The following is a 130,134-nucleotide window of genomic DNA, read 5'->3' as shown; positions in this document are numbered from 1 at the left end:
GGATGTGGGTCATTTTCAAAAAATGTCGAATTTTGAAATTGAAAAATTTATTAAAAGTTACTTATTCAAACAACCCTCTACATAAGCAAATCAAAACAACAGTACTTTAAGAACAACATATTAAAAGATGCAATCTTAATGATGTCATACAAGAATATCTTGAAACATTTTTTGATCGGTGGTACAATATTTAAATTTGTCTATCCTGTTACCATTTTCAAAAGAAATTTTGGGTTATTAAGAAAAGGTTTAGATAAAATGTTAAGCTTGTTTTACGTTACCAATTAGATGGTTTTCAAGAGAATAAACTTCTATATATATTCATTCTGTAAAATAATAGATTATTTGCCAATTTTCTAGGTTGTACTGAAAAATGGCTCTAAAATTGGTTTTCAAAGGTTGTAAAAATTACCACCAGTAATGCAAGTCTAAGATAGAAATTTATATTGTTCGGCCTTTTTTCACCCTTTCAAATAACCCAACATCAAGTAAATCCCTCATAAGTTAATTTACTTTTCTCTTTATTTCGTTGGTAACAGGAACGTACGTTTCTGATATATCAATATATAAAAGTCTATCCTGTTACCTTTTTGTCTATCCTGTTACCGATATCAGTATTGCACCTGCAAATGCTTAATTGGGAAGATTAAGACGTTATAACCTTAAGACATGTAAGATGAGTTCAAACAATGAAATATTTCATTCGTTTTCCACCTACATGTTAAGATAAAAAAATTAACGACGTTTTTGTCTATAATTGTCTATCCTGTTACTGTAACCATAGCAAACATAGTAACAGATAGACATAACAGGATAGACACATTTCTTCGTTTTTGATTGCTGTTGTGAAATAACTACTCCCTTTTGGTGAAGTGATTATGGTTTTCTATTGTGAATTTGGTTTCCAACACGTTATTGCACTTTTTACAACCATACTGTTAGTGTAATCAATCAAAATGGTTGGTAACAGCATAGACATGAACAAAAGTACGCTCTATTTTTTTCACTAAATGTCTTGAAATTTCTTTTCTCTACACTGTCGTTCAAGAAACGAGGCTTTTTAAATGTAAAGATTACTTTGCATTTTTGAAATCAACACTGACTGATTCAATATTCATAGGGAGAATAATTTAACGACTGATTTAAGTAGCGGTAACAGGATAGACATGAACCTCCTGTACGCTGATTGAATTTAGTTTGTAGATAATCTTTTACATACAATGATAAAGAAGCTACGATTTTTCGTTAGAATTATAATTAACGTTCTTAAAAAGTCCCTTTTGCAGATATCAAGGCGATCAGAAAATCGGAAAAAATCATTTGAAATGTGTTTTTCTGACAATGTACGCACACAAATACCCCCAAAATCGGCCTTAAATGCAGTTAATCTTATCAAAATAGATGTAAGGTGTGTTTATTATTAATGTTCTGAATCACAAATCCGACAAGCTTTTATTTAAACCATTACAACTGAAATTTCAATTAGAAATAAAAATTTTAGCATGGGTGTACTGAAAATTCGACATTTTTTGAAAATGACCCATGTCATTGTTTAAAACATTTAAAGGTTTCCCTCTATTCTATAGTATGGTAGCATCGATATTCAGAAATATGCAATGGGAAAAATGAAGAGTTCCTTCAATTTTAACAATTCTAGGCCATCCTTTGATAGAATCGTGTCAATGGTGTTATACCACAGTCCCACTAGGCCACGATCGCACTACGATCTGTGAAAAAAATGCAAATTTTGATATCGTAGTACGATCGTGTAGATCGCAGCGATGTAATTACGACCTCACTACGACCATCATGTCACATCGCGACCCAACTACGCTTCCACTACGACTATATATCACGTTTACACCACGCTGTTCAAGACCATAGTACGATTCTAGCACGCCCTTGACGTCCTCATCACGCTCTTCCTACGACCTGACTACGTTCATACTACGACCATTATTCTCATTGTCATTTTCACATAAAATATAATATATATCTCCAGGTTTTGTTTGTCTGTATGTAATTAGGACTTCTTGTCCTTTTCTCTAACGGCTCAACTATACTTCTCGTTTTTATAAAGATTAGACCGTTGGTTTTCCAGTTTGAATGGTTTTACACTAGTAATTTGTGGGGCCCTTATAGCTTGCTGTTCGGTGTGAGCCAAGGCTCCGTGTTGAAGGCCGTACCTTGGCCTATAATGGGTTACTTTTATAAATTGTTTTTTGGATGGAGAGTTTTCTCATTGGCACTCATACCACATCTTCCTATATCTATTGACACATCTGTGTCATCTCTGCTATCGTTCACTAAAATATCGTCATTTGAGCTTTATAGACCAGCAATAGGTTGTAAATTCGGTTTGATTGGTCGGTCCGACATCTCTGCTTGATCAGGATTCGTTACTATCAGAGCTCCCACTGCCTCTACATTAATCCCTACCACCACGACCACGTGTTCTAGAAGATTTTGGTGGCATGACTGTATTGTTTCCGTGAAATATACTGAAATATACGTATTAATCAGAAATAGAAGCTATGGAACTGTATTGATATGGAACACGATGTTGACGTTATTGCTGAGAACGTAGTAAGATCGCGGTATGAACGTAGTATAATCGTGGTAAGAACGTGCTATAATCGCAGTAGGAGCGTGGTAAGATCGTGTTGCAATCGGATAACTCGTGGTATGGTCGTAGTGAGAACATGATGAGCGTAGACAGATATTGATAAGCGTACTGAGGTCGCAGAATAAGCGCGGTGAAAACGTGGTATATAATCGTAGCGGGATCGTTGTAGAAGCGTAATGAGAACGTAGTTGCATCGTAAAAGCAACGAAAATTTACATGTTCATGCCGCTCATACCACGACCTCACCACGATCTGAATTTATTTTAGATCGCGATGAGCGTGGTGCGATCGTGGTCTAGTGGGACTGGGGCTTTAGGTTGAATTTACGACTTATTGACATTATTCATATAGCTGTGCATTCTATTCAAACATAAATTTCAGAATAAATTGTCGTAAATAAGTTGGCTGTCCTAATATTGGCCCTTGTGAATACTAAAAAATACACTTAAACTGAATATATGAAAAATGTATAAGATTAAATGATAATAATATACATAATCCTTCGTATACGACCTAAAAACACTTTCATTTATGAATAAAAAAAAAGTATCACCATTGACATCACTTTTCAAATTTTACTTTTATTAAGTACTGAACACAAAGCCAAGAACACAGAGCAAAAGAAAAAGATGAAAAAATACTTCTTAGGCTAAAAAATCTCAAATTGTATTATACAAATATAGCCTTTGTATGAGGTCTATACAATGATATATTGACCTGAAAGAAGTATATTGACTGAGGACAAATCCGAGGTCGATATACTTCTTTGGGTCGATATATCCTGTATTGACCTCATACAAAGGCTATATTTGTTATATTATTAATTTTAGACTATTATGCATATTTGTATCACAATCGTCATTTGATTTTGTTTGAATTTTATAGATATCATATTGTCTCCTTGACAATAACAACATATTAGTACTTTATTTTGTTTGTTTGACAATCGATCACAGATATATCATTTGTTTCAAAACGTTTATTAACGATAATCCTGAAATTCATTACATGACGTCACAAAGAAAATCGGTGTTTAGATATTCTAAAAATAACCGTGCAATATGCTCTGTGCAATATGCTTTTTGCTATCCGTCGTTTTCTCCCTACCTTCGAAAATATAGTTTAACATGTGACATGATTTTGTGACTACTGTGGATTCATTTTTATTCGTGGTATACCAATTTTCGTGGGTTTCGTTGGTCACAGCAAACCACGAATTTAAGAATTCAACGAAGAATAATCCCGATAAATGTGTATGGAGTCAGATGTTTATTTCCGGTTATGTTATGCAGTTTTAGTATAGTGTTGACTAGCGATAAACATTGTAACATAACACGTGTTTTTTTTATTGAAAGAAGATACAAGTAGTTTAATTAAATCAATAATAAATATATCGAATATCAGTGATAATTTACTTTTTAAAATTGATTAAAACTGTTCATGGAAAATAAGTTGTTAATTACCGTGTCATAGTTTGGTTTACTAGTGATTGAAAAAGCGCTCCACGAATTTACGTATACCACGAAATGTCTTTTTTTCTCTATCCACGAAAATTGATACCCACGAAAATAAATGAATCCACAGTATCTCTAAACGAATCAAATTTGTTAAAATATACGAATTAATAATATAACATAACATCCATTACTAAAAATGTCAATAGTGTACTACTAAATAGTGTCATTGGTGTTACCAGCATACATCAGTTTGTGAAAACTGTGTATATGTAATACATGATATTGTTAAAAATGTAAATAAGTATTGTTTTTCATTAATAATATGATGTTTCGCTTTTTAAACATGAAAGAAACACAAAACAATGCTGATTGTCATGATATATTCAGTGGTGTTACTAAACTGTTCAATGGTGTTATTTTATCAAAATGGTCTCACCATTGACAGTAACACCAATGATTTAAGGTTTATTTTAAGATTCAGTTACGATATTATCGCTCTATTCCCCTATTCTATATGTTGTTACTGGTGCATGTTTCTATAATCAATATATTTCATAATTCAAAGTTAAGGAAATGTTTTCAAAAAGTGATTTTCACAATGGTACACCATGGACACTATTTTCATTTATGATATAGCTTTTACTTACTTTTAAGATTTTTTCACTAAATTTTCAACAAAATTGTTTGTTTTCTTTTTCATAACATGCTTACAGGTAACATTGCTAAGGGAGAAACTGTTTTAAATGCCCAAATCTTCTGAAAGATAACTCTTATCCTACTAATTTGTCCTTTGGTTACACCATTGACTTAAAAAATGTTACATTTCCTTTTGGTGGATTTTTTTGTTATAAAAGCAACATACACCTCCTAAATCATTAAAAAAATGTTTGTATGTATCAAAATGCAATAAAAAGTGATAAATCATAATAACAAATGATATGAATAATAGTCCTATTTCAAGTCTGAAAGGAATTATAGTAAAACATAACAGTTAATTCTGGCTATCTCCAAGGGTTTAAGAAAACATTAACAATGTTTTTATAACATTTCAAACTATAAACTGTATATTGTGTATCACAAAACATTCATATCTAACATATGCAAGTGTTATTTTGATATATTTTCATGTCTGTGACTACAAAAGACCCAATAACATAGTTTTGCATTTTTTTTTATAATAACCCATATATGTGACCTCACAACATGATAGTAAGACACACTATGAAACATCAATTGAAATGGCTAAACTTTATCAAAAGGCATATTAACAAAAACAAGTAAAAATACACTGAAGGAATAAATTTGATATATGACACAACGTGAATACAATATCGATAAAGAAAAAAAAGGGGAGATGTAAAACAATATAAACAAGACAAAGTTGTACAACCGTGGGCAAAGTAGCGTTGAATAAAATATCTTACACAAGTAAATATAATAATTTTAATAAGTTTAGAGATGTTATCATATCAGCTAATTAAAAAGTCATGTTGTGAAATATGGACATTTTAAATTTACGAAGATTGTTAGTTTGTATATATATCTGACTCTTTAATGGATTCTAAAACAGAGTTTTTGTTTCATTTGGTTTATTTCTTTATTTTTGTTTCTGTTTACGTGTAGGAACTAATGTTTTTTTCTTATAGTTTGTTCCCAACTCTGTTTCAGTTTTGTAGGATTTATTTTTTGCATAAACTGGACATCAATCCAATCGGTACCAGCAAAAAAAAAAAAAAAAAAAAAAAAAAAAAAAAACCAACTGGTGTATATTTATTTGCCAGTATATATGTAAATCAAAATCACTGTGATGATAGATGTAAACAATTGACGAATGTTTGATCTAAATCATTGACAAAAATCTTTTATTCGAAATTCACAGATAAATACATCAAAATAACTTCGGCATCTAGATTTGTTTGCCATTTAATACGCTCATAACACCAATTTTATGGATAAATAAAATTCATATCAAATTATGCTTAAAATAATTCAGCTTTATTGTATTCAATAAATACGGAAATACTTCGATATATCTGTATTAAAGAATATAACAATGTCAATGCAATCCAATTAGTTTAATTGTTACTATTTTTGGACAATTTTAAACTTATGGTATATAGTCTCATATCAACATGTCAAGTATGTATTGTTCAAAAAGGGGGAAACGATCAAAACTACAGGAAGTTTTTGATAAATTAACAAAACAATTTCAAACAATCAACTAGAATCATATAGTTGTGATTAATTTATGTCAACATGGAGGAATTCGTATATTTTACGACGTTATTTCTCTGGTTACAAGGTATATCTTTTAATTCAGTTTCTTTTCAAATAACGATGGAAAAGATTTTGACAACGCGGGGATATAGTGTTTCTTTAGATATACGAAGATGCCAAGTCACAGTTTGTTAAAGTAAATTATTATAGGTCAAAGTACGGTCTTCATCTACGATGTATATCTGTCGTAAACACACCTTTGCTATATATATTCTTCATAATGGCATATATAATGAATGATTATAGTTGATAATTAATTGAATAACAACAATAAGTGGTAGTTATAGTATGCATATTCAGACGGGTAATTATGTACAGAGAACAACCATCCACTCGTAGCCATACCAAATAACAATATGCGGCATGACTGCTAATGATACGACTACAATATACCATTAAGGCATTTTGGAGTCTAAGTACACCTGATTCAAGCATCTATAGTATACAGTAAGGCCTGTATAAATGAACAAAACCCATACCGGTAGTCAGTCAGTTAGAAAAGACCTGATGGGTACAAACTGTGAAAGGCCAAACAAAAACCGACTAATTTATGGTGGCAATAAACGAAATATTTAAATGATATATACATCAACAATGCGACAACCACTAATCTATACAGGCGCTCTTAACTTGGGACGGATACATTTCGGAAGCATAGCTATTTTAAACATGTTTGGGGGAGCTAACGATGACGAAAGTGTTCTATATATCAAGTTAATTAAACGTATCACCGGGTTTTTACTTACATGAATAACACGACGAGTATCACGTGTGGATCAATACCTGGCTTATCATCCGGTGTACCTTAGTTCAGCCAGTTTTTGGTGGGGTTCGTGTTGCTCAGTTTTTATTAGTTTTCCATGTTGTGTAATGTGAACAGTTGTTAAACTTGTCTTTTTCTTTTTTAGTGATGGCGTTGTCAGTTTATTATCTTGTTACGAGTTTGAATGTTCCTTCTGTATCTTTCGCTTCTCTTTTTTTAGGCAAGTTCATCAAGTTGATGAAAGACCTTAGTTTAAAAACCCTTGTAATACGATTGGATCCACGCTCGTTGCAATTATCATCTAATATATGTGTATCATTTTACCCAAGTAAACGAACGCTATAAGTTAAAACGTTACTAGCCCTAATTTTCCATGGAATAGCATCCCCTGTTGAGGATAAATAAAATCCAAATTATACTTCATTGCATGAAATAAAAACTATTACAACATATTCTCTAATACAATACAATAAATAAATTATTTACAAAGGACAATATAATTATCATGACATAATAAAACCAGACAATTCAATTTGAATTTAAACAAATTATCAACGAAGAGGTTTTGTCAATGTATTTGCTATCAGTGACTCACTCACTATAGACTCCAACCTAATTGTTTACATACAATGTACTTGTAAAGAATGATTTGGTACCTAGTGATAACAAATAAAAACGGAAATTTCTATATAACCATGATTACCACTCAGTAAAGAAAAAAAAATACTTAATTTTCTTTACAGTATCTCTAGCAAACATTGTTTTTGTGAAAGAAGGAAACACTGCAAAGCTCGTCTGTCCTATGCGGACTGAGATATTTCCTACAACATGGAACGGTCCAAATTCCGAGTATCCTATTGCAGATGGGCAGCATATAAGCAGGTTTTTTATGCATGGAAAATTCAACGTCACTGGAAATTTTAGTAATGGCGAATACGTATTGGAAATTACAAATGTCACAACAGCTGACCAAGGAGACTATACTTGTGATATTGTAGTCGACGGTAAACCATTACAGCATACAGTAAAGCTAGAACTAGAACGTAAGCCGAAATTAAAAGTACAATATTTAAAAAAAAATGCATTGGATAGATCGACAGCCAAATCCTGTGTACGCCATCTCCAGACAAAAACATACAATATATTATTACTTAGAAACAGTACAAAACATACATAAATATATAAAGACAAGACAAAATTATTTATTCGAATTGTGGCGCAGTAAAAGGTTGAGAAGTAGGGTGAGGGGGAGCAAACCTTTGAAAGTAGGAGGATAGTTTATCAACATATTGGTAAGATAAAAAGTAAAATCACAAAAATACTGAACCCCAAGGAAAATTCAATCGTAAAATCCCTAATCAAATGGCAAAATCAAATTACAAAGCACATTAAACGAATGGACAACAACTGTCATATTCCTGACTTGGTACAGGCATTTTCAAATGTAGAAAATGGTTGATTGAACCTGGTTTTCTAGCCCCAAACCTCCCACTTATATGACAATCGCATCAAATTCTTTTTAGATAAAAAAAAAAAACTGTCAGATAAAAGAATTGAAAATGTAACTGTAAAAATTTGAATTTCGTCTAGTTTTGGGGTTTCATAGACTTGTATACGGTTTAGGGTATTGTTCATTGCCGAAGACCGTACGACATGTACGATGACCTGCATTTGCTTACATATTTTGGGCTTGGTGTAAAATTGTAGTATTGGTAACCATTCAACATTTATTATTTACATAGTCTCCTAATAAGTAGGGAATACAATATATATAACCCAATTTAAATAGGAAAGCTTCAGTTGATATTTTTATAGAGTAAGAAGAATGATTGCGCTTATATTTTTAATTTAACGTAATATGCAAACATTCAAAAGTCAAGTAGTTTCTAACAAAAGGAACAGAACAATCAACATTAATTACATACAAATGATTACAAGTGATTCAATATGATTAAAACACAATGTTTTAAAAAAAATATAATATAGTGAGTTTACTTTTGTTTGTGAAATAGACTATTCTTATTCTAATATCTTATTAACATTAATTAGAACCACCTAAGCAAATGGCAATTCAAGGAAGTGACAACGTAGACCAAGTACATGGAACGGAGGGACAACTCTTAACATTGACATGCACTGTTAAAAATGGCTATCCAGGGGAAACATTGTTATGGGCAAGTAATGGAACAGTAGTAAAAGTCGGAGGTCCGAGGATTCTGATACTAGAATGGTTTGCTAAACGGTCAGACCATTTACAGAATTATACATGTATGGCAAATAACACAGCGATGCAAGAACCACTTGAAAGAACTATTCAGCTCGATATAGCGTGTAAGTTTATACATTTATTTGGCATATCAACGGTATACAGATATAGAAGTATTTAGTCAATTGTAATATAACGAAACGACCGAAAAAAAGGTCCAATCAAGAATCATAAATCTAAAAGAAAAACCGGCAACACAAACACTTACATTGAACAGCCGAATTGATGGGTTATTCCAGGGCTTATATTTCCTACAATGAGTTCTTTGATACCAGATTGATGTTCACAATCTAGATAAAAGTAACACCGGCAGCACTTACAATCTCTCCAGTTTAAAGGTGATGTAAAAATGGTTGTGGGTAGTGTTTATGAAGTTCGTAAAGGAGGAACTAAAAAAAATTATATGTTGACATTCCAACATTTACGCGAGACACATATCTAAGAACTTAAATAGTTAATTAAGAACTTTAAAATTGGCAACACATATAGTTCTACAAGTTGAGGGTAAAGGCTTGTTGTACAATCAGCACATGGTAATTGTTTTTTTTTCTTTATTTTTCTTTATTTACACGTGATCATCTTGTAGGTGCTTTTTGATTCCAACAATCCACTTAATCTTTGGTATATTAATCACAAATGACAAATAATATCATCTACTAAAGACCTAAATTAGAGTCGAGAAAAATTTCTCTTTGCAGATAAACCATTTTTGTCAACAAATGACAGTAATGAAATTAAAAGTTTAGAAGGTCAATCTCTATACGTTACGTGTGATCAAAGTAGTAACCCTCCATCGAGTGAACCCAAATGGTGGTATGTTGATGCAATTGGCATAACACGGTTGTTTTCAAATAGCCATATCCTCTACATTAAGGTGATCACGCGACGAGACACTGGAATATACATATGTGAAGCCTCCAATACTATAGGAACGGGTTCAACAAACATCAGTATTGATGTCTATTGTAAGTATACAACGTGCATAACCTCTAAAAGAAAGGACCCGATAGTTTAAAAAACAAAACAATGATATGAAAGTAAGGAGATTTGTTTGATTGCCAATGTTACGCTATTCACCAGGGTCAAAGTGACATAAATGTATGCAACTATAGGTCATTCCGTAAGACAATGAGAAACTAGTATGAGTACTTTAACTGGCCAGGACATCGCAACGTGAAACGATTCAAAAGAGAAAACTAACAACCTGATTTATGACAAAACAATAAACGAATAACAATAATTTCAACAAAAAGACAGTTGGACGATTTCACACGAAAATCTATGATAAACGGGACTATTTCAACTTCCCAATTATCAATTTCCCATTTCTCAGCAGTAACCTACCCTCTGCCCCTTCGTATGGTGTTTACATATCTCAATTGATACGTTATGGCCGTGCATGTTCACACTATACAGACTTCATACACAGGAGTATGCTCCTAACACAGAAACTGCTCCAACAAAGTTATGAGGAGGACAGATTAAAAATGACACTCCGTAAATTTTACAGACACCATCACGAATTGGTTGGTCCATACGATGTATCTTTGTCCAAACTAACTATGGCCATTTTTACCACGTGTTAGATTGTGGTTTGTCATTACGTCGTCTGATCTTTTTATTACCGAACGTGACTTATTCCCGAATGTGACTGTTTTGCTGAGTGTGAATTCGTATTGCTATAAGACGTGTCACGGTACTTTTCCATCCCAAATTAATTTGTTGGGTTATGATGTTGTGTTTGTTGTGTGATCGGATTTTGTCAAATGTCTTAACGTTTGTAGTTGTAAATCGTATTCTTGTCTGTTGTATTATTGTGTTGTGTTGGGGATAACTACCCATCTAGTTCATTTGGTAGATTTAATTTTGGATCAACGAAATTTACACTATATATTTGCTTTGCAGTTTGATCAGAAGAAACACCCACAAAGCTAGATAATACAATTAATTATCTACTACAATAAAATATTAATTAGTACTATAATTTTCACTGTTATTAATAAAAGTTAGATAGGTCATACAAATCTAATTTTGAATTTCATCCAAATTCTTTCTTAATTTTCGGAACACGTTTTAGAAGTTTTAATGTGACGTCACTTTGGGCGTTGCATTGGCTATGGCTAACAGGGCTGTGATTTTGTAATGTATTCGTTTTTATTCTATAGCTAGTAACCACTTCAGTTTAATCATGTATATCTATTATATAGTCATTTTATAAAACTTACTGTTTGCAAAACTATGTATTATTCTTGATAATAATGATGTTTTTTTCCAAGGCGGAATAACCCTGGCCTCACAACGTTTTGGAACTTTTGGTCCTCGGCGATCTTCAACTTTGTAGTTGTTAGGGCTTTCATACTTTTTACATCTAAGCATAGTTTTGTGTGGACCTAGCGCGCGTCTGGCGTATAAAAATATTTTTTAACCTGTGGATGGCTTTTATTCGCTTGTTTTCTCCCATTTATCTGTTTATTTATTGTAACCCTGTCGTGTAATGTTGTCATTTTAATGTTATAATTAACACTGCCATTAAAGCGGGAGGTTTAGCATGCCACAAAACCAGGTTCAATCCACCATTTTTTCATAAAATGCCCTGTATCAGGTCAGGAAAATGGCCATTGTTACATTATAGTTCGTTTCTGTGTGTGTTACGTTTCGGTGTTGTGTCGTAGTTCTCTTATATTTGATACGTTCCCCTCAGTTTTAGTTTGTAACCCGGATTTGTTTTTTCTCTATCGATTTATGAATTTTGAACAGCGGTATACTACTGTTGCCTTTTTGTTAATAAGTAATAACCGTGATATCTAGGATATCTTCAACATAAGCGTTTCATGTACACATTTACCTGAAATGATCCACTACAGGGATATGTTTATTAAAGAAAAACATAAGTAAAATAATAGAAATACCAAACTCCGAGATTTGTTTTAAACGGAAAGTCCCTAAGCAAATAGTAAAATCTTAAGCTGAACAAATCAAAAGAATTGATAGCAACTGTCATACTCCTGACTTAGAACAGACATGTTCTTATGTAAATCATGGTGGATTAAACCTGTTTTACAGCTAGCAAAACCTCTCATTTGTATGACTGTCGCACACATTTGATATTGATGTCATTAAAAATAAAAATAAAACCATTACAACAAATAAACTAAAGTGACGTGTACCCTATGTCTCTTTATTTAAAAAAAATAATTGAATGAACATTAACAGCATATAATCCTCTGTAACGGTTTTAATCAAAGAAATTGTTAGATTTGAACACCAGTTTTTTTTTTTGTTTGCTCCAGATCCACCATCTGTCCATATTGACTATAACAATTACACCGAGAATGAAAACAGAAGAGAATTATTGTGCGTATCTAATGGAAATCCTGATACATACACATTCAGTCGGTGGGAGCACAACTCAGAATTTGGAGAACACATTCGATTTATTGATGGATATACGAATGGAAGTCTCGTCCTCCCATCCACTCAAACCAAAAGTTACCAGGATTCTGGTTTTTATGTTTGTACAGTCAGTAACGGAGTACCAGATACGCATGGTCAAGTAAACCAGTCGAATGATGCTTTTCTATCTGTACGAGGTAACACAACGAGCTTGATTAACTGTTGGTACTTTAAATAAATATTTGAAATAACAATTATTTTAAGCATTACCAGTTTTACCGCACCAGATGCGTAATTCTACAATAAATGTTACTTCAGTGATGCTCGAGATCGAAATAATTCAAAGTCAAAATATGAAACAAAGCAACAGTTCTTGAATAATGAGATACTCACGAAATGAAATGTTTTCACAAGGTAAAATAAGTGTGAAATGATCTTTTGTATAAGATTTGAAGTGTGAATTTTGAATGAAAAAATTGGACAGTAAAATGTACTTATCTGATGCTCACGATACCTGTTAGAGGTGTACAAGGACCAAGCTGTATTTGGTTCGTTGCATGAGTAAAAACAAACCCAAAAGTAAATTATTAGAACAGACCAATAATAACTTATATGATATGACAAGAAGAGTAGTATATACAAACATGATATACTCATCATAGATACTAGAATATAAATTGTGTCCTGCAGTGAATTTCATGTTTTGTCTACAAAAGGATCACAAGTGACGATCGAATTGGAAAAATGTAAAGAACGAAGTTGAAGAGCATTGAGGACCATAATTTCAACAATCTATTCCTAGGGTATAAAAAAAAGTCTTTTTCTTTTGCAAATTGATTATTTATAATCATGACCATGTCAATGATAGTTCATGTAAACACTTAATTGCTATTTATATGGAATAAACACAGAAGGAGTAAAATAGCGCGTTCACTTTCCAAATTGTATGAAGTAATGCAACTTATCATATAAATAACGCATAGCTGAAATGGTGATAGAGCAGATTGTTACCCCGAGGAAACATTGTTAACCGCGGCGAAACCAAGGTTGACAATGCTTTTTCGAGGGATACTAATCTGCTCTATCATCCTCTCAGCTATGTGTTATTTAATGTATTTTTCTGAATGTCCTATCATTATGGTCTTTTACATTTAATTATATTTTAAAAAGTATTTTCTATGACGTCACGTACATAACAACGTTACGGGTATTTAAAACAAGCAACAAAAGATGTTAACTTCTTTTATTTTGACAGTCAAATAATAAAATCTGAGCCACAACGTAGAAGCATTGCATTTTATTACTTGATGCAAATTCTTTAAATTATCAATTTTTATTGGTCTGGACGAGATGGTAACATTAAAAAAAATTGTCACCCGCTCAGCCATGTGATAGAGTAAGTTAACACCCTCGTATTAGCCAATCAAAATATAGCATTTTAACATGAAGTATAATAACAGCTAATATCACGCACGTTTGAACGTAATGTACCAGAATGCAGTCGACGGATTATTTCAAACCATAACTACACAAAAAACGTGTCGTATACTTTTGATAACTATTTACACCACTGGGTCGATGCCACTGCTGGTGGACGTTTCGGGTATCACCAGCCCAGAAGTTAACACTTCTGTGTTGGTGTTGACATGCATATCAATAATGTGGTCATTATTATAAATTTCCTGTTAACAAAACTTTGTATTTTCGAAAACTAAGGATTTTCTTATCCCAGGCATAGAGTACCTTAGCCGTATTTGGCACAACTTTTTGGAACTTTTGATCATCAATGCTCTTCAACTTTGTACTTGTTTGGCTTTATAAATATTTTGATTTGAGCGTCACTGATGAGTCTTATGTAGACGAAACGCGCGTCTGATACCTTTGATAACTATATATCAATAAGTTAACATGAATATATAAAAATTATATTGAACTTCATAACGTCAATTACTATGTTGCAGGAAAGCCTGTTTTTCTAGAAAGTAGCAAGCGAATATTTTACGGCATAATTGATGAGCCAACATATATTCGTTTAGAAGTATATAGCGTTCCTAAAGTTACGGATATACAACTGAAAGATATAAACGGTGCCCCCCTGAACCGACAGAGAGAAGCTGTTATAACAGATGAGCCAGCTCTGTTAAGACTCAGATTTCACAACACATTAGTTAAGTCAAATGGATATCTGTTAAAAATCCAATTCTCAACGTTTTCAGAAAAAGATGTCGGAAAGTATACCATGGATATTGGAAACAGTTATGGAAAGGATACCACAAACTTTACAATCCAGGCTGCTAGTAAGTTGCATTTTGTTCAAAAATCGTTTATTCAAATCAAACAGATTGTAAAATATTTATCATGTGCACACGACTCGCTTACAAAAAATGTAGAACAATAATACCAAATGCCAAGGTTAATTCAAAAAGATGAATTCCTTATTGTCAGTTTGTTATCGATTTATGAGTTTGACTGTCCCTCTGGTATCTTTCGTCCCTCTTATAACAGAGTATAACAGACAAAATCAAAATCAAAAGTTTTGTTTTGCTTTTCTAATTTTTGATCTCGAGCGTGATTGGTACAGTGTATTACCGAAATAAGATAAGACGAGACTGTATGCTCACTTATTTTCGTGGATACCAATTTTCGTGGTTTGAGAAAAGTATTGTATGTTCGTGGATATTTGATTTCTTTGTTTCAAAGTCTGCATTGAAGCTTACGAAAAAACTTTTAATTCGTTGAATATTTAAATTCGTGGTTCAGCTTTTCCCACGGAATGCACGTAAAATAATTAACCCACAGTAATATTATATATATATAAGTATCCCACACTACATCTTAATGTTCAACGTTGTATTTTGCAGGTCCACCAAGCATACCGATTAACTTTTCGGTAACACCATTGGTAAACGATGTCTTTGTAAACTGGCTTAAAAATTTCGATGGTGGTTTAGAACAAACATTTTTCATTGAATACCAAGTTGAAGGCAATATAAATTGGATTAGTGTGAAGTCATTAAATTCATCAGCATCTGCGGAATTGTCATGGCAAATATCTGGACTTCTGTCAACACAGACATACTTCTTTCGAATGTTTGCTCGAAATGCTTTAGGAGAAAGCAATAAAACAGCTATACGAATAATTCAGATGAAAGGTTAGTCTTACCTCATGATATACTAGTAATCACAACACTCAAATTAAAGTTTACCGTTTTTGATCTCTTTTTTTGTAGTTCACCACTTTGTAAATTCTTCTGTGAAAATTAAAATAAAACATTAAAAAGACCAACTTAAAAATAATTATAATTGAAGGCATTGCATATACAAAGCTATTAATTCAAAAGAACTAACGTAATAAACATACGATTACATACTCGACTAGAACTTTAAAATTACCGTACTAAGTGATCAGTAGATTACCGAATTTCAAACCTCATAAAAACAGTAAAATACAAATCCAGGTCAAATAAAGCTGCGGAAATCGCAGATACTTTAAAAAGAGCAAGACTGTGCTTTGGCAGAATTTGAATGAGTGCAACAGACTAAAATAAGTCTCAAATAATAAAACTTAGAAAAAATTATTAAACCAATTGCACAAATACACAAAAATATATCTGAATGTGTACATTGTTGTAAATTCATTACTGTGTTTTTAAGGTAAAGAAAAAGGCATGTTCACAATATTCGCTGTGATAAGCAGTGCTGGAGTAGTTTTTATAATTCTCCTACCTGCAGTAATATGTATTTGCATAAGAAATAGATGTTCTGGTGAAGTATCAGGAAATAGACCAAGGACCATAACAACTGATGGTCCAAGTATATATGATGAAATTCCTTCTGATCACATTCCCGAAAATTTCGTGCCGACATATACAAATGAGCCAAACGACGAATCGGGGCCGAGAATACGGATCGAACGTCAGTTAGAGACCAACTCCGATGTTTATATTTCTGGAAGTGAAGTCCATCAAGTAAACGATGATTATTTAGAACCATGGGTAAAAAGGCAATCAGTATCCGATTCATGTGGATCTGGGAGTGATGTTTGTGAAACTAATACATATTATTTACATCCAAATGTAAAGAGGCTATCGGTGTCCGAGTCCGGATCGTGTAATTCCGGGAGTGACATTTATCAAGTGAATAACGATTATTTACATCCATACGTATCCCTGCAGCCAAATTGGAAGGAAATATCCAAAGCACAAGGACTGTACATGCAACAACTTAAATAATTTAGGCGTTGAGTATTACTGTAAAATGGTTGATGAAAATCGATCATTCTAATAGACAATTTAACGACAGCTGAATTAATGGCATTTCTTTATCAGGTAGCAGATACAGATTTGTATTTTTTTAACCCTTCTTGGATTGCTTGCTAAATTATAGAGGTTGTCATGACCATTTGATAGTTTTCTTAATGTAGTTATTTAAAATGAACTACAAACGAAATTGCCAGTGAAAAATGGCTTTTAATTTGTAAAACAAACAATATACATCAGTTGAAAATCCCCAGTTAAATATAAATACCCATACTGAATATTTATGTACTTAATCCTACAAAAAGTATAATGAGATGTTTAGGATAGAATTTCTTGACATTTTTTTGAATATGATTTATTTGACAAATTTATAGAATATTGGGACGTCTTATGGAACTCTTGCAATAATTATTTTTAATACTCATCTTGACTCACGGTGTATTGTCTTTGATGTGATACACGCACTATGTCTTGAACTTTTTTTGTATCAGCCTTTCTTTAAAATGTATTAATAAATTAACTGCTGAACCCTTATAGGAAAAGTCAAAACTACTCATAAGAGATCTTGTGAAACCATCATCAGAGTATTTATAAACACTTTGAACTCAGGGGTTCTATAAAGATATTCATAATGGGGTTCCGCCCATGCTTGTGACTTGTCTCGTTTCCCATGTTAAAATCAGATAAGTTATAGCAGTGATAAGGTTTTATTTTGTGTTAATTACAGATGTGTGCTCCTAATACAAAAAAAAAAAAAAAACTGTCACAAAGAGGTATCAATACAACAAACTTAAATTTACACAACTTTAAAAAAAAAAGTTAACAATGTCTTTGATTTTTTACATCAAACAAACAAATATTGCTTATGAACAAATTGGTTGATCTTTTTGTTAGTCAACTGTAATTATTTTCAATTGGAAGAATGACTACTGAAAACTATATCCGACCAATTCAAAAGATAGGCGAAAATGACGAAACATTACTTAAGGGTTTCAAAGTAATACCGGAGGAACAACATCAACCATAAGAAGAAACCAACGAAGCAACAGAAACACTGAAGTGCAAATATAAACGACAATGCAACACACACGGAAGCGAACTATAAGCTAACAACTGTCATTTTCCTAACTTGGTACAGGACATTTCAAGAAAAAATGGTGGATTGAACCTGGTTTTGTGGCTAACAAACCTCGCACTTTTATGGCAATGTTAAATATAACACTAAACTGACAACAATACATGACTGGAATACAGTGCTAATAAACGCAAGAACATGCACACCATAAAACACAGGTAGCCTTAGAAGAAGCTTCATTGATTTTCAAAACACACATTTTCAGATTATGTAGATATGAACCACAACCTCTTCGAACACATTTTCTTCAAATCCTTATGTGTAAGAAAACCATAAGCTGTTACAAATCATGATTAATGTTATTGAACAACTAAGATTTTATTAAAAACCTGTGTTTCTTGCCAATCTGATCAGTCAAGTTAAATCCAAATGATTGTTACTGTTTATGCTTGTGTTTTGCTGTAATATCACTGTACCAAATCAACATAAAGGTTGAGCGCCACTGATATATTTAACCCCGTTATATCATGCCTGTGCGTTTTCAAAATCGACGTGTAAAGCGTGTGGTTGTCGTTAGTTATTGTCTTTCATACTGAAAAACAACTTATTTTAGCCGATACTTTTTCTTTTTTGGTCTCTTGTCGATCTTTCTGCGACTGACGAATTTTGATTCTTTAAGTCAAGATATTTGGGATCTATATGGCTCTGAAGAATACTGTTGCAATGCTAAATGTAATATCAAAAACTGAAAAACATGTAAAGTTTTAATAACCGATCTTCAATTTAACTAACAAATGTTTCTTTTCCAGGAGCTGATCATCTGAATTGTAAATCAACAAATATCGTCTTCGTATTTCTATGTATTTCTATTTATCTTATCTCATATGCCTTTCTTGAAATATGATTGGTTAAAAGCAACCGCTTTTAAACCGTGTATATTCCTTATTAGGTTAGTAAGCGGGACTTATTTCAATATACGGTTAGGAGCGGTGTTACGTCCCTTTATAAAAACAAGACTGTGTTGAGGAAAAGTCTGAAAGGTTTCAACCGACGAAAGTGGTGATGAACGATTGAAATAGATTGATAAAACACATTTAAAGCTAACAAGTTGTTATTTTGACATTTGTTTTTGTACAGACTAATTGAATTAGGTTCTTAATACTAACGGTATTGAAGACTTGATCCCTTCAATAAGCCACTAGTCTACAAACCACATGTTAAGATAGTCGGTAAGATAAATTCGGTATATAGTGTGCTAGTGACCTAATACGATATATATGGCGTCAGTAAATTCAATATGGAGTTCGGGTTTCGCTTTCACTCCATATGGAATTTAATTACCTTATATATCATTAAAGAATGAAAATAAGTTTCACATTTGTGTTACAATTTAAACAGCTATCAATTTATTAATTTAAGTTGTAGTATAAAAACTATATGAGGTCAAGAATAAATATGAACTTTTTTGTAATCGGAGCAAAGCTGTTTCCCCAGTTTCTCAGCCTCATCATTTGGTCATACAAAACAGATTATATGTTTCTGACATTGACCTTATATTGTTTATAAACGCTGCTCTTTGACGAATACTCAGTCATAGGAATCGTCATTATAATTATATCATCCAGTCTCCATTATAACTTTTTAAATTACTTTTTGCTAAGTATGAAGCACCCATTAATTTTCGCACGGTTACGTACAGCTGCGGAACCGTAAAGCTTAGGTCCTAATGCTATGCTTTGACAATTCGCACACCATAGAGCAACGGAATTTTTCCTATTTATAAACGTACGTATTTATGTTTGAATAGTTATTTCCGTGACACTGTCAATTAATCATTTCCTTTTAGAAACGCCCTCGCCTATTTTGTTCAGCCATTTTGAATCTCGTGACATTGTAATAGCAAGAACATGTACATTTTGTATTAAAACACGTGTTGATTGTTTCCGTTGTCTCGTATTCTACTGTTTGACTATTTTAATAAAAGAACGAGTTATTCGTCAATAATAAACAAGGAAATATTTAATCTTCCAAGTACTTTAAAAACTTAATTTAAATTATTGTTTCAAAGCTTGAAAAACACACGAATCAAGCTTAATAATAAGAAAACAAAATAAAAGGTTTATATCTTGTAAACAAGCTGCAAACAATTACAGCGGGTTTAAACGTTTTGATATGTAACAACCTTAACCCTTATCTGAAACAATAGTATAACATCACAACACAGAAAGACATACTATGAAAAAGCAATTGAAATGGCCTTAACTCAAACAGAAGACATATTAACACAAATTAGCGAATACATTTGGTCTATGATACAATGTAAATACAAAATCAATAAAAATTAAAAACCAATTGTTCAGAGAACCATTGATGGTCTTTCCACCAGTTAAGACCTTTTTTTATATAAAAATATTAAAATTTTGTTTTAAATGTCAATTTTAGCGCCAAATGACAGCTTATTGAACGCATATTCAAAAAATATATGGTTTCTATAAAAAAATATATAGAAAAGGGAGATAATCTTTTACTTCCGGTTTAAAAAGTTTACTTCCGGTATTGTTTGATAGTTTACTTGACACTGATTCCAAAAATATATGGTTCTATATACTTTTACATTGATTTAGTACAAAAAATAGCTACTTCCGGTTTACAAAAGGTCATTTCCGGTTGTGTTTTTTAAGTCACATTGCTCACAACTTAATGCAAAAAGTCCCATGGCTTTATCATGTGTACATATGAGGTAAAAGCAAAGGTCAAAATCTAGAACGTTTAATTAGCATATGACCTAGAGCTCAATTTCAAGGTCATAAACCAAGGACCTCAAATCAAAAGACTCTAGTCCTCTACTTTATATTGTTAATGAGTTATATTACCATACTTATGATATTAAATATAAAAAGGGGGAAAACTTGCGTCAAATGTCTACGTACCCTTTCGACTAAAATTTATGTGTTACAACATGTCGTAACTAACAATTGTGTGAAAATATTTTGGCGATATCTTGTATGATTTCTGAAAATAAGAGATAACAAGCCAAAATCAAAATTTTAATCATGACCTTGACCTTTGACCTTGACCTCATTTTCATTTTTTTGAACCAAGGACCTCAATTCAAAAGACCCTAGGCCTCTACCACTTATGGTTTTCCAGTTAAAAATGCATATCACTTATATCAAATATAAAAGGGGAAATAACTCTCATATGGAGTCTCCGGATAGCTTCGGTCAAAATGAATCAAATCATCCTGAGGATATAACAAGCAATTTGGTAAAATAAATTTGTCGGTTTCTTATACGGTTGCGAAGATTAAGCGATAACAAGAAAAACAGTGTTCGGGGAGATAACTCTTATATGAGAAAGTATTCGGTTTAGCAGGGTCAGTTTCAAAAGCGCATAAACTGTTCGATATCATATTTCATTTATCTAAGCGACATCTTGCGAAACAAAAAAAAACAGCGAAGGAAAAAAAATTAGGCGGAAGAAAAAAAAAATAATAATCAGAAGAAAACCAATAGGTCTTTCCACGGAAAATTGGAAAGACCTAATAAGGGGTGAATGAATAAAGGCAACTGTAGTATATCGTTGTGAGAAATTTATATGTCTTCTAACATTATTCACAGAATCTGGATTTATCACATAAATCATGAGCGCATGAACTCGTAATTCATTATGTCTTTAGATTCACATTTCAAGAACTCAAAACTTTACAAAGTAACATCGTAATTGACATATCAGTATCACATGACAATAGACAACCTTTGTACTGCACTGGTTATCTTATGCACATCAAATTAAGCAGTTTGCTGAAAAAAATTGTCTATCAACGTATGTGTCACCCATTAACTGGTAGGCTATGCCACAAAATACTGGTGACGATATGTGTGTTATTTTACCAAAAGTTGTCAAATTAATTGTTGATCTAAGTTGTTGTAAAGAATATCTACATGATGTCATGTCCTGTTGATGGTTATAACATAAGAAGCTCAGGAAATAGTCAAATGATAACAAATCATAAACTGCATGGGATTTTGAAACATCAAGTTGTAGTTCTTTAGGAACTATAGATGAGTTCTTGCGAAATATAAGATCGTCAATTGTTATTGCTTTTAATTCTGTATAAAGATTTTCTTTTTCTATTATGGTTAGATCATGTCGTTTGATAAATGCGTACTCGGGTAAGGTTCTTCCCGTGTTTTTTCTTTCAGGATATTTCTGCAAAGCATATTTCAAGACATTTAATGAGGCAAAGTAATTTTGATGAACATAGAAAAAAGAAGCTAACGTCAGCCATCCTGATATTGCATCTGAATGTATACCTATCAATAAATGAGTGAGATCGTATTTGTACTTGGAGTAGCGCTGTTTGTTTTCTAAGCTAAATTGGTATTTTGATGTATCCGGAGCAGATCTACATACCTTTGATAAAACCAGACCTTGCATGACGTAGATATATATGTAGTAGATTTATTTTCTTAATTTCTTGAATATCAAATTTTGTATTTTGTACTGATCTCGGATTTCCACTTATAAATGATTCAGCAAGTGTATAGAATTGTCTTTTATAATCTTGCAGGGTCTAGATCTCTGAAGACGCAAAACAATTTACCCCTTGTTCATATAATTGCTCAAGTAAGGTTGCCAATTTTTCCTTGTTCATATCACAAAAACGTAAATCGAAAAAGTAATTGTCAGGAATAAAATAATGAGACAAGATTGCATACTTTACACAGTACAGCAGTCTTTGTAGCCATGCCATAAGACAAGGTATAATATTATCTGGTCGCCATAAATGTTGATCCGTTTCTTCGGAAATCCAAAACATCAATGTTTTCAAGAAGTAAGAACACAATAAACCTTTCATATCTTCATGTTTTTCTACTATTTCCTTTAACAAGATTTTTAAAAGAGCTTAACATAATAATTGTGTATGACTGAAGGAATATATAAGTTATCTTTCTGCTAGAGAAAATGAAATTCACCATTCCAGATCTTCATTTATTGATCCTTTGAATTTTGATCAATTTGAACAAATAACACTCCACAAGATATTATTTTAGAAATTGTTTTAGGTGATGGCCACGGAGAACGAGGTCTACTGGTTCATGTCTTGGCTTGAAATATTCATTGGTCACATTTCAGACAATATGCAACATCAAGAAGATCATACACATCTGATAAACAGGGACCATGAATTTTCATTTCATAAGGAAACAATTGCAAATAATCCTGTCTAAACAGTTCACTCGAAAACCTGCCTCCTATATTATTGTTTTCCCACACGCATTTGAAAGCTTTCTGATCACCTAGAAGACGTAATTGTGCAAAACATGGTAGGGTCTTCTCTGTATTCATAATTAAAGGAACTGTCAGACTATCAAAAACAACTTCTGTTTCTGATTGATATACTTTATATAAAGAATTAATACTCATCATATCTACATCACTACCTTTTAAATCAAGTCCTTCGGCCTTACTTCCACTGTGTATTACTTTCAAATTATTGTTTAAGCCCATTTCAACAACATCAAGATTAAATCACCTAATTCTCACGACCTCCTCAGATCCAGTTTTCTGACAAAGATACTTGTAAAAATTTAATGATTCGCATTTTTCTTAAGATATTCTTCCAATGTCAGTCTGCAAAATAAGTTATCCGTAATCATAAATAAAAGTAACACCAACTTCTGTATTTGACATTGCAAAAACAAACATTAGTAAGGATTAGTTTCTTTTCACTTTTCACTACGTAACTAAGAGTAAAATCACACATGCGTTTGTCTATTCTCCATGGGTAACCACTCAAATTTTGTTTAAAATATATTTGTTACCTGTAGGTTTACATACTTATGCCTTTAGTCAGTATTATCTTCTGTCTTGCTAGCTTTTTAATAATACATGTATAATAAGAGTGATAATAATTGGTCTCAATGTTGAAGAAACTTGTTGATTTGTCTTTAAGCTAAAAAAAAAAATCACAATTAAAAAGTAATACTATAATCTTTATTGTATTTTATTTCATCCACTTTCTATTAATCTATACTGAAATTTAAAAGGGGGAGGTTTGCGATCTACAAAAGTTAGTTTTACTCGTTCATTTTTCCATATACTAGTATATGTTCTAGTACCTGTCCAAAGTTGAGAACCTCGTTAGAAGTTTTCATATGTCATATCTTATTTTTTTTCGTTATTTGGAGAATGTTTGTTTTTATGACAGACATTAACAAAAATAGGGGATGCGGCATGATTTCGTAATGAGAAAACGATGCACAAAAGACTGACAAAAGAGAATATAAGCAAACATAGCATACATTTTTTTTAATTCACATTGAACGTTTAACAATATCCTTTAACTCTACTTTTCGCTATATAGATGATGTTCTTTCACTAAATAATACAAAATTTGGTGACTATGTTGAACGCATCTATCCCATCGAACTAGAGATAAATGATACAAAAGATACAGTTCAATGAGGGTCGGTTGAAAACAAAACTTTACGACAAAAGAGATGATTTCAGCTTTCCAGTTGTGAACTTTCCATTTCTAAGTAACAACATTCCAGTAGCACCTGCATACGGATATATATCTCCCAATTGAAACGATATTCCCGTGCTTGCATTTCCTATCATGATTTTCTTGATAAAGGGTTGCTGCTCACAAGGAAGCTGTTAAGCCAAAAGTTCCACATGGTGAAGTTGAAATCATCCTTTCGTAAATTTTACGGACGACATCACGAGTTGGTTGACCGTTATGGAATAACTGTTTGCCAAATGATTTATGATATGTTCCTTACGTCGTAACTACAATCCCCTTCTATTTCATGAATGTGACCTACCAAATAAGACTATTTACCGGATTTGTTATCAAATGAGCAACACGACGGATGCCGCATGTGGAGCAGTATCTGCTTACCCTTCCGGAGCACCTGAGATCACCCCTAGTTTTTGGTGGGGTTGGTGTTGCTTATTCTTTAGTTTACTTTGTTGTGTCATGTGTACTATTGTTTGTCTTTCTGTCTTTTTCGTTTTAAGCCATGGCGTTGTCAGTTTATTTTCAATGTATAAGTTTGACTGTCCCTCTGGTATCTTTCGACCCCTTCGACTCAGTGTGATTTAGGTCTTGACATCTTTTTTAAGGCATTTATATTTAAATTGCCCTGTTAGAGTCAATCTTGAGGTGAAGACTATATTTTGCTCTCTAGATGTCTACGTTATTTTTGTCGTTGGTTTGCTATCTCATTTACTTATACCCCACATCTACCTTTGATTTATTATTATAATTTCTATAAACTGAACATTATTGTTCTATTCCTTTTTACATCATTGGATATTTGAATGTTCTAGAGTCACATTTGGCATGCACATTGTTATTTAAGATTCAAACATTCAACATTGTTGTTATCTCTTTCATGTACTCTAGACGTGGCTTTATATTTACATGTATAAACATCCCAATTTAGAGAAGTTGACAGAGATATACACCTGGTAATTGTACATTTAAGAGGATGTCCAAGTAAATATCAGGCAAATCCTATGATATGGGTTGCACAACATAATTTTTTTCCCACTGAATTTTTGGTTCCAATGCAATGTTTATATCATACAAAGGATATATATGTCAAAGATATTTTTGAATCAACAGTGGATGGCTCAGAAAATGATTTTAAAGTTCACTAACAACGCAACCAATTTTTTTACAAAATGAAGAGTTATCTCCCCTTTTTAATGAATTTTTAGTGTTTTCTATGTATTTTTTCTCTCTTTATTTGTTGCAGTTAATAAAAAAACAAAATTTAACTTTGAGAAAGAATGAATTTGTGATATGAAATAGATGAAAAAATTTTGAAAACAAAGTATGTCATGTGCCATCCACTGCCTGGTTTTTCCATGGACACCCTCTTAAATGGTTAATATTGCAAAATGATATTCAGAATCAGCATGAATGTCGGTCTACATCTTCCATTAATCAAATAACTGGCAGATGACAAAACAGCGGGATGGTTGTTGTTTCAATTTACACCTTTATATGGTTAAGATAGGAACACTTTCAACGACACTTGTACATTTATTCAAATAAACAAATTATGTTTAAGACATAATAAATGTTTAAGAAGAAGAAAAATACTTAACTTTTATTTTTTCCAGAACTCTAAAAATCTTTAATAGCAATAAACAAATGCAAATTTGAATTAGTACACAGAAAAACTTTTAGTATTTCGTCAAATTCACACTGTGGCTTGTGTGTACTGCAAATAAGCTTTTTATTATCCTGATCTTTAGCAAAATTCTAGTCATACGAAAAGTGTTTGAGTTCTATATATACATGTTAATTATCCGGACAAAGTTTATAAAACTTCAACAACCTTTAATCAGGACTTAAATTCAATTAAAAATTTTCATCACCATGAATTTATTTTTAAACAATAATTGAATAATATCATTTTTATTATTATTATGAAGGTGTGTGAGTTCTACATCAAGAAAAAATGGTGGATTTAACCTGGTTTTGTGGTTAACAAAACTCGCACTTGTATGGCAATGTTAAATATAATACTAAACTGACAACAATACATGACTGGAATACAGTACTAATAAACGCAAGAAAATGCACACCATAAAACACAGGTAGCCTTAGAAAAAGCTTCATTGATTTTCAAAACACACATTTTCAGATTATGTATATATGAACCACAATCCCTTCAAACACATTTTCTTCAAATCCTTGTGTGTAAGAAAACTATAAGCTGTTACAAATCATGATTAATGTTATTGAACAACTAAGATTTTATTAAAAACCTGTGTTTCTTGCCAATCTGATCAGTCAAGTTAAATCCAAATGATTGTTACTGTTTATGCTTGTGTTTTGCTGTGAAATCACTGTACCAAATCAACATAAAGGTTAAGCGCCACTGATATATCTAACCCCGTTATATCATGCATTTGCGTTTCCAAGATCGACGTGTAAAGCGTGTGGTTGTCGTTAGTTATTGTCTTTCATACTGAAAAACAACTTATTTTAGCCGATACTTTTTCTCTTTTGGTCTCTTGTCGATCTTTCTTCGACTGACGAATTTTGATTCTTTAAGTCAAGATATTTGGGATCTATATGGCTCTGCAGAATACTGTTGCAATGCTAAATGTAATACCAAAAACTGAAAAACATGTAAAGTTTTAATAACCGATCTTCAATTTAACTAACAAATATTTCGTTTCCAGGAGCTGATCATCTGAATTGTAAATCGACAAATATCGTCTACGTATTTCTATGTATTTCTATTTATCTTACCTCATATGCATTTCTTGAAATATGATTGGTTAAAAGCAACCGCTTTGAAACCGTGTATATTCAATATTAGGTTAGTAGGCGAGACTTATTTCAATATACGGTTAGGAGCGATGTTACGTCCCTTTATAAAAACAAGACTGTGTTGAGGAAAAGTCTGAAAGGTTTCATCCGACGAAATTGGTGAAACGATTGAAATAGATTAATTAAACACATTTAAAGCTAACAAGTTGTTATTTTGACATTTGTTTTTGTACAGACCAATGGAATTAGGTTCTTAATAATAACGGTATTGAAGACTTGATCCCTTCATTAAGCCACTAGTCTACAAACCGCATATTAAGATAGTCGGTAGGATAAATTCGGTATATAGTGTGCTAGTGACCTAATACGATATATATGGCGTCAGTAAATTCGATATGGAGTTCGGGTTTCGCTCTCACTCCATATGGAATTTAATTACCTTATATGTCATTAAAGAATGAAAATAAGTTTCACATTTGTGTTACAATTTAAAAAGCTATCAATTTATTAATTTAAGTTGTAGTATAAGAACAATATGAGGTCAATGTCAGAAAAAATATAAACTTTTTTGTAATCGGAGCAAAACTGTTTCCCCAGTTTCTCAGCCTCATCATTTGGTCATACAAAACAGATTATATTTTTCTGACATTGGCCTTATATTGTTTATAAACTCTGCTCTTTGACGAATTCTCAGTCATAGACATCGTCATTATACATCACCCAGTCTCCATTATAACTTTTTAAATGACTTTTTGCTAAGTATGCAGCACCCATTAATTTTCGCACGGTTACGTACAGCTGTGGAACCGTAAAGCTTAGGTCTTATTGCTATGCTTTGACAATTCGCACACCATAGAGCAACGGAATTTTCCCTATTTATAAACGTACGTATTTATGTTTGAATAGTTATTTCCGTGACACTGTCAATTAATCATTTCCTTTTAGAAACGCCCTCGCCTATTTTGTTCAGCCATTTTGAATCTCGTGACATTGTAATAGCAAGAACATGTACATTTTGTATTAAAACACGTGTTGATTGTTTCCGTTGTCTCGTATTCTACTGTTTGACTATTTTAATAAAAGAACGAGTTATTCGTCAATAATAAACAAGGAAATATTTAATCTTCCAAGTACTTTAAAAACTTAATTTAAATTATTGTTTCAAAGCTTGAAAAAAACACGAATCAAGCTTAATAATAAGAAAACAGAATAAAAAGTTTATGTCTTGTAAACAAGCTGCAAACAATTACAGCGGGTTTAAACGTTTTGATATGCTTATCTGAAACAATAGTATAACATCACAACATAGAAAGACACAAATGAGCGAATAAATTTGATCTATGATACATTGTAAATACAAAATCAATAAGATAAGGGGTGAATAAATAAGGGCAACTGTAGTATACCGTTGTGAGTAATTAATAAATCTTCTAAAAATATTCACAGAATCAGGATACATCCCATAATTTATTAGCATACGAATTCGTGATTCATTATGTCTTTAGATTCACATTTCAAGAACTCAAAACTTTACTAAGTAACATCGTAATTGACATATCAGTATCACATGACACTAGATAACCTTTGTACTGCACTGGTTAACTTATGTGAATCAAATTTAGCAGTTTGCTGAAAAAATTGTCTAGTAACGTATGTGTCACCCATTAACTGGTAGGCTATTCCACAAAATACTGGTGACGATATGTGTGTTATTTTACCAAAGGTTGTCAAATTAATTGTTGATCTAAGTTGTTGTAAAGAATATCTACATGATGTCATGTCCTGTAGTTGGTAATAACATAAGAAGCTTAGGAAATAGTCAAACGATAACGGATCATAAACTGCATGGGATTTTGAAACATCTAGTTGTAGTTCTTTAGAAATTATAGATGAGTTCTTGCGATATATAAGATTGTCAATTGTTATTGCTTTTAATTCTGTATAAAGATTTTCTTTTTCTATTATGGTCAGATCATGTCGTTGGATAAATGCGTACTCGGGTAAGGTTCTTCCCGTGTTTTTTCTTTCAGGATATTTCTGCAAAGCATATTTCAAGACATTTAATGAGGCAAAGTAATTTTGATGAACATAGAAAAAAGAAGCTAACGTCAGCCATCCTGATACTGCATCTGAATGTATACCTATCACTAAATGAGTGAGATCGTATTTGTACTTGGAGAACTGCTGTTTGTTTTCTAAGCTAAATTGGTATTTTGATGTATCCGGAGCAGATCTACATACCTTTGATAAATATAACGCAAACAAACCTCTAGATAAACCAGACCTGGCATGACGTAGACATTTATTTAGTAGATTCATTTTCTTAATATCTTGAATATCAAATTTTGTATTTTGTACTGATCTCGGATTTCCACTTACAAAATATTCAGCAAGTATATAGAATTGTCCTTTATAATCTTGCAGGGTCTCAGAAGACGCAAAACAATTTACTCCTTGTTTATATAATTGCTCAAGTAAGGTTGCCAATTTTTCCTTGTTCATATCACTGCAACGTAAGTAGAAAAAGTTATTGTCAGGAATAAAATAATGTGACAAGATTGAATACCTTACACAGTACACCAGTTTTTGTAGACATGCCATAAAACAAGGTATTATATTATCTGGTCGCCATAAATTTTGGTCCGTTTCTTCGGAAATCCAAAACATCAATGTTTTCAAGAAATATGAACACAATAATTCTTTCAAATCTTCATGTTTCTCTACTATTTCCTTTAACAAAATTTTTAATAGAACATAGCATAATAATTGTGTATGACTGAAGGAATAGACAAGTAATCTCTCTGCTAGAGAAAATGAAATTCGCCATTCCAGATTTTCATTTATCGACCCTTTGCATCCAATTGGAACAAATAACACTCCACAAGATATTATTTTAGACATTGTTTTAGGTGAAGGCCATGGAGAACGCGGTCTACTGATCCATGACCTCGCTTGAAATATCCATTGGTCACATTTAAGACAAAACGCAACATCAAAAAGATCATTTATATCTGATAAACAAGGACCATGAATTTTCATCTCATAAGGAAACAACGGCAAATGATCCTGTCTAAAAAGTTCACTCGAAAACCTGCCTCCTATATGATTGTTTTCCCACATATATTTGAAAGCTTTCTGTTCATATAGAAGACGTAATTGTGCAAAACATGGAAGGGTCCTCTCTGTATTCATAATTAAAGGAACTGTCAGACTATCAAAAACAACTTCTGTTTCTGATTGATATACTTTATATAAAGAATTGATACTCATTATATCTTCGTCACTACCTTTTAAATCAAGTCCTTCGGCCTTACTTCCACTGTGTATTACTTTCAATTTATTGTTAAAGCCCATTTCAACAACATCAAGATTTAACCTTCTCATTCTAACGACCTCCTCAGATCCTGTTTTGTGACAAAGATACTTGTAAAAATTTAATGACTCGCATTTCTCTTTAGATTTTCTTCCCATGTCAGTCTACAAAATAAGTTATCAATAATCATAAATAAAAGTAACACAAACTTCTGTATTTGGCATGGCAAAACAAACATAAGTTAGGATCAGCTGCTTTTAATTTTCTTACTATGTAACTAAGAGAAAGATCACACATGCTTTTCTACCTCAAAAATAGATTACCTTAGCTGTATTTGGCAAAACTTTAATAAAAAATGGTGCTCAATGCTCTTCAACTCCGTACTTTATTGGCCTTTTTAACTTTTTGGGATTCGAGCGTCACTGATGAGTCTTTTGAAGACGAAACGTGCGTCTAGCGTTATTACAAAATTTAATCTTTGTATTTATTATGAGTAGATTTGTCTATTATCAATGGGTAACCACTAAAACTTTGTCTAAATATATTTGTTACTTATAGGTATGCACACAGATGTCTATCAGTATTTTCTTCTGTATTGATAGCCTTTTAATGTGGTTACTAACACTACAGGAATATCACTCTATAAAATCAGCTAAACGTTTTAACTACGTTGTGTTGTTAAGGGAATATTAAGTTTCTCAGTGCTCAAAATTATTGTTTGCCAAACTGCTATATAACCAGTGTAATTTTTCTGATAAGATGGTTGGTTCAATTTTTTTGAATTTTTATATTTTTGTCAAAGGGTAAAAGTAAATACTTTGTAAACATTTTATGAAAATTAAACGAGTCAAATTAATTTTAGTGAAGGTGTTGGGTACCACCTTAATAATATAATAAGAGTGTTAATCATCGGTCTAAATGTTGAAGACACTTGTTGATTTGTTTGACAGCATTTTCTTACTAAAAATAATATCAATTGTACTGCACATTATTTGCATATCGACAAGTTATGTTATAGAAGGTTAAAACACTTTTTTTAAAGTCTAGTGCTCAGTATAGCAAGTTTAATTTCGTTAATATATGCAGGAATTTGTGTACTTTACCGTCCAATAATATGCATATTGTGCAAATGGAAGAAATTTGTTTTTCAATTTAAACAGTGTTTTCATAATCATCTTCAAAAGTAGAAGTTCATATACGTTTCAGATGTTTATAATTATGTTTGAATGAAACCTTAATACAATCTGTATCCCAGTTAACCAATTTAATTTAGACAGTTTCAATTACCGTATTTCCATAAAGTCGTAATATTTTAGAATATTGAAGGGAATGTCCCTCGTACATATGGTGTCAATCTTGCTTCAAACACACACTATTAAAGTGACAGAGGTAGAAGTGTCCATTAAACACTTTAGGTCAATGGTGTCTGGGGAAAATGGATTTTGTTTTGTATACTTTTCCAATTAATTTACAAAAGAGGATTATGATTTAAAAACCTATTTATATGATGGTTCTCTGTATATAGTTTGACAAAGAACCATTTGCTTTACACTAACATTGAAGAATATATGTATGGTCCTTTGTAGAAATAAGGTTAATTTGTCAAACTACATTGGAACATGATATGATGTTGGATGTCATTCTTACAAATTAAAAATTTGATAACCAATTACAACATAAATCTTAAAACTCATGTGAAGTATTAACTATTACCAATATTTTGTGAATGGAAAACGTATTGTCCTGAGATATGCTTGTCAACTTGTTCTCGGTTGGTTATACTGACTTTTTCTTAGTTTTATCATTGTCGCGCCCTACCCATGATAGTAGAAGACATTTGTTTTTCTAGTTTATAGGTTTGTACTTTAAATCGTACCACCTGTATAAGGTTAGGTTTTGGTTTAAGATATTGAAACATTGCAATAGTGGAGAAATCAACTTAAAGCTTGGTACAGATGTTCATAAAGATTCGATTTTTCAAAATTTTTTGATTTGACATTATGGATTCGAATGATATCTAATAGTGCGAGCAAAGAAATATCTAGAAAATGGTAAAAGCAACTTGATCTAACATTAAATAAAGCAATAAGTTTGAATGGTTTACCTTCTTTTCCATTTTTATTGAAATTGTTTTCTATTTCCAATCTTGATTATGCCATTCAACTAAAATACCTTTACTGTTACTATATCACGTATATTTTACGCATTGTTTCCATGTTCAGAAAGTAAATTTTCTGAATTATATATATATATATATATATATGTATAATTTTATGTAGTCTTGAGTTTCCTTTAGGACGGAAGAAGATGCGTATAAGTACTTCAAACAGTAGTTGCAAGTTTTAAGTGGATGGAAAATTTCAAACTGAAATCAATAATATGTTGTTTTTTTAAGTGCTACGAAAGCAATCAATAGTAGCGAAACACTTTATTATAGGGAAATTAAATATCTGTTGTTGTTAATTTCCTTCATCTACATTCAAATAAGTATCTTCATTTCCATGAAATGAACTTGCGACTTGCAATAAAGCATTAATACCAAAATGTTCAACTATGTTTCGTAAAAAATCTATTTTACAATTTAAATGCTTGGGCATAGTCTTACTATCAGAGTTCACAAAGTACTTAAACAGTTGCAGTTGTATCAGCTTTAAGTTGTGAGCATAAATAAATAGTTATACTGTACCGAGCCTTTTTTTCCTCGTAAAAACAACTGTTTGTGTTTAAATAGTTGAAAATGAGATGGAAGATACAAACGGACATTCAAAATTCATAGGTAAATAAAAACCGATCACGTCATGTTCAAAAACAAAAACTGACGAAAAGACAAACAAGTCAACAACACTGCATCAATAACTAAGGAATGAGAAATGCGAGGTTCACATACTTGACAACTGATATAAAACATTGTGGGAATGTCTTTATTAATTTTGTGTATGTTACGCATTAATTGTGTGTGTATGTGTGTGTGACATAGTTAATTCCTGTATGTTACACTGTGTGCGTAGGGTAGTTATTTCATGAATGTTACACACTGGGATGTAAGGTGACAATTCATGTATGTTTTACTCTGTGGAAGACATAATTTTAGTTTATTTAGTAATTAGAAATGGTGCGAGTGATATGATTATTTCTTGTATATTTTACTGTATGACTGAAATAATTTTTGTTATACGTTATAATGAACATGGTGCGTGTTCGCCAAGGTTAATACGACGAGTGCCTACGACGTCACACATCACCCGTATTTAGCCCAAGTAAAATGTATAGAAATGCACAGGGGCTTTCAAGAATCGATAAAATAAAGTACTTTAAGTTCATGATACAAAAAGTGTGGGAATATATAGTAATTCCTCATATATTAAGAAATACATTGATGCCTTTTGAAAAAGTTTAAATTTTGGTCTTCTCCCTTCCAAATGCTTTTGAAAATTTGTCTTGATAAGCCTCGATAAGTTACCGCTGTTAATCATCCAACTACGATAAATATTTGATTTTCTGTCGTGTTAAACCTAAAATTGCGATTTAAACAAAACAGATGAAATAATTGTGGGAATATGTACTTATTACTATATTCATAAATATTGGAAATATCGTATATGCAATAGTTTAATTTTTTATTATGTTCCTTCCAAATTGATTTGAAAATCAGTCATTTTCAGAAAATCTGGTATTATTTTTCAAGATGGCGACCTCATTGACAGCGTGGGACGACTTGGTAAAAATATATTTTGTAAGATTGTTACATTGAAAATCAAAAAACCGTTGGATGCTCGCGTTTTCAGTCATTGTCTTACCTTAAAACAGCATAGAATCAAACATTGGTTCCTTTTGATAAAGCTGTAACATGCTGTTTATTTTATGAAATTTTGATAATAAATGGCGACCAAATAATTTTCCAACGTGGCCGATGTTCGACACTTATTTTGTACATGCACATAATTCAATTTGATTTCACTGTTTACATTGCAATTAAATATGACATGTTATAGTCACTATAATGATAGCCAATGGCATAGCTAGATACAGGAGATACTAATTAAGTCATAACATCAACGTGATCAAAGATCGAAAATGAACATGGCACCTAATCACGATGTAAGTTTTGACAATACCTAAATAATAAATAATAATAATACCAATGTAGATTAATTAGTGTTCTCGATGCAATTTATTACGATATTATTTTATATTTATAAAAAAAGACCTCGAATGGATATTAAATAACCAAGATGAAATAAATATATTGTTTATTTTTTTTTAATCATCCATTGGGTAACCAGTAAATTTTACATAATCCTAATTAAACCAGTAACATGCAGAGTTATCGAACGTAATTATGACTGGAATAGTTGCATATGTGTTTGTTTTCTGCTGCTTTGGTCCTTAATGTTTCTATGTTGTGCTTTGTAGACTATTGTTTGTCTATTTTTCTCATCGATATTCGTTTTTTTTTTTGCAATGGTATTGCCAGTTTGTAATTGACTTATGGTTTTTAAGCTTTTTTAGTATGTTTTACCTCTCTTTGCTTTGACAAGTTGTGACCATTATTTCTCTGCAACTGTTTTCCAAAAAATAGTCATATTTGGTATGTTGGTCGATGCCACAGCCTAGTAGTCTTTTTGTGCTGACATAAATTATCATTGATATGGTTACATTTATAAATTAACTGTTTTAGGAATTTTGGTCCTCAATGCTCTTTAACTTAGTTTATTTGGCCTTTTAAACTTTTTGAGATTCGAGCGTCACTGATGAGTCTTTTGCAGACGAAACGTGCGTCCGGCGTATAAACAAAATTTAGTACTGGTATCTATGATGAGTTTATTGATATAGCCTATATTCCATATAATCTTCCAGGAAATGCATGGTAACGTGTATTATCGTCGTGATTTTCTACATGTAGATATAAGAATGATATGAAATTCATAATGTATAATGTAAACGTGTTGTTCGCAGTGGTTAAATAAGTGATGAACTATATAATTTATATTTTGTGAAAACAAAAAAAACAGGAACCTGTTGTTTAGTGGTTGCTGTTTGTTGGTTTGGTTCATAAGTGTTTCTTGTTTCTCGTTTTTATATAGATAAGGCCTTTGGTTTTTCTGTTTGAATTGTGTTACACTTTTCATTTTTGGGCTCTTTTTAGATTGCTGTTCAGTGTGAGCCAATTCTCCGTGTTTATTTGACCTATAGTGGTCTACTTTTTAAAATTTGTGACTTGGATGGACAGTTGTCTCATTGGCACTCATACCATCTTCTTATATATATTTACATAAAACCCCAAATTACTTCAGCTTATTAGATACAAATTATAAATTACATTTTCTAAACCAAAAACTTATTTCTCTCAAAACAAAAAAATATGAATATGAAAAAAAAAAAAAAAAAAAAAAATCCGCCAAAAACCAATGAACACAATGTGATTGAAGGTTCATTTAATTTATTTGACTCTTTTATTAAGGCGAAATGTGCTGAGTTACATTGTGAACCGTTAGGATAAATACTGTTAACTCTCTATAGGGGGTATTATCACAAAAAGTCGCGTATACAAAACACACCAGCAAAAATGAAAGATAATAACAACACATTGACAGGATGTGAAACGGACACCACATAAATAAAGGCAACAGTAGTATACCGCTGTTCAAAACTCATAAATCTATGGACAAAAAACAAAATCGGGGTAACAAACTAAAACTGAGGGAAACGCATTAAATATTAGAAGAGAACAACGACACAACATTAAAATGTAACACACACAGCAACGGACTAAGCATTAGACAACATGCTTAATGCTTAATCAATATAACATCAAAACCAAATACATGAATTTGGGATAGAAAAGTACCGTGACACGTCTTATATGTGAATTCACACTCATTCATAATTCATAAAACAGACAAAACAAGAAAAGTAATATTAATAATTGAACAAAGACAAAAAAAAAAGAACAATATAACAAGTTGTTAAGATGATGAACAACGTCAGTATGCAGGATCTATACATCAAGACCATGATGTATTATTTGTGAAGTTGATACGGAATATTTATTAACAAGGTCTTGGTACCTTCCGATGAACTTGTTTAGAAAAAGTACTAGATATTTTTTGACATCTTTTTTAGATAAATTCTACGTATAGTTTTTCATACAGAAACAAATATAGGTTTTTTCGAAAGTTTCTTTTTGCTGAATTTCGGTTTCTAATAAACGTATTTATCAAACCTTATACAAGTTTGAAATAAGACTTTTTTTCCAATGAACACGTGCTATTGGTATTATACTTGGATCGATGTAAAATATTTATTTTAATCGGGCAATGTGCTAACAGAAATAACACTCATGTAAATAAAGGTTAGCTATATGTAGACTGTACAAAGATCTTCTCTTGATGCAACATCAAATAACAATATTCCTAGGAATTGATTTAGGATGGTAAAATGACTTTGCTAAGGCAATAATCAGAATATAGTACTTATAAGCTATACTAAGGCATTTATAGTTTGATGTAATTTAATGAAATAATATTGTTAAAAACTCAAAGTTCACGCATGCATCTTTGATAATGCGAGCTAAAGAAAGATCGAATGTTCATTTGTTTATGACATTTGATTGATATAAGGTCAGAGGGAATTGGCTTTACTTCATATTTTGATACATGTATATAATAAAAAAAAACCGAAGATGTGGTATGATTGCTAATGAGATAACTCTCAACAAGAGACTCAAATGACACAGAAATTAACAACTATAGGTCACTGTACGGCCTTCAACAATGAGCAACGCTCATACCACATAGCATAATTTTATTTAGCCATATATAAGTAGGTAGTACATAGTGTGATTTCGTTCTTAAAACAAATACGGAGCTATCTCAATTGTTTAATTTAATTGCTAGATTCAATAATATCTTAAAAGACATTCGTACATCTGACTTATGACTTAGACATCTCTTTACAACTGTCTGATAATGTCCTCGTTCTAAGACAGTTATTGTGACATTTTTGCTGGTATCAAGCTTCATTTTATATATTATTATGACTGTTTTAGTGACAGTTTTCTTTTATAATCTACGTGATCCACATTCCACATTTAAGTTACAGATTTGTCTTAAAAATTTATTGTTGGGAAATAAAAAATAAATTAAAAGAAAAGTTATGAATAAAACAAAAAATCGTACATTGTCATGATTGTCAAGTACATACATTTATTTGTTCTCGTATTTCTTCCGGCTACTGAAGTACATGTACGTTATATTTAGTGATGATAGATCGATAGTGAATATGCATTCAATGTGTTTCTGATCCACATCCCTCTCTTGTAAATCTATTCATATATTCTAACTTAAATATTTCTTCCTCAATAATAAGGGGAAATGGTATAAAACGTAATTAAAACCTCAAACTAACGATGTGATTATAAATGAATCTCATGTTCAGCAGAACGTTTACAACTATGAATAATATGTCACACAGGTCGATAAGATTTGTTAATAAGTAGGATAATAAAAGCTATACAAACAACACAACACTTTGCTGTTGAAGTCGAAAAGCAGCGAGACCGGGTACTTTGACATGTTTGATAGGAAAAAACGTTTCTTTCTACGCAGGCTTCACCCGTCAATGAATTCCACAAACAAATGAACAAACATAGCCACAATCAGGAAAGTAACATATTAAACGAATATTCATATTCCACAATCAAACATACCCATAATCTGAAAAGCTACATATAAAACGAATATTCGAGTATCTAAAGATCTTAAACTGCACAAGCATGTCAGGTCAGAGACAGAAAATCAAGGCCAGCTAATTCGACGACTTTAAAAACATCCATAGAACATGAAATGTAAATTAGATATTTAAGAATTATCTATTTAACTTTAAAATGACTTAAATATTTGACGCATATCTTCATACAATATTTTTCACAACTGAAATATTTAATATGTATATAGGATTGTATATAGAATAGAACACTCTATTATGAGTTTTATTTAGTTTTTTTTTTTTTTTTGTATTTCTAGCTTGTCTGTTTTTATGCCGCGGTAAAAAAAAGCACATTTAGGAGTTCGGCTTACTTTTGGTAATAAACAGGACACAAACATCCAACCAATAATATTCAGGCAGACTTAATGAGTTTCAATAACTGCAGAGAGTAAATATAAGTACTTTTGACAATTTAAGTTACAAATATGCATATATAATGAATTTATTTTAAATTCAGGGCTTTAAGTAGACTAAGCGTAATGTAAACTGTGAATTTATGCCGCGTCATCATAGTTAAGGTCCAAGATTTTCTCAATCTTCAGGAAATATTTATAAAACTACTTATTTGAGTTATTTTTTTTACAATCCCTTGAAATAAACCAGATTTTATGAAATTCTGTATTTTTAGTTTTTAACCACATAAAGGTTGCATTTTTTTAATATAGACAACGTAATTTCTCATAGGAACTGCATTTGAGGCTTAAACTGTGACAATTTTACTATGAAGTTTTGTGAAAAATTATATCCTAGAATGGAAAGTTGACATGCACACGCTAACATGTTTAACCCCGCCACATTATTAATGTATGTGCCTGTCCAAAGACAGGAGCCTGTAATTCAGTGGTTGTCGTTTGTTTATGTGTTACATATTTGTTTTTCGTTCTTTTTATTATACCAATAAGGCCGTTAGTTTTCTCGTTTGAAAAGGCTTTATACTTGTTTTGATATGAGCGTCACTGATGAGTCTTATGTAGACGAAACGAGCGTCTGACGTACTAAATTATACCTTTGATAACTATTACATTGTCATATCGGGGCCTTTTATAGCTGACTATGCGGTATGGGCTTTGCTCATTGTTGAAGGCCGTACTGTGACCTATAGTTGTTAATGTCTGTGTCATTTTGGTCTCTTGTGGATAGTTTTCTCATTGGTAATCATTACTCATCTTCTTTTTTACAACTACTAGTTTAATCAAAGGTCAAAACATATGCCCTGAACTTGTTTGAGTTTAAACTAATACTAAAATTATGAACTACCCCGACCTTTACGTTTTGACTTTTTCAGAATTCATTTTTTACGACAATAGTATGTTTTTATACCGGTAGCAGTCCTAAGTCTCTATTAGATAAAACATAGAAAAAATATCTGCGAACCAGTTTTGCAACAAATCAAACTATCAATGAATATTATAATCTCTCCAAAAGAGGCGTGGTTTGAAAAACAGCTGTATTTCACAAGGTGCAACCTAAATTGTTGATTTAATTTTGTTCATATTACTGAAATCAAATGCGTATGCAGTGTAGTATCGTAGCTCGCTAGCAAAGCGTTTTTTTTCTATTCAGGAAGCTGGCTTGTCATGTTTTGGATTTTTGTCAGATTTTCGGAATCCTCTGGTTTTATCCATTTGAATGCCTTGAAAAAAATGACCCCTATTTTTTCTTTTTGTATATCTTTTACATGTATAATGATAAGCCATCTGTCAAAGTCTTATAAAATTTTAATTACTTTTTAACAGTTTTTGAAAACTTCAACTTATCAATGATAAAGCTATGAAAAGTCAAGAGAGAATATTTTCCCGCCAAAATTTCAATGGTTAATATCTCGAAAACAAGCACGGTGACCTATACATATTTTTTGCTCTTTGGATTCCTTTATTAATCCCCTAGCAATATAACATAGTGTTTTGAAAAGTTAATTACTTTGAAACTGAGAAACGAACTCCCTTAAGGGGGTTCGCGGATCTAAATCATTTTTTAAAATTTTATATAGGATTTCGCTATATTTTTCTATAAATGAACTTTATCTTATACCTAATAGAAAAATGAAATAAAAAAATGGGGTCACCGTTCATTTACTCTCACAATCTGCCTTCGAAAAAAGCATACATTTTTGTAATTGTCCTTTTTTTCTGTTCAACTAATAAGAGAAATAGCGATAATATCGAAATAAAAAAAGAACTAAATTACAAAAATCACTTAAATTTTACAATAGTTTAGTTTAAGTACAGCTTGGTTAAAAATTATAATAAAAAATATAGATCACCGATAAGTTAAAAAAAGATATTTCAATTTTAATGCCAAAAAAATGGCAGTTTTGCATCAAAGGGAGATAATTTGGAGCTTTTTCAATGATATCTACATTTAAAAAACCATCTGGAGCCAACACGGATTGATTTTTGTTAATGATTTTGGTACCATATGATAAAGTAACAACTACTAAAGGTAATAAATAAATTTGCAATGAAAAACAATTTCTGAAATTTTTATACCCTCTAGTTTCCTTAAAGAGAAACGACAACGAAAGATTACATGCTGCTGTCTAATATTCCTATTAATATCTCTGCTGATTTTGTAATTATATATATATTTATTTACGTTTTTTGATTGAGTTAAGCCTGCCAATTGATATTTTATCGTGTGTTTTTCTATGTAGTTATGTTATGCTACTGTTTCAGAAAAAGGGAGAAGGTTTGGTACCATTAAAACGTTTAATCCCGCTGCAAATGTTTGCACCTGTCCTAACATTATTCATGTGTTTCTATGCCTAATGCGTTCTGTTATTTATTTGTATTGTAGTCCTGTATTATTATGTTATCATTTTAATGTTATATTTAACAATGCCATCAAAGTGCGAGGTTTGGCATGCCACAAAACCAGGTTCAACCCACCATTTTTTTCTTTAAAAATGTCCTGTACCAAGTCAGGAAAATGGCCATTGTTATATCATAGTTCGTTTCTGTGTGTGTAATATTTTTACGTTGTGTTTCCGTTGTGTCGTTTGTTTTCTCCTAAGACGTGTAACGGTACTTTTCTATCCCAAATTCATGTATTTGGTTTTGATGTTATATTGGTTATTCTCATCGGATGTTGTCTAATGCTTAGTCCGTTGCTGTGTGTGTTACATTTTAATGTTGTGTCGTTGTTCTCCTCTAATATTTAATGCGGTTCCCTCAGTTTTAGTTTGTTACCCCGATTTTGTTTTTTGTCCATAGATTTATGAGTTTTGAACAGCGGTATACTACTGTTGCCTTTATCTAAGTCAGGAATCTGATGTACAGTAGTTGTCGTTTGTTTATGTAATTTATACGTGTTTCTCGTTTCTCGTTTTTTATATAGATTAGACCGTTGGTTTTCCCGTTTGAATGGTATTACACTAGTGATTTTGGGGCCCTTTATAGCTTGTTGTTCGGTGTGAGCCTTCGGTGTTGAAGGCCGTACATTGACCTATAATGGTTTTTAAATTGTTATTTGGATGAAGAGTTGTCTAATTGGCACTCACACCACATCTTCCTATATCTATATAAGTGAGTGTCAAATCAATCAAAAATTCGGAAGCAACTTTGATCAACCCAGGCTCCTAAAATACCGGTTCTAGTTTTAACTCGGTCTGGGTACCAGATATATGTGTAACAGATTGAAAATCACACTTATAAAGAATTGATAAATTTAGCACCCCGAGTCGAAATCGAACTCGGGACCTTCAGCACTGTAGCTATCGGTCTTTTTTTCTCTCGATAAGATTCTATTCAAATATGTACAATATACAGTTACATGTAGTCAGTTAAAACAACAGAAATTCAATTTAAGGTTTGATATAGTACATATCATCTAGTTTAATTTAAAATCAATACAATACATGGCTACTTTAATAGCGATATTGTATGATATAAAATATTTTTCTAATATGAAATGTTCCCCTATCTAAAGATAAGAATAGCAGAATAGTGAGAGATGTATTTGTTTAACAATGTTTTAAAATAGTGTACTAAATTGAGTTTAGCTTGAGGATTCAACAATACGGAATGTCTTCTTTTATTGATTCTCTATTTTGCTATACTCATAATAAAATTAATGAAAAAAAATTAAAACCGTGACTTCTCTTGGCAAAAACCTTAAGCATCGTTTGGTCAAAATCAAGCGAATTTACAAAGGTTTCATCAACATTACACATATATTTTTTTTTACAAAATCCTTCAGAAAATCAGTCAATTGTAAAAGATTGACACAATTAACAAACATATTTTAAAAATATTCTATAGATTGTACACACACCGGACTAGTGTCATTATCAGACATGTTATATTTTAAAAGTTTAGCTTTAGTTAACAAGCTTCTATGAAGTACTTGGAAATTAAGTTTCCTGCATTCAAAAGGCAAGATATGTAAATTTGGAAAACAAGTAAAAAGTTAAAAGTACTTTTTCTGGATACTTTTCAATCCAATAAGTTTCTGATACAGTCAGTTTTCCATCATTTTTTATTTAAGGTATTACTGTAGTATTTGCTTCTGTCTATGAAGAAATAATATCAAAAATGTGGTGCACACTGAATAACCCGCGTATCGGGTTATTCAAAGTGTGCACCACTTTTTATGCTATTTTGAATAGGTGGAACAAATATTACAGTCATTTTTTATAATTTAGTTCTTAATTCCATTTTAAACCTGAGTAAATAATGAATAAAATGTTGATGACGTCACGTTTACATGACAAAATCATGTCTATGAGCTGATAAACAAAACGACGTCAGTCAATCAGAAAACGCGTTACAACCAAAATTAAATTCTTTAGATATTATCAAATTTAGGAAGAAAACTGACAAGCAATTTTTTCATTAAATTTGCAGACAGCATCATATTTCAGATCAGGACCTTTCTCAGATGAAATTTAAAGAATTGCAAAGCAAAGTAAAATTACAAAAATACTGAACTCCGAGGAAAATACAAAAAGGAATGTCCCTAATAATCAAATTGCAAAATCGAAAGCTCAAACACAACACACGAATGGATAACATAAACAGTCATATTTTTCACTTGATACATATATTTTCTTATGTTGAAAATGGTGGATTGAACCTTGTTTTATAGCTAGCTAAAATTCTCACTTGTATGACATTCTCATCAAATTCCATTATATTGATCGTGTTTATAACGATAAATTTACCAGGAATTACTTCACACGTTAAATGTTTAATTTTTGAAAAAAATGAAAGCAATATTTCAAGCACGAAAATAGGAAGCTTTGAATAAAAAGACTTTTTCAATTCGCAAAGTAAATTTCTCTTCCAAGATTTATATTGTATTTTTTTGAAAAAGAAATATATACAAATATTTTTCCAATGAGCAAAAAAGTCCGATTTAATTTTAACCAAAGGCAAACATTTTAAGCATGATGTCTGGAAAATGCAAACCACCTTTCTATTATTCTAAAATAATTGTTTCTTATGCTACATGGTGAGTTTTAAATTGCATAAACAATCAAAATATATTTTCTTAATTTGTAAATAATACTTAGAAGGCGTAGTCTGCAAACTATCCACACATTTAAAAAGAAGAAAAGCAAATATGGAATAACCATAAATGACACAAATCTAAATACATGCACAGCAAAATAAAACACAAAAAGCAAAGGTCGAGCGCTTTATTATTGCTCTACATCTTAAAGTCACAGTGAGGCCTTGTTAATATATCATGTAGACGAAATGGATTTCTGGCGTTATAACGTAAAAGATGTGTGAAATATGACATTGGAACCGTTGATAACGAAATTTCCATGAACGTAGCTTTTCTCCAGAATGTTCTTCTCTTACTTTATCGACAGCAAATAATTGTAAATGTAGAATCAGTATGTTGTACATTAAAAGTAGTTATGGCAGTGTGTATTTTATTTTGCAATACTTAATTTTAATTTTCTACGTTAAAAACACAAGATAAGTAAATTTGTTTTAACTGGTGAAATTTACTTCAGAAACAAATATCATACTCACGAAAATCGTTGTCAAACTTAAATTTGAGTGTATGTACTTAAAAAAAGAAATATCAATATCAGATTTGTACGAACTGTTTTGATATCATTATTGTTAATCTGTAATTGCATTTTTTTGTCTTATTCGTGGAAACCTCAAATTGTTATAATTAAACAACAGAGTGATTGCAGTGAACGATTTAAAAGCGATAAACCATAATAAATCATTTGAACTGAACAATCAAGAGCCCGGGGAATTGAATGAATGAGACAAATCTTTATTAACGAGACGATACACGGAAAAGAAAATTATCATACAAACAACGAATGCTTAACATGTTTAATGTATAAAACAAATACATTCACGTTTCAAACTATTCTCAGGCGGTATAACATGCTCGATAAAAGTGTTTAAATGTTTAGTTGTTTAGTTACATTCAGCTGTTTCCTGGAAGCTAATAACTATGGTTCATAATTCTTTTCTTTCTCGATAAATACAAGACTTAAGTTTAACCTCAAAAACAAACAAATACATTTTTTCATACGTTTGTTTAATGTTGTAGACCAGTGCTTCTGTTGTTCCATTGTTTTCTTCTTGTGTTGCCTTCAGTTTCAATTAGTAACTTGTATTTGTTTTAAGTCTATAACGGTATACTAATGTTGCCATTATGTGGTAGATATACATCATTCGATTGGTTTTCCAATCTTTTTGATTGAAAGTTCCTGATGAAGACTACTCAGGAAAGTGGCGTCGGACAAAGTCATATTGATAAAAGTCATATTTTATACTTAAATATTCTCGATATTTTACCTGCTATTGCTAAAGTTTGTACAAAGAAAGCCATTCTTCTGCTCTGTTTCTTGCAGAGAAGTACTATCAATATAATTGAGTTTAACAACAAAATTCCAACCAGGATTCCAACTGCCATCCATTTTGTTACTTCATTGATTGTCTGAAATTTACAGAAATCAATATTTATTTATATATAATTTAATTTTGGATGAAATTTGTCTTCTGATTGGCTGACGTCGTTTTGTTAATAAGCTCATAAACAGAATTTTGTCATGTAACCGTGACGTCACCAACGTTTTTTCATGATTTACTTCTGTTTAAAATTGAATTAAAAATTTAATTATAAAAAATCACTGCAATATTTTTTCTGCCTATTCGAAATCACATAAAAAATGTGGTGCACACTTTACATAACCCGCTAAGCGTGTTATTCAATGTGCACCACATTTTTTATGTATTTCTTGAAAGACAGAAAAAAATATTATAGTCATTCCTTAAATAAAAAAAAGGGAAGATATTTTCAAGATGGAAAACTAGGGTTTTTTTCTCATCAGATAGTTATTATCAATTTAATATGCTTTAATATTCTTGAATATGTTGAAGCTGACAGTCCGATCTTTTTGTTGGTTTACGATTCAATTAAGAAAAGATACTTAATAAGAGTAGTATCAGAATTATACTTTAAGAATGCTGATATTGCCTGATTCACACGAAAACTATATACCTAAGCATGTCAAAGAATGTATAACCTTGTTAACCACATGATTTCTCATCAACCAGACAATTTGTTTGTCATTCCTGATACGACTTAAGTATATTAAGGGTTAATTCATGAAGAGTTTTAAACAAGATAATCGAAGAAAATGTTTTTGGACAACATGTCCATTTATAAATCGTCCATTTGTAGTTCTACATGTATTACTAATAATATCCGATAATTATACACTTGTGCTGTTCGATGCTTAAGGCATATCGTTGACCTTTAGTTCAATTCTTAGTTAGGTGTATCCGTGATGTAGTATTTTCAAATTGACAATCAAAACACATTTTCCTATTTCCTATTTCATGTTACAGTATGATACTTACAAGAAAGTCAATACTTACAAAAGGAAAGGAATCTTCTTTGTAGATTCATTCCTCAAATCTATTTTTTTCATAGGAAACGATTAACCGTACATACGTAAAGGAATGTTACACGTTGCAAGTTATAGTATCAACAGGAATAGGTAATGATCGACTATACAGTATGTCTTTTTTATTGTCGAAGGTCGTTCGGTTGCCTATATTTGCTTGCATCCACTTCATTGGAACTTTTGTTCACTAATATATATTTAACCAAACAGTAAAAAAAAAAAAAAATAAACACCGAAAGATCACATCACCACCGTTTAAGAGTTTGCTATGTGCCATTATTGTACAATCTCAGAGGATAATTCATTTAACCGCTTTTCTGTTGATAACAAAATGACTTTGAATTCATAGGAGGTTTCAAATTAAGTTGATTTTAACCGATATAATGCTAATATTTCATTTGTTCTTGACTGCTTACATAATAATTTCAAGATGTCAAATGAAGAATACATTAATAAATAGACTGATCACAAAATTACGAAACAGTTCCAATAAGTCATATTTCTGGTTGACATTAATTGTCTTATTTCTTATTGTCATGTAATTTTTTGAAAACATATTAGCAATTTTAATTGGATCTATGCATTCACATATACGAAACCAGCTGATGAAAAAAAACAATGACATATTCGGAAATTTGTTTAGGGAAAACTGCATGCCTGTTAAAAATTAACGAAACAAAAAAGGCTTTCAACGATGACGTCACGTAACCACTTGTCTTTTTTAGATCATTACAAAAGAAAGACAATGTTTTCAACATAGATATCGCTAAAATATCATTAGAAATTCTTTGAATATTTAAAAATATTCACATTTTTAACTATATAGTAACAAGTAGTTAACATCGACACAAATGACGTACACGATACCTTAAACTATTCCTTTGATTCGAATCGGGGGATCCGATGTTTTACCTGTAATGTCACTTTTGTGGCGTTGATCCAGTCGTGCGAAAAACAGTGCGTGATTCTGTTGAGCTGTTTTGTGTGCTCTTTTTTGTTGTTTTATGTGTTCGTTTTTCGTCTGTGGTTAACATGTCGAAATGACCTATTGTATTGCTTATTTCTGAATTTCTCTGTTTTGCATTTATTTTTACTGCATTCCTGTCATGTAATTTTGTCATTTTAGTGTCAAATTTAGCATTGTCATAAAAGTGTGATGTTTGGCTATCCACAAAACCCAATACAACCTAAATTTCTAAAATATGTCATGTACAGCCCTTGGGTGGTGCAAACTTTCCCAAACAACGTGCATGTTGTAATAGTGTATGGCAAATGAAGCAATTGTAGAAGGTTGTTGGTGCTATGGTGTATGGTGTAAGGGGAATAGTGTAATTGTGTATGGCATATGCTGCAGTGGTAAAATGTGGTTGGTGCTATGGTGTATGGTGTAAGAGGAATGGTGTAATGGTGTAACGTGCGATCTTGAATGGCGAGAATGAATGATACTTGATATTTAAAACTATGCAAAGTGTTCAATGGTTCTTTGTTTCGTTGTTTTCCTCTTACATTTGATGTGTTTCATTCGGTTTTAGTTTGTAACCTGGATTTGTTTTTCCTCTTTGGTATACTACTGTTGCCTTTATTTGCCATACCGAAGGCCGGACCTTTGGTTTTAAAACTCCCTGAAAGTCTCGCGTTTTGAATTTAAAAAAAAAGTGTCTCGGATACACAGATATCGAGTGCAGTCGTGAAATAAATAGTTGTCAATTACAATTTTTCCTGTAATCGTTACTTGAACGGAAACCGATAGTATGATATTCTAGATATGATTGTCCTTACTTAATCTGTTTTTTCGTTTTTGATTTGTTTCAGCACCGATGGGAAATTTGTTAAGTAGAAGAGATACAAACATGTATATCTAACATGGTTGATATGACAACTTTTCTAATTGCTACAAGTATTTGACAAGTTATCTTCAATTACGAAAATGCACATGATGATAGTATGAGAGAATTCAAACTATTCGCATTGTCTGAAACGAATACATTATTGAAATAAAAAAAAAAAAAAAAAACAACGTAAAACAAGTCATCAAAGATATGAAACTCTGCTGAAACAACTAATCTGTTTTAAAATAAGGAGGAACTGAACTCCCTTACAGAATCAATTTATACGAGATGTAGTCATAAACATTTTTTGCCACCAATTTACGTGTCTGATGCTTCTTCCCTTATATCATATTCTAATTACATTATATCAGTGTACAGATTGGGTTGGTACAATACCAAATATTGGCCAAAACAAATTAAGAAAAATATTTTAAAAAGATGGCAAAGTATTATTGCGAATAACAAACCAGCAAAAAGAAGAACTAGAAAGAAGAAAGTGGGCCAACAATTGAAAACAAAAGAGTAAAATGTGTGAAAAAAAAAATATAAAAGAAATACATTAATCATTGTGTCCATGAAGACCCCCTTACTATCATTTTGATTATATACAAACGATATTAAGTTCCCATAACAGATGTATATTGCAATTATCTACATGATTCGATCTGACAATGCAATGATGTGTAGACACATAACCGATGATTGTCGGTTAATACTTACATAAAACATTATATCTTCAAATAAAAACTAATGCATTGGGATATGGTACTGATCATATTATCATCTCTTATAAGAATTTATTTGGATGTACTATCATATTTGTTAATTGTTTATTTTCTTGTACAGGCCATTAGTTTTCTCGTTTGAATTGTTTTATATTTGCAATTTCGGGACCAAAGCTTACTATGTGGTTTGGGTGTATTATTGAAGATCGTACGATGGCCTATAATTGTTAACGTCGATCCTATCTTGTCTCTGATTGTCAGCTGTATTATACCACATCTTTTTGTTTTATTATCAAATGTTAAATGAGAGTTAAGCGCCCAGAAACAAGTTTTACACCACTACAATCGTCGTGTGCTAGTCACAAAACTATTCAGTGGTTGTTATTGTTTTTGGTATGTCAGAAATCAGACAGCTGTTTTTGCCTAGTCCCAACACTTTCACATTTGTCGACTGGAGGCTTTTTAAAACTGACTTGACTTCCATTGTTGAAGGTTGCACGGTGCAATACAGATACATCCATCTACTTGGATTTAATGGATAGTTAACTCATTATCAATCACAACACATCTCCTCAGTTTTATATTGGTCAAATGAGGAAATGTTAATTGAAGAAATACGCTGAGATGCAGACTTTTGGTGCAGATAATGGTATTACAACTAGTGGGTCGATACATCAACTGTTGGACTGTTAGTTCATGTAGGTATCCATATTCAGTACTTTCACGAAGACAAAAATAAGCCCATCATCTCCGATCTCGTTCAGAACATATAACTATGTCATATTTCATATAAAACTACTGTTTTTAATCATATCAATTACCTTAATTGAAACACAAAAAAAAAGAGGATTGATTTCTTAATTCTGATGCTAATAATTTATTTTTAAAATATAAATATTCCCCATTATGATACATTAATAGATCATTAGAGATGTACATTGTTATACAAAATGTAAGAGTCGCAATTTATTCGTTGTGTCATTATTTCTCCCCATAATATAATAGTCATTAAGCATGTCAATAGTTATCAAAGGTACCGGGATTATAATTTTAAAAAGAGTGACAAAAGATACCAGAGGGACAGTCAAACTATAAATCGAGCGTTAGATTGAACTCTAAAATATATGCCAGACTCGGGTTTCGTCTACAGAAGACTCATCAGTGACGCTCAAATCAAAATAGTTATAAAGTTAAACAAGTACACAGTTAAATGTGACATTTTCATTAACTACCATGAGAAATATAATTTATAAACAAAACAAAAGAATAAGTTTATTTGGAGAGTCAAAGACTTTACATGGTTTGTATAAACACCAAAGTATCAGCGTATCATAAAATCGGAATATATAATGCAATAATTACAATTATAAGAAATTACCAAAGCAACATAGAAATCCTACCGTTTTTATATCTAGCCAATGTAGAAAAGTAAATGCATAACAATACGCACATTTAAAATTCAATTCAAGAGAAGTCCGAGTCTAATGTCAGAAAATGTAACCAAAGAAAATAAACAAAATGACAATAATACATAAATAACAACAGACTACTAGCAGTTAACTGACATGCCAGCTCAAGACTTCAATAAAACTGATTGAAAGATTATGATTACATCATATGAATATCAGGCGCAATCCTTCCCGTTAGGGGTTTAGTATCAAACCATCATAACATATATGAGAAGAACATAACCCGTGTCATGCCAATAACTGGTTTTTGAATAAATGTGTTTAGTTCCGATGCAAAGACCCTATAAGTGAATCAATTGTTTATGCTGTGTGCTTGACAGTTTTATACATTTTATTATGTGACGGCGGATACCAAATGAAAAACCTAGTATTATTAAATTCGTATTGTCAAGGGTAATACATTCGATGAATCTAAGATTTATCATGATATATTTTAAAGTATGAAACAATGTGCTCCATCAATGAAACAATTGTGTTTAGTTTCGAATCCTAATTGCTTCATCTCGCATGTCTTTATAAAAGATTATTTATTTAAATGAAATATGCAAAGAATTGTGTTGTTATGAATAATGTCTATTAGAGTATAGCGAGTAAAGAAATTTGCTATCAGAGGCCTTCTGGGGAAGAACAATACGAATGTTGTTTATACATATTTTAATAAAGCTTATAAAGTCTGATATGAAAAGTCGCAAAAACGATAACATTTCATAAGCAGACATGTCCCCAGGTCTGGTCAATAGCAGACTTGTCCACAGGTCTGGTAAGGAGCAGACCTGTCCACAGGTCTGCTCTGGGGCAGACCTGTCCTCAACACTGGTCAAAGCAGTCTTGTCCACAGGTCGGGTCTGGATCAGACCCGTCGATACATGTAGGTCTGCAGCAGTAATAAAAAAGCGGACCGTAGGTCTGGTCCACCGTAGACGAAGTTAACTTGCTGGTCTGCTTAAAAATTCTCAAGTTAACTTAAAAAGCAGTCAACCAGTTAACTCTAAGTTAACTTTTGTCAAGGTTAGGACCGTACCCATCTGTATGTATCGCATCAGTAACTAATAAGTAGCTTCTTGTCTTTAAATTATTATTAAAATTGTTCAAACCTACTGGGGACAAAAATACACAATTCAATAACAAAAACTGTTATGTCTACGAAATTTGTGTGCCGAAATCAGAAATAAAGTATTTTAAAGCAAATTAACATTTTCCAACTACACGACATTTTTACATGTTTCAAAAACTTCCACTTTTTTTTTTTTATAAATGTGCAAAACTTGATGACTTGAACTTTTGAAAACTCGTTTAAGTCTTACTATGAACAAGGCATAACGAGTCATCTATATATGTTGTGTGATGACAGAAAAAATCGTCAACTTAAAAGTACCTAGAATATTACAAAAAAATCATGTTCGCTCTCTTAGCAATACTGCTTATCTGTCGAGGACACATTAGTTCAATCCGAGTTTTTTTGTGGAATATTGTTGCTCAATCTTACTATTTTTTTGTAATACGTTTGAAAATTGTTTCACTTATCCCCGTCCTACTATAAAATCATGAGTCTTTATTATATTATTATGTGTTCTTTTTTTAACATGTCGATTATACTTGTCGTATTCAAATATTCTTGCCTTACACCATTTACGTTCTGTTCAGATAACCTTTGCATCAATGGATTTTAGTTGTCCCTTGGTATCTTTTTTTTCTTATTATCAATACACTTACTGAGCTTCCATGATTAATGGTTCTTTATCGACATAATAAAATTCCTGTCATTTATATTTGTTAGTAAGTAATACTTTAGAATATGTATTATAAACTAAATACTTGTTTACATCATCTTATTTTCAATACATAAAGGCAACAGTAGTACACTGGTTTTCGAAAGTAATACATATATTGAGAGAAAACAAATATTGGTTACCTGCAATGTACCTACAGAAACACATGACTATAACATTGGTCTGTATAAGTAAGAAAAAAACATATATATATTTCTATGTGGGCATACTTAATTTCTATATTATTAAAGTTTCTAAGGCTGTTGCCTTTACAAGTATCCCCAAAAATAATTCTTATACTGTATAATTCTCAAGAAATAGTATCCAAAAATATATCAGATGTGATCTCTGTTCCCATTCGTGATTAAAATGAACCAAATGCTATTGATTTCCTTTAATTTTGAAAGTTTGGCATACTGACTTTGTATAATACGTCTATATCTACACTTACTCTCATGTATCACATTATATTACTTGGGTTGTTTGTTGGTTTCTATTTGCTTAGTCTTTAGCTTTCTATATTGTATGTTCTGTTATTCGCAATGTCATTTGTTCTTGAATCGGAGTTAGAACATATCCCTTCGATATATTTCGCCTCTCTGTTTCATGTTAAGCTTAAGCAGTCTGATTTTATTTGAGATTTAATGATATTACTGTCTAATTGATTTAACGGAAATTCATTTAACAGCCGAGGAAGTTATACACATGATATTTAGTTTCTGACGAGTTATGGTTATTGCCTTGATTAAAGAGGTCATATTTGGGAATACCAGTTTGAAAATCAAAAGTGTACACCCTGACAGGCAATTAAAGGTTAATAGATTTTTTAAACTCAAATCAGGATACGGTATAGTTTTGACATAAGATGACACTTAACACTACCCTTAGACAAAGTAGCCATTAGTGCTAGAAATTGCATATTTGAACATAGAACTATGAATTATTTGTTGTTACTTGAAGAGTTGTTTAGTTCAGATCAAAATGTACGTTTCAATTCTCTTCAACTTTGTACATGTTTGGCTTTATAACTTTTTGATCTGAGCGTCACTGATTAGTCACATGTAGACGAAACGCGCGTTTGGCGTATTAAACTATAATAATGGTACATTTGATAACTTTTTACACCGCTGGGTCGATGCCACTGCTGGTGGACGTTTCCTCCCCGGGGGTATCACCAGCCTAGCAGTCAACACTTCGGTGTTGACATGAATATCAATTATATGGTCATTTTTATAAATTTCTTGTTTACAAAACTTTAATTTTTTCGAAAAACTAAGGATTTTTTTATCCCAGGAATAGATTACCTTAGCTGTATTTGGCACAACATTTTGGAATTTTGGATCTTCAATGTTCTTCAAATGTATACTTGTTCGGCTTGATTACTTTTTGATCTGAGCGTTTCGTCCCCGAGGGTATCACCAGCACAGTATTCAGCACTTCGGTGTTAACATGAATATCAATTATATGGACATTTTTATAAATTTTATGTTTACAAAATTTGAATATATCGAAAAACTAACGATCTCTGCTTATTTTGTAACAACATCCGGCCATATTACTGAGCGAGTGATCAATAGGGAAATCGGGGATGATTGTTCTTCAAATGTTGAGGTTTAACAGGTGAACTAAACAAAGTCTAATGTATTTCTATTTAAATTGTCATTAACGCTTTTCTATTATAACTTTATATGCAAAAAAATATGGAAAGATAACACTGCCAATAGATTTAGAAGAAAATCAAAGGATATATGGAATATTTATTAATGACACAAAACCAGTACACGAACAGCATAAAAGAAAACATACAAAGAGCAAATGAGCAGCGCTTTATTTTTGTTCTTCATCTCAAAACCACATTGAGACCTTGTTTGTATAGCATATAGACATTGTATTGGTTCCAACATTTCATATATTGCTGCCGTTGTAGTGTACAGTACCAAGTGTAAGAAAAACAGATTGGACCGAAAACAACGGACTTTCTATGAACTGATCTTTAATCCCGGATTTTCGTCTTTTACTTTATCGACAAACATTAACTATACATGTATAATCATTAAGTTGTACAGTAGGCATGGCAGTTTGCAACAACATTTTCTCAAATTACCAGTTTACATACACAAAATATGTAGCGACAAAAAAAAAAAGAGCTAACAGCTTGATGATGCCTGCTTTCCTGGTCCGTTTGTGAAAATTGACGTTTTTAATGTTCCAGACGGGTTAAATCTGTACGTTCCAAACTCTTTTCTTTTGAAAATTTTCCTATGAAACAATAAAAACACAAGAGGATTCACGAGGCTATTCAAAGGCGCCAAGACGTACAGAAGTTGAAAAGTAGCTCCAAATTTAATCAATTTCCACATCATCAACGATGTACCAACACACACCGGTGTCCAGCAAACAATGTATGCTGTAAAAGTAAATATAAATGCATATATTTTGAATGAGGAAAGTAAAAGACTTATACGATTGAATCAAATTGAACAACTTGTCACAAACGAAATACATAAATGTCAAAGGTCAACTACAAACTTATTATTTCAACCACTTTTAATGTCTTCGAAATTGTAGAAACATTGTGTCACAGTTCTTTTTACTTTTGTATATATATATATATATATATATATATATATATATATATATATATATATATTGTTCTGTCAAACTCTTACCGCAATGTGTTTTCTTATTATGCAGCTACTGTATTGATACAGTGATATACAGAAACAAACCGACAAACTCTTACTGCATTGTGTTTCCTTATTATGCAGCTACTGTATTGATACAGTGATATACAGAAACAAACCGACAAACTCTTACTGCATTGTGTTTCCTTATTATGCAGCTACTGTATTGATACAGTGATATACAGAAACAAACCGACAAACTCTTACTGCATTGTGTTTCCTTATTATGCAGACACTTTGTTAATACAGTCATATACAGAAACAAACAGAAAAAACTCTTACTGCATTGTTTTTCCTTATTATGAAGCTACTGTGTTGATACAGTGATATACAGAAACAAACCGACAAACTCTTACCGCATTGGGTTTCCTTATTATGCAGACACTTTGTTGATACAGTGATATACAGAAACATACAGACAAACTCTTACCGCATTGTGTTTCCTTATTATGAAGACACTTTGTTAATACAGTGATATACAGAAACAAACAGACACACTCTTACCGCTTTGTGTTTCCTTATTATGCAGCTATTTTGTTAATAAAGTGATATACAACAACAACCAATCTGTTATTATTCAGATAATTAGTTGATACAGTGATATAAAAAAAACAAACAGGCAAACTATAACCGCATAGTGTTTCCTTATTATGTAGATATTTTTTTGATATAGTGATATACAGACATTAACAGACAGACTCTTACCGCATTTCTGTCTTACTTTGCAGATACTTTTTTGATAGAGTGATATACAGAAACAAACAGACAAACTCTTACCGCATTGTGTTTCCTTACTATGCAAATACTTTTTTGATACAGTGATATACAGAAAGAAGCAGATAAACTCTTACCTTATTGCGTTTCCTTATTATTCAGATATTTTGTTGATACAGTGATATACAGAAACAAGCAGATACACACTAACCGAAGGGTGTTTCCTTATTATGCAGATTCTGTTTTGATACAGTGATATACAGAAACAAACAAACAAACTGTTACTGCATTGTGTTTCCTTATTTTTCAGATACTTTGTTGATACAGTCATATACAGAAACAAACAGATATACTCTTACTGCATTGTGTTTCCTTACTTTGCAGATATTCTGTTGATACAGTGATATACAGAAACCAACAGACAAACTCTGACCGCATTGTGTTTCCTTAATTTACAGATACTTTGTTGATACAGTAAAAACAGAAACCAACAGACAAACTCTGACCGCATTGTGTTTCCTTACTAGGCAGATACTTTGTTAATACAGTGATATACAGAAACAAACAGACAAACTCTTACCGCATTGTGTTTCCTTTTTATGCAAATACATTTTGATACAGTGATATACAGAAACAAATAGACAAACACTAGGCAGATACTTTGTTGTAACAGTGATATACATAAACAAACAAACTCTTACCGCATTGTGTTTCCTTACTATACAAATACTTTGTTGATACAGTGATATACAGAAACAAACAGACACACTTTTATTACATTGTGTTTCCTTATTATGCAGATACTTCATCTGACGTGTACCCTGTCTACACAAAATCTTTTTGTGGAGTACATGCGATTCTCTCTACCTTTTACCTTGATTTATAAGTTATTGATAGTTGAATGGAAATTTAAAAAAATGAAACACTACTGTTTACACTAATGAAGTATATATACATACCAGTTACGATGATCAGAAGTAATTTAATGGTCCTAATTTTAGCCTGAGCAATAAGTGGTTTCCTTGTCCTTTTTTTCTGACCATCGGTTTTACGTGTGGAATCTACAGAAAGCAGTTCAATTCAGTTTTAAACAAGAAATTAAGACACTTTTGAGAACGTAAAAGCAAAAGATCCGCTGTGCTTTAATTTGAAACAAAATAAGTCATTTTCATATTTTCTGAAGGAATTGATCATTTATGCTTTAATTGAAGTCACAGAACATCGATCTTGTATGGTGTAATTCATACCAATATAAGTAATTTTTTTCATTAATTCCTAATGAATCGACCATTCATGTTTTGTGAAAAATGATTTACTTGATTAAATATTTGAATTTGATGCTTCCTTTGCCAATTGAGTGTTAAATACAAAAACTTCGATTTAACAGGGAGATATCAATATTCTTATGATTTCTTAAGGCAACACAATCCATTTCACTCTTTCTTAATAATAGAAAATGATAACTGTTGCTGACAAAATATATTGTAAAATGCTGAAATATTTGAAAGAAAAAAATTACAAAGCCCTCTGGTCGACCTTGGGTTTTGCTTATCGTTAAATGCAGTACGGCGATCTTGGATTGCTAACATCTACGTCATGTTATATATCTGGAAGTTAGTTATCTTATATGAAATCATTTCTCGCCTTTTTCTGGTATATTGCAAGTCACAATGATTATATCATGTATATCATGACCTTCTGCTGTTGTGTTTTTCTATGGTCGGGTTGTTGTCTCTTTGGCGCATTCCCCATTTCCATTCTCAATTTTAGTATTTCAATATATTGGAAGTATACATTTATCACGTTTTCGTTTAGTATTTTTCGGTAACATTTTTACTGTTATATTATTTTTGTCAAACCTAAGGTTGTTTTGATATGTGTTAACCCCCATACTCAATTATATATTGTTTTAAGTTGTCTAGATTATACTTACTAGTTGTTCTTCTAGTATTGTCATTCAAAAGTTCATTTCGCTCGCGACGACAAATTGTAACAATAATACATGTATAGCACGCTCCAATGATAAGGACAGGAAGAATCAGAATGAGGCTGATATCAAACATAAGCATAACCTAAAAAAAAAAACGGCAACATATCGATTTATCTTCAAATATATATAAAAGAAATTTATTGTAGTTGTTGTGTAAAATGTGTAGAAGTTTCATATGTCGGTACATGTCTTATTATAACATGAATTTATTTGACAGCAAACCCTGCTTCAATATATCGGAAATCTTGAAGTTGAAAATGAAACCATATATACGCCTTATGTACACGAACAATTAAACATTTGGAGCGGACGTATGGGTAAGTAAAAATCAAAACACAAAGATGAACCAAACTTTTTTGGGGGAAATCGTAATCTAGTAGTTTGGGCCTTTGTGTTTGCCTTCTACTCCCTTTGAATATTTCCTTATATTTTCACTTTGAATACATGTATACGTACACGTTTTGTTTTGTATGTAACAGTGTTGTGTTTCTGCTGTCAATTTTAGTAAGTAATTAAAAAAACAAAAAATGACAAATCAAACAATAATATAAAAATGACAGTAAAAGTAGTGTCTAATTTAACTGAATTAAAAGCCTTTGTTTTCAAGTTGATAAAACGTATATTTATTTTTCCAAGATTTGAAAAAAAACAACTTATTTCTTGTGTTATCAAAGTAGGATTCAGTATTTCAATGATTGTCTATCATATTTGTTTTGTTTAATTTATGTACACACATTATCCGTGGGTTTCCTCATTACAATTGTTTTACAATTTGTCATAACGATTTCTTTTAAATCATTCCTAAAGTTTGTTTTGCTCATTGCTTAAATTCGTACAAAGGTCTTTCTTCCTTAAATCGATGGTGGTCTTTACGAATTGATTTTCCTATTAGTTCAGTATTTTTGCTCTTTAACTTTTTATCCTTCCGGATACTACCACATTAATTGAATTTTAAATAGGCATGTAGAAATTTTACCTTTTTGTCAAAATCATGTCCACATTTTCCATTATTGAATCTTACACACACCATATATGGTATAGAAAGTAACATCGCCAGAATCCATGTTGTCATTATCAATGATACTCTATATTTAGCACCTCTGGCAGAGGAAGATAAAGGTCTTAGAATAACATACAAACGATCCAGTGTCAGAGTAACGATAGCAAACGTAGATACATAAATCGGAAACATTTTCACTCCATACAATACATAGCAGGCGTATTTAGTCCAGCCGATATGAAATCTGTATATTATAACCTCGGGTAAAAGATAAATCAAACCGACACAAAAATCTGAAAAAGGGAAATATCATTTGCTTTTAAAAATGACCACAAAGCAGAACAGATATTGTCATCATTATTATATCATTGATGTCATTTTAGCTGTAATTTTCAAATGCACTTTAAATCAGAGCCTTCAAAAACTTTGTATTAATCAGGTGGTTGCTTTAACATCTGTAACATGGATATTATTTCGGTCATTAATAATGTCCGTACGGTGACCATAGATAAAGTCCGTACGGTGACCATAAATTTTGCATATCAACGGTACTTGTTGTGGTATAGAAAGTGAGCTTATCATTTGCAAATATACCACATTTTAATTTTGTTTTTTACTGTTGATATTTACTTCAGAAACAAATATCATACTCACGAAAATCGTTGTCATACTTAAGTTTGAGTGTATGTACTTAAAAAAAGAAATACCAATATCAGATTTGTACAAACTGTTTTGATATCATTATTGTTAATCTGTGATTGCACTTTCTTGTCTTATTCGTGGAAACTTCAAATTGTTATAATTAAACAGCAGAGTAATTGCATTGATCGAATTTAAAAGCGATAAACCATAATAAATCAATTTGGACTGAACAATCAAGATCCCGGGTAAATGACTGAAGAGACAAATTTTGATTAACGAGACAATATACGGAATATGACATTATCATGCAAACAAAAACATTTACGTTTCCATCTATTCTCAGGCGGTATAACATGCTCGTTAAATGTGGTTAAATGTTTAATTACATTCAGCTGTTTCCTGAAAGCTGATAACTATGGTTCATAATGTTTTACTTTTTCAATAAATACAGGACTTAAGTTTAACTTCAAAAACAAACAAATACATTTTTCATACGTTTGTGTTATGATGTAGATCAGTGCTTCTGTTTTTCCATTGTTATCTTCTTATAGTTAATGTGTTGCCGTCAGTTTCAATTAGTAACTTGTATTTGTTTTAAGTCTATAACGGTATACTAATGTTGCCATTATTTGGTAGATATACATCATTCGATTGGTTTTCTAATCTTTTTGATTTGAACGTTCCTGATGACGACTGCTCAGTAAAGGGGCCTAAGACAGAGTCAAATTGATTAAGTGTTCATATTTTATACTGACCTATCCTCGGACATATCCAATGAGTGCTATTTTCATATTTTTTACTAATATGTTCTAGTTGTATTACCTGCTATTGCTAAATTTTGTACAAAGAAAGCCATCCTACTGTTCTGTTTCTTGCGGATAAGTAGTATCAGTATAGTTGAGTTAAACACCAAAATTCCAACCAGGATTCCAACTGCCAGCCATTTAGTTACTTCATTGATTGTCTGGATACAAGAATAAATTCATAGAAATATATATCTATTTATACAACAAATTTTGTTTTCTAATATGGAAAACTATGGTTTTTTTCTCATCAGATAGTTTTTATCAATTTGATATGCTTTAATATTTGAACATGTTGGAGCTGATAATCCTATCATTATTTTTGTGAGGGTTTCAGCACCTGAGATCACCCCTAGTTTTTGGTGGGGTTCGTGTTGTTTATTCTTTAGTTTTCTATGTTGTGTCATGTTTACTATTGTTTTTCTGTTTGTCTTTTTCATTTTTAGCCATGGCGTTGTCAGTTTGTTTTAGATTTATGAGTTTGACTGTCCCTTTGGTATCGTTCGTCCCTCTTTTTCTCCCAAGGAATTAACTAAACCAAACGTTCTATGTTTACGAACGGAGAATGGTTATGTCATGTTTCACTTGATTTGTATTTTTTTCAATTTATGTGTTTAATTTTAGTGTTAGTTGAGAACCAATTTCAAATCTAATACTGTGAGTTGTAAAATTGACTTATTAGGTTAATGAAAAACAACTGTTGAGTCAATTTGGGAAACGTCAAGTAATAATCGATATAAATATAAAATACAGAATATTTTCCAATCTAATAATGATCAGATACTTACTACAAAATCGATTTAAGTGATGTTCTCTTCTCATATGCGAGATATTATACTATATAAAATTGAGAATGGAAATGGGGAATGTGTCAAAGAGACAACAACCCGACCAAATAAAAAACAACAGCAGAGGGTCACCAACAGGTCTTCAATTTAGCGAGAAATTCCCGCACCCGGAGGCGTCCTTCAGCTGGCCCCTAAACAAATATATACTAGTCCAGTGATAATGAACGCCATACTAATTTCCAAATTGTACACAAGAAACTAAAATTAAAATAATACAAGACTAACAAAGGCCAGAGGCTCCTGACTTGGGACAGGCGCAAAATGCGGCGGGGTTAAACATGTTTGTGAGATCTCAACCCTCCCCCTATACCTCTAACCAATGTAGTAAAGTAAACGCATAACAATACGCACATTAAAATTCAGTTCAAGAGAAATCCGAGTCTGATGTCAGAATTATGTATATATCGATCTATCGATCACGTTACGGTTACACTATTCCAAATATGATCTTTTTGTTAGTTTACGATTCAAGTTAAAATAGTAAGTACCATGGTTTTGACAATTTTTACTTTGAGAATGCTGATATTGACTGATTCACACAAAAATTGTAATAAGGAATGTGTAACCTAGTTGACCAGATGATTTCCCGACAACAAGACACTTTGTTAATCGTTTTTAAAAAGTATATTAAGTGTTTATTCATAGAGTTTTAAACAAGATATTCGTAAAAAAATGTTTTTGGATAACATACCTGTTTATCAATCCTTACTTTGTAGTTCTACATGTATCGATCATTAAATTAGATGTATGTTTCATTATAATAAGTTATTTTGATTGGCTACACAGCAATATCGCGTTATTTCTTGAACAACTTCCTTACAAAAATAGAATGTATTGTTCTTGCTGACACGAGGTCACACAAAAAAGTGCACATGTAAATTAAATAAAAATTTGATAAAATTCGTGTTTTCATGAACCCCAGCTGAAAAAAGGTAATTATACGTAATGAATGCTTCTTTTTGTGATTTCATAGGGTTGTAAAAGCTTTAACTGTGCGCACATTTTTAGAATGAAGCCCCTCCTTGCCTCATACAAAATGTACTTCGGTCATTGCTTTTACACCCCAATAAAGTTACAAAAAGAAGCATTCAATCATTAAATAGTAATGTTCAATAATTACACAATTGCGGTGTTCCATGCTTAAGATATATTGGTGACATTTAGTTAAATTCTAAGTTAGTGTAATTCTTGATGTAGTATTTTCATATTGACAATCAAAACACATTTTCTTATTTCCTATTTTATCATTACAGTAAAGTCATTACTTACAGACGGAAAGGGCATCTTCTTTCTGGATCCATTTCTCAAATCTAAGTCAAAGCTACTGTTAACACTCACATTGGAATAAAGATCAGCCATTGTGGATAGAGAATCATTCGTTTTATGGTAGGTATTTTCTATTTACTGTGTCGTCTAAAATCAAGAATATAAACATTTATTTAAAACATATTAACTACAGTATGCATTCACACTATATATGAATTTTTACACGTAAAACCTAAAATAACCAAAAACATTTTGTATCTTTGGTGCGTGTTTCTGGATTTATTTTCATGAGAAACAATAAACCCTAAACACTTGTGTTTCACGTTACATTTAATATCAAAAGGAATATGTTATGAACGACTGTACGGTATTGTTTATTTTAATGTCGAATACCCATAATAGCTCTCACACACTTCATTAGAACTTTGTTGGATAATTGTATTATTGACCGCCCTACAACATCTCCTTATTTTTATTTATACCAAATAGGATTAAATACAGGTGGACATAGATACATACATGTTCACTAATATATGTTTAATCAAACAGTAAAAAACACAACCTAAAGAATACATCACCACCGTTTTAGAGTTTGCCCTGTGCCATAGACATGACTACCGAAACTTCCTTAACATAATGCATTTTACCGCTTTTCTTTTGATAACAAAATGATTTTAAATTGATAGGAATTTTCAAATTAAGTTGATTTTAACCAATTAAAAGCCAAACTCTGTATTCCTGACTGCTATAATGAATAATTTACAAAGACTATAAAATGAAGTACACATTATAAATAAAATGATCACAAAATTACGAAACAATTCAAGTAAGTCATATTGCTGGTTGACATTAAATGTCTTTTTCTTATTGTCTTGCAATTTTGTGAAAAGACTTGTAAGTGCATCTATGCATTAACATATAGGAAACCAGGTAATGAAAAGAAAACAATGACGTAAGTGGATATTGTTTTACGGGGAAACTACAACCCTGTTAAAGTTAAACAACATGTTAACCTAGAGAAAGGAGTCTTACTAATCTGTTTACTATCGTTTTACATGTTTAGTTTGTCACACTTGCTTGTTGAATGCTGAAGCTATATAATAGGGAATGGAAATTGGGGATATGTCAAAGAGACTACAGTCCTTCCAAAGAGCAGGTATAAGGCAAAGCCCACCATAAATGTGTTTATTCATCAATTGTTTTATTAGTCGTTTGTTCAGCTATGTCCCTTATGTCGGACATAAATTGACTTTGACATCGAGGAGCTAGCGGAAATACATAAATTATTTGTTCGTTATGTGTTATCTTTTTTTACAGTTTAAATATTTTGATAAGCAAAGCACTTTTTATACCAACTGGAACGTTAAATACAAACTGTTTTTAACGCTTATATATATATATATCACTTTCAACTTGTCATGCTTCGCCTTAACCAATCCCAATTTTGTCTAGATTAAAACCATTCAACAATCCTTCAATGGTAACAAACCAAGATTAAAGAGTTTCATAACATAATCAAATCGTCCAAGGGTAAACTAATTCATTTAAGCGACGGGAACAACATGTATGTTGGTCTTTTTAGTGTTCATTGCGTTGTGAGTTTGTTTTCGACTTTAGAATTTTGATGCCGGTTTGGTATATTTTGCCCTTTTGGTGTACCAGAGCAGAGTTTATTTTGATGCCGATTTGGTATATTTTGCCTCTTTTGTGAACCAGAGCAGAGTTTATTTTTGTTTTACGTATTGTTAGTTTGATACCATTTGTTTTATTGGTAAAATAATCACTTCTGAAGAAAAATGTCTAACTATCCTCTTAATTTTATCCTGTCCCATCACAAAACAAAGGCGATTTTCACGTTAAAAAACGTCTTTTTGCAAATCATTAAAAAAGAAAGAAAATGTTTTCAAATATAGATATTGCCATAATATACTTTGAAATTCTTTTAATTTTTGAAAATATTCCCATATTCAACTGGTAACAGGTTATCCTTACTCAAACTGAAACAGACAGTATAAGTTATAAATATGATTGTCATTACTTAAGGCGAAGTATACTAGCGGAAATCGGGATACAAAACGTGCGTCGTTAGTTACGCAAGTTATCTCCCTTTACTCAAAGAACGGGAAATGGGCAAATGTGAGAGAAATCCAGAAAAAAATATCATTACATTGACTTTGTGAGGTCTATCATGAATCGAAAAATAAAGGCAACAGTAGTATACCGCTGTTCATAACTCGTAAATCTATGGACAAAAAACAAAATCGGGGTAACAAAACAAAACTGAGAGAAACGCATTAAATATAAGAGGAGAACAACGACACAACCTTAAAATGTAACACACACAGAAACGGTCTAAGCATTAGACAAAATCCGATGAGAATAACAAATATAACATCAAAACCAAATACATAAATTTGGGATAAAAAAGTACCGTGACAAGTATTCCTGTAGTTTCTCAAAATTTCAAAGACATTATCAGACTCCAATCAGAAATTTTAGTATCACGGTTCTATTGTGTGTTAGTCTGCAACTGTTTTTGTTTTAGCCTCATGCAGGAACCGCCGGGTACATAATATAGCTCGTATTTATTTCAACAGAAATTAGGAATGAACAAATAATCTAGCAAAGGATCTGTTTTTTGTCGTATTTTACTCGTTAAAATCAAAAATGACCCCACAATATATTTTTTGAATGAATTCTTGTAGCGTAATCTTGAAGGTAACTAAAATAACCGTAAAAAAGTGTGTTGAACTAGAAAGGCGTGGGCATGTCCCGTTTTTTATGCAATTGAAAATTTAAGAATAAAATTGTATTTGTGTGAAAAGTATAAACGATAGTACACTAAAGTAAAGGGTAATCGACCTCCAGTAAAACAATCTGTGTCTTTTTGGTCTTTTGTGGATATTTGTCTCATTGGCAATCATACCACATTTTCTTTTTTAAATTAACATGTATAAGTGGGAGGACAAATCTCACAGAAAAAAACCCGAAAAAATCAATCAGATTCCGTATACAAAATATTTCACAGAAACTAAGGATTTAGAACTTTGACATCTATCTCAGAATGAGTAAATCATCTATCTCATCAAAATCTTAGTTCCACGGAGAACTCGAAAATAAACAGATGTCTTCTACTCCGTTGTTATTTTTTGGGAATAAAATATAAATTTAGAACAATGCATGGTTGAACTACACATGTATGATAAAAATAGAACATTCAGTTTTTTTTCTTGATCAAATTTCAATTTCTAACGGATAGCAAAATGTGCATTCTTGTGTTTCATTCAGAAGTAGAGAATACAATCCACTTCATTCGATAAGGCAGCTGGGGTGTCAGAATTTTCGGCGATACATGTTTCTTAAGCTTCTGTAAAAGACATTTCGGTCAAAGTAATTTCAACTTTTAATATGCAAACTGGGGATCGCGGACCTTGTTTTTTTCGTAACAATACATAGAAAAATTAACAACATTTAGGGTATTTCATTGTGTTTATGATATATAGGAAACTTCAGTTTTTCTAATAACAGAAACATTAAACGATAGAATTGTCTCAATTTAGACGGCCTAATTTCGTCTATGAATACTTTTGAAATATATATATAAAAATAAAGGGTCAAGGGCCTAATTTTCTTGAAAACAATATTTTGATAGTTCAATCTTTAAATTTCAAGTTGTAGGTATTTTGTTATATATTAAATGATACTTGGTAAAACAAATAGTATTTTTGAAACATGACCAGAAAGGACGCTCAGAAAAGAATACGCCCGATAGATCTCCTTATTTTTATATTACATCAACAAACCCGATTTATTTGCAAACACAATACGCAATATAAACACGTTTAGCATTACATAATGAACAGTCTCCTTGCCAACTTCCGACGGAAGGTTGTCGCCTTTCCGAAATTTCTAGAGGTCCTGATTTTATATGGAGTTTATGAGCTACGATTCTTGCTTAGAAGTGGCACCCCCTTTCATTATACTGGATACATTCAAATGAATGTACACTAGAAACATTTTTAGCATCATACTGGATGAATATATTATCACTGCATTGCTCTTGGTATAATCGTATATATGATATAGCAGTATACCATTACATACGTACATTCGTATAGCATAACAAAGTACGTACATTCATTATATGGCACTAGCGAATTTACAGCATACAACTATAACAGTAATTGCACAAAGCTTTAGAATTACACTTAACAATATATACAAAAAATCCGATCTGTTTTATTTTTCTGAAATTCATATACGGGTTCTTCTTTCGACCTTATTATAGCCATTCTAAAGATGATATGCATTTGCAGATTTTTATTTTTTTGAGTCGTAGATGTAAAAATTTAAGAAATAATGGTACAAGAAATTATTTCCATTGTTAATGAATCTCCAGCAAACATTGATACCATGATAAAGCCTTGTCGTGTAGTTAAATAAAAGGGAAAGCTATCGAGAAAGGAAATTTTAAAGTAAAATTGTAGAATCACGTGCACGTGTGTGAACTTGACAGATAGAATGGGTTGTGTACGCAATACCCCGAATAACACCGGGAATGGTGAGAAGGAAAAGAAGCGATCCCAATATTATAACAGAATTTTTCATATATGTATAGAATCATTCTGTTCTGATCTGGACAACTCTATATTTGATTTAAAATTATTAGAACAATACAAATATTTCAAAAAAGATGTGGAACCCTGTCTAATCAAGAAAAGATGGAGTTTAAGTCTATACAGTAATTTTCTTTCACTTGCAGTATAGAGTCGGACGCTTATATTCGCCACATTAAACAGCCTATCGTAAGCCCAACGGATGCCACTTCTTGAAAACTAATATGTTTTGTTGGTTTATTAAATTTAATTATTTAATAAAGTTAAACCATTTTTTAAATTGTTCAGGGATCATAAATATTCAGGAGTAAAACACATGCAAATATGGGCCCCTACTCTATTTATTTACCAATTTGCATTATTTTGGCTTTAGAAATATTCTACAACATTTTTCATGTTTTTACAGTTTGTATCATTATTAACCATGTCAACCGATTATGCTTTTCTCTTTTTTTTTCTACATTTCAAATACTGATGGAAATATGTTAACAACACTCAAGATTTGTATGACAATACTGTACGGTACAATAGGTATAATAGCGTAGGGGAATATTTTATAATTCTCCGTTAAAAATCAACCTTCAAGAGAATATAGCTCGAAAACCAGCACGGTGGATAAGGACATTTTTTTGCACCAATGGATTCGTCATCTATTTTTGGATCGAATTTCGAATTTAAAAAAAAATCTGTTGACCAACGAATTAGAAAATCATTATAAAATAAAATATATCTATTTTTTTTTTAGGATTACCCCTATATATCCTTTGTATTTCTGGCATATCATGCTGCTAGTTTCAACAGCTTGTATCTGGAAAACGAAAACGGTTACCCCCTTTTTTATTTCAAATTCTGATGTAGTTTTACAAGCAGAATCCAAATGTAAAATTAAAAAAAAATCTGTTGAGTAGTTATATTACGTACACTTCGCCTTAATCTGGTTTTTGATTTTTAATTGGTATCAGTACCGATTGGAAATTTGTTGAGTAGAATTGAGAATGGAAATGACGAATGTGCCAAAGAGACAACAACCCGACCATAGAGCAGACAACAGCAGAAGGTCACCAACAGGTCTTCAATGTAGAATAGATACAAACATGTAACTCGAATATGATATCTTTTCTAATTTTACTAGTATTTGCCGACTCAGCGTTAATAACATAAATGCTCATAATGATAAAATGAAAGAATCTGAACGATTCGCATTGCCTAAACTTTTTAAATTAAAGTAGTTAGTAAACAGTTATACAAGTCATCACAAAGATGAAACTCAGCTGAAACAACTAACCTTGTCTTTTTTATATAAGGAGGAACTGAACTCCCTTAATGAATCAAATTAAAGCGAGATGTATCTATAAATACTATACTGTCACCTGGTGCTTTTTTCCTCATTTCAAATTATTATTATATTGTATAAGTGTACGGATTTGGTGGACGCAATGCCGAATATTGACCAAAACAATATAAGAAAAAGATTAAAAAAGATGGCAAAAAATTTAAAAAACCGAATAATAAACCAGCAAAAAAAAAAAACTATAGAACTAAGGGCCAAACATTGAAAGACAAGAGTAAAAAGGGTTGAACAAGAATGAATAGATAAAAAAAGGATACACAAATGAAGATCTCCTTACTACCCTTTGAATATAAACAAACGATATAGAGTTCAAATTTCAGATGAATATTGCAATAATTTGCATGATTTGATCTGACAATACAATGATGTGTATACACGTTAACGATGAGAGATGGTCAATACTTATAAAACATGTTATGAGCACATAAAGACGGATGCACTGGAGTTGTCGGATATAGTACTGATCATATTATATTCTCTTTTTATTTGTATAGACTGTTATATTTGTTAATCTTTTTTCAAAACATAATTATCCTCTAGTATGATACATTATTAGATCATACTATCGTTTATTAGTCTACGTACTATTTACTTTTACATTTGAGATATTTATTGATATACAAAATATGTGTGTTACCATCAATTACATCGCTGTGTCATTATTTCTCCTTATATTAGTTATTAATCATGTGAAATGTGACCTGTTCATTAATTACGATGATAAATATAATTGATAACCTGCGAAAAAGAATAAGTTTATAAAGTCAAACACTTTACATGGATCGTATTAAATCTCGGGCCTTATTCACAACATCATTGTAAAGTTATATTCTCAAACACAGGATCAATGTTCAAAGTAACAGCGAATCATGAAATCGTAATAGATAATGCAATAATAGAGTTTAAAAGAAGTTACCACAGTAACCGGAATATCAAACTTATCGTTTCAATATCAAGCATGTACAAGTCTTTGTATGTCCTGTACGTTTTTAATCTTTTTTTTAATGTAACTATTAAGATGAGCAAAATAAATTGTACTGCTATGGTTGAAATTCATCAGGAATGTAAAGAACCAAACATTGGAGTAAAAGAAATATAAAAAAAAATTAAAAATCGGCGATTTATTTACATATTTTATTTTAAAAACTTACCTTTTTTATACTACGGTTTTACTTCCACGGTATATTCAAGATAATAAGTAAAGTCAAGTGCGTGTACATACATAATTCTGTTATAACTCATACAGCATGTATTTTAAAATTCAGATTTAAAAATAAGATAATATAGTGGTTTTAAAGTGTGTGTTTGACAGATTCATTAATTGTATTTGTTTGACGTTCAAAAAGGTGGGGAGGGGGGGGGGGGGTAAACTCATCATATATACCAGGACTAAATTTTGTATATATGGCAGACGCGCGTTTCGTCTACAAACTACTCATCAGTGACGTTCGAATCTAAAAAAGTTAAAAAGGTCAAATAAAGTACGAAGTTGAAGAGCATTAAGGACTAAAGTTTCTTAAAGTTTTGCCAAATAAAGCTAAAGTAATTTATGCCTGAGGTAGAAAAGCCTTAGTATATTTCAAAAACTCAAAATTGGGTAAACACGTAATTTATAAATATAACCATATCAATGTTAATTCATGTTAGCACAAAAAAGTGCTGACTACTAGGCTGGTGATACCCTCGGGGACATAAATCTCCACCAGCAGTGGCATCGACCCAGTGGTTGTAAATAAACTCATCATAGATACCAGGACTATATATTGTATATACGCCAGACGTGCGTTTCGTCTACAAAAGACTCATCATTGACGCTCGAATCCAAAAAAGTTGAAAAGGTCAAATAAAGTACGAAGTTGAAGAGCATTAAGGACTTAAGTTCCTAAAAGTTTTTCGAAATACAGCTTAAAGAGGGACAAAAGATACCAAAGGACAGTCAAACTCATAAATCTAAAACAAACGGACAACACCATAGCTAAAAATGAACAAGACAAACAAACAACAGCACACATGACACAACATAAAAAACTAAAGAATAAACAACACGAATCCCACCAAAAAAACTAGGGGTGATCTCAGGAACTCCGGAAGAGTAAGCAGATCCTGCTCCACATGTGGCACCCGTCGTGTTGCTTATGTTATAACAAATCCGGTAAATAGTATAATTCGGTAGATCACATTCATGAGAGAGAAGGGTATTGTAGTTACGACGTAAGGAACATATCCGATATCATTTGTGAAACGGTTATTCCATAATGGTCAACCAACTCGTGATGGCGTCCGTAAAATTTATGAAGGAATGATTTCAACTTGACCATTTGGAACTCATGGCTTAATAGTTTCCTTGTGCGCAGCAACCCTCTATCAGGAAAATCATGATAGGAAATGCAAGCACGGGAATATCGTATCAACTGGGAGATGTATACCCCGTATGCAGGTGCTGCTGGGATATTGCTACTAAGAAATGCAAATCTGAAATCAACTCTTTTGTCGTAAAGTTTTGTTTTCAACCGACCCTCATTGTCAATTTCTAGGTATAAATCAAGATATGAGGCCGACTTAACTGTATCTGTAGTATCCTTTATCTCTAGCTCGATGCTAGATAATCTATGCTAGAGGTAGAAAAGCCTTAGTATTTCCAAAACTTAAAATTTGTAAACAGGTAGTTTATAAATATAACCATATCAATGATAATTCATGTCAGCACAAAAAAAGTGCTGACTACTGGGCTTGTGATACCCTCGGGGAAATAAATCTCCACCAGCAGTGGCATCGACCTAGTGGTTGTAAATAAACTCATCATAGATACCAGGACTAAATTTTGTATATACGCCAGACGCGCGTTTCGTCTACAAAAGACTCATCAGTGACGCTCGAATCCAAAAAAGTTAAAAAGGTCAAATAAAGTATACCCAAGGAATAACCAAAACTTGGTAGTCTTGAAAAAAAACCCAGACAAAATGACAGAAAACAGTTAACAAGCCACAACTTAAAAAACTTAAGACGATTAAATTTGAAAAGAAAAATCTCCATATGTAATTCTCCATAGATATGATTTTTGAAATTGAAGGTTCACATCTTCAGCAAGACTTATTTCAATGGTCCAACCATGTTTTTCTCATGAAATAATAGATAGAATTAATTATAAAGACAAAACGATATATAAACTTTACCTAGCAGTCAATGTAAAAGACTCAATCATGACAAATCCGCATGTACCAGATAAAAAGGTTCACAAGAGTGAGGATAATCTCTACAATAGTTGAACTCCCACTTATTTATTAACCTTATAATATGTTTCGTCCACCTGTCCGAAGTCATCAGCCTCAACCTCATTACATTAGGTCATGTTGGGGATTTTTATAACTGACTTTGCTTTGTGGGTTTTAATCAATATTAAAGGTCATACAGTAACTGGGTATTGCTTAAATAAACGTCATTAGAACTCTGGTAGGTCTTTGTTTTATGAAAAGCAAACAACATCTCTAATTTTATTTTATACCATCAAACAATTTAACTTCGATACTAGGTATGTTTAATCCTTATTATATAGTTCACAATGATATGAATTTGTAATGTAACAAAACACAGAGAAAACGGTGCTTTTTTTGTATCATTTTCTAAAATATAAATCTAGGTTAAACAAAATTGCGAAATATCTGTATAATACTTACAGTGTAGTGTTACAGGATGTTAATGTGTATGATGAATATATGTACAGTGTACAGAGGAAAGATTTATACAATATATACTTAGCAATACAAATATCGTTCCACATCTCATCATGTATAGTAGTTTTATAATATCTTGTTTTTGCAAAAAAAAAGTGTAGCAACCGAATTTATCTTAATCATAACCTTGCAGTTACATATGCAGAGATTACAGAAAAAATTCCTTTTAATCATGCAATTGAAAATTTACCATATTGCATTTCGCAACACATTGTATTGGGTTCTCTATGCTCTTCAACTTCATATTTATTGGCCTTTTTTTTACTTTTTTGATTCGTGCGTCACAAATGAGTCTTGTGTGAACACATCACGTACACAATGTTTGTCCTTGTATCTATAATGAGGTAAATGACAACCACTGTGTCGATGCCACTGCTTGTGAAGTTTTCCTTTCTGAGGGTATTACAAGCTCTGTTGTCAGCATCTCTGTTTTGACATACCATAGATTATTATTGATATGGTAATAATTATAAATAATTTACCAAACTTTGGATTTCCAGAATATTACAAAGTTTTTACCCAAGAAATAGATTATCTTCGCTGTATTTAAGAACACTTTGAAGTTTTACTGGTATCTTTTGTCTCTTTTTTTAAAGTCTTTTTTGTTCTCAGTTTTTTTAAATTCGTACAGTGTTAGGCCTTTTTTATTCGAGCGTTTCTAATAAGTCTTTTGAAGTCGAAACTCGTGTCTTACGTTCAAAATTTTCATCCTTGTATGTATGAATTTGTTTATCAAACACCAAAAATCAAAAATCAAAAGGTGTTTTTAAATGTTAAAAACTGAAATAGAAAAATCTCAATTCACCAAACTGTTAAACCTGTCGAAATGAAGAAAAATTTCTTCTCCTTAGAAAATTAACGGGAAAACTGCGTGTGTTTTGCTGCTGAGTATATTTTTAATAAACAACTTCCGTTTTGACCTAATTTTGAATAATAAGTGTTACAGTTATTATATATGGCTAACTATGCGTAGGTCAGGATATTAATTATAAGTATATTTACATTTAGTCGGTTTACAAATTATAAACCAAAAAGCATCCTTCTACTTTAAATTTGGTATCTAACATATTTAAACTTATTGATAAGCAGTTATTCAGACGCTGATGTAGAATATTCGGAAAGATGTGAAAGACAAGTCCAGCAATACAATACAATAGCAGAAAATTGGCTGAATGTATTTATCATCATGTAAGGAATTGCATCTATCGTGTCGTTTATATTGTAGAATTTAACCAATTAAAATAAAATTGAAAATGAAAATGGGGAAATATGTAAAAGAGACAACAACCCGACTAAAGAGCAGACAACATCTTGTTAATCTTTAGAGAATTTAAATAAAATTAATTCAAATAAAATTCAGGATGCATGGTTTACCCAAAGTCCTGTGTGAAAACTGAATGCATAATAAATGGAAGTGTGTAAAATGAATTACAAGAATTTCATTCACCCTTCGCGGACAGTCATGCAACTCATATATCCGTGATGCATATTGTTGTTGCAGTGTTTTAATAGTTTAATGGATAACAAAAATAAAGGTAAATTGAAAAAAAACCATCATAGCTCTTTTCAATTTCTTTTGAATATTAAATATGTTTGAACATTTCCAATGATAGTCAGGTGTTTACGCTGTAATAGATATTCTAAATATATGTTCAATATTAAAACACCAAGCAACACATATCTGAATAAAAGCACATAATGTGGATATTACAAATGCAACATTTATCAACTACCAAGGGACCAGATTTCTTGGATTAAATGATCATGTTGATCAGATAACAGTATTTTAATACTCATACACAATGTTAAATGTATAAAACATTTAAAGCGATTAAATTGCAGATTTTTTTTTCAATTTTGTTTCATTACATTAGTATTAAAGTATACAGTAAAACGTATAGTTGAAGATTCACCAATTGATACCTTTTTTATTAATCAGAGAACTCTTTCCAAATAGATTTATAAAATCGTATACGTTGATTAGTGATTGAACTATTAATTGAACACGTTAACTGTATAAATTAGCCTTTTTTATGGTATTTTGGAAACAAGTAACTTATGCATATTCATCACCTGCGGCCATTTTGTCAAGCGTAAACATATAGTCGTGACCATTTTTTTTTTACTGTAAACACATATAAACTGGTTGGTTACTGTAGAGATAAAAAAAAGATATGGTATGATTGGCAATGAGAAAAAATCTCTATCTGAGACCAGTATAGGCTAATAATGTACAAAAACGTTAAGCGTGGTATGTCATGCAGATAAGAAAGACTTATATAAATATATTTATATATATATCAGCTAAATTATCTATAGTAAAGGATCCTAAAAATTTATGTAAGATACAGTCACAAAAAATAATTATATTTATGAGTACGACTGAGCCAGTGACAACTCTACAACAGATTTATCCATCGGATCACTAGCAATAATGGTGATACATGGCTGTGTGAAGAACCAAAATTTTGCGAAAGCAAATTTACAGATCTTACATTGTTGGGTTGATATTTAGACGAGTTGTATATATATATATATACATATATATAAATATATATAAATATATATATATAAATACATATATATATATATAGTTTTCAAAAGTACCAGGATTATAATTTAGTACGCCAGACGCGCGTTTCGCCTACATAAGACTCATCAGTGACGCTCAAATCGAAATATTGATAAAGCCAAACATGTACAAAGTTGAAGAGCATTGATGATCCAAAATTCCAAAAAGTTGTGCCAAATACGGCTAAGGTAATCTATGCCTGGAATAAGAAAATCCTTAGTTTTTCGAAAAATTCAAAGTTTTGTAAACAGGAAATTTATAAAAATGACCACATTATTGATATTCATGTCAACACCGAAATGTTGACTACTGGGCTGGTGATACCCTCGGGGACGAAACGTCCACCAGCAGTGGCATCGACCCAGTGGTTAAAATAGTTATCAAAAGTACCAGGATTATAATTTAGTACGCCAGACGCGCGTTTCGTCTACATAAGACTCATCAGTGACGCTCAAATCGAAATATTGATAAAGCCAAACATGTACAAAGTTGAAGAGCATTGATGATCCAAAATTCCAAAAAGTTGTGCCAAATACGGCTAAGGTAATCTATGCCTGGAATAAGAAAATCCTTAGTTTTTCGAAAAATTCAAAGTTTTGTAAACAGAAAATTTATAAAAATGACCACATTATTGATATTCATGTCAACACCGAAATGTTGACTCCTGGGCTGGTGATATATATTAGTGTCTAAGAATGTAACTTTAACACACTAATGAGTGTTATAAAATTAGTTGTTATATTTTATATATTATTCACGCAATATTTCGCTAAACAGATTAGCTTCATGCGTGTGCATCTATCTAGGTGAAATCGGATTTACGACTTTCTTTTTTCTTCTTCTTCTGACAAAAAATATCTTTGAAGCTTTAGCTGCACAAAATTTATAGATTGAATGTCTATATGAAACATATTTTTGCCGTTTATTGTACATAACTGTTTTTAAATCTAAACAAATAGGGTTTTTAGTCAAATAGAATAAAATTCATAACTTTTTCCTTTGGTTTTGGCTAAAACTGTTTTTCATCACTTTCATTAAGTCCATCAGGTTCAAGAGTACGTAGCTGATGCATTTAGAACCGTTTACTCTGTTTTCTCCTTTCGGAGTCCCAATTTTGGTTTACCTCAATTATTTGAAAGGTGATATTATCAAAAGTATTTCCTGTTCTTTAGAGGTGTCTCGTAGTTAGACAGTTTCTTCTTTTTGTATAAAACGACCGGAGTTTTGTATGACGTCCATTATCACTAAACAAGTATACATATTTGTGAAGGGGCAAGCTGAAGACCGCCATCGGGTGTGGGAGTTTCTCGCTGCATTGAAGACCCATTGGTGGCCTTCGGCTGTTGTCTACTCCATGATCAGGTTGTTGTCTCTTTGACACATTCCCCATTTCCATTATCAATTTTATCTTACACGGTCCAATTCATCTAATGTTAATTCATATAACAACCGAGGAAGTAACAAAAATTTAAGCTAGTATCGGAAGAGTTATAGTTATTGCCTTCATTGAAGAAGTCATATTTAAGATTCCTAGCTTGAAAATCATTATCCATAATGAATCTATTCATTTAAGAAATTTATAGACGTCAACTGTGACGTAAGAGTTAATAAATCGACTCTTAAAATTATAAGGTCTTTGCATCGGAACTAAACACATTTATTCTAAAAACAGTTGTTGGCATGACACGGGTTATGTTCTTCTCATATATGTTATGATGGTATGATACTAAACCCCTAACGGGAAGGATTGTGCCTGATGTTCATATGATGAAATCATAATCTTTCAGTCAGTTTAATTGAAGTCTGGAGCTGGCATGTCAGTTAACTGCTAGTAGTCTGTTGTTATTTATGTATTATTGTCATTTTGTTTATTTTCTTTGGTTACATCTTCTGACATCAGACTCGGACTTCTCTTGAACTGAATTTTTATGTGCGTATTGTTATGCGTTTACTTTTCTACATTGGTTAGAGGTATAGGGGGAGGGTTGAGATCTCACAAACATGTTTAACCCCGCCGCATTTTTGCGCCTGTCCCAAGTCAGGAGCCTCTGGCCTTTGTTAGTCTTGTATTATTTTAATTTTAGTTTCTTGTGTACAATTTGGAAATTAGTATGGCGTTCATTATCACTGAACTAGTATATATTTGTTTCGGGGCCAGTTGAAGGACGCCTCCGGGTGCGGGAATTTCTCGCTACATTGAAGACCTGTTGGTGACCCTCTGCTGTTGTTTTTTATTTGGTCGGGTTGTTGTCTCTTTGACACATTCCCCATTTCCATTCTCAATTTTATCTTGATTAAATTCCTTTCACGCATTGCAATGTTTTTGACACCGCAAATCGAAGAAACAGCTAGTAGTGTTGTAGAATACTCGTGGACATTGAAATTAAAAGATAGTCTTTTGAAACTGATAAATACATATACCAACAGAATGTTGGAACGTTGTCGTTTGGGCTTCGTTTATTGTTGAATAAATTAAGAAATTATAGCATTTGTTTTCTATATTGAATTTCTTACATTTTTTTAAGGTCAAGGCTTTTTGTAGATTACCTTCCGGTATGAGTTTTGTTCATTGTTGATGGTAACACTGGTGAACATTGGCAATTATACCACATTTTTTTTCATCAGTTGCAATAACAATGATTTCCAAGTGAAATAAAAACCGTTAATTTCAGATGTGCAATAAATGTAGTCAGAAGTATATACTATGTTTTCACAAACTATATTAAGTGAAAAGCGAGATAAAGTCAATTGTCTTATCATTCAAAAAAAAAAAAATGAAAGGTTAGCTTGCAATTTGTCAAAATGTTAATACTGACTTTTATTTGACGGCTTAATACTTTATACTATATCGCTTGCGTTAATTTCTTTTAACAGGCACGTTATGTTACAACGATGTTTTGTTTTCCTAAACAATTTTGAGTGAGACACCAGACAAAGACAATTGTATTATCATTCAGTATAATTAGTAGAATAGTTGCAATGTGTCCAATTTAAACAATGAATGCAATTTCACGCCTTATCATGTCATACCATATCTATTTCGCTTATCTCCGTAGACAAAATGTAATATTTTCCTTATTATCTACTTAAAGTTGAATGTTAGATGAAGTCAATTTTTGAAGTAATCAGTTTACATAAATATATAGATTCAATTTCATATTTATATAGAACAGCCAAACTAAAAAAAAAGTAAATTCATTTATCTATGAACTATTTGGGGAAAATCCTACATTGAGTTATTTATGGTAACGAAATTTACGATCTAATAATTAATCCGTCATTTATTTACTGAGGTCAAAATCTAACACTGTCTATTCTAAGACAAGTCGTAAGACTTTCCATAACGTTTTACTGGTAATTTAAAAATAAAGAAGATGTGGTAAGATTGTAAATGCGACAAATCTTCACAAGTGACCAAAATGACACTGAAATTGACAGCTATAGGAAACTGTACAGCCTTCAACAATGAGAAAAGACATACCGCATAGTCAGCTATAAGTCAAGTTAAAGTATGCCTCGGAAGATATATATTCAAAATGTGTTTTTGAATTACAGTCAGGACTCTACTTTGTCAAAGTTATCTCCCCATTACGCCAGTTCATTTTCACAAACGTAGAATTGGAAGCCATGGTAGGGATGACGCGCTGCCAATTTTGCTGTTGGAAACCGATCAATTTATCCACATTGCACCACTACGGCCCTTATATGTCAGTTGTATTTTAAAAGACAAATGCATCAACTAACTAATGAGCATCAGTTAATTATCTTGTCTGCACTTAGTCAAAACTATTGTATGATCGGTTGTCAGGTGGAATTTTCGAAAATTAATAAACATTTCAAAAAATTTGAATTAAATATTTCGTGGAAGGGCAGACTACATTTTGTTAGTGGTTGAGGACGAAAAACCCCAGTAATCACATACAAAACATTGTAATTTTTCGAAGATATGCATTTTCATCATCCAACTTGAAAGACCGTCGTTAAGTACTTTTAGAAAAAAAAAATAGCTATTCGAACACACCTACTCTGTTTTTGTGATTCATTAGATAGGTATTTCACTTGACCCATATATTTCATCTTTTAGTACTGTGACTTTTTTATGTAATAAACTCAACCTGTAGCTTTGATATATACAAATGATAAAATCTGAAGCGAGACTGTATGACATATTCTTGCTTTGTACGATATCAAGACAAAATATTAAACTCAAACACGCCCTAACATAAAAAGATGCACTCGATTTTCTCATTTCGATACAATTGGTACCTATTTTTGGAATTTTTTCTTGAATCACATAATGGAAAGGCAGACACGAAAATTACTGAACTAATAGATATGTTTTCCGTCCGTGGTAATTTTGTTTTTAAATCGAGGTTATGCATTGTCTACTTCCAACAGAAGATACCCATGTCGTCGACTTGATACATAATTGTTCTGCTTAACTATGTTCAGATAAATTAAAAACTTATGCAAATGGTGTTTTTAAAATAAAACACTTCGTAATTGAGAAGAAAATTGTCATTTTACTTGTTTCTACCAACTTTTAAAATTTTGGTCACTATAGTAAACATTACAGTAAGCATTTATCGCCTTCTCTAACAAAGAGCTTCGATTTTTTTGTTCTATTTCAACCGGGTTTCCACCTGATTACATGTAAGGAAAATACGTATTTTTTTTGTGATGGTCTCAGTGTAGTATTTAGGAAACTATATGCCAAACTATGCATTCAAATATTTACAGATCTGTGTTATTTGATATTAATATCGGATATTCAAATTTGTACTTTTTTCTCTTATAATACATAACACATGCTCAAGAATGCAATGCCCTAAGTTCTTTCCCAAAATATACTTTTGGCATGTTTGAGGATGTATACAAATTTATAAGAAACATTCTTTTATCAAAAACACAATTGGTTTACAGATATGCTATACATGGTATTTCGTATACACACAAATTGAATTTACCCAAAGACTTCTTTCAATGCAAAAAGTTTGTTTACAAGCATATATAAAAGCAGTTTTAAATATAAATACCTACAAAAGATACTCTATCTGTTGAACTGTATGATAATGTCATGGAATAAAACTATATGAAAATTTGTTGAATGAACATTTAAAGAATATGATTTTCATCATTTAGTATAATTCTTCAGAACTGTAATAGAGGAAATACTGAAAACCAACTGATTTTCGCGGATACTTTATTTCGCATTTTACATGTTCTAATCCACCTAGCGGCTATTAAATTTCGCGGTATTCTTATCTACTTGATGAAGTTTGATACGTTAAGATCCAAGTTATACATATTCGCGGTGATTTATATTCGCATTATTTTTCTACTCGCGAATGTTGCGAAAATAAATCGGCCTCGAAAATAAGTTGGTTTATAGTATATATTGATTCATTGAAAAACATAACATTTCTTAATAAAAAACGAGAGAGAAGACTTTACATTGATATTTGGAATATGTAATGAAAGATCGACTTTAGATTGGATAACTTATCCATGTAAATAAGGGCAACAGTAGTATACCGCTGTTCAAAATTCATAAATCGATAGATAAAAAAACAGATCCGGGTTACAAACTAAAACTGAGGGAAACGTGTCAAATGTAAGAGAACTACTACACAACAGTGACACAATACCGAAACGTAACACACACAGAAAAGAACTGTTTCTCGTTTCTCGTTTTTTTTTTATATAGATTAGACTGTTGGTTTTCCCATTTCAATGGTTTTACACTAGTAATTTGGGGGCCCTTTCTAGCTTGGTGTTCGGTGTGAGCGAAGACTCCGTGTTGAAGGCCGTACATTGACCTATAATGGTTTACTTTTTTAAATTGTTATTTGAATGGAGAGTTGTCTCATTGGAACTCACATCACATCTTCCTATATCTATACATAAAGTAACAATTTTATCTGTCCTAGGTGATTTAAATATTTTATAACTGATACGGAAATTATAGTTATATTTTGTTGTATGTCTTGCTATTTAGAGTTGTCATATAATAATAATATCTTTAAGACCATACTTGAAACTGTACATGTGTGTAATCCTGCTTGATTGTTTTCTGTCTTTATGTCAAAAATAAACAAATTACAAAAAAAAAAGTAACAATTGTATCATTTTATTCTTTAATAATTTAGAAAAATATTAAGAACAGACAAAATGTCAGTCAATAATTTTAGGAAACGACACGTGCATTTACATTATCGGACACTTATCATTCTTATTGTTTCCCATTCATAATTAAATTTATTCTTACCTTATTGGCATACCAGGATACATTGGAAAACATTTATCCATAGCTGTTAAATATGTTACACTTATATGTCAATAAATCAATTGAGGCTTATATATATTTTTTTCAGTATTAACACTAATCGGTCCACGATGTAACTAAATGCACAAGGCAATTATATAAATTTTATCATGTATATAGGAATAGTAGATTACCGGAATAACATCACTATAATAGTTGATATTAGATACACTTTATATCCTTTCTGTCAGGGAGACATGTCATATGTTGCCGGAAAATAAACGCACGATAAAGCAACTATCAGTTATATCTCACATATCCTTTATACTTTAATCAATACATTTCTGATATTTACACTTTTGCATAATCTTTGCAATATATCCCTATATTAAGATGTTTCTTTGACCAAAATGTAGTTTTCATAATACAAATTGTTTCTAATATTGTCTATTATACTGTTGATATTTTCGTAATTTATCATTCTTATAAAGTTACTATTATTGCCATGCGCGTTAGTCACATCGTTGACCAATCAGTGTTTATAATGACAATATCTATATAATGTCTCGAATCATCTTCTTGACATTGAAGTGTAACGTATTTAAAAGCTGAGGATACATGTTTTTGTAATGCTTGCTGATTCCACTAGATAAGAACATATCTATTTGTAAAGGAAACAAAAACATAATTTTCTAGGTGTCAAAACAGGTATTTCATAAAAATTAGTGACATACATTTTGTCTCTACTTTATCGTTATAAACAGTATCAATTGGTAAAATGGTGAATTATAAAGACAATTATCAAACTTAAAGTTTCTCTCTTTCTTGGCTTATTCGAAAAGTAACGTATCTTCTTTCGTGGACTATTTATAATATTCATTTCTCAAATGAATATTAAGAAAATCAACGTACATTTCCTTTTTAAAACCCTTTTGGATAATTGTATAAAAAAAAATGTTTATCATATTTTTTTCAAATTCTATTTCAACAATGATACATAGAGTGTAAAACCATTATACAATTCAATTGAACTTGTAACTTTTGAAAGTGTTTTGTTTTGTAACTGCTTTTATGTATACTGTTTTCCTTGAGGAAAGTCTTTCAGTAAACTTATATATTTTGAACCTGGTTTTAAAGCTTTCACTTGTAGTCCTTGTATGTATGTACGTAGTCCTTCTCATAAATTTGTATATTCACTCAAAGTACAGTTTTAGGAAAAATCTTGAGGCGTAATGTACTGTTAGAGGCAACAGTACAATTGTGTATTATGAGCAATTTAAATAACAATTAACATATGTATATTTCGACGCATAATGTAAGGACTATTGCAAGACACCTATATATTTATCGTTACATGTACTTAAGGAATTTCGCGTCTCAGTTTCAATATAATATATAAATTAAGGAATGTATCTCCCTCATACAAAACTCTGATTCCTTTCACGGATTTGGCTATACTTTTTGGACCTTTTCGGTTATGGCTCTTCATCTTTTATATAAGCTTTGGATTTAAAATATTTTGGCCATGAGCATCACTGAAGAGTCATGTATTGTCGAAATGCATATCTAGTGCCGGAAAATTGTAACCGTTAATGCTATAAATACCACTGGGTCGATACCTCTGCTGGTGGACTGTTAGTCTCCGAGGGTATCACCAGCCCAATAGCCAGTACTTTGGTACTGGTATGAAAAAACGGATTTTTTGTGTTATTAAAATTTGCTGTTACAAAATGTAAGAAATCATTATAAATTAAGGAATATATCTCCCTCATGCAAAGCTCTCTGATTCCTTTCAAGGATTTGGCTATACGTTTTGAACCTTTTGGATTATACCTCTTCACCTTTTATATAAGCTTTGAATTTCAAATAATTTGGCCACGAGCATCACTGAAGATACATGTATTGTCGAAACGCGCAACTGGTGCAGAAAAATTGTTACCGTTAATGTTATAACTACCACTGGGTCGATGCCTCTGCTAGTGGACTGTTAGTCCCTGAGGGTATCACCAGTCCAGTAGCCAGTACTTTGGTACTGGTTTGAAAATACGGTGTTTTTTTGTGTTTTTAAAATTTGCTGTTACAAAATGTTAGAAATTATTATAAATTAAGGAAATTCATAAAAGTTTGACCATTGTTTCTACACGTTGCCATGGTTGTGACGTGACGTTGTTGTTGAAATACAGTAGTTCCGGTATGTAGGTGGGGCTTACAGATGAGGTCATTGACGTATAATGCTAACGTTTATACGTTCTTACTTATATTCTTGCTTATATTGGTGATGTTGAATCTGTTCAAAGTTTTGATTTTTCTACCCTATATACCACATTGCCTCACATTCTCATTAAGAAAAATTCAAAACCTAATTAAATGAGCATTTAAAAAGTCAGAGTGTGAATTTATATGTTCAAACTCATTTAGGTCCTTTTTTAGTAGCAATAAACAAAAAAAAAACAAAAAAACGATGTCAATTGGACATGCTTTGATACTATATCTGCCCTTGAATTTTTACTAGATAACATTTTTGTTCGCTTTGGAGATTCCGTATATCGGAATTCCAATGGGGACTAACTGTGCACCACTTATTGTGGACCTGTTTTTGTATTGCTACGAGATACAATTTATGACAAAAATCAGCAAAGACCCATGGAAACAACATGTGATAAACAAATTCAATAATACTTTTAGAAATTTATCCTCATATAAAGCTAATACTAACAATGACCATGGCCCTTTCCTCGATCTGGATATCTATATCACTAAAGGAAAACCTAATACTAAAACTTATGATAAAAGAGATGATTTTTCATTTCTTATCGTTAATTATCCATTTTTAGATGGTGACGTTCCCTTATCACCATCTTACGATGTTTTTATATCTCAACTTGTACGATTCGCTTGTGTATGTATCAATGTTTTAGATTTTAACGAGAGAAATATATGTACTCCTGAAAAATTATTATACCAGGGTTTTCGATATCACAAACTAGTCAAAACATTTACTAAATTTTATCATCGGTATAAGGACATCATTCGTACATAAAGCTCGACATACAGACTTCTTATACGTTCAGGTATTTCACATTCAAATTTTTTATGGAAATATTCTTTATAAAGCACAAAAATGTCAGTATATTCAACAAAGAAACTAAGAAAACATTTAAATAGACTTATTAAGAAGAGATATAGTAACGATACTGTTGTCAGGTCACCAAAGATTGCATATTTTGGCATTAATATTGATTCACTTATAGGGTCTTTGGATCGGAACTAAACACAATTATTCCAAAACCAGTTGTTGGCATGACACGGGTTATGTTTCTCAAAAATGTTATGATGGTATGATACTAAACCCCTAACGGGAAGGATTGTTCCTGACATTCATATGATGAAATCAATCAGTTTAATTGAAATCTGGAGCTGGCATGTCAGGTAACTGCTAGCAGTCTGTTGTTATTTGTGTATTATTGTCTTTTTGTTTATTTCCTTTGTTTGCACCTTCTGACATCAGACTTGGACTTCTCTTGAACTGAATTCTAATGTACGTACTGTTAAGCGTTTATTTTTCTACATTGGCTAGAGGTATAGGGGAGGGTTGAGATCTCATAAACATGTTTAACCAAGCAGCATTTTTGCGCCTGTCCCACGTCAGGAGCCTCTGGCCTTTGTTAGTCTTGTATTACTTCTAATTTAAGATTCTTGTGTACAATATCGAGTTTAGTATGGCGTTCATTATCACTGAACTAGTATATATTTGTTTAGGGGCCAGCTGAAAGACGCCTCCGAGTGCTACATTGAAGACCTGTTAGTTACCTTCTGCTGTTGTCTTTTCAATGGTCGTGTTGTTGTCTCTATGACACATTCCAAATTTTCATTCTCAATTTCTTTGACTTGGTACAGAAGTTTCAATATGGAGTCAGCATGATAATAATACAAAAAATCCCAAGAGAAGGGAGGTGCAGTTGGTTCCCATTGGAATGCTGATTTGGTTTCGTTTAAAGAAATTGTCCTCCAAATGTTAAACATATGTTTACAATCAATAAAAGACGTTGTGATTTCAACGCACTGTTATACGTTCCTTTTCTTAAGTCTGTAAATTTTCAAATTAATGAGTCTTAATGACGTTAAAGATATAAGTACCAGTCTTTGTAAGAATCGGGTAATTAAGAACAATTTCAAAACATGACCTGTACTGATAAGTCGTTGAGAGTTCAACTGTTTATTCGTATACAGACCTCCGGAGAGGGTGAAAAACTGAAAGTACAAAATAACAATCATAAGCAAACTATTAAATTAACACTTATACAATAAATGTCAAAAAGTAGTACATTCACAAAGAAAATGGTTATATAGTTCAATACAAGTAACTCTTGTACACTACACTTCGAAAAACAACATCGATATTTCAGGAAAAAGGTTACACGCAAGTATCTTAATATGCAATAAAAATGACAGGTTGCATATGTCATTGACTGTACTTTTCATGCCGTGCACGATAAATAATTTCCATACGTTAAAACTGTGCGGTACTGTATTTCTAGAAAATTTGAGCGTGACCCTTGTCTACATCAATAAAACACAAAAATAATATAAATATAATCCTAATATGTGGGATTGACAAATAATGAGTGGAATTTAAGGTGCAAATGCATACATAAAAATACAAACAATACTGTAAATTCACAGCGGTAATATTTTTTCATGTCGTGCGTAAATGAACACCAATAATTAAATATGAAGTTGCATCAAATGTATAATTCAACGATATGAACAACGATATAAAAAATGAGCACAAATATAAAAGGTAAACTTACTCTAGTGGTGGATTAAACTTCAAATAGAAAAACAACAACGTGTTTCAGTTTTGACAAATATCGAGGGATAGATGGGACTGGGGAGTGATGATATGATAAAAAAGGACGTCATGGTCAATTCGGCACTTTACCAAAACAGTACATGACCGACTCTCCCCCTAAAAAAAGAATGTTATATTATTGCACAATTATACATTTTACTCTTAAATTAACGTTCATTTAAGCGGGATTTTTTTGCTCGTTATATTTTTATTTCATGGAAGACTGGTATCAAATTCATTACGATAAATAACGTAATGCGTTTTTTCAATTATTTCACAGTCACAAACATTTAGTTTTTCAAAGTGTGGCTGTTCTGTTACAGTCCTATTTAACATGTTTTCAGAAATATCACATTCAATTTTTTATACTTGTGACATCATTTGTCTGTCAAGAGAGATTAACAATATCTTTTTAAACGCATTGATGTATGTAACGTCTTTACCAAGATAAGCGCAGTAGTTCATCTGTTGTAAATCGATAACATAAGTGCTTCTTAAATCTTCATTCATAGAATGGTCGTTATGTTGTATTTATACGTACGTCAAGAGTTCCAGATAAGTCATTTGAGTAAGAGTCTTTTGTTTATTTAACTACAGATTGAATTCTCGATAGACACCGGAAAAGGTTAGAATAATTACATGATAAAACTGCTCCTTCGAAACGACAAAATTACATAAACTTTAAGATAAAAGAGAGAGTTTTGTTGTACATATATCATGATGTTAGAACAACCAATCTTCACAAATAAATACAAGATGTTAATTGTGTTTGAATGGTAAGTACCCAGATACGGGCCAATAGGAACTAAAAAGGGGCATAGAGAGAAAACATTATTCGAGTCTTAAATTTTATCCACAGACAAAACTCGTCATGTTGTAAGTCAACATTAGCAATATACTTGGATTCTCTTAGTTTTATATGGTTAGGAACTAATATTACTACGTGACAAATAAAAAAAAAATCAGACCAGATCGGATTGCCAATTTGAAAAGAATACAACCGGTATTACTTTCAACAATGAGCGAGAAAATCAAATACCGATAAGTTAGCGCTATAAAACCTTGGCCATGATAAAAAGTAAGTATTTTGAAATAGACGAAATAATGACATAACGTATGGTTAATCAATGAATGAAAACTATACAGCAATCCTGTACATCCTTCGTTTGTAGATCTTGAAAAATAATTTTTCTCTTCTCATTTTCTCGCTCTCATTTATTATTTTCTTTCTGCGAATATGCTGCAACACTACTAAGTGTGATATGTTTTTTTCCAATCGTGGTGTCAAAGATTGTGCAATGCATTTAATTAAAATTCGATTTATAAAATAATATGTCAAAGTTGGTGACTATTAATTTATTAAATAGATGGATACATTGAAGTTAATGATTTCAACCGTTTGCTAAATGAATGTGTTTTAGTTGAAAAAAAAAACAGTGTTACAAACTATAATAAAATCTTTGATAAAATCAAGATGTCATAGCCTCACGTGAAAAGGATAGGCGAACGATATCAAAGGGATATATTTAAACTTATAAGTCGTAAACAAACGACCATGTCATGGTGAATAACTGTAAAAAGACAAATTGCAAAATAGAAAAATATAGATTGAGCAACACAAATAAACAAAAACAAACGGGGATACCATGTTCTACGGTGATACCATGTCCCACGGTGATACCATGTCCTACGGTGATACAATGTCCTACGGTGATAATATGTCCTATGGAAACAAGGAAGATCTTAGTTCCTTCAAAGTTCGACATTCTTTATGTGTAGGTGTAAGTTAATACATATTTTATCTGTAAAAGATTAATCTTCTTTATTATGTTCGTCTTTCGTTTCTGTAGTTATCGTATGTTTTACAGTTATTCTTGACATGTCTACAACACATAAAACCACTTTTTATATTGTTTGCTTGTTTTGCACTTTTTTTACGCTATTTGACCATTATTTTCTTTTCTTGAAACCTCATAAAAAATCTCATTTTATGGTTAATTGAATTCACAGTGTGAACAAGTTTCACTACCAAGCTTGTACACAGCTACTTTTGCATAGGTACTATTTCTGTACTAAAAATCTGTAGTACTGGAAATCTACTATTAATATTCAGTACTATTTTGTTACTTTAAAATTATTGTAATATTTAGGTACCTGTATTTTACAGTACTTTATTTGTACTTGAAATTTAGGCACTACAGATTTTTGGTTACTACCGTTACATTTTCAGCATTTTGAATTTCAAAATTATTTTAACAACAGACAACATCATGACTTAAAGTGGTACCCAACACCTTCGATAAAATTAATTTGGCTCGTTTAATTTTCATAAAATTTTGACAAAGTATCTACTTTGACCCTTTAACAAAAATATAAAAATTTCAAACATTTTGAACCAACCATTTTATCAGAAAAATTACACTGGTTATATAGCAATTTTGATCACTGTGAAGCTTAATATTCCCTTTACAACACAACGTAATTAAAACGTTTAGCTGACCTTACCTCCCTGTAGTGTTAGGTACCACCTTAAAGTAAAAAAGAAAACGAGGATAAGTGGAACAACCTTCAAAGGCATCACAAAACATGTTAAAATTGAGCAACAAGATTCTATACAAAAACAGAGTTGTGCTCATTTGCTCTTGACGGACCAGTAGTTTTGCTGACTAAGAGAAAGTGAATTTTCTAGTCGTCAAAAAAATATTTTTTACCTTATCACACATATACATCATATAAAAAGGACATTATAGTGTGGTCACACTGACGCTTAAACAAGTCTGAAGCAAGTTTAACTAATTTTTTACCATAAATTCTAATTAAGAACAGTTTTTAAAACTTTGGATACACGTAAAAGGTTTTGATTGTGTGGATAATCTAAGTTTGATTTTTAAAGTCAGTTAGATTAAATTGTGCATTATTTCATGTCTATTAACATTTCAAACATAAATCTACAAGTTAACGGATGTCATTATCCCTTTCCGATTTCAAACATAACACGTTAGATTGAACAATCTACTATAGAAAATGAAACCTTTTTTCAACGTGACATAAACTCAAAAAATAAAATCTAGGTTATGTAAAAGCTTCAATGATATCTACTCAATTTGACCAAGTTCACAATTATTTAGTATTTTCGATGTCAAAACTAGGCTTCTTTATAGCAAGAGAAATTTGATCAATTAAATGTATTAGAGATGTATTAAATATGGTTTTAGAATGCTGTCTTCAGGGTTTCAAATCGTATTTAATTTGATGTTCTTCCCGAGAGGTGAAGCAATTACAGTTCCACACTAAATACAGCTGATACAATGATCAATAGCGGTAGGTTTTATACTTAGAATAATAAGGATAATACTTAACTGAAGTTTTTTCAATCATCGGCAATACGAATATAGTACTAGTGTTTTGTAATTCCGAGATTTATGTAGATGCATGCTGTGTCATCTGCTTTATTGTAATCGATTCTATGGAACGTGGCAATATCAGGGGTGAACTAAATTCAAATTTAGTTTGTTCTTATGGTGCTCTGTTACACAACTGATCTAGCGTAGGGAAGAATTGAGAGTTAAAAAACACATTTATCTCTGCCACAGTATACATATGCATATCCCAAATCAAAGACCTATAATTTGGTGGTCTTTTTTATTTGCTTGTCCTATATTAGACCGTTGGTTTTTTCGTTTAAATTGATTTAATTTATATCATGTTAATAATAGCTGAGATCACGGTATTGATTTTGTTCTTTATTATTTATATACTAAGGGGGTAATTGTCAAAATACGGAAATGTATCAAAAATTAATATTAGCTAACTTCTATGAATAAATAAAGGTCTAATAAGGCATACTTATCAAAAACAGACTCTGTAGGAAATGATTCGAAGCCCTCTGTGTAAAAAACGGTAGGGGTCTTTAGTTATACCTGCATGTGTCAGGATTATTTATTGCCCTAAAATACATGCATCACTATAATGTTATAGTACACTGTCACATGCAGTCATCATTTATCACTTTTCAATCCTATCGAAAATGCAGCTAATATTTAAGTTTTCATTTCATTTTGTCCTATAAGGCCCAATGCAGGTAAAATATTTAACTCCCTTTAAAACGATTGATAGTAACAATATTATTTTGCATCAGTCATTCGCTTCAAAAAGCCTATTTTTGGTCCAAAATATCTTAAAAGGGGGTATTTTTACCATGAAAGTTGTGAATTTACATAAAAATCAATCGGTCTATTAAAACTGACATCACCATGTCTAAAATGACAACAACAGTCGCCAACCATTTGCTTAAATTAATGGCATCTAAATGGTGGGCAATTTCAGCTATATACTATTATTAACCGTCGAGTTACTAATTGAATGTAAAAGAAATATATCTAAATAAAGGTCAGACTTTATTACAGGGAATGCTACGTAAAAAGTTATTGTACATTAATATTGAAGAGAAGAAAAGTATTTTCCGCACAAGAAAATGTATGTACCAAGTCAGCAATTTGTCCATTCGTTTGATCTGTATGACCTTTTGATTTTGCCATTTGATCAGGGACTCTTCGTTCTAAATTTTCCTCGGAGTTCAGTATTCTTGTTGTTTTACCTTTTGGTCATTTTATGGTCTCTCGAGGAGAAATGTCTCAATGACAATACTACCATATCTTCTTTTTTTCATTTTATCAGTCTTTTATCCGTAAAATGCTGTACACTACACAGGTAAGGCTAAACTATATGTTTACACTTAAGCAAAATATCCACATGTTTGGAAAATGCACCAATTTCGTATTCCCCAGAGAACATAAACGTGGGTATTTTCGCACAGTTACCATTAACAGAAGAGGGACGAAAGATACCAAAGGGACAGTCAAACTCATCAATCTAAAACAAACTGACAACGCAATGGCTAAAAATGAAAAGACAAACAAACAACAGCACACATGACACAACACAGAAAACTAAAGAATAAACAACACGAACCCCACAAAAAAATAGGAGTGATCTCAGGTGCTCCGGAAGGGTAAGCAGATCCTGCTCCACATGTGGCACCCGTCGTGTTGCTTATGTGATAACAAATTCGGTAAATAGTCTAATTCGGTAGGTCACATTGATGAAAGGGAGGGGATTGTAGTTACGACGTAAGGAACATATCCGATATCATTTGTGAAACGGTTATTCCATAACGGTCAACCAACTCGTGATGGCGTCCGTAAAATTTACGAAGGGATGATTTCAACTTCACCATTTGGAACTCTTGGTTTAATAGCTTCCTTATGAGCAGCAACCCTCTATCAAGAAAATCATGATAGGAAATGCAAGCACGGGAATATCGTATCAATTGGGAGATATATACCCCGTATGCAGGTGCTGCTGGAATGTTGCTACTTAGAAATGGAAAGTTCACAATTGGAAAGCTGAAATCAGTTCTTTTATCGTAAAGTTTTGTTTTCAACCGACCCTCATTGTCAATTTCTAGATGTAAGTCAAGATATGATGCCGACTTAACTGTATCTGTATTATCCTTTATCTCTAAGTCGATGGGATAGATGCGTTCGAAATAGTCACCAATTTTTGAATTATTTAGCGAAAGAACATCATCTATATAGCGGAAAGTAGAGTTGCATTGTCGAATTGCGCATCTGGTGCAGAGAAATTGGTACCGTTAATGTTATAACTACCACTGGGTCGATGCCTCTTCCGAGGGTATTACCACCCAAGTAGCCGGTACTGGCATGGAAATACGGATTTGTTGCTGTTACAAAATGTTAGAAATTATTATAAATTAAGGAATGTATCTCTCTCATGCAAAGCTCTGATTCCTTTCAAAGATTTGGCTATACTTTTTGGACCTTTTGGATTATAGCTCTTCATCTTTTATATAAGCTTTGGATTTCAAATATTTTGACCACGAGCATCACTGAAGAGACATGTATTGTCGAAATGCGCATCTAGTGCAGAAAAATTGGTACCGTTAATGTTATTACTACCACTGGGTCGATGCCATTTGCTGGTGGACTGTTAGTCCCCGAGGGTATTACCAGCCCAGTAGCCAGTACTTCGGTATTGGCATCAAAATACGGATTTTTTTTGTATTATTGAAATTTGCTGTTACAAAATGTTAGAAATTATTATAAATTAAGGAATGCATCTCCTTCATGCAAAGCTCTGATTCCTTTCAAGGATTTGGCTATACTTTTTGGACCTTTTGGATTATAGCTCTTCATCTTTTATATAAGCTTTGGATTTCAAATATTTTGGCCACGAGCATCACTGAAGAGACCTGTATTGTCGAAATGCGCATCTGGTGCAGGAAAATTGGTACCTTTAATGTTATGAACAGCGTACGCGTAAGTCCATGATTGGAATACTGTAAAATGGCAACTACAACTGAAACGAACAGACTCTTCCGATATCATTAAAGCATCAAAAAATGAAAACAAAAACAAACAAACAAACAAATAAATAAATAAACAAACAAACAAACAAACAAAGAACGAAGAAAACACCAGCAACAGTCTGCTAACCATATCCTACTACATATTTATCAAATTTTGATTTCCTCTGTGAACCGTGTTTATTACTCCATTAGTTATTTTGAAACAGTTATCTGATAGATAAAAGGGGGTCTGGGGTCCCTCGTTTTATCAGTTTCTTTAACTGTTTAGATCATTTAATCTCTATTCGTTGTTTCATTTGATCCTTATCGTCTATTTTGTTTATATCTCAGCATCCTTCTATTCTCCATTCCCTTTGTAGCTCATTTTTCACTTTTCACATTTTTTGCACTTTTTTTCTGCGACATATGAGCATTATTTTATTTTTATAGTCCCATCCAGACATTCATAAGTACCGATGTTATGACACAAACAAATGTTATCTGCAATTTACTCCTTTATGCTGTCTACAAATTCGGAATTATAAAAGTCAGTACTTCATCATATTGTTCATGACATTTGAGAGATCTCTTCCCTTGTTAATAGTTGTCAAGTGTTGGTTATTTACGCGTTTCAAATACCATCATGATTGTGTACTATAAGCCATAAATCTGCAATTAAATTGCTGTTAATGTGTTATACATGTCACACTGTGTATGGGAATTAAATTGACGTTATCCGATCAACATACTCATTTAATCTGAGAAATATGGTCCCTTGTTAGTTGGTTATAAAACTGTTGATAAATGTTGCAATTACAATCTCTACATTATGTGCTCTTAGTTAGATATCTTTTGATTGGGATTTTAACTTTTAGCAGATACTTTATATTTTTTTTACATCATGCATAACGGTCTTTCATTTCAACCCTAAAACTGAAAGGAGATATGATATTTAGTTGTATTGTTCCTTATCCTTTTGATATCCTAATAGTTTATACAGAGCATTCAAGTTATACTAGCGGGTCATCATTTATGTTGAAAATCATTTGGATATTTTTTCTAAAAATATTCAACGTTACTCTACTTTGTTACTTAGTCTTTTACCAATAACTTGTAATTGTATTCGCCTGTTGTATAAGCCTTTACTTTCTATTTTTTAACCCGTTCAATACGCGTAGGATTATTTTTCTTTGTATATTAATAGACAACTTAACTATATAAGTACCAATAATATGTCTCACGAAAACATCCACACGACGATAGTTAAGATGAAAAGATATGCTTTTGATTTGTACACTGCCTCTTTAAATATATGCCTTAATGTATCAGGGAGGGATTAAGTCAAAACATGAGTTGTTCTTGTTTAAAGGTAGGACACTACAGAATTCGTTATTTTTCAAATTGTATTGATAAACTTTTCCGTGTTGAGCATAAGGTATATAAATCATTCCCGAGGGTCAAGATAAGGGAGCCCTTTCGCCTTTATTTCTTTTCATTTTTCTTCATCCATTGTTTTCTGTGCACCTATTCTTTTCTACTCTTTATTATGTTTGTCTATTGTGTCTATTTTGTCTATTGTTTCTTTGGTCCTTTATTCCGTACGTTTTGTCAATTATTTTCAAATTGATAAAACCTCCTACGGATCCTCATATACATTGTATATGTGTATCATACAGTTTAACTATATCATCCTATAACATTTCAATGTAATTGTTTATTTTCATTTCTCTTTTAACCTTATAATTGAACAAATGCTGTTATCAAGATAGTCATCTGCCAGTCAATCATATCAGTTGGTTGTACCATATTACTTGTTTGTGATGTTTGAAATCAAATTAAATGATAAAAGACGTTTTATCTCAACTATCAAAATTCACTTTGCGAATATGTTGTCAGAGAGTTTATGCTACCTTCTGTGTAATTTTTTAGGACTAATTTCATTTCTCCATTTTGTTGTTTGTTTCATCGAAAAGTAGTTTTATATTACTCCATTGGAATATCAAAGAGGAACGAAAGATACCAGAGGGACAGTCAAACTCATAAATCGAAAATAAACCGACAACGTCATGGCTCAAAATGAAAAAGACAAACAGACAAACAATAGTTAACACGACACAACATAGAAAACTAAAAAACAAGCAACACAAACTCCACCAAAAACTAGGGGTATAACTTAGAACTTATAGCTTGTAACTTGTTATCAGGGAATATAAGGTTTTCGTAGCTTATACAGACCAAATAGTTTTTCTTTAACTCAAATCTACAAATGATTCGTTATTGAAAAAAAATCGATGATATATATTGTTATTTAGTTTCGATACTACAATGAATGTCCATATGAATAACATACTTTTAAACGTGAATGATAGAACTTGATGTCTAAAACGAACTGTCGATTCTGGAAGCTCATTTTATGTATATTTAATAAGATAGAAAAGATATCAAGGCACAACTCAAATTCATAAGTCGATGAAAAGATCATCGACATATAGAACAGTGGGCATGTAAGATTATTGTAAACATTTTTTTTTTGTGATAATGACTGCGATAAAAATGAAAATGAAAAACAGACATGAAACGCAAAGTCCCGTATCAAATGGCAAAATCAAAAGCTCAAACATATCAAACGAATGGATAAAAACTGTCATATTCCTGACTTTGTACCTTATAGCGTGTTCACACTGACACTTAAATAAGTCTGAATGAAAATCAACCTAATGGTTGCCCATTAAATATAAAGAAATACCGTATTTAAAACTTTGGAAACTCATAAAAGTTGCCTATTGTTCAGAATATCTAAGTTCGGTTTAAAAAAAGTCATAATTCGATATTTGTTATAATGATAGTTAGATTAAATTGTTCATTATTTCAGGTCGGTTAACAAAAACATTTTAGACATAAATTCGCAAATTAACGGCAGTCATTATTCACTTCTGAATACAAACAAAAATCTGTTTGATTGTACAATCTAGTATAAAAAATAAAACTTTGTTTTTAACGTGACCTAAAATCGGAAAATAAAATTTAGGTTATTTTAAAGTTTCAATGTTATCTCTGCAATTTGATCAGAATCACATTTAATAATTTAGTATTTTCGGCGCCAAACTGTACGTCTTTTTCATGAGAAATTTGATCAACGTAATGTATAAGAATTTATTATTTATGATTTTAGAATCCTGTTTTCATTTTTTCACATTGTATTCAGTTTAATGTTCTTCCCGAGAGTTGAAGCAATTAAAGTTTCACACTTAATATCGTTGCTTGATCGAGGAAGTACTAGTTTAATATTTCAAATGGTAATGATAATACTTAACATTATTTTTTATAATCATCGGTATTACACATATAGTATTAGTTTTCTATAATTCCGAGGACTTTGAATGATGAAGATACATTTTATGTCATTTGCTTTATTTTAATCGATTCTATGGAACGTGACAATAACACGAGTGAAGTTATTTCAAATTTAATGTTTTTTTTTAAACCACTGTCATAGATAAAGGCAACAGTAGTATACCGCTGTTCAAAACTCATAAATCCATGGACAAAAAACAAAATCGGGGTAACAAACTAAAACCGAGGGAAACGCATTAAATATAAGAGGAGAACAACGACACAACACCGAAACGCAACACACACAGAAACGGACCAAGCAACAGACAAAACACCACGAGAATAACAAATATAGCATCAAAACCAAATACATGAATTTGAGATAGACAAGTACCGTGCCACGTCTTATCTCAAAAATAAGAGAAAACACAAACGACTCAACGTTAAAATGCAACACACACAGAAACGAACAATATTATAACAATGGCCATCTTCCTGACTTGGTACAGGACACTTTTAAAGGGGAATAAAAGTGGTGGGTTGAACCTGGTTTTATGGCATAGACTACGGAAGGATTCAGAGCTAATAAATATGTTTATCCCTGCATACATATTCATATTCCAATTCAAAGGCCTATAATTCCAAGGTCGCAATCTTTTTTATTATTGTTTTGTCATATATTAGACATTTTTGTTTTTTTCATTTAAATTTATTCAATTTATATCATAGCAGACTTCACGGTCTTAGTTTTGCTCTTAGTTAAATATACATTAACTGGGGAATTTTTAAAAATATTGAAAAGTAGCAAAAATGAATATTGGCCAATAAAAGTCCTTTGTGTAAAACCTGGTAGTGGTCTTAGTTTATGACAGCGTCTGTCAAGATAATTGTTGGCCTAAAATACAAGTATCACTATTATGTTAATAGTACAAAATTGAAGTCAAAATTCCTCAGTGGTCAACCACATTGAAAATGCAGCTAATATCTAAGTTTTCCTTTCATGATTTTTGTTTGCCCCAGAAGGCCTAGTGCAGGTAAAACATTTTACTCCCTTAAGGTGGTACCCAACACTTTCACTAAAATTGATTTGGCTCGTTTATTTTTCATAAAATGTTAACAAAGTATTTACTTTGACCCTTTTTCAAAAATAAAAAAAAACTTTGAATCAACCATTTTATCAGAAAAATTACACTGGTGATATAGCAGTTTGACATACACAAATTTTGATCACTGAGAAGCTTAATGTCCCCTTTACAACACAACGTTATTAAAACGTTTAGCTGACTTTACAGAGTAATCTCCCTGTAGTGTTAGGTACCACCTTAAATGCAATTGATAGTTAAGATATCATCCGCTCCAGAAAGCCTAGTTTTGGTCCAAAATATTTTGAAAGTTTCTTTTAACTTGAAAAATGTGAATTTACATCAAAATGAATGGGTCTTTTAAAACTGATATCACATCAAAATTAATGGGTCTATGAAAACTGACATCATCATGTCCAAAATTACAACAACAGTCGACCAACATATGTTTAAATTAAAGGGATGCGTCGGAATGGTGGGCAGTTTAAGATATACAGCAATGATAATAGTCGAGTTACTTATTCAATGGAAAGGAAATATATTTAAATAAAGATCATACCTAATGACAGAAATACTACGTAAAAAGTTATGGTTCATTAATATCGGAGCGTACAAAAGTATGTTCTCTACAAAAAAATGTTGGTGTCATGCACAAAATTTGACAGCTGTTGTTCATTCGTTTGATGTGTTTGAGCTTTTGTTTTGCCATTTGATTAGGTACTTTCTGTTTGCAATTGTCCTCCGAGCTCAGTATATTGTAATTTTACTGTTTATCCTATAATTATCTCTGGAAGAGAGTTGTCTCAAAGGCAACAATACCATATCTTTGTAGTTTATTTTTTTAACAGTATTGTTCCCGTAAATTTCTGTAAAAAACAGATAAGGCTGAACTATATGTTTAAACTTTACAAAATGAGAAATGAAAAAAAAATAACATCTGCAATTATATTGCTCTTAATGTTTTATACATTTCACATTATGTATGGGAATTTAAATACCTTTATCTGATAAACATGCTCATTTAATTTGAGAACTATGGTCCCTTGTTAGTTGGTTATAAAGCTATTGATAAATGTTGCAATTGAAATAACCACATGATGTGGTTTTATTCAGATATCTGGTAATTGATGTTTTAATTTTAAGCAGATATATTAAATATGAATTACACCATGGACACCTGACTATCATTGCAAATGTTTGATTATGTTAAATATTCAAAGGAATTGAAAAGAGCTATACTATACATATTTTTTTTTTCAATTTATTAATATTTTTGTTATCTTATTAAGCCATTAATTTCTGAAAAATAAGTATTTATCTAGTGCCATGGTTCCATGTTTAAAGGAGAGGTTAGAAATCCAGAAATTCAATTAGATGTCAAAATATGACACACAATGTTCGAACGACATGAACGATTTGCACACAGAATGCAAGTTATACTAGAGTGTCATCATTTCTGTTTGTTTTAAATCAATTTCTTAATTGTTTTGTTTTCCCTTTATTATCTTTTTTAATCATTCAAACATATTAGGAACATTGATACAAGTCTTGCTAAGGGAGTGAACCTTTTATGCCAAAACAAACCTTTAAAATTACATAATGGGAAATCCTTTATTTAAACTTAATAGTTGTAAGTTTTTAAATTGCATTTTGTAGACTGTTTTCGGCTAGCGAGTGTTGGTTCATCCATATGTTTTATCCTTTTGTCTCATTTTTATAACGTAAAACAAATACAAATTATGGAACCGTTTAGAACACAGACTAAAACATAAATACAACTCTATTATTCTATTTTCAAAGATTCTATTTTCTAAAATTCTATATTTGCAAAGACTAGGACATGCATTTGATTTATAACACAATTATGTCTCTACACGCACTTGACTTGGTATTGTTTCAGTATATCTTTACATTTTGGTCAACATTTAACAATACAGACTAGTACTCTAAACATTTTGTGTATTCTGTAAGTACAACTGTTTTATTAGAAGGTAAGTTATTACATTGTAGATAAGTAAATGAAACACCGACTACTTTTTTTATTTCTTTCGCTGCCATGGTTTCTTTTTGGTTCCCTTTCGTTACTGATAAGGGTCTTAGAAAAGGACAACAAATGCAAACATACCAATACGCTTTATATTGCTCATGTTTATATTGAAATAAGAAAAGGTATTGTCGATGCAACTAGGTTCAAAAAGTGCATGTAACCAAAAATATATAGGTGTCTTGCGATGGTCTTATTATAGTCCTTTAACTATCTGTCGAAATATATGCTACCAATATTTATAGAATTATGTTATTCGTTATTATCAAATTTCTTATAATTCACAATTATACTAGTTCCCCCCCCCCCCAAAAAAAACCCTGTACTTTGAGCATGTTTCTGGGTGCGTATACAAATCTATGAGGAGGACTACGCTAGTCAGAAGCATGGCATGCTTGACAGTTATATTATATATGGGTTTTCGTTTACAAGTAAATTTTAGTTTACTTTCCTCAAGGCAAAAAGTATACCAAAAAGCAGTTATAAAACAAAATTTTCCAAAGTTACAAATTCAATTGAATTGCATATTAAATTTATACAACTACACTCTATGTATCATTGTTGAAATTGAATTTGAACAAATACGATAAATACTCTTATTATCCAAAAGTGTTGAAAAAAAGGAAATGTACGTTGACTTTCTAATAATTCATTTGAGAAATGAAAATTGTAAATAGTCCACGCAAGAAAACACTTTACGTTACTGTTCCAATAAGTCAAGAAAGAGAAGAACTTTTTGATAATTGTCTATATGATTAACCATTTTATCAATTGGTAATGTTTAAAAAAAAAAGTACAGACGAAATGCCGGTCACTATTTTTTTGAAAAAATACGTAATTGGACAACACTAGAAAATAATTATATTGTTTCCTTTACAAATAGATATGTTCTAACCTCATGGTATCTGCATGCATTACAAAAAAATATGTATCCTCAGCTTTTAAATATGTTACACATAAATGTCAATAAAATGATTCGAGGCATTATATATATATATTGTCAGTATTAACACTTATCACTCAACGATGTAACTAACGCGCAAGGCAATTATAGTAAATTTATAGGACTGGTAGATTACGAAAATATCAACAGTATGATAGACGATATCAGATACAATTTGTATTATGAAAACTACATTTTGGTCAGAGAAACATCTTAATATAGGAGTCTTTTGCAAAGAGTATATTTATGAAATAATGTAAATATCAGATATGCATTGATTAAAGTAGAAAGAATATGTCAGATATAACTGATAGTTGTATTATCGCTTGTTTCCTTTCCGGCAACATATGATCTGTCTCTCTGACAAAAAAGCATGTTTTGTGATTTAAATTGTATCATATATCAACTATTGTAGTGATGGTATTCCGGTAATCTACTATTCCTATAAACATGATGAAATTTATCCAATTGCCTTGTGCGTTTAGTTACATAATTGACCGATAATAGTTATTACTGTAAAAATCTATATAATGCCTCAATTTATTGATTAACATTTAAGTGTAACACTGTGGGTAAATATTTTACAATGCAAGTTGCTTTTACCAGATGGTAAGAACAAATCTAATTGTGAATGGAAACAATATAAAGATGACAATTTTGCTAATGTTGTCAAAGTACGTTTTGTTTATAAAGTTATTACTTGACATTTTATCTGTAATCTATTGTTTTAAAAATTATCATTTGATAAATTGATAAAAATATATAGAAAATTATCCACATCAATGTCCTTCTCTTTCATGACTTATTTACAAACTATTTAGAAAAGTGCTTTTCTTCAGTAAATTATAAAAAAATCGTCATGTATTTCATCTCTTAGAACCCCCTTGAATAATTATATTAAAAATGATTATCATATTCTTTAAATTTGTATCTATTAATTTCTCCTACAGTGTACTAATTAACGAATCTTTCTTATACATTTGTATAAATACTTCAATAACTTTCGAAAACCAGTGTATTACTGTTGCCTTTATTTATTGTTGATGTATACAAGTATTTAGTGTTGCCAATGCTATACTTATTTCTAAGCATAACATACCAATCAATATGAATGACAGGATTTTTATTATATCGACAACGAAAAAGAGGGACGAAAGATACCAAAGGGACAGTCAAACTGACAACGCCATGGCTAAAATTTAAAAAAGACAAACACACAACAGCACACATGACACAACATAGAAAACTTAAGAATAAACAACACGAACCCTCAATCTTGGAAACTCATTTAGTGTATTAATAACATGAATAATGAGCTGAAAAAGATACTAAGGGACAACTAAAATCATTGGTCGAGGCAATGATTATCGAAATAGAAGGCAAATGGGGCAAAGTCAGGTTCTTTGAATAAAAGAGAGAATACCACAATTATAATCGACATGTTAAAACAGAGAGCAATTGATTTTAAAGTAGGACGAGGATATGTTTAACAACCTTCAAACGCATTACAAAAAAAGGAAGATTGAGCAACAATATTTCACACAAAACTAGGGTTGAACTCTTTTGTCCTCAACAGATAAGCAGTTTTGCTCCGAGAGAGAGAGAAAGAACATGAATTGTCTCAAATTCTATGTACTTTTAAGTTGATTAATTTTTCTGTCATCACGCATCATATATAGATGACACATTTTGCTTCGTACACAGTAAGACTTAAACGAGTTTGTAATAAGTTCAAGTCAACAAGTTTTGCACATTTATAAAAAAAAAAAAAAAAACAGTGTAAATTTTTGAAACATGTAAAAGTGTCGAGTAGTTGGAAAATCTAAATTTGCTTTAAAATTCTTTATTTCTGTTTATGGAGAAAAGAAAAAAATCGTACACATAACTTTCCCCCGTTGGTTTGAACAATTTTAAAAATAATTTAAAAAACAATTCTTCAGAGAACAATTGAAGGTCTTTCCACATCAAAGAAATTTGAAAAGAAGCTAGTTACTTTATACTGATGCGATACATAAGTGGTTTCCATATACTTATGAGTGAAATAAGGGAAATATTTGCTACTAATTGTGAAGTAAATGTGTCATATGGTCTTACATATATGATAGCTTCTTTCAAACTGATTCCAAAAATATATAGTTTCTATATACTTTTGCCTTAAAACCAGGAGATTATTTGCCACTTCCGGTTGATGAAAAGTCATTTCTAGTCTTCAGTGATAAGTTAGTGTATCTAAATAACAAAATATATGAATTTTTAGTATTTTTTCATGACAAAAGTGCAAAAATGATTATTTTCGGTTTTCTCAAGGCCACTTCGGTTGACATTTTTCATGGTCATATGTCATCCAACCTTTAGTTAAAGGTCATATGGCTTTATAATAAACAAAGTTTAAGTAATAATCAATGAACCTTATAATTAAACATTTCAGGGACAGTAACTCCTATAAGATGCCATTGGATTGTTTCAGACCAAATGAAACATTTTTCATTATAATTAAGCAAACATTTTGTACCGTTTTTTTTAATATATATACCTTTAACAATGTTTGAGAAAATGCAAAAAAAAAAAAGCAAAAGTCAAAATTTAGAACTTTATCTTGACCTTTGACCTTATTTCACTTTCTACTTTAGGATCTAAGAACCTGAAATAAAAAAAGTTCCAGGGTTATACGGTTAAAGGTTTATTAGTTAAATAAATAAACCGACAAACTTATTTCGTAAAAGTAGATAACTCCTATAAAATTTCGTCGAATGACTTCGATCCAAATTAGCTAAAAATTCCTGAAGTTGTAACGAACACAATAGAAAAAGATTTTCTTGTTACGAAGAAGATGCACACATTTGATTACAGTGATTAGGGAGATAACTCTTACATTTCAAATTGTTCGTCTTAACAGGATGACATATAAAAACGCATACAATGTACGTAACAATATAAGAAATATCCAAGCGACATATTGCAAAAACAAAAATTCCAAAAGTAAAATAAATTAATAATAATCAGAACAAATACAATAGGTCTTTCCACAGATATACAGTCACATTTAATGAACAAAACAAACAGACAAACAACAGTACACATGACACAACATAGAAAACTAAAGAATAAACAACACGAACCGCAAAGTAGATAAATCTTTTACAGATAAAACACGTAGTAACTTACACATACACAGAAAGAATGTCGAACTTTAAAGGAACTAAGATCTGTCGTGACATGGTCAGTTTGTTTACGAAGTTTGAATATATCCCTTTGATATCGTTCGCCTCTACTTTTCATGTGATGCTATAACATCCTGATTTTATCTCAGATTTAATTATAGTTCCTTACACTGTCTCATTCATCTAAAATAAATTCGTTTAATAAACAATGAAGTTATAAACATGTAATTTAGATTGGCAAGAGTTATTGTTATTGCCTTAATCAAAGAGGCCAATAATTTGAAATCCTAGGTTGCAATCATTATTTTTAATGAATCTATCTATTAAAGAAATTGATAGTCATCAGCTGTGACATATTATTTTATAAAACGATTTTTAATTAAATTCCTTACATGCATTGCACATTACTTGACAACAAAATTCGAAGAAACATGTTACACTCAGTAGTGTTGCAGCATATTCGTGGAATTGAATAAAAAATGAGAGAGAGAAAAAGAGAAGAGAAAATCATTTTTCAAGATCTAAAAACGAAGGATGGTACAGGAGTGCTGTTTACTTTTCATTCATTGATTTACCTTACATTATGTCATCATTTCGTTTTATATTTGTACATTTTTATTTTTTATGATGTCAAATGTTTTATAGAGAACATATCGGTGTTTCACTTGCTCATTGTTGAAAATACAACCGGTTGTATTCTTTTCAAATTGTCAATCATATCTGGCCTGATTTTTATTTTTATTTGTCACGCAGTGATATTAGTTCCATACCATATGTTCTAAAAGAATGCAAGTGCATTGCTAGTTTGAATTACAGTGTGACGTGTTTTGTCTATGGGTAAAAGTAAAGACTCAAATAATGTGTTCTCTTTTTTAGTTCCTATTGGACCGTTACTGGGTACCTACCATTCAAACAAAATAATATCTTGTGGTTATTGGTGAATCTTTGGTTGTTTTACCATAACTCAAAGTTAATGTAATTTTGCCATTTCAAAGGAGAAGTTTTATTATGTAATTATTCTAACCTTTTCCGGTGTCAATTACTGGATATTACATGTATCCGTTGTTCACTAAAACAAGACTCTTTCTTAAATATCTTATATTGAACTCATAATGCACGTATCAATAAAACATAACTATCTTTCCATGAATGAAGGTTTTAGAAGACTTAAATGTAGTAACTAATGTTATCGATTTACAATAAATATATATTATTGTGGTAAGCTTGGTGATAACGTTAAATACACCAATGCATTTAAACATATTTTGTTAGTCTCTTTGGACAGATAAATGATGTCACAAGTATATGATATCTTTTAATAAACTACTTAAAAAAATCGAGATCAAGTCAATTGTCTTCTGATTGAAAGGTTACCCTGTGATATGTCCAAATAATAATACTGACTTTTATTATCTTTATTTAATTAAAAAACAAATACAGAACAGCCGAAAATTTATAAAACAAATTTATGTATCTATGAAAAAGTTGAATAAACACTAAGTTATTTATGGCAACAAATTTCACGATTCTATTATTTACCAGTCATTCTTTGACTGATATGAAAATAAAACGAGCAAAGAGTCGCTCAAATCTAATTGAACCTACTACTCTCAGACTTTGCACATTTTATAAAAGATCTAGACCGATTGTTTTCTGGAATTCAAAATTCAAGTCGGAGGAAGACACCCTATCTATCTAAAGTCAGTTTTAAGTACGCCTCCAAAGATAAAAATTCAAAATGTGTTTTGTAAGTACGTGTAACAATATATACATGAGTGTTTTGCGAGTGTCTAAATACTATTATAGTCCTTTAACATAGGAAATAGCTAGAAATTACATGTCGAATATACACTACAAATGTTTATAGAATTACGATATTTCATATGTAATTTCCAATATAGACATTTGTAATGTTTGTCTCAGATAAAACATAACACATGCTCAATAATTCAGTCTTAAGATATTTTCAAAATTGAACTTTTAGCATGGTTTGAAGGTTCATACAAATGTATAAGAATGACTGGTTAATTAAGATTACACTGTGGGAGAAATTATTGGAAACACGTTTCAAGAATAAGATATCATTTTTACTATAATTATTCAAGGGGGAGGTAAAAAAGATTAAATGCATGTTGATTTTCTTATATTTCACTAAAGAAAAGCATTTTTCTAAATAGTCCACAAAAAGAAGGGTATACGTTAATTTTCGAATGAGTCATGAAAGAGAACCACCGTATGTGGTTAATTTCCTATCTAATTTCACCATTTCATCAAATGATAATTTTTAAAACAATAAAGTACAGACAAAATGTTCAGTAATAATTTTATAAACAAAACATACATTACATGGGCAACATTAGAAAATTATTATCTTGATATTGTTTGCTTAACAATTAAGAAATGACTGTAATATTTTTCTGTCTATGAGGAAATAACATAAAAAATGTGGTGCACACTGAATAACGCGCGCGTGAAAAACCATGAAAAAACGTTGATGACGTCACGGTCACATGACCAAATTATGTCTATGGGCTGATAACAAAATAACGTCAGCCAATCAGAAGACGTGTTCCATCAAAAATTAAATTATATAAATATGTTCTTACCTTCTGATAATAGCAGCATGCTTTGTATAACACTTATCCATAGCTTTAAATATGTTACACTTAAATGTCAATAAAGGATCAAAAGCATTATATAGATTTTGACAGTATACTAGTAAACACTGATCGGTCTACGATGTAACTTAACGCACAAGGCAATTATAGTCACTATAGATGGCTGGTACATTACCGAATATCATCATAAAAATAGTTGACATTAGATAAAAATTGAATTATGAAAACTACCATTCGGTCACAGAAACATGTTATATATTGCCGGAAAGGAAACACAAGGTAATACAATTATCAAGTATATCTGACATATTCTTTATAATTTAAAGAAAACATGTATTATGTTTATTTATTTCCGTTTATTTATGGATGTTTTGTTATTAATATTAGGCAATTCAATCAAATTAAACAAAAAACTAGTTAGGCTAATCCACAACGTGTGTTTCATATCATGATTGTTATAGAAAGGGTTGTTACTTAGAAGGGAGTATTCCACTAATTTATGGCCCCATTGATTTCTACGTTAAATTTCTCAATTTTAAGCAGGCACAGATCTTTTGTTTTCAGTTCAAATAAAGTGATAATCAGTGCATGTCAAAGCAACACTTTATTGTGTCTTGTACTGACAAAAATTTACCTTAGTTTATATGGCATATTAGAAAGAACTAACTTCCGGAAATTCGGATGTACCAAAACAGGTACTTCAGATCTGACAGACAAGCAAAATGTGACCTTTTTTTAATTAGCGATGTTTTCTCAATATTTAAAACCATATGTTAAAAAGTGTCCTACAATGATCACCAATTACACAGCTTTCAATTGATAACAACAATACCTAAATGTTCTACAAATTTTGAAAATAACACGCATGTGTATGAACTATTTTGTGTAAACTTTGTTCTACTTTCTGGTATGTGCTTTCTTGCCTGTCCGAATTAGTGGTGTTTCACGTATACGCTATTGAACCTGGGGTTCCAAGTAATCAAGTTTTGAAAATCATTCTGAATTCATAGAAATTCCATTACGAGGTGGTAAAAGTATGTAATCTGTACTATCAAACTTCTGGAAACCAGTACACTCTAATAGTCAATTTAAGGTATGTTGAATTGTTAGCACACGCCTAGATCAGGTATAGTAATTACATGAAATGACTGCCAATTGTTTAATGTAATGTTTGAAGTTGCATTATATAACATATATAGCCATTGGGGCAATGAATTAGTGGTTGTATACATAGCTGATTAGTTCAGATCAGCATCCCTTATCCTGAACCTCGTGTATTATATATATACCTTATGCTTAACACAGAAAGGTGTTTACTATTTGAAAAAAAACACGAATTCTGTTGTGTCCTTTTTTAATAAAAACAACTCATATTAAGCTTTAATCCCTCCTTGGGATATATAGGCATATGTTTAAAGAGACAGTGTACAAACCAAAAGAACATCCTCAAAATATCTTAAGGTAGTACCTAACACTACAGGGAGATAACTCTGTAAAATCAGCCAAACGTTTTAATAACGTTGTGTTGTAAAGGGAATATAAAGCTTCTTAATGATCAAAATTGGTGTTTGTCAAACTGCTATATAACCAGTGTAATTTTTCTGACAAAACGGTTGGTTGAAAATTTTTGAAATTTATATATTTTTGTTAAAGGATCAAAGTAAATACTTTGACTAAATTTTATGAAAATTAAACGAGCCAAATTGATTTTAGTGAAAGTGTTGGGTACCACCTTAAATATCGTCGTTTGGATGTTTCGTGAGACATATTTTTGGTACTTAGTCTATAGTTTAGTTGTTAATTGATATACAAAGACAATAATTACTTATCCAACGCGTATTGAACGGGTTTAAAGAAAAGAAAGTAAAGGCTTATACAACAAGCGAATACAATAACAAATTATCGGTAAAAGGCAAAGTAACAAAGTAGAGAAACGGTGAATCAAACAAAATTTTAGAAAATTGACTCAAAAGATATACAACATGATAAGGACATTTTAGTATTCACGCATGCTCTGTGTAAACCGTAAGGATCTTGGGTAATATTTTGACATTTAATTGATTTTCTAGATCCCAATGCTCTCCTATAAGCGTGGACCAGGGTACTCAAAAATACACAATTCAATTAAAAAAATAAAATGGTTTCATATATTTACAAGTACAAGTAAAATAAGTTTTACATTTGTAATGATAGACATTTGTTCATGTTGTAAAAAATATTTGAAATATCTGATAAGATTAAAACATAAAGCATGAGATAGATCAATTAAAGTAGATGTTTAATGTGAATATTGAAGTTGTAATATTGCAAACAGTTTTATAACTAATTAACAAGGGGCCAGATTTCTAAAATCAAGTGTGCATGTAGATCCTATACCGGCATTTTAATTACCAGAGACAATATGACATGATTACAACAGATGTTTGTTTTATAAATTCTACTTGCATAGCGTCGGTATAAATTGTATGCAGTAGCAATTTCGTTATGACACTAGAAGTGATATTTACGATTATAAGGGGGAAATATATATATCAACAAAACAAATTTGAATATTTGTGTCGAAGGACTGATGTTCAAACTATTAACAAGGGAAATATTTTTCAAATGTCATGAACAATATTATAAGGTATTAGCTTTACAATTCCGAAACATTATGACGTTACACACGGTAATGCGTTCGGATTAAAATAACATTATTATATGATTTTAGAACAGCAACCATTTACCTATAAAAAATAAAATCACCAACATGCATATATCTACAGAAAGGCCCGGACATTTTTTTTCTTATTTCAAGTGAATTCTATAAATTTCTGCACCATACATTTATTTTATTGAACTCACAAATCTTACTTTTGCGTTAAAAATTGTATGTCCGGCGTAACATTTCAGATTAAATTAAAAGCATTGCTCTATGTTCCGTTGTAATTTTGGACATAAAATCTGCGAAATTTAATATATCAGCTTCCTACTAGATTTATATTATAACATCTTACCCGTTTTTTGGTATTGGCTGAAATTTGAACCCAGCCTCCAACGAAATATTCAGCAGAGGAACCTGTCTTAATGAGTTTTGAGGAAAGTTTAACAAAATTTCAGTTTTATTATTATCCCTATAGAATAATCAAATCATATTAAAACTATACTCAATAGAAAGTTCAGAAACAGATGAACATTTTCAAAGTTTCAAATGTAAAAAAAAACGTTTTCTTGAAGCAGATTTAAAAAAAATCAAATGTCTAGCCACTATGGCCAAACGTTATTTTTGTCCATTACTTAGGTGAAACATGTTGTATAAATACTAAATGTGCATGACAAAAATAAACAAAGACCCATCGAAACAACATCTGATAAACATTTAATAATACTTTTAGATATTTGGATGATAGTTTGGTTCTCAATAATGACGACTTCAGAATGTATATTAAAGAAATTTATCCTGTTGAACTTACTTTAAATAAAGCTAATACTAACAATGACCACTGCCCTTTCCTCGATCTTGATATCTATATCATTAACGGAAACCTGAATACTAAAATTTATGATAAAAGAGATGATTTTTCATTTCCTATCGTTAATTATCCATTTTTAGATGGTGACGTTCCCTTGTCACCATCTTACGGTGTTTATATATCTCAACTTGTACGATTCGCTCGTGTATGTAACACTGTTTTAGATTTTAACGAGAGAAATTTATGTATTACTGAAAAATTATTACACCAGGGTTTTCGATATCACAAACTAGTCAAAACTTTTACTTAATCATCGGTATAAGGACATCATTCGTAAATATAGCTCAACATGCAGACTTCTTATACGTTCAGGTATTTCACATCCAATTTTTTATGGAAAAATTCTTTATAAAGCACAAAGGTGTCAGTATTCACCTCAAAAACTAACAAAATCTTTGAATAGACTTATTAAGAAGGGATATAGTTACGATACTGTTGTCAGGTCATTAAAGATTGCATATTTTGGCGTTAATTTTGATTCACTTATAGGGTCTTTGCATCGGAACTTAACACATTTATTCAAAAACCAGTAGTTGGCATGCCTCGGGTTATGATCTTCTCATATATGTTATGATGGTATGATACTAAACCCCTAACGGGAAGGATTGTGCCTGATGTTCATATGATGAAATCATAATCTTTCAGTCAGTTTAATTGAAGTCTGGAGCTGGCATGTCAGTTAACTGCTAGTAGTCTGTTGTTATTTATGTATTATTGTCATTTTGTTTATTTTCTTTGTTTACATCTTCTGACATCAGATAGGTTCTTGTGTACAATTTGGAAATTAGTATGGCGTTCATTATTACTGAACTAGCATATATTTGTTTAGGGGCCAGCTGAAGGACGCCTCCGGGTGCGGGAATTTCTCGCTACATTGAAGACCTGTTGGTGACCTTCTGTTGTTGTTTTTTTTCTATGGTCGGGTTGTTGTCTCTTTGGCATATTCCCCATTTCCATTCTCAATTTTATTTATAATACAAAACTAACATATTTATAAGATACAAACTATAAGTTCATACAAATGGTTAAATGAGTCGGGTGTTTTCACTAACATTATGACCTTACAATTTTTTTCAGAAAGTATTCCCTATGTCTAGCCATTATGTCCAAGGTTGTCATTTTGGCGTTTCTGCACAGTGGCGTCTTTTATACAAATACACACTATTTACGAACTATTCAGGCAGTTAAAATTATGCCGGGAAATGTTCATTCCAAAATGGTCTGCTTAATCAAAATAACACTCAGATTAGAAAAACATACACACATAAGGAATAAACCCTTTATAGACACAGGGGAAAAAGGGGGATGGGCCGAGGGATAATTTGTTATGGACAAAAGTTTTCACGCAAATCTAAAACACCTTTGTAGATTAAGGTAGATGGGGTGTCTAAATTATAATCCATAGAATCTTTTAATAATTTGCCAAAATGTAGTTCATATCCTGCTTGTTTAAAAACATTAATAAAAAGAATGGGTCACCGGACTTATTTTCACGCTACAGGTTGTTCAAAATTGTCAAGATTTTGTATAGATTATGCATGGAAAACCCATTTTTCCGCCATAAAACGCAAACCACACCATAGAATTTTGAGATAAAATATGAGAAGATAGCTTCAATATTATGCTATCAGATAAGAAAAAGAAAAAATGGGGTCACCGGACTCGTTTTCTTGCTACATGTAAAAATGGGTAAATTCCTAACACATTCTATTGTAAAAGTAACACTATCTGGATTATCTACCCTTGCATTTGAGTTGCCTCCCCTTATTTGACAAAGTTGAAAAAAAATGAATCAAACAAAAGGATTCTTATTTTTGTAAAATACAATCATAAATATGATCAAACATGGCATTTTCTATATTATAATGAAAATTCTTACACATTAATTACCTACTACTATAAAAATTTGCACATTTCATCAAAGATCTAGACCTTGTTTTCTAGTATTTCAAAATCCAAGATGGAGGAAGACACCCTATCTACCTTAAAAACCGATTAGAATCCGAGTTACAAAGGGCTTATAAATTTTAAACAACTATATAAATAGTCTACGTATTTGTGAAATTAAACCATCAGTGCTAAAAAGATCGAGAAATAGTCTGAAAACTCGCACAGATATTGGACAAAATTGAGTTCAATCTAAAAAAAATCATTTCAACTAAAATCATTATAAAAAGAAATAATGCTGAATTATTATATGACCGTTTTTATGAAATAAATGCCATAAATTTTTATGTTCAATTTGTCAAAAAAATTTTCAGGCTAAATTTATCTTCTCATGTGTCCCTCCGGAAGCAAGTTTTTTTTTAAAGGTTGCTATGTATTCTATTCAAAATAAAATCGGACAAAAATTGCATTTGTTATCATCTAATCACAGATCAGAAAATAAAAACTATTCTTATTGCCTTATACATGATAAATTTTGAAACATTTCTTCAGCTTATGGTATTTGTTTGATAAAAGTCGATCGAGTAGGTACTCCGCTCTTGATAACAAAACGTCAAAGTTAGCGTCAAATTTGTCAATTATACATGTTACGTCTTGCGACGCAATACCGTGCGTAACGTCTATGTAAACATGTTTATACCATTAAAAGCGATTAAATTAAAAATACAATTTGTTGGTGTCATAAAAGTGGTATATATGATAATCTGGATGTGGCTAAACTAACAGATAAATTGCCCAAACGTTGCAAATTAAAGGGATAAAAATTATTGGAAAATGTAAAATATAAGCTAAAAAAATACAGAATGGAGGGGTGCTGAAAAAAAATCAAATAGACAATAAGGATCGAACCAAATTACGATTAGATATAAAATGATCTAAAAGGTTAGAGAAACTAAAAACTCTATCAGATAACTGGTATCAAATAACTGATGGATTTAAATAAAGAGTTTACAGGGGAAATTAAAAGTAAAACCCCATTGATAAGCAAATATTTGGATATGCTTAGTGGACTGGTTGTTGGTGTCTTATTCGTTTTTTGTTTGTTTGTTTTCTCTTTATTTTATTTTTTCCATGCTAGTAACGGATAAGTCTGTATGTTTCATCTTATAGGATTTCAAACATGACCTACCGATGGCGTTGTCAATATCACATGTTTACTGTTTGCACACTTTTATGTTCTCTCTGAGAAACACGAATTTGTTGCATTTTCCGGCCTTTTTGTTCAAGTGTCTTAGCCTAAAATTTATTTCTTAAAATGTACGGATTGAATTCTGTAAAAATAAAAATCGGAAGATATGGTATTATTGGCAATTAGACAACACTCCTCCTGGGACCATAATAGGATAAACAGTAAAACCACAAAAATTATGAACTCCGAGGGAAATTTTAAACCGAAAGTCCCTAATCAAATGAAAGCTCATAATGTATATCTTAAACTGCCCATCATTCCGATGCATCACTGTGATTTATTTAAGCATATGTTGGTCGACTGTTGTTTGTCATTTAAAACATGGTAATGTCAATTTTAATAGACCGATTGATTGTGATGTAAATTCACATTTTTCTTGGTAAAAAATACCCCTTTCGAAATATTTTGGACAACAACTAGGCTTTCTGGAGCTAATGACTCATGAAAATGATAATTTATCTAGCAACTGCATTTGAAGGGACATAAATGTTTTACCTGCACTATATCTCCCGGGCCAACAAAAATAATGAAATGATAACTTTAATATTAGCTGCATTTTCAAAGTGATTGAACAGTGAGAAATTTTGACTTAATTTTTGTACTATTAACATAATAGTGGTACGTGTATGTAAGGTCGATAAATCATCTTGACACATACAGGCATAAACAAAGACCACTACCAGTTTTAACACAGAGGGCTTTAAATCATTTCCTATATAGTTTGTTTATGGTAATAATCACTTATTAGACCTTTATTTATTCAATATATACCGGTCAATATTCATTTTTGTTACTTTTTCATATTTTAAACAATTCCTTACTTAATGCATAAAAAACAAAAAGCAAAATCAATACCGTGAAGTCAGCTAGTAACATAATAGAAAGTGAACCAATTTAAACGAAAAAAACAACAGTCCAATATATGACAAAACAATAATAATAAAAAGTAACTGCGACCATCTATCTATGTAGGTCTTTGATGTTTGATATGCATATGTATAAAGTGGCAGTGATAAACATATTTGTTTACTCTCAATTCTCCCCTTGTCTAGGGAAGTTGTGTAACAGAGCAACACAAGAACAAACTAATAAACAATTCGAAATAACTTTACTCCTGATGTTGACATGTTGTACAGAAGCAATTAGAATAAGGCAAATGACATAAAAGAGGGACGAAAGATATCAGGGGGGCGAAAGATAAAAGAGGGACGAAATATATCAGAGGGACAAAAGATACAAGAGGGACGAAAGATATCAGAGGGACGAAAGATAAAAGAGGGACGAAAGATATCAGAGGGACAAAACATAAAAGAGGGACGAAAGATATCAGAGGGACGAAACATAAAAGAGGGACAGTCAAAATTCATAAATCGAATATAAACTGATAACGCCATGGCTAAAAATGAAAAAAAAGACAAACAGACAAAGAATAGTACACATGACACAACATAGAAAACTAAAGAATAGGCAACACGAACACCACCAAAAAGGGGTTGGGGGATCTCAGGTGCTCAAAAAACATAAAATGCATCTACATAACTAAGTACCCGGAATTATAGAAAAGTTATACTATATTCGTATTGCCGATTAACATTATCGTTTAAAGTATAAAATCTAGCGCTTCATCGATCATTGTATCAACGGTATTTAGTAATAAACGTTAATAGCTTCATTATCTCTCGGGAAGAACATTAAATTGAATATAATTTAAAAAGATGAAAACATTTTAAAATCATAAATAATAAAACTCATATACATTAAGTTTCTCATGTCATGTATAGTTTTGACATCGAAAATACTAAATGATTAATGCGATTTTGATCAAATTGCACTGATAACATTGAAATTTTAAATTAACCTGGATTTTAATTTTTGAGTTTGTGTCACGTTAAAAAGTTTTATTTTCTGTACTAGATTGTCAAATCAAACGATTTTGTTTTTGTAATCGAAAATGAATGGATACTGAAAATTTGCAGAGTTGTGTTTGAAATGACTGTGTTTGTTAACTAACCCGAAATAATGAACAATCTATTCTATCTATTATTTTTAAGGTATGGTTTATTTGCAAAGAAGTTAAAACACACTATAAGGTGCCTTCTATATGTGTAATGACATAATTGATTTCTAGACGATTAGAAAATTCACTTTCTCTTATTGAATAAAATGCTGGTCCGTCGAGAGCAAATGAGTCTACCTCCGTTTTTATGTGGACTCTTCTTGCTCAATCTTTACTTGTTTTGTAATGGCTTTAAAGATTGTTCATCATATCCTCGTTTTTTTTTTTAATTTTCGGTCAAGGTGCTATCTGTTAATATAGTTCTGATGTTATCATTGTTTTTTAAAGAGACTTTTTTACACGAATCTTACATTGCCCACTTGCGTTCTATTTCAATGATTGATCTTTGCATAGTTCTGATGTTATCATTGTTTTTTAAAGAAACTTTTTTTACACGAATCTTACATTGCCCACTTGCGTTCTATTTCAATGATTGATCTTTGCATCGTCCAATGGATTGAAGTCCCTTTGTATCTATTCTATCTTATTATGTATACATAACATAATCGACAGTTCGTTATCGACGTCATGCACTATCATTCATATTTATAGCTATGTTATTCCTAGGAACATTCATTGTATTTTCTAAACTAAAAACTAGTATATATCATCGATTTTGTAAATAAAAAAACATTTAAAGATCTTAACTTTCAGACGTGCTGAAGACAAAACAGTTGGTCTGTAAAAGCTTAAACGACTTAATCTTCTTTAAGAGCAAGTCAAACATTCTGAATCTATAACACGTTTTCTATATCAGGATCCTTCGTTCCTATATTCTCTAAAATGCTTTAAGCATTTGTCATTATCATTAACAATTACGGTTTTCTTTACAATTCTCAAGAAATAGAACCCAATAAAAAACGGGATCTGATCAATGTTCCACTTGATAACTTAAATTGACCATATGCTTTTCAATTTATTGATTCTACAAGTTCGGCAGTGATTTGAAATTATCCCTTCGTAAATTTTACGGAAGCCATCACGAGTTGGTTGACCGTTATGGAATAATCGTTTTACAAATGATATCGGATATGTTCCTTGCGCAGTAACTACAATCTCGTTCCCTTTCATGACTGTGTTATGATATTGTAATTATTGTATTTATTTATGTTGGCCTGATTTGTATTGTGTGGCCTGATAGTTGTTTACAGAATAATTTTAGAACTGTGCAGTTTAGAAATCTCTGGAACAATTACAGAATGATTGGAACTTTCCAGAATGATCCTAAGAAAAGATGGGTTATATAAACTTCTACATTTTACTAGAAACTTCTGTTGTAACTTTCTAGGATGTTCCATTATAGACTGTTCTAGAATCTTCCATGAAAACTATATATATACAGACACTAAAGTTAAACGATCACTCTTGGACTTGGACTTAGACATCGATAGACATTAATATTCATAGCATTTGGATTAACACTTTTTTTCTACAAACAACATCATACTGGATTGTGACCGTAATATTCAGATTGGATTCCGAAAGATAACTGGATACCGATAAAGATAAAAGATTGGACTCATATTTTGACAGTTAAGTTGACAGTAATATTTGTGTAATACTTCTTGTAAACTTTTGTATAATAAATCTTGTTAATTTTTATACTTGATTTGTGTCTTTTGTTGGCTACAATTTAAAGGCGATTTCTGGCCGTAACAGAAATTGGGGGCTCGTCCGGGATCACGAAAATATCTTATTCAAAATTTATTCAGTATTTTTATTATAACTAGCCAACAAAATTCTACAAAATGGCATTTGATGCCGGTAAATTTTTGAAAACGCCAGACCTGGAGGGGTTTGATAATTTAAAGAAAGAGGAATTAGTGTTGCTCGCTAAACATCTGAAATTAGATTTTAAAGTATCTATGAGAAAACAAATTATAAAAAATTTGGTTATAGACAAATTAGTTGACACAGAAATTTTAGGTGAAGAGGCTCTTGAACTTAAGGTAGACAATATTGACGCCTTTAAATTAAAACAGCTTGAATTAGAACATGAACTCAAATTAAAAGAACATGAATTTAAATTAAAACAAGCAGAACTGGAAATGAAGGAAAGGTTGGAAATAGAGAAAAAAGAAAAAGAAGATGAATTTAAATTAAAAGAACTGGAAATGAAGGAGAGGGAGAAAATAAAAGAAGATGAATTAAAATTAAAAGAACTTGAAATGAGAGAAAGGCTAGAGATGGAAAAACTGAAAATTGAAATGGTCAAAGAAGAAAGCAACACTAAAGTCCAGTCGAAATCAGAATATTTTGATGTAGCAAAAAATATACGTTTGGTTCCCAGATTTTGTGAAAAAACAATCGATAAATATTTTCCACAGTTTGAGAAAAGTGCTCATAATTTGAATTGGCCAAAGCCATATTGGACTACAATGCTACAAAGTGTTTTTGAGGGTAAGGCCGCTGAAATATACTCCGCACTTCCATCAGAAAAAAGTTCCGATTATGACACGGTGAAACAGGAAGTTTTGAAAGCTTATGAGCTAGTACCAGAAGCATATAGACAGAAATTTAGATCTTATAAAAAGTTTGATTCACAAACCTATGTGGAATTTGCTCGGGAAAAAGAAGATCTATTTGATAAATGGCTTACTTCAAAGAAAACAGATAACAACTTTGATAACCTAAGACAATTGATGTTATTAGAAGAGTTTAAACAATGTCTTCATTTAGACTTAAAAACACATTTAGACGACAAAACTGTTGGGACAATACATGATGCAGCTGTAATTTCAGATAATTATACCCTTTCACATAAAAGAAGTTTCAAGGGTCAAAATGTTAATAATTCAAGTGGAAATTACAAAAATCAAAGCACTGAGCGTACTGATAGTAAGCCTGTTGCACAAAATAAGAGTCAGTCCAGTTTTAATATGTCTAGTCCAAAATTTGATACTTTTGAGAAGAAGTCACTGATTTGTGCTTATTGTAAGAAGAATGGTCACCTGATGGCTGATTGTTTTAGACTCCAGAAGAAGAATGAACGAGATAATAAGCCGAAGTCCAGTGCGTGTACGACACCTTATATTACCAGTACGTTGGAATGTCCTGCGAGTCAGGCTTTTAAGTCCAGTTTTTGTGATTACATGGAGGAATATAAACCCTTTATGTCTGATGGGTTTATTTCTATTGTTGATGATACCACTCTTCAGCCTATTAAGATTTTAAGGGACACTGGAGCTTCTCAGTCTTTATTGTTAGAAGGTGTGTTGCCTTTGTCCGAGAAGACTTCTGTTGGTGCCTCCGTTTTGTTACAAGGTGTAGAGTTAGGTTGTATAGATGTTCCTCTCCATCGTATTTATCTGAAGTCAGATTTGATAACTGGACCAGTTATTGTGGGTGTTCGTCCTAATCTCCCTGTTGAGGGTGTTACATTATTGCTAGGAAATGATCTAGCTAGGAACAAAGTGGTTGCTGAACCAATTGTTACCAGTGAACCGGTGGTGGATGTTAAATTACCTGAAGATGATGTTGAATTGTATCCAGCTTGTGTTGTTACTATGGCGATGGCTAGAAAACAACAAGATGAGAATTTGCAAGACCAGTTTGATTACATGGACCTCTCTGACACTTTCCTAGCTGACATTGAAGGTCTTGGTAGCTCAGAAAAGGCCCTAATAAGACCACCTAATGATAACAAGAACGTAATTATGCCATGGCCAGACGTAAACAGCCATTCATTAAACAGAAAGAACCTTTTCGAAGAACAAAATAAAGACCCTGAGGTTCTTCAGCTCTGCAAGAGGGCTCAACCACAGGAGGAAGCAGACAAAGTGGCTGAATGCTATTTACATCAGGACGGCATTTTAATGAGGAAGTGGAGGCCTCCTGATGCTACCCCAGAAGAGGAATGGAGAGTGGTATACCAAGTGGTGGTGCCTAAAGTTTATAGGCAAGAAATTATTGGTCTTGCCCATGACACCCCCTTGGCTGGACACTTAGGTATAAGAAAGACTTGCCTTAAGATCTTGCAGCATTTCTACTGGCCAAGACTTAGAAATGATGTTGCAGAATACTGCAAATCCTGTCATATATACCAGGTTGTTGGTAAGCCTAACCAGAAAATACCACCAGCACCACTTCTGCCTATTCCAGCCTTTGACGAACCTTTCAGCAGAGTTCTAATTGACTGCGTTGGACCTTTACCAAAGACCAAAACTGGAAATGCGTATTTATTGACAATCATGTGTACATCCACTCGCTTTCCTGAGGCTATTCCGCTAAGAAATATCAAGACACCTACTATTGTCAAAGCACTTATCAAATTTTTCACATTATTAGGACTTCCTAAGTCTATACAGTCCGACCAGGGATCAAATTTCATGTCAGGTTTATTTCAGCAAGTCGTGTACCAGTTAGGGATTGCTCAGTATAGATCAAGTGCGTACCATCCAGAATCTCAAGGTGCCTTAGAACGTTTTCATCAAACATTGAAGAACATGATTAGAACTTTTTGTCTTCAATTTGACAGAGACTGGGATGATGGAGTTCACTTTCTACTTTTTTCAGTTCGAGAGGCTGTTCAAGAATCCCTTGGATTTAGTCCCTTTGAGTTGGTATTTGGCCATACTTTAAGGGGACCGTTAAAATTGATTAAGGAAAAGTGGCTTACTGAACATACTGACTTGAATCTTTTAGACTATGTATCTAGATTTAAAGAAAAATTGTATACTGCTTGTCAAATTGCTCAGAAAAACTTAAAAAATGTACAGAACAAGATGAAAATATGGTATGATAAAGATGCCAGGGACAGAGTTTTTGAGCCTGGTGATAGGGTACTTGTATTTTTGCCAGTCCCTGGACATCCTTTACAGGCTAAATATTGTGGTCCTTATACAATAGAGAGTAAAATCAATGATTTGAATTATATTGTAAAAACTCCAGGTCGGCACAAACAAAATAGAGTGTGTCATATTAATATGTTAAAACCATACTTTGAGCGTACTAATGAATGTGAGAGTAAACCAGTTGCCACTTTAGGCATGGTTAAATTTGAGAACAATCATGGCAAACTAGATGTAATTGAACCACCTTTTAGTTCTAAAACTATGGAAGAGACAGTTAGATTGAAAAATTCAGAAATTTTGTCAAATTTAGACTCAAAACTTGCACATCTGTCTTTTGATCGTAGAGAAGAAATAAAAACTTTGGTATTTTCTTTTAAAAATCTTTTTCCAGATGTGCCAAACAAAACCACTGCTGTTTGTCATGATGTTGATGTAGGAGATTCTTCTCCAATTAAGCAACATCCTTACCGGCTTAATCCACTCAAACTTGAAGCTATGAGAAAAGAAATTAAATATATGCTTGACAATGATATTATTGAGCCGAGTAGCAGTGAATGGAGCTCTCCTTGTCTCCTTGTGCCAAAACCAGATAAAACCTTTTGTTTCGTGACTGATTTCAGAAAAGTAAATTCAGTCTCAAAATCTGATTCCTATCCGATTCCAAGGATAGACGATTGTATTGACAACATTGGTCAAACAAAATTTGTGAGCAAATTTGATTTGTTGAAAGGTTATTGGCAAGTTCCATTGACACAGAGAGCTCGTGAAATATCAGCTTTTGTTACACCAGATGGTTTATTTCAATATACTGTAATGCCGTTTGGCATGAAAAGTGCACCAGCTACATTTCAAAGAATGATCAATAATGTTATAAAAGATTTAAACTGTTGTTATGCTTATATTGATGATCTAATTGTATGTAGTGATAGCTGGGAACAGCATTTAACACATTTGTATGATACTTTTGATAGATTGTCACAATCAAATTTGACTGTTAATCTTGGTAAAACTGAATTTTGTCAGGCCACTGTTGATTATTTAGGGCATACAGTTGGCCAAGGTCAAGTGAAACCTATTATGGCTAAAGTGGAAGCTATTTCCAAATTTCCTCCTCCTACAAATAGAAAACAACTTATGAGATATTTAGGCATGATTGGATTTTACAGAAAATTTTGTTCAAATTTTGCTACTGTGGTTCAACCATTGACTCATCTTTTACGAAAAGATTATAAATTTATCTGGAGTGAAAATTGTCAAAACGCTTTTGAAAATAGCAAATCGCTTTTAATTAATAGTCCAGTTCTGATTACCCCAGACTTTGAAAAACAATTTAAACTTGCCGTTGATGCAAGCGATGTAGGAATTGGAGTTGTTTTATACCAAGAGACAGATGATAATGTTGAGAAACCTATATCATATTTTCCCAAGAAATTAGATAAACATCAGAAAAATTATTCAACTATTGAAAAAGAGTGTTTTGCAATGTTGTCAGCACTTCAACATTTTGATGTATATTTGAATCCCACTGTATATCCTATTCTTGTTTGTACTGATCATAATCCTCTCACCTTCATACATAAAATGAGAAACAAGAATCAGAGGTTGACTAGGTGGAGTTTATTGTTACAGGAATATGATGTAATTGTAAAACATATTAAGGGTAAAGATAATGTAATAGCAGATGCTTTATCTAGAGCTTATTAAAACACTTTGTATATACTATGTATTTTTGTTCATTTTATTCATGATAAGTTTTTGTTACACTAAAACTTCTTTTAAGGGGGGAGGTATTATGATATTGTAATTATTGTATTTATTTATGTTGGCCTGATTTGTATTGTGTGGCCTGATAGTTGTTTACAGAATAATTTTAGAACTGTGCAGTTTAGAAATCTCTGGAACAATTACAGAATGATTGGAACTTTCCAGAATGATCCTAAGAAAAGATGGGTTATATAAACTTCTACATTTTACTAGAAACTTCTGTTGTAACTTTCTAGGATGTTCCATTATAGACTGTTCTAGAATCTTCCATGAAAACTATATATATACAGACACTAAAGTTAAACGATCACTCTTGGACTTGGACTTAGACATCGATAGACATTAATATTCATAGCATTTGGATTAACACTTTTATTCTAAAAACAACATCATACTGGATTGTGACCGTAATATTCAGATTGGATTCCGAAAGATAACTGGATACCGATAAAGATAAAAGATTGGACTCATATTTTGACAGTTAAGTTGACAGTAATATTTGTGTAATACTTCTTGTAAACTTTTGTATAATAAATCTTGTTAATTTTTATACTTGATTTGTGTCTTTTGTTGGCTACAATTTAAAGGCGATTTCTGGCCGTAACAACTGTGACCTACCGAATTAGACTATTTACCGGACTTGTTATCACATAAGCAACACGACGGGTGCCACATGTGGAGCAGGATCTGTTTACCCTTTCGGAGCAGCTGGGATCACCCCTAGTTTTTGGTGGGTTTCGTGTTGCTTAATCTCTAGTTTTTTATGTTATGTCATGTGTACTATTGTTTGTCTGTTTGTCTTTTTTTTCCATTTTAATCTATGGCGCTGTCAGTTTATTTTCGATTTATGAGTTTGAGTGTCCCTCTGGTATCTTTCGACCCACTTTTACCATTAAGGAGATTTTTAATGAGGTTTCAAGAAAATAGAATAATGGTCAAATATTATAAAGAAAAGAGCAAAATAAGCAAACGATATGTATAGAAAATGAAGTTTTATAAGTTGTAATAATGTGAAGAAGAACTTTAGAAATATGATAACTAATGATTACAGAAATGAAAGACTAACAGAATATAGTAGACAAATCTTTTACAGGTTATAACGTACACATACACAGAAAGAATGACGAACTTGAAAGGAACTAAGATCTGCCGTAGGACATGGTATAACGGGTTCTTTTAATTTGTGTTGCTCAATCTTTACCTTTCTATTTTGCATTTTGCCATGACATTGTCAGTTTGTTTACGACTTATAAGATTAAATATATATCCCTTTAATATCGTCCGCCTCTCCTTTTCATGTGAAGCTATAACATCCTGATTTTATCAAAGATTTAATTATAGTTTCCAACACTGTTCTTTTCAACTAAAATAAATTCGTTTAACAAACGATGAAGTTACAAACATGTAATATAGTTTCGATAGAGTTATGGTTATTGTCTTAATAAAAGAGGCTAATAATTTGGAATTCTAGGTTGAAATTAAATATAATATTGATATGGCAGGCCTCTCCTTTTCAACAAAATTCAACAAAATTCGAAGAAACATATTACACTCAGTAGTGTTTCAACATGGAAATAAAATACAAAATGAGAGTGAGAAAAGGAGAAGGGGAAAATGATTTGTCAAGATCTACAAACGATAGATGTTACAGGATTGCTGTTTAGTTTTTATTCGTTGATTTACCACACATTATGCCATTATTCAGCTATTTAAAACAGCTTTGAATTTTTCGAAGAACTAAGGATTTCTTATCCCAGATATAGATTACCTTTGCCGTATTTGGCACAACTTTTTGGAATTTTGGATCCTGTACTTGTTTGGCTTTATAAATACTTTGATATGAGCGTCACTGGTGAGTCTTATGTAGTGTTATCTGGTGTACAAAATTATAATCCTGGTACCTTTGATAACTATTCTCACTTTTTATCATATCCAAGGTTTTATAACTAACTTATCGGCATTTGATATTCTCATTGTTGAAAATAATACCGGTTGTATTTTTTTCGAATTGGCAATCAGATCAGATTGTCACGTGATATTGGTTCCATACAATATGAAACTAAGAGAATCAAGTGCCTTGCTAATGTTTTCATACAGCATTACGAGTTTTGTTAGTTGATAAAATTAAAGACTCAACTAATGTTTTCTCTGTATGCCACTGTTTAGTTCCTATTGGACCGTAACTTGTTACCTACCGTTCAAACAGACCTAACATCTTGTGGTTATTTGTGAAGTTTGGTTGTTCTACCATAACTTAAAGTTAATTAATTTTACCATTTTAAAGGAGGAGTTTTGTTATATAAGTATGCTAACCTTTTCCGGTGTCAATTTCTCAGATCAATCTGCAGTTAAATAAATACAAGGTTCTTACTTAAATAACTTATCTGGCACTCTCGACGTACGTATATATAAACATTACGATCATTCCATAAATGAAGATTTTAGAAGCACTTATGATATCGATTTACAATAAATGAATTACTGTGCTAATCTTGGTAAAGGCATTACATACATCAATGCGTTTAAAAAGATTTGGTTAATCTCTCCTGACAGACAAATGATGTCGCAAGCATATGCTATGAATTCCAAAAGTACTTTCAGTCAAAAGCGAGATAAAGTCTACTGTCTTATGACATGTATGACTCAAGATAATTGAAGGTTATTCTGTAATTTGTTTCAACAAAATCCGAATTCTATTTGACGGTTATGTACTTTATACTATATAGCTTGTGCTAATCTCTTTAAACAAACAAATTATGTCACAATGTTGTTATGTTTTCCAAAAAATATTTAAGCGATAAGTTCAATTGTCTTATTATTCAGGATAATTGGTAGGATTACAGTAATTGGTCCTATTACGGAAAGTGAATGCAATTTAACGACCAAACACGTTATACTATAACTATTTTAATAATTACCCTGGAAAAACAAATTCTGTCATAACTTTGTAATCTTTTCTTTATTATCCACTTGAAGGGAAAAACTAGGTCAGGTCAATGTAAGAAGTAATTGGTTCTAAAACAATGACTGAGTTTAATCAAACGACACATGTACATTTACGGACAATATTCACAAAATTGCGGTAAAAAAGATGGAATGTGATGTTTCTTTAAACATGTTTTTAAATAGGAGTTTACAGAACAGCCACACATTGAAATTAATTGTTTATGACTGTGAAATAATTAAATAAACGCATTACGTTATTTATCGTAATAAATTTCACAATTTAATAATTTACCAGTCATCCATGAGGAAAAAATACAACGAGCAAAACAAAAACGTTTAAATTTAAAAATGTATAATGGTGCAAGTATATAACATTCGTTTCTTATTTATGTTCTGCTATTCATGCTATTTAAAGATGATTTGGTTGAAATGATTTAAAAATTAACACTTAAGACAAGGTATTGTTTGGTTTGTTTTTTTAAGGGGGGGGGGGGGAGTCGTATGGGGTCGTGTTTTGAAACTTTTCTGAATTACCTGATTATTACAGAGACTGGCACTTATATCTTCAACGTCATTAAGACACATCAATTTTAAAATTTACACACTTAAGAAAAGAAAGGTATATCAGTGTGTTGAACTCACAAAGTCTTTTGATGATCATGATGATTGTAAACATACACTAAAAACTGATATGGCCTATATCTGTACTAGACTGTACTGATTTTTACTCGACCAGTCTGAATTTGTCTGAAATTTACTTGATAATACTCGACTATAGTTTGAACCATACTTAACAGTCTGAATTTGTACTTGACCAGTTCTTAACCATTTTATAAGAGTCTGAACCATGCTCGACCTAGTCTGAACCATACTCGACCTAGTCTGAACCGTACTCGACCTAGTCTGAACCATACTCGACCTAGTCTGAACCATACTCGACCAAGTCTTAACCAACCTAGACCTATTCTTTGTATCTATCAACTGAATTTTATCAATTTAGGAAATATTTTAATAAAAATGAAATTTGAACAACAACTTAATATTAAAAATGTATTCAATATAGTATTGAAATTAAAATTTCACAATAATTTAATCATAAAATAACTTCAACACAATATTAATCAACACTTATATAACAATATGTATCAACCTTAAAATACAAATAAAACAAGATGATCAAATAATCTAAACAATGAATTGTGACTAATATTTTCAATATTATTCAAAATTTTATGAATATTTCTGAAGTATTTTATGCTAACTGGACTATTTTTACTATTAACTTAAGCCTAATATAGATTTATGTTGTCAGTTAAACTTTAGTTAATATTGCAGTGATTTTTTTTTTTAATTAATATTTATATAAAATAGTATATAAAGCAACTTAATAAATCAAAAAAAAAATGAGACCTCTATTGTTTTGTTTTATTAAACCACGAATTTAATATATTCATGATAATAGAATTTCCATATCGATCCTTGATAACCTTTTTAAAAAAGGAAATGTGTTCCAAAGTAACAGTAAAAATTAATTTCAATTGATTTAAGTATTTTATGTCAAATTAAAGACATGGCATCCATTAAGCACTCTAATATGGTCTTATTGCCTCAGTACATGTGTGTTTTACCTGTACATGCTGTAGGTAAAACGAAAGCCTTATTTTTTTAAATTCGTGTATCACTTACTTTGTATATTCGAAAGGCCTTGTTTTTTTTTTTTAAGTTAAACAGGATGTTGCAATTTTGAATAAATGTTATTTAGAATTTAATACCTCTGACCAGGTGTGGTCTTATTTATGAGTTTGCCCCAGGCAGAGGTTATACTTAATATTTCACCACTACTCAGAAAAACAATTTTATTTATTTATTTAATTTGATCCCTTTTTGATATAAATTATATACAATATATTATTTTTTTATCCTAAATAAAATAATAGATATATTTCTAATATAAGGTTAAACAATTTATAAATATTGTTGGCTGTTGTTATAAATGTCAGTTAAACAGAAATTTATTTTAACATCTAAAAAAGTAGAGGTTATTTGGTCTAGTATGGTTCAGACTGGTCGAGTATTGTTCAGATCTTTGGTTAAGTATGGTTTAGACTGGAAAAAATAGGTCCAGTACAGATCAAGAATGGGTTAAGACTGTTCCAGACTGGTCGAGTAATAGTTCAGACTATTTTCAACAGCAAAGAGAAGGGTCAAGTAGGATTCAGTACAGTCAAGTATGGTTCAGACTGGGGTCGAGTAATGTCAAGTAAAAGTCAGACCAATTCAGACTGGTTGAGTAAAAATCAGTACAGTTGAGTACAGATATAGGCCATTTCAGACTTTAATGGTTTGTAGTGATATGTTTAACATTTTTAGGACAGTTTCCTTAATAAAAAAAAAAAAAAAAACAATCAGCATTCCAATGGAAACCGTATTATTATCAGACTGACGCCATATGGAAACTTCTTACCAAGTCTAGAATATGAAAGTTGTTATTCATTCATTTGATGTGTTTGAGCTTTTGATTGCCATTTGATTAGGGACTCTTTTTTTAATTTTTCTTCTGAGTTCAGTATTTTTGTGATTTTACTTTTAGCTTATGCAGACAAATACTTAATTAGTTGTATCCTTTAACTTTCATTTCCGCTATATAGATGATGTTCTCCCACTAATTTATTTAAAATTTAATGACTGTAGGGAACGCATTTTGAACTTGGAAATAAAGGATGCAACATATGCAGTTAAGTCTGTCTCATCTGATTTTTATAGTTCGTTCTTATGTTGTACTGATATACCACTGTCCAGGGTTAGGGGAGGGTTGGGATCCCGCTAACATGTTTAACCCCGCCACATTATTTGTATATGCGCCTGTCCCAAGTCAGGAGCCTGTAATTCAGTGGTTGTCGTTCGTTTATGTGTTACATATTTGTTTTCGTTTTTTTAATTTTTGAAACAATACGTACAATACGAAAATGATTTTATTGTTTCCTTTAAAAATAGATATGTTCTTACCTCGTGATATCAGCATGCATTACAAAAACATGTATCCTCAGCTTTTTAATATGTTACACTTCAATGTCAGTAAAATGATTCGAGGCATTATATAGATATTGTCAGTATTATCACTCATCGGTCAACAATGTAACTAAATGCGCAAGGCAATTATAATAACGTTATAGGACTGGTAGACTACGGAAATATCAACATTATATTAAACGATATTAGATACAATTTATATTATGAAAACTACATTTTGGTCAGAGAAACATCTTAATATAGGGGTATTTTGCAAAGAGTATATTTATGAAATAATGTAAATATCAGAGATGTTTTGATTAAAAAATAAAGGATATATCGGATATAACTGATAGTTGTATTATCGTGCGTTTATTTTCCGGCAAGATATGACATGTCTCCCTGATATAAATTTTCATGATATAAATTGTATCTAATATCAACTATTATAGTGATGGTATTCCCGTAATCTACCTGTCCTATAAACTTGATAAAGTTTCTATAATTGCCTTGTGCGTGAAGTTACAACGTGGACCGATAAGGGTTAATACTGACAACATTTATATAATGCCTCGAATCCTATATTGACATTTAAGTGTAATACATTTATATGTAATGGATAAATGTTTTACAATGCAGGCTGCTTTTACAAGAAGGTAAGAACATACTTATTTGTATAGGAAACTGTATAAAGATATCAATTCTCTAGTGTAGTAAAGTACGAATTGTTTCCAAAAATTACTGACCGCCATTTGGTCTGTTCTTATTTTTTTTTTTTTAATTATTAAAGAATAAAATGATACAACAACATAGACACATTCATTATACAATCTAAATTCTGTCTTTCATTACAAATTCGAAATATCAATGTAAAGTCTTCTCATTCGTGTTTTATAAAAAAAATGTTATTTTCGTCAATGAATCAACATAAACTGTTACAAACTTATTTTTACGACCGATTTATTTTCGCAACATTCGCGAGTAGAAAGATAAGCGAATATAAATCTCATCGAATATGTATAACTTGGATCTTAACATATTAAATTACATCGAGTAGATAAGAAAACCGCGAAATTAAATAGCCACAGTGAACTAGAAATCTAAAATGCAAATAAAGTATCCGCGAAAATAAATTGGTTTTCATTATTTCCTCTTTTACCGCCCTGAGAACTTATACTAAAAAATGATTATCATATTCTTTAAATTTTCAGTCAACAAATGTTCATAAATTTTTATTCCATGACCTCATTATACAGTTCAACATATAGTGTATCTTTTGTAGGTATTTATATTTACAACTGCTTTTATATATGCTTGTAAACAGAATTTTTGCATTGAAAGAAGTTTTGGGGTAAATTCAATTTGTGTGTATACGAAATGCCTAATATAGCATAACTGTGAACCAGTTGTGGTTCTGATAAACGAATCCCTCTTATAAATTTGTATACACACTCAAACATGCCAAAAGCATATTTTGGGAAATAACATAGGGTATTGCATTCTTGAGCATGTGTTATGTATTATAAGAAAAAAAGTACAAATTTGCATATTGGATATTAATATAAAATAACACAGATCTATAAATATTGGAAGTGTATAGTTTGGCATATAGTTTCCTAAATACTACACTGAGACAGGCACAAAAATAAAACTATGCACTTCCGTTACTTGTTATTACAAAACACATTTTGAAAATATATCTTCTGATGATTACTTAAACTTGACTAATTTATGCATGATGCACGATTTTTTTTGGGTTGTTAGTGGCTTTAAACTACGCGGGTATGTTAATGCTGTATTTTCAAAAAAATGAAAAAATGATACTTAAATTTCAACTTTTAATAAAAAGACTTTTTGACTCATTTATAGTGTAATGTGTTATATTTTTTAGTTTTGCTAGTATGTTGAAAATATAAATTTTCGTTTTCAAAAATAACATTCTCAAATTATCACGTGGTTATCACGTGACACTCAAAATCTATTTATAAACGTGAAAACAGTAAACTCAAAAGTGCTAGCGTGTAGACACTCTTTTTTTTCTAAGTATTGTTATCTGTGGATAGCTTATATACTAAAGTATTAGAAAAGTGCTACTCGCCTCCTTTGAATAAAAAGATTAATTAAATAAATGGAGATTTTCGACTGAATTGCGCCAAAAATACTATGACCTTCAGATATTACATCGTTTAACACTTAAACGGTATAAACAACATGAACCGAGTAGCAGTTTTCGTAAAATATTAATATTCAGCTTTCTGTACGTTAATTTGAATCGAAATTTCATCATTTCTACACGCTAGCACTTTTGGGTCAAAGTTAACTTGTTTCACAAGTTTTCGGGACCGTCATTGTTTACAAACGCACAAGTGACTTTCAAAGGGAAGTAATTCTGTAATAAGAAATAAAAATTTCAGTCATCGGGAAATTGTTGCTGATCTTTATTTAAATGTACGTTTTGTTCTCCATAACCAATTTATTTAATAAAAGAAACAAAGTATTTAAATATATATTTTACTCGGAGAATAGATCAGAATGATTATAATTACACATCGGCTTGGTATGAATACCCTTTTCTTTCTGTTTGGTATTTTTTGGCAAAAAAATTATGCATTGAATTTTTCTACGGACACTGTAGCTTTATCTACCAATAAAACATGACCTCCGTGTATTCGCACAACAGTGTGGGAAGTGTTGTTAAACACCATTCAATCAATCAGATAGTTCTTTGAATTGTGTTTTCTATTTTGTCAGATGAGGTGCCTCTCATGTTTGGGTTTAGCCTCTTGTAACAGTGTAAACTGTCAGAGTGTACAATAAAATCTTGAATCTTGCTCATTCTTCATAAATCATACAGACCCATACACTGTTACGGTGAGTGAGTGTACATCATTCAATCGTTGGTCACAGTGGCAATCACACCATATAGTAATGACAGCTTGGAATACATATATATTCAATGTCCTGCTTATTTTTCTCTCAATAAATCTAATTACCACATGATAGAAAACATAGTTTAAGAAAAATAGATGTTGATTTCATAGAAAAAAAACTTATGATGGTCAGTAAGTATGGGACTATTAAATCAATTTATACCAAAGTCCAAGTGCTAATGGAAATTTAATTATATTTCAAATCCTGCAACATTTTTATCACACATTCCCTTTACACCATGTACACATTCAATGAACATTCTGTGTCTCATTCAAGCATACTTAAAACTCCAGAATATGTATTTATTCTGTGTATGTATATATGTACCATTATCTCTGTAACTTAAATTTGTATTTAGTTTATGAGAATAAAATATTCCAAAACTGCAGAATATTTTCTTTTACAGCTTATTTCCTAAAGCTTGTAGAGCAAAAGTTTGGTTGGCTTGCTTGTTTTGTTTGTATAAACATTTACCCAAGCTTAAAGCACTTAAGATTGTCATCTTCAAACAATAAATATAGGCAAACTTAAACCTGTAAATATTATAGTTAAATTCAATTGGATGTTATTTAAATTATCATTGTACAATATACAAACAAAGCAAGCAAGGTAACCAAAGTCTTGCTCTACATGCAATAGGAAAATAGCTGTAATCTGTGCCTTCTTTTTAAGGTACAGGAAAAAGAAATATAGGTATATATAGGGTGTAAAGTTTTTTTAAAGAATATATAATTTTGCAGGGTAAAGAAAAGATGCTATTTGATTAAAAATAATAGATAAAAATTCTCTTAAGAACTAATTGCCCCCCCCCCCCCCCCCCTCAGTTCAGACCCCAATTTATGTATCTGAGGCCTAAATCTGTATAAATTAGAAAAATCATGAACTTGGACAACTGTTTTAATTATCTTTATTTTATTTATATCAA

At 31.4% G+C, this 130,134-nt stretch overlaps 3 protein-coding genes across 4 annotated transcripts; 1 reads left to right on the top strand and 2 right to left on the bottom strand.

Annotated features, from left to right (window-relative positions):
- The first annotated feature begins 10,094 nt into the window (after nucleotides 1-10,094).
- On the top strand, nucleotides 10,095-17,517 carry LOC143058440 (uncharacterized). Its single transcript, XM_076231926.1, has 5 exons — nucleotides 10,095-10,354; nucleotides 12,680-12,979; nucleotides 14,744-15,079; nucleotides 15,644-15,934; nucleotides 16,437-17,517. The coding sequence occupies exons 3-5, from the start codon at nucleotides 15,022-15,024 to the stop codon at nucleotides 17,012-17,014; spliced, it is 927 nt and encodes a 308-aa protein (XP_076088041.1). The 5' UTR covers nucleotides 10,095-10,354; nucleotides 12,680-12,979; nucleotides 14,744-15,021; the 3' UTR covers nucleotides 17,015-17,517.
- Nucleotides 17,518-28,983: 11,466 nt separating this feature from the next.
- Nucleotides 28,984-32,849, bottom strand: LOC143059329 (uncharacterized). The gene is made up of 3 exons (XM_076232811.1): nucleotides 32,838-32,849; nucleotides 29,992-30,897; nucleotides 28,984-29,202 (listed from the first exon to the last, which is right to left on the bottom strand). Exons 1-3 carry the CDS (start codon nucleotides 32,847-32,849, stop codon nucleotides 28,984-28,986), a joined length of 1,137 nt encoding a protein of 378 aa, XP_076088926.1.
- A 21,071-nt stretch (nucleotides 32,850-53,920) lies between these two features.
- LOC143058463 (mesotocin receptor-like) lies at nucleotides 53,921-80,949 on the bottom strand. Of its 2 annotated transcripts, none has more exons than XM_076231946.1 (7): nucleotides 80,666-80,949; nucleotides 62,131-62,274; nucleotides 60,033-60,174; nucleotides 58,545-58,861; nucleotides 57,512-57,650; nucleotides 56,538-56,639; nucleotides 53,921-54,587 (listed from the first exon to the last, which is right to left on the bottom strand). In XM_076231946.1, exons 2-7 carry the CDS (start codon nucleotides 62,218-62,220, stop codon nucleotides 54,328-54,330), a joined length of 1,050 nt encoding a protein of 349 aa, XP_076088061.1. In that variant the 5' UTR covers nucleotides 62,221-62,274; nucleotides 80,666-80,949; the 3' UTR covers nucleotides 53,921-54,327. The 2 variants fall into 2 exon arrangements, with proteins under 2 accessions (XP_076088061.1, XP_076088062.1); XM_076231947.1 differs by lacking the exon at nucleotides 80,666-80,949 and adding an exon at nucleotides 71,769-71,829.
- Between the last annotated feature and the right edge of the window lie 49,185 nt (nucleotides 80,950-130,134).

The sequence above is a fragment of the Mytilus galloprovincialis genome, chromosome 14 (genome assembly GCF_965363235.1).
Source record: "Mytilus galloprovincialis chromosome 14, xbMytGall1.hap1.1, whole genome shotgun sequence".
NCBI classification, from domain to species: domain Eukaryota; kingdom Metazoa; phylum Mollusca; class Bivalvia; order Mytilida; family Mytilidae; genus Mytilus; species Mytilus galloprovincialis.
Note: the sequence above shows the minus strand (reverse complement) of the source record. Positions and strands in the feature narration are given on the sequence as shown.

Bases quoted from the DNA above. Each gene is read 5' to 3' on its own strand.
- LOC143058463 (XM_076231946.1), bottom strand. From the start codon at position 62,220: ATGGCTGATCTTTATTCCAATGTGAGTGTTAACAGTAGCTTTGACTTA. The intron at 60,175-62,130 runs GTAAGTAATGAC...TCTTGTATCCAG, and splicing joins AGAAGATGCCCTTTCCGTCT to ACAATCAATGAAGTAACTAA. The intron at 58,862-60,032 runs GTAATACAACTA...TCCCTTTTTCAG, and splicing joins ACAAAATTTAGCAATAGCAG to ATTTTTGTGTCGGTTTGATT.
- LOC143059329 (XM_076232811.1), bottom strand. The intron at 29,203-29,991 runs GTAAGGTATTCA...TACCAACTACAG, and splicing joins TACAAAAACTGGTGTACTGT to GACATGACATCATGTAGATA.
- LOC143058440 (XM_076231926.1), top strand. From the start codon at position 15,022: ATGGATATTGGAAACAGTTATGGAAAGGATACCACAAACTTTACAATC. The intron at 15,080-15,643 runs GTAAGTTGCATT...TGTATTTTGCAG, and splicing joins CTTTACAATCCAGGCTGCTA to GTCCACCAAGCATACCGATT. The intron at 15,935-16,436 runs GTTAGTCTTACC...TGTGTTTTTAAG, and splicing joins ACGAATAATTCAGATGAAAG to GTAAAGAAAAAGGCATGTTC.